The 142493-nt window shown below is 44.1% G+C and overlaps 5 protein-coding genes across 14 annotated transcripts; 1 reads left to right on the forward strand and 4 right to left on the reverse strand.

Moving 5' to 3' along the window:
• Nucleotides 1-3419: 3419 nt before the first annotated feature.
• ARHGEF6 (Rac/Cdc42 guanine nucleotide exchange factor 6) lies at nucleotides 3420-42382 on the forward strand. 7 transcript variants are annotated; one of them, XM_059859529.1, is made up of 22 exons: nucleotides 3420-3654; nucleotides 4651-4734; nucleotides 12483-12567; nucleotides 17191-17318; nucleotides 17726-17927; nucleotides 20463-20533; nucleotides 21692-21786; nucleotides 22464-22559; nucleotides 23384-23506; nucleotides 24806-24944; nucleotides 26818-26877; nucleotides 29002-29148; nucleotides 30010-30096; nucleotides 31067-31145; nucleotides 32015-32148; nucleotides 32428-32553; nucleotides 35292-35312; nucleotides 36122-36215; nucleotides 37336-37425; nucleotides 38134-38233; nucleotides 39056-39110; nucleotides 40032-42382. In XM_059859529.1, exons 1-22 carry the CDS (start codon nucleotides 3490-3492, stop codon nucleotides 40170-40172), a joined length of 2322 nt encoding a protein of 773 aa, XP_059715512.1. In that variant the 5' UTR covers nucleotides 3420-3489; the 3' UTR covers nucleotides 40173-42382. The 7 variants fall into 7 exon arrangements, with proteins under 7 accessions (XP_059715512.1, XP_059715513.1, XP_059715515.1 ...); XM_059859530.1 differs by lacking the exon at nucleotides 35292-35312; XM_059859532.1 differs by lacking the exon at nucleotides 4651-4734 and having other exon boundaries at nucleotides 3421-3654.
• Nucleotides 42383-44736: 2354 nt separating this feature from the next.
• On the reverse strand, nucleotides 44737-52785 carry CD40LG (CD40 ligand). The gene is made up of 6 exons (XM_059859442.1): nucleotides 52499-52785; nucleotides 50238-50375; nucleotides 49414-49456; nucleotides 49057-49113; nucleotides 48726-48788; nucleotides 44737-46838 (listed from the first exon to the last, which is right to left on the reverse strand). The coding sequence occupies exons 1-6, from the start codon at nucleotides 52652-52654 to the stop codon at nucleotides 46444-46446; spliced, it is 852 nt and encodes a 283-aa protein (XP_059715425.1). The 5' UTR covers nucleotides 52655-52785; the 3' UTR covers nucleotides 44737-46443.
• A 17763-nt stretch (nucleotides 52786-70548) lies between these two features.
• VGLL1 (vestigial like family member 1) lies at nucleotides 70549-80059 on the reverse strand. Of its 4 annotated transcripts, none has more exons than XM_059859628.1 (6): nucleotides 79844-80059; nucleotides 77266-77330; nucleotides 76446-76673; nucleotides 75438-75857; nucleotides 73298-73357; nucleotides 70549-72650 (listed from the first exon to the last, which is right to left on the reverse strand). In XM_059859628.1, the coding sequence occupies exons 3-6, from the start codon at nucleotides 76654-76656 to the stop codon at nucleotides 72610-72612; spliced, it is 732 nt and encodes a 243-aa protein (XP_059715611.1). In that variant the 5' UTR covers nucleotides 76657-76673; nucleotides 77266-77330; nucleotides 79844-80059; the 3' UTR covers nucleotides 70549-72609. The 4 variants fall into 4 exon arrangements, with proteins under 4 accessions (XP_059715611.1, XP_059715612.1, XP_059715613.1 ...); XM_059859629.1 differs by having other exon boundaries at nucleotides 76470-76675; nucleotides 77267-77330; nucleotides 79844-80056; XM_059859630.1 differs by having other exon boundaries at nucleotides 75438-75854; nucleotides 76470-76675; nucleotides 77267-77330; nucleotides 79844-80052.
• A 1582-nt stretch (nucleotides 80060-81641) lies between these two features.
• On the reverse strand, nucleotides 81642-96236 carry HTATSF1 (HIV-1 Tat specific factor 1). The gene is made up of 9 exons (XM_059859626.1): nucleotides 95914-96236; nucleotides 92158-92362; nucleotides 91803-91850; nucleotides 90539-90693; nucleotides 89325-89488; nucleotides 87631-87730; nucleotides 87022-87111; nucleotides 86402-86539; nucleotides 81642-86032 (listed from the first exon to the last, which is right to left on the reverse strand). The coding sequence occupies exons 1-9, from the start codon at nucleotides 96082-96084 to the stop codon at nucleotides 85748-85750; spliced, it is 1356 nt and encodes a 451-aa protein (XP_059715609.1). The 5' UTR covers nucleotides 96085-96236; the 3' UTR covers nucleotides 81642-85747.
• Nucleotides 96237-102245: 6009 nt separating this feature from the next.
• On the reverse strand, nucleotides 102246-106684 carry BRS3 (bombesin receptor subtype 3). The gene is made up of 3 exons (XM_059859528.1): nucleotides 106254-106684; nucleotides 103240-103591; nucleotides 102246-102653 (listed from the first exon to the last, which is right to left on the reverse strand). The coding sequence occupies exons 1-3, from the start codon at nucleotides 106682-106684 to the stop codon at nucleotides 102246-102248; spliced, it is 1191 nt and encodes a 396-aa protein (XP_059715511.1).
• Between the last annotated feature and the right edge of the window lie 35809 nt (nucleotides 106685-142493).

Raw genomic sequence — 142493 nt, forward strand, 5'->3', positions numbered from 1 at the left:
CGATCTCTTGGACGTACATAAAATTTCTGGTGGAAGCTGACTGCTGTCTGCCATAGCTCACACCTTCCCACAGTCCAGAGTGAGCTGGTTCATTGCTCGTTGCACACAAATCCTACAGCAGCGAAATACTTTGATTGCCTTTTACGTGTGTGCTTGCCATTTATGTTGGTGAAAAGTGCAAATTACACAGAAGTAAGTCTTAGTTCATTTGAATACAGAGGATTTCACCAAGAAACTGCGGAAAATTCTGCTACTGAGACAATGTTAGTGATGGATGGCCAGAATAGTTAGTGTTCCTCTATGAACACTGGACATCTTGGTGCTTCTTCCTTCAGAACTTTGTCTTGATTTTGATGCATTTTTCTTTACATACATGTTGATGGGCCAATGTATGTGAGAGGAATCCTATGGCATTGGTATTCCATGTAGAAAACTCATAAACAATCATGGATAATAAAATTTATACTGACTTCTGTGGTAGACATAAACTGATCTCATTTAAACAACCCTCAGTTCATTATGAGTAGCTAAAAAAGAAAAAGCATGTTTACCCTGTCTAGAGATTTAAAACTTTGCGTTTGGGGTGAGAATATCACTTGAAACTTCAGTTATGGGCTGCAGATTCTAGGAGTAAATTTTCGTGGCACATGGGTAGAATTGCAGTATTTCCCAGGGCAAATAAATTTACTGTTAACAAGTATTATGGGTTTGGGGTTTTATTGTCTAATTTAAAAGAAAAACATATAATTTAAAAGAAAAACATATTCTCGGAGACACTTGGATGGTGGTCAAGATCACTAGTGTTACATCTTGTAAGGTTATTGTTACAAAGTGATCTCAGTATCTCTTCTGCAAGAAAGAGTAACATTTACTATTTTTCAGCATCAGCTTGTAGAGTTGAGCACTGCTGTTCAGGCTGAACTGGATCATCCTTCCTGAAGTGTAATGCCAAAATGGCAGCTATTGTGTGATCAGTTCCTGCCTAAAATTCTAATTAATGAGAATGTACCCTGATCTACAGTATTAGCTCATGTACAGAGTCAAACTTTGTCAGTAAAAGCTACCAGTTGAAATGTATCAGTGAATTCTGCAGCAGACAAATTCTCCAGTGCTGTTCTTTGTGGTTGAGTATTTTCCCTCTGCTGGAAAAAAGTGAATTACTTAAGCATGTGTGACTTCGAGAAGAACCAATCAAAAATGGTTTCTGAATATGTGACTACTCATCTTACCTTGCTCCTGTCACTGTGCTGTTTTGATGTGTATGCTGCCAGAGTCACTTGGTAGTTGGGTAAAGTCACCTCCTTTTAAAATAACAGTGTGGTATAAATCAGGCTGTAAATAAGTTTTTTTAACTAAGTTGCCTCTGCAGGAGGTGATCAATGATTCACTTGATTTGTTGCTGTCAGCAAATAGACAAAGGTGAAGTCTTTCCAAGGACCAGACCAGACACTGTTCCTTCCTTCGAGGCTCTACCTTCATACCTTGGGTTTGCCACAGAATTAACTTTGGTGTGGAAGTGGGTAAACAAGCTGGAATGTGTTAAAAAAGGGCTCTAAAGGATGTGAGGTTGGGATTGAAGTGGTTAATCAAAAACTCCACAAATTTTTGGACTTTGTGAATATCTATATCTGCAGGTCTTTCAAGCAGTTGGTAAGTGTTCAAGATGTGGGAAGTATTTTCATTTAATTGTAGTTGAAGACATTAATATCTCCTTGGCTGCAGCAGCTGCATGTGAAATAATCATAAAACTAAACCCGCCCATCTCTACCAAAGGTTTCCTTTAGAGGAAGGAGTGGGTGAAGTACTGGGGTGTTCAGGTTTGTAACGCTGACTTCCAAGAAGCAGGTGTGCAATTCTCCCAGTGATGGAAGTATTTCTCTTTACATCAGAAACTGCTGTGTTCTGATGAGGTGACTGAGGTGTCTTCTATATCCAAGTGCATGTCCCCATTGATAAATGAGCATTAGTAGTTGTCTTTGCAGCCTACAGATTTGAAAAAGAATTATGAAATTATGGATACTGTATGTATTTCCTTCTGCAAAGCAGTAGTGCTCATGACAACTGGAAAAAAACCCCAAAACAACTGAATTGCCAATTAATCATAATTCTGAAATATTTTGCACGTGTGTTTGTGCCTCACCAAAGAGCTGTGAGCTGTGATTAAGCTGTAGCCCACTTTATTCACAGTGCCTGCAGCCATGTGTTAGGAGTATTTCCACACTCCAGACCTGGAACTCGCCTCAGAGTCCTGAAGAAGGTCAGAATTGTGTCTAACCCTGAACGGACAGTTCTTATTTACTGGCGGCTCTTAAAATTGGTCCATTGGTAGGTCCCAGTACCAGTCATGTACTCATCAAAGGCAAAACCATGCCCATTTACTCTATACAATTTATTGTTCGGCTGCTCTATTTTTCCTGACCTTTTAAATCATTAGTTTGGTAACACTGGGTTCTTGAAAGCTGCTTTAAGTAAGAGGATAGGAATTGGCTCAGAACACTGTAACCAAGAAATTCTGGTGTCTAGGATACTTTGTTCCTGTTGGAATCTTCAAGCCATGATGTTCCAGCTTCATCATCAACAGAATTGCTTCATTTTCCATCTGTTCTGGTGAAAGGACAGTTATAAAAGGTGACTGGATTTTTTGACTTGCTGTGATAAGTAGTGATGGTTAATACTGTCCTGGGCAAGGTGGAAAACTACCTTCAGTAGATCCTGCAGTGGTGGTAAAAGGGACATCTTAATAAGACAAGTAACATAGTTGGGGATTTTATTCTCAGCTTTTGGATGACTACATTCCTGACCTTTTTGAAGTTATCCAGATAATTGTTTTTAGAGATTATTATCTTCTAAATAACCATTTTGATTATATGTGGACTTCTACACAGCAGTTGAAGAGAGGCATTATTCATACATGAAGTGCATGATCAGAATTTATTTTCAAAAATCAGACAATGGAAAACTACTGTAAAAGGCAATTTTAATAATTAGGCTTGCAACATAAAGTTGAGAATCTCTATTTAGTCCTACATTCCTCCAAAACATCACCATTGTGAATTCTGTTTTAACATTAGAAACAAATCATTATTTACAGTATTAAGAAATTTATTTCTTTGTGTGATAACCTTAAGTTCAGACTATATTTACTAGGTGATAGGGTGCCAGCTGTCACAAGGGAATTCCCTATGTGAGATATTTTTGGTGTAATAACTATTGATATAAAATGCTTGCATTTTCAATATTTTTGCAAAGATGTAGTTAACAATCTGCTTTCCCTGTTTCCTGCTGAGTGTTAGAAACTTTTATTTTGACAACAGTTTTGCACCTTAGAGTAGCTTCTTTTAGTTCCTAAGATTTGGTTTCTCTACCAAGCCAAAAAAAAAAAAAAAAGGTAGTTTCACAGTCGAGCTGCAGCAGGAAGATGTAATCACGGATGTGGGTTCCAGTACGCTGTTGTACAGGAGAACAGCTCTGGCAGCAGATCTCTCCGACATGAATCCAGAAGAACAGATTGTAACGTGGCTTATTTCACTAGGAGTCTTAAATTCCCCTAAGAAAATAGTGGATGATCCGGAGGGGTTCCTGAAAACTTCTCTGAAAGATGGAACTGTGCTTTGCAAACTCATTAATCGGCTTCTTCCGGGATCTGCAGAAAAGGTAATGCTTTCTGATGTACTTTGCTGTGTTGAGACAGAGTCCTGCTCAGTGAAACCCTGCACTGAGCATTCTGAGGCCTAGTTACTCTGGTGAGAGAAGCAAGGAGCTTCAGAGAGAGGTATTTTACATTTAAGTTTCTAATTGACAGCCAAGTATGATTGTAGCTTTGGTTCCTTGATTTTGTTTCCATATCCAGACAAAAAAACCCTGCAAGGTTGCAGTTGCCTCACCCATGTTCAGTCAGTGGCAGGAAATACTTGGCCTACCAGAGATCAGAATATCTTGATTTTAAATAGATGGATTTGCAGTGTGTCAGTATTTACATCAATATAATTAATTACAACTGTAAATATATTCACTCTTTCAGAACTCTTACTGCAAAATGCTTTGTTAGTCAGGAAATGCACTGGAGAAGCAGATTGGAGCAGGAATAAGCAAATAACACTTGCATCTGTGCCATTTGGTCTGTCCCAAGACCAACGAATCCGTTGGTACTGAAGCCATGTGAATGCCTCTTGTAACAGTTTGACAAGGCATGTATTCACAGTCCAAAAGTGTGATAAGAATCTGAAGGAGAAGAAAAAGGGAAGGAGTCCAATGAGAGATAGGAACTGGCAACACAGAAGAGAAGCTTTTAAAAAAGCAACTGCACAACAGGTTGTTGGGAGCCTTTCATTATGCAGAAATCAATTTTGCTAGCTCCTTATCTTTTTCTTACTTGTGGTGGTTTGGGGCAGCATGTTGTTAAAGGTCATCAGTTTCCCACTGTCAGTTAGGGCACTGTCATATGCTGGCATTCAAAACAAGATGCCGACAGTTTCTGTGTGTGCATCACTTCCTCCAGTGGCTTTCTTCCTGCTTCAACAGCTTGCCTGCCACCCCCACCCGCCCCCTGAAGAAGCTTCCCTAATTCAGTATAAAAGGCACATGTCAATATTCATGCAGGCCTTCTCAGTACGGGCAATGCAATGAGATTAGTGGATTTTCTTTCTTTAGTATTACCTGGAGCCTAAAAATGAAGCTGATTGCATCAGTAATATTCAAGAGTTCTTGAAAGGCTGCACACTTCTGAAAGTGGAGGTAAGTCAACTTAGATCCTTTCTTTTATTGTAACATGCCAGTTTGATCAGCCTTCTCAAAGGAAGCCAGATGTCGGAGTGAAAAAGTTGGTATCAATTCATTATCTTTTGTATTAATAACATAAATCAGAGCATGGATGATTTAATATTCAGTCTGGGTACTTTGGAAACAGTGTATTAACTGTGAGCTTAACAGATTCTCATCTTCTGAGACAAAGCATGCAGCAATAACAGGAGATATGTCTAAACAGATTTTAACCTGTACCAGTTCATAAATTTTTTTTTTCATTATTAGAAGGAATTTCACATTTTAGCCCTGCTTTAATGGGAAGATGAAGTATTTGTTATACTGTACTATATTTTCATCCCTTGCAACTGTTGTGTAAGATTCTGCAAAACAGATATTAAATTGTTCCTTACACAAAAAAAATAATCCTAATGAATTCAAAAGATACCTTTCTTGTGGCTGTTCCTGATCCAATCTGTGTAGATTCTTATGCTTAATCATAGCTCATATTTGCAAGATCAGAGTCTAAATCACTTCAGAGTTCAATTAATTTTACCATCAAATTTGTTACTTTCTAAAGACTTTTGTGTCACACTTAAATTCCTGCAGTAAAAAAAAAAAAAAAGAAACCTGTAACTATCTTGTTTAAAATATGCTTAAGATTGTGGAAAAAACTTTTTTGAAGACAAGTCTGCCAGAAGCAGAAACAGAATCCTTGGGCATTATACAGAATATTCATGCACCACAGTGAGAAAAGTCCAACCTACAATAGCTCTGTTCCTGCATTTTTTCCTTTGAAGGTGTAAACAAGAAAAGGACCTTTCTTCTCTTTAGAGCTTTTTAGCTAAGCGGCATGAAAATGTGGTACTGCCTCCCTGGTCTTTTGTTGCCCAGTGATGCATTTCTTGGAGCCTGCTGCAGCAGCACAGTCTTAAGACCATACATATATAGAGAGAGATTTATAATCCCTGAAGGCCTATTGCATCAGAAATCACTTGTTGCTAGTTTTCTGGTACTGATCATGTGATTTCCTCCATTTTTCTGAGAGTTTAGTTTTCTATTTTCAAACTAATAATAAAATGGTTGTGGTGGAAGATATTTTTAAAAATGGGAATCTTAAACATCTAAAAGGTAGGAGAACAGTCCTCACCTGTTGCAAAGTGCCATCTCATAGCTTTGAAGCTCATTCTGCAATATTGCAGTCACACTCCACAATTTTCAGATATTCAGAACAGGCAACATGGTGTGTCCATCTCTAGGTGTTCGTCTGATCCTCCATGTGCCTTTTCTTCCTTGGCTTTAATAAAGTCAAAGCTTCTGGCTTCTTTTTTCTTCTGATTTATAACCTACTTCATCTTTGAAATATTCTGAGTCTTCAGTAGCTTTCCTTGTGCTCATGTGTGCTTCTCCTGTTTGCTGTGAGAGGAGACTTCAAAAGCTGGATAAAAACTTGAACCTCACTAACTCGAGTTTAAATTTTGCAGTGAAATGACAACAATTTCTTCTTTTTTTTTTTCTTTTCCAAAATCAAAATATTGTCATATTAGAAAACAAAGACTTGAATTTTGCTTCTTCCTAGCTCCTCTGTAGCCTCATGCAGAAGAAGGCTCAAGGTAGGACAGCTGAGATGGTGGGCAAGACATGGCACAGGCAGAGTGCTTATGCTTCCTTCCGATTTTTCTCCCATGTTGCCAGCTTTTCTGAGTCCTCTCAGGCAAAGCCTCTGCCATCTGTTCCTTCTAAAAGCTGCTCTGTTTGGAACATCTTGACAAGGAGACTCTAAGCAGCATTCCTACCGGTGATCCTCCCTCAAGCCTGATTCCTGATTTGCCTTGGAAAGGGCCACTGCCTTTTAGGAGGGGGTTTGCTGCATCACATTTACTCTGGAAGCGTGTCTGGAGCATCAGAACAGGCAGAGAACCTTCTGCTTTCAAGATCTATCAGCATTTTAACTTGCAGTGATCAGGTATTAGGTAAAAGGAGGATGAGCACAGAATAGGGTTCTGTCCTGCCTCAGCAACATAGCCTGAGGAAAGAGTTCCTTCACAAAAGGTCTGGGCTTAGTACGTTTTAATTCTGGGACAGCCATCCTGCTGCTTACCCAGACCATGGATATGAAAATCAAACCTCAATGGTTCTCTCAAATTCTGCCCTTCTCCAAATGCCACATTGAACGCTTGATTCTTAGATGTGAAGAAGTACCCTAGGGCTGGACCTGAGCCACTACCCTGTCTTGAGACTGACAAGGGTATGTTAAGGTCAAATATTCTGTTCCTGTTGCAGATGTGAACAAAAGAGGGTATTCTGAGGAAAATGAGAGTTCATTACTTATTTTCTGGATGCTGACTTGTACAAAAGGGCCTTATCCTGGGGAATCTCAAACATGACATTAGCATGCCATCCTGGCATCCCTTGGCTTCATTGTACTCTACCTTCCATTTGCTTTTGTCATGGGTGTTTGTGCAGCTGCCATGTAATGCACCATTTCACTGGACATTGCCAGCATGCAGGAAAGGTGGTCACTGTGGAAGGTAGGATTTCCAGCAGCTTTTGGTGGAAACTCAAGTCCCACCTCCCACTGAAACACACACTGCTTGCCAGTCTTTCCCAGTAGGAGGGAATGCATAGAGGCTACTCTTTCAGAGCTACACATACGCACTTCCCTCCTACCCTTTGTTGTCCTGGTAACTCAGGAAGTGGAAGAAAGACACAGTGAGGCAAACAGCAACTTCTGTTGTTTACAGGTGCAGTGAAACATTTGGACATAGGGGTAGAAGGACACTGACCTTCCTGCTATGACCTGGCTCCATTAAGGTGAAGCCATTCTACAGGCTGGAGGTGTGAGCTGGAAGAATCCACCTCATGGCAGAGTATAAATAACAAAACTGTTCCTTAGCTTCAGCACAGGACTGAAGCCTGACATCTTTTGCTGTTTCATGTGTCTTAGTCCTAAAAGAGATGGCAAGCAGGGGAATCACCCCATCCTTCTAACCAGGCAAATGTTTTAATTAGGTGAAATAATGAGACTGTGTCCAAAACTTTCCAACAGCTTTTCAGTGCTAGAATTTGATCCAGGTTATAAGAATATCAGTCAACCCAGCTCTGCTGAGGCAAAGGACTAGGCAAAAGACGTGGGCACATCATTGGAGCTTAAGTGTCCTTAGAGGATTCTTTCATGGTTTGGACTGAGGAACGGTGCAGAAATCCTGAATGTGCTTCATTTACACTGTGGTTTCAACATCTGAGCTGTGTATCTGACCCAAGAGCTGGTCCAGTGAGTGAGCACAGCTAAGGCAATGCCAGCTGGATGCTGGTGGGTTGAGGTGGAAAGTGGACAACAAAGAGTTCTGTCCTGATGGCCAGGTGCAGTTTAGTGTAGAAGAGACAGGGAAGAGATCATGACTAAAGAGAAAAATCATAGAAGGCTCCTGGCCTAGCTTGTTTTTGAGGACAAAAATGGGAACTTTGCTTTTGCTCTTGACACCAGTGTGCATATAACAACATTAGATCAATAGCTAAGCATCATTTGCTAGTGAAGAGACACAAGACCTTCATTCAAGAGCCGCGTTTTATTGTTATTAACTATAAAACTTCTGGCAAGGTCTGAATTTTGTGAACTAAGAACAGTATATGCAAGATAAATCAATAGCTGGATTAAAGCTGGCTGTCCAGAACAATGGTAGAATATGCAGAGGGTAATTACCATCACAGGCAGCACAGAGGTTATTTGTCTATTGGAGGTGCCTGCAACCTCCAACAAACTACCTGGATTGAAGGCGTGGAAGAGCAGGTGAGAGATCATCACCCTTTTAGCTCCCCATCCATGCACTGCCAAAACCTGCTCTGCTTTGGCTTCACTCCAAAGTGACATTACCTCTCCTAGCTGGATACCATCAGAAGCAAGAGCTCCTGCCCAGCAGCAACCAGCACGAGCACTGGAGAATGGGTCTGTGTGCAGTTAGAGTGACCCAGTGTATCAGAGACCAGACCCCTGACTCCAGGTGTGTGGTCTGTCCCTGCATGGGGTTGGGACAGCTGGGCTTCACCCTGGACATTGTTGCAGTGCTCCATTCCCTGTCCACACTGCAGCCTGCTGGTGTGTTGAAATATATGGGGACTTTCCTGTTCCCTGTAGGAGGAGAGTGTTCCCCAAACAGATGGGCACAGGCAGTAGAGGACACGTCTCACTGTCTCAGCTGAATTGTGCCCCATTATGGGCCCTTCTGCAGTGTTTCTCTTCACAGTGGCGCAAACCTGCTGCAATTACTGTTCCAATAGTGTGGGTATTCATTTTCTCTTCTATCCTTTCCTGTCTTTTTAAAGTTTTCTTTTCCTCCTTTTTCCTCCGTTCTTCTATCTCCATTCTCCTTTCCCTTTCTCCTCATTCACTTTTCACCTTTCCTTCCCCCCTTTTCCCTTCCCCTTCCTGATTTACTTTCCCCTGTCCCCTTTCCCTTTTCTTTCCTCCTCCCATCCCCCCACCTCCGGCCTTTCTCTTCTTCTCTTTCCCATCTCTTTGCTCTTTGCTGTCCGCTTCCTGCTCTTCCGGGGGGTTCCCGGTGTCTCCGGCCCGCGGCCGGCGGAGGGAGCTGCGGCCCCACGGCCGCGCCGCGTCCCGCAGCGAGCGGCGGGGCGGAGCGGGGCGGCGGCACCGCCTGTCACTTCCCCTTCCCTTCTCTTCCCTTTCTCCGCGCCGCGATCCGGCTCCGGGTCAGAGCCGCCGCGGCCGCTCCGCAGCACCGCCCGCGCTGCCGCCATGCCCCGGGGCTGCGCGCCCGCCCGCCCGCCGCCGTGAGTACCGACCGCCTCCATGGCCCGGGGGTCCTCGCGGGTGTCCCAGCCGCTCAGCAGGGGTGTCTCCGGCCAGCTGCCGCGGGTGTCCCCGCTGAAGGGGGTGACGGCACCGCGGCACCCTAGCCGAGCACCCGGAGACGGAGCGGTGCTTGCGCTCCGGGTGCTCCGCGGGGGCAGCGGCGCTCCCGCCGCCCGCTCGGCTGTGTCTCGCCGATGCTGGCGGAGCTCCGGCTGCACCGCCGTTCCCGCTGGAGGCAGAGGCAAATCCAGTGGGAGCAGCCGGGTCAGCGAGCGCCCGAAGCGCCGCATCGCTGGGGGACGGGCGGCTCTTGCCCCTGTCCTCGGGTTTGGAGGGGTCGCGGCCGCGCCGGGCTTCGGGCTTGGCGCCCAGCTGGGGGCTGTCCAACTGTGGACAGCTCGGACTCGAAACACAGCCCGGCTTTCCCTAACTTTTCTGTGCTTGCCGTCGCGGGACTGGGATTTTGGGTGCGGATAACTTGCTAGCCGCACCCGGGTTTGGGTCTCCTATTCTCGTCCTTCCCAAAGAGCCGGGCGCTCTGGTCGCGAATCACCGGCTCCTGCTCATCCCCTCGCTGCCTGTGGCGGAGGCTGGCGGTGCGGCAGTGCAGAGCTTCTCTTGCCCGGTGCGATGCTTGATGGAAACAGCCAGAGTGTTTTACCGAGGGGAGCTGCAGTCTCCCATCTTCCAGTGATTCTGGAAGTCAAAATAGCGTTTTAATGGAGATCCTCAGATGACAGGTGTAGATTTAAATGGGGTTTTAGTTACATCTACCTTATCTTCCATGTGTTACAAGTGAAAAAGCCTTTTCTGCCTCTATTTATCTTCTAGCTGCAGTTTGTCTTTTAGCTATGAATGGAATTATCAATGGATTGTGCTGGAAAAAGTAAATTTTAGGTCATAAATGAGGACTTTTTTGTATGAGGAATTTATTCTGGAACAAGCTGCAGAGTTTATTTACATTACAGTAGCTAACCCCACATAGCCACTGTTCCACAGTAGCTGTTCCAGAAAATTTCCCCATGAAGAAGTTCTAAATGTTATTACTTTCTTTCGTGCTAGAATTTTTTTGCATATCTTTCTTCCTACCATTTTCATCTGGACTGTCAGCCTGATGACTCTGAGCTTCCAGCATTATTCTCTGCATTGAAGGATTTGGGATGCAAGTTTCTACTTTGCTCCTTAGGAAAAAAAAGAGGTGTTAATTCAAGGCAGGACTTTATTCTTCTGGAATTACTGAAGTGGAAGAAAAAGGATATGGATGAAAAAATGACACACCAGAGAGATGCATGCAAACAACCCAGCCTGGCTGTTCACTTTCCTCTTGTGCAACTGTAACATCCCATGCTGCAGCAGCTGCCAATGGGGTCAGCACACGACGGAGCTCTCTGTTACCGTCTCCCTTTCCACAGAGATGGGAACGTCGCTGCTTAGGGCTGAAGGCTGTGCTTGCGTGGCGCTGCCTGTAACTGCAGGGCAGGAAAACTGGTTCCATGCACCAGCTGGCAGAGGGGATGGGACTTGAATGGTCTGAAGGAGCTAACCCAAGTGAGTGCAGGTGATAGATCAGCTCAGAAACAGCCCAAGGTAGGTGGGTATGTCCCTGGAATGTGCAGAGCAGTAGATGCGATCAGAGCTGTGGAGCTTCAGGTTTAAATATTTGTAATGACAGCAAACTGTCCCCATGCTAAGCATGGATTAAATTTCTTTAGGGTAGAACGTGTCTTGCAGTATTGAGTCGCTGAGTCAATCTGAAAACATATTCTCAACAAAGACCAGACTTCGTACTGTCCGTGTTGGGCTTTGGTGCTGCTCTGGTGCGTCTGTTTAAGAGGAGGAGATGCCGCAAGCATCCAGGGCTGTGAGAGAGGACAGTCCCTTAACTATTTGAAAGTTGCCAAGCGTACTCAAGGAGCTCTGTGTGGAATGCAGGAAAGGGCTGTTTGAAAGGGCAGTACTAGCCTAAAGGTAATTAAGACTTGTGTCCTTATTACGCAGGATACACTCTTTAGTGTGTTGGAAGTGTTTGTAATTAGATGGTGTCTGCCAGGAGAGCTTTAAAGTCATCTTTCCTGTTCATCTGATTTGTGTATCTGTGGTCTCAATCTGCAAGACAACATGTATTTGGGGATTAGCAGATGGTGCCATGGTGGTACCAAGCAGACAGACTTTTTGTAACTAACTTTTATCTTTGCTTCATTAATGGTAGGATTTGTACAGTCTGTATGCAGTTGAGAGTATTTTTCAGGTGTTAGAGGGGGTCAAAGTGTTTTGGAAACTCAAACTGCCCTCACTGTTCTGGTGGTGATTTTTGAAGTGTACAAGGTTCATGTTATTAGTGATGGAAAATAAGCCCTTGCTAACCGTGTATTTCTGTTTCACCACTGAGGATTAGCAACACCAAATTCTTTAGGGTGAATTTTTTTTATATAAGATAACTGGGTTTGTCTTCCTGTAAAAAAGTGTAAATAAACTATATATTGCAATAGTAGAAAATTCCATGTGTGTTAATTCTGCTGTGGAAAATGTGTGTTTATACATAGATCTGTACGTACAGCCTCAGTCTCTTCAGCTCTCGATAACAAAAATAGCAACAAAATCTTTCTTTCCCTCAAGGCCAGCAATAACCTTCTCAGTGATTTTCAGAGGAGTCTCTGCTCTGCAGACAGCACTGATTCCTTCCCTGTTCACAGCCTTACATTCCAGGTGCTTCTGGGTTCCCCTGCCCTTCCCACAATGCCTGCCAGTGGTGCCCCAGGAATTTTCTGGCTGTAAAGGAAATGGGACTTGTCAGCCCTGAATGATCACCCTTTCCCTGTAGAGACATAGGGGCTGCCTAATCCCCACTGTCACCCTCCAGCACCATGGGTGGCTCCAGCAGCCAGTGTGAGCTGGTTTGGGCTCGACTAACTGAGTTCATCTTTCACAGGTGTTTGATCCACATGATTTGTACACTGGAGATCAGTTCTCCAAGGTCCTGAGCACATTAACAGCTGTAAATAAGGCTACTGAAGGTAAGAAAAAAAGGGGTTCTTCTGTTGTCCTTTCAAAATATTTCTTGTGTGTATGAAGGGCTGGTGTTTAATTTTTGTTAATTCCTACTTTATGGTGATTTCTGGAAGTTTGCCGAATTGTGCTGCTAGGACTGATGGCAGGATTGACGTTTCAGGCTTCTGCCAACTCCGTGTTAAAATGTGATATTTCAGACCTGCTTTATGAACTCTGCAGAGCTCAATTATCACTTTACACTGGGGGACCTCTGCTCAGTTTTGAGCATTAAGGGGCCTCCAAGTAGGTCAGCATAAGTGATCCTCAATGTAAATGAACATGCACCTCCCAAAATGCAAATATCAGATTTTAAAGAGTCGTGTTTTAAAGCTGAAGAGAAAAACAGCTTAATCTGCATAATACCTTTCCTGAATGTCAAAATAAATGTTGTTGCTCGCTGCTCAGTCAATTCTATTGATGTTTTTCTCTCTCTCCTCTCCCTGGCTCCATGGAGTAGGTTTCTGGATCTGGGAAGCAAGCTGATGGCTTGTCCTGTATCCCTGGGAGCAGGAGTAGGCTGCTGAAGCAAACCAAATCACCTTATCCTGATTGCATCCCAGATATGCAGCTGTTCCCTACAGATTGCTTTAAAATGATATTCAGTAGCATAGTCTGTGAAAGGAGAAGTTCAACGGGGGGTGGGGATGATGGCACAGTGGTGCTCTGGGGAGGGGTGAGGGGATCAGAGTCTCTTTTCTGAGATGATGAGGAGCAGGTCTGCCTGGTGCTGGGGAGAGTTCACAGCCTCTTGTCATGCAGGTCAGACAGACAGACATGCAGGTTAGGACAGACTCCTGCACACCCACCTAAGTCCAGCACCAGGAGAAGAGTTCTGTTTCCCACTTGCAGGTTACATTTGAGATGGTTTAAAGGAGGAAATTTCAAAATGAAAATTCATTACTTTCCTCTCATGGGAAGGCTTTTCTTTTAGCTTATTGCATTATGCCTATACATTATATAAACTGGTGCATTAATTATTGTGTATATATCGTACATCAGCATATATAATAATAAATGTCTAATAATAATATATAATGTATAATAATAATAGTATATATTTGTAAGCCATCTCCCGCCCCCTATGATTTGTACATACATGTGTGTGTGTGTGTGTCTCTGTGTATAACGCTGCTCTGAAGAAATTCAGGTTCTGAGGATGCTGTTCTGCAGCCAGGACTCAGCTCTGCTGACAGCTCACTCTGTAGAAGTTTGGGAATGGGAATTTGGCCTTGGCCAGCCTCAGCACCTCCTCAATCACCAACAGCACCCGCTGACCCTGTGTACAAGCTCTTGCAGTTCATGTGGTGGGGGATATGAAATGTAGGTTAACTTGACTGGGAGCAGCCTCTGCAAATGCAAATGTTATGATTGATATTTGCTTCATTAATCTGAAAGCAAAAGGAGAGAGAAACTCTTGCCTCTGTCCTTGCCTGTTGCTGGAGGTGTGTGATGGGGCATGTGCTGACAGGGTGGCAATGCTGCAATGCCATTTTCACATCCATCCCCGTATTTACAGCCCCAGCTCCATACTTCCAGCCACCCATGTGCCAGCTCAGCCCGGGACAGGGCTTTGCTGGGGAATAGTTCCTGTCATATGTTACTGACAAGGCTGTAGAGAAGCTGGGATCCTCTTGGTTTCATGGCAAACATGTTTGAACATATGCTTTCTGTGTTTAAATGTTAAAAAGCGCAATGCCTGCGATATAATTAGCTGCTCAGGCAGAGAGCACCCTTGGGAAAAGTACAGGGGGAAAATAAATATGTGTCTCAAACATTTACTTTTTGGTGGCTTAGTCAAATTCCTGAGGAGCAGGAGCCTGTGTCCTACAAACTGCCACTGCAGATGGTCCAGTTTGTCTATTTTGCCGGAGGCCACAGGCTGAACGGAGCATCAGGGTCAGCCTGGTACCAGCTGCTGCAGTTGCTGCTGTCACCAAGGCTCTGACATGCCTGCACATCCCAACACCCGCAGCACTGCTGCATCCCAACACTCTGGGTGGAGGCAGAGGGAAGTAGGTGCCAGCTAAGGAAAGGTTGTGGCATTGTATTTCTGAGCATCCATTTGAAATCCAAATCCTTGTGTCTTCATGGATCTTTCTATGTAAATAACTGGAGGCATCATTTTGTAGTGGATATATTTGTATTTCAGCAGCTGTCCATCAAAACACAGCAATACAGATGCTTGATGCTTTTTGTCTGCAAGAGAGGGCAGGGGAGGAAAACCAGCTGTGCTGGATCAGACTAGGCTCATGTGCCAAAAATAGTGTAGGAATGCAAGCAGAAAACCCAGCTATTTTAACCATAGTTTAAGCAACATATGGCAGCAGTGTTCCGTGCTGGACCAGGCATAAAATAGGACACTGTCATGATGCGATATAAATGATACACTTTCCTGCCAAACTGTCAAAGGCAGTTTTACATTTGTTTCTAGGTTTCTGCAGACATTTATAAAAGCTTTGGAAGATTGGGAGGGGCAGGGAGAGTCATAAAATCTACAGTAATGGAGTAATTTCCGTGGGACTGTGGCTGATGACTTGAATAAGTGAAGTCTGGACTCAGGATTTATGCCCTCCCTTTCAGAAGGAATCAGGGGAAGAATATCTCACACAGGCAGCCAGCCACATCCCTGGCCTGTGAGTCACCAAGAGCAGCCAAAACCACTCCTGCTCAAATATCAGGATGCTTCAGAGAGAAAAACCCAACTCTGTTGGCAAAGTGGGTTTTACATGGGAAGGGGTTTTGCAGTTCCCACAGCCCAGAAAGCTGGGAATTCACCGTGCAGTTGTCAGGCAGTTGTGTAATGAGCAGGACAAGAGAAGAAAACTGACTCACTGACAGCACACAAGGTTTACCATGGATGTTGTCCATCTCTGGAGTGTGGACTGGCTAGACTGGTGTGTGAGTATGGCATGGCTGGGCTTTGTAAGGCAGCAGCACCTGGCTGTCACAGTCAAGGACCTGGTCCCCACTGTGCAAGGGTTAGGAGAGAGACAAAGCAAGTCCCTTCTCCAAGAGCTCACAGTTTGTGTTGCTCCAAGTCCAATCTAAGGATGAGGTATTTTCCTATTGAAATAAAAATCCTCTGAGGAAAATAAAAGCCCAGCTGAGTTCCTGTAACTCCTAACAAACTTCCCCTTCGGAATGAGTTTTCCATGCTGACATTCAGACTAGAGGAGAATGGAGGAAAAGCAGTTTGTCTTTTCTGATTTCTTCACATGTTTTATGGCTGTATATCCTCTCCTCTTGCAGTGTTTTCAAGGCAGAATTCCAAACATGGTCCATGGACTTGCACATCCAGCACAGGGATTCCTGCAGACTGCTCTGTTCTGCTTTTGAGGTCCATGGACACATGTGGTCCCCACTGCAGGTGGAAAACTGCAACACTAGAATGCAGAAAGGTCCTAGAATCTGAAGAGAAGCTACAAGACCAATCTTAAAAGTCCTTTGCAGTTTACTGAAATGATGATATCTGCTGTTGTGTCTTTTAAGCACCATGGGACACAGAGGAGTGGTGATCTGACGGTGTCCCACAGTGTGGTATGGGGTACAGTAGCAGTGAAGCACTGGGAATTACTGTGTGGCTTGCATCCCATGTTTTTACACCTCTGCAGCATCCCACAGGATTCTGAGGCTCAGCGCTGCCAGATTCTGCCAGAGCTGGAACTGCTCTTAGCAACAAGGCTACTGACTCAGTCTCTGAATAGTTAGGACCAGGAAACTTTTCACCCTCTGGCAATTTTTTTGGTATTAATATAGAAACAAATCACTAATTACAAAAACAGATGTATCAGAGCTGCAGCATTGCCTCCAGCATCAGGTGGGGAGAAAAACAAACCTAGAGACTGGTTTGCAAAGCCAGGAGCTCTGAGTGTGAAGGAGGCAGCTCCAGGAGCTGCTGGAATGATCTGAGCCTTTCCATGGGCATTTCATCTCCTGGGGATGACACTCCTGTCCTTCCTCAGCATGGCTTGAATCCCTGTCTCACATGACTAATGGCAACGGTCCATGAACAGCAATCAAAATAGTGCCTAGCCTCTTTCAGCTGGATAATGAACCCAGAAGGACTCCTCTAAATAGAGGAGTGATTGTGTTGACCAGCTGTTCAGCATTCCTCCCTGCTCAGCGGGATAGCCCACACTGCAGCTGCAGAGGTGACCTAAGAGCACTCACTGGAGAGCTAAATTTTGACACACCTTCAACAGTACTTACTTTGATCCCAGAAACACCCCCAGTGGGAAATCACAGTACTGAGTACTATTCTACTTTTCTACAGTTTTAAGGGGGATTTCAAAGAAATACTGCAATTGGATGTGTGGCTGCAGAGCTGGCACAACCTAGGAGTGCCTTGGGATGCAATTTAACTTCTTCCATGATGGAAGGGTTATCCCAGCCCAGAAAATCACCCTCACTGCTGACTGGGAGTACCCATGCTGCAGATGCCATGCACTTGCTGTCTTGATCTCATAGATGCTCTTTGAACTGCTGTGCCCTGTTCCTCTTCTCTTTACAGGCTTTACTCTTTTCTTTGCTGTGATGTGGAAGGATGGTGTACAGCCGAGTAAAACTCAGATGTTGTTTTGTTTCCCCAGATCAGCTGTCAAAAGGGCCATGTTCACATCTGTCCTCTGATAACTCCGCGGCTGGAGACCCCCAGAGTGACTCCAAGGGCACAGCCTCCCAGTCAGCAAGGGTGTTACGGAGGCAGTCCAAGCCTGTGGTACCCTTTATTTAACGTGTAATCGTGGATTTGGTGGTCTTCGGGGGAGGGTGGGATTGGTGCCTCTGTGTCAACACCAGAGGTTGTTCTCCCCTGATCTCCATCATGGGTTTGCTGTCTCAGTTGGAGAGAGTCCCGCAGCTTCTCCAACTGCAGTGTTTCTCTGTGGGACGTGAGAAGAGTGATTCTTACCTGCCACCCGTTGCACTGGAAAACTAAATTAATGCTTGGGAGGGACTTCGTGGTCCTCTGAAGGCAGTGTTTACACAGCAGCAACATATTATTGGTTGTTATACAGAGCAATACTGAGAAAACAGCTGTCACAACAGAGAAGAACAATGGCTTGTCCTAGTTGTTTCTGGCTTTTTTGACGATTTACTGATGTTTTTCCACATTTCTTTCCTTAGGAGATGACCGAGAATGGCAGTCACCAGCTGGTGGTAAAGGCCAGGTTCAATTTTAAACAGACCAATGAGGATGAACTCTCTGTTAACAAAGGAGACATTATTTATGTCACTCGAGTTGAAGAAGGGGGCTGGTGGGAAGGCACCTTGAATGGAAAAACAGGCTGGTTCCCAAGCAACTACGTCAGAGAAATCAAATCTACCGGTAAGCAAATTGCTTCAAGGGCTGATTGAATGACAGTGGCATAATGCAGTGAGGACCCTCATGCCTTTGGGAAATTGCTGCTATTTATTAAGGACTGTTTGTGTACTTCAGGCAGCTGGGCTAATGGAAGGATGAACGGAAGGGTAAAGCGCAGTGTTTCGGATGAATTGCTTGAGAGCTGCTTCACCCTCTTCCCACCACACTGCGCCTTTCTCTTGCTTCCCCCAAGCCCCAGCAGCATGGAAGCAGGGATGTTGTCAGAGGATGAGGACAGAGATGGATGTGGGTCCCCTTTGTCCTGGAGAGCTGTCAGGTCATTCAAGTGTCTGAGCTCAAAACTAGCTTTTTGTTAGAGACCTTGGTCAGGCAATGTATTTGTGTTTGATCCTGGCTTTTCAGGCATCAGTGGAATAGATGCTCACCATCACGATGTGGAATCGGACAAAAACTGCATGGCCGCAGGGCATTGTCAATATTTTGGTCCAATAGTGATGGTTGATTTCACAGAGTACATTTTTTCCCCAGATGCTTCTGCTGCTATGTTGAGAAAGGAAGAGAGAGGGGATGATCTGTCTGATGACATCTGCCTTTATTGAGCTTTGTCTTGAGTGTCCTTAACATTTTCTGCGATGTGGTTGTACCCAGACATAGGGTGGTGATGATGTGAAGCCCCTGCCCAACTGCCCTGTGGCATTACACATCCATTCAAACAGTTGACCCCTGTTCAGGCCTTTGTGTGAAATTAAACTGGTTTTTTGCAAGATGCAGCTTAACTCCTTAGTGCGCCTTGAGCACTTACCATAGACAGAGACCAATTGTGTGCTTGATGCTGCTTCTATGGCTCAGGATCTGCTCTGGCCTCAAACACTGAGATGCCAGCAGGGGTCTGTGAAGTAGCTGCAACGTGCAGCCCCTGCTAGACATCCTTTCTTCTACTCTTGCAAAAATAAAGCAAAGGAGGGGAAAAAAATTGACGATATAGTGCTTAGAATTAGGTCAGTTTTTATTTGATTCTAAATGAAAAAAATCATCTCATCTCCCACTGTTTCCCTCTGGGAAATGATGTCTGAGCTGGAGCAGGAAGTTGTAGCAGGGATTGAAGGCTTGTCTGGCACAACTCAGGAATCACTAATTAACTCAGTGAGGGGAGAAGAGAGATATTTTAAACAAAGGAGAGCAAAGCTGAGTCCTAAAGGGAAAATCAGATGGTAGCTGCATGACATGACAGCACCTCACTGAAGTGAAGGGCCAGTCTCCCATCGATCCTGATGGAAGAGTCCATGAGATTTTTCTGTCTGCAGAACTTTTCCCTCCAGATCCTCTTCTCAGCACCGTTTCATGTGACAGCAGGGTTCATTGCCCTGGTGTCTGCATGCTCAGGAGATGTGTCTGTATTGCAAGTGAGGAATGAGGGACCATCAGTAAACTCTCCCTGCCCCAGGAATGCTGCTGGAGCTGCAGCTGTCAGGGAGCTGCTTTTCCCACCTCCAGTGTGTAAGAGTTCAGACACACTGTGAATGGAGTTACTTGTTTCTCAGCAGTGTCCGTACCTCTGCTGTGTCCTAGGTGTGCCATTTGGGTGGAAATATTCTGTGATTCTGTGAAATAACTGTGGAGCTGAGCTCTTATGAGCCTTTAGCTGGAAGTGACAGGAAGCATTACAAAGGCAATATTTAGACAGTACATAAAGAGACTAAATTTATCAATTTCAAGTTCCTCCCCTGCTATCAGTGTGCAAGTAATTGCCTTGTGTGAGCAATTGCAGGGAGCCAGGAGAGCCTGGCTGCTCCACTTGGCACGGAGCTGTCTCAGTATGTGCAGTGTGGCCAGGACTGGGGCAGCCTTGCACTGCCTGCCTGTCCCAGTCCAGAGGGAGCATGGTGCTGCTGGGAAAGCCATGCTGCTGGAAGGGAAGAGGCTTCTCTAGGGAGGAAAATTGGAGCAGGAATTTGTCCGTGTGTGTGTGTGCATATGTACAGAGCTGGAGGCATCCACAGAGATTTATTAAATGCAGAATGAGAATTGATATCCAGGGTCTTGTGAGCTTTTAATTTAAATCTACCTTCATTCATAGAAGGATTTTGCATCATAAGTGACTGTGGGGATGGGAGGTCAGCGTATTGATTGGGGTTGGCTTCAAGTGCCTTGTGAATCACCTGTTAAAAAGATAGTATCCGTCATTTCTGACAGACACCCAGTTTTAAAAACAAATTTAGTGGGCCAGGTGAAGCAACACTGTAGTTCCAAACATTGACAGACACTGGGCTGCTGCCAGGGATTTTGGAACAAACCTGGATGTTGGTTGGCAGAGGCTGCACAAAGCTTCTGGTGTGACTCGCTTGGCCACTGTCAGTGTTGTGCATGCCACTGGTTTTATCCTGGTGTTTTTTGAAATGGTGAAACAAACCCTGCAATTGGAGTTTTGTGGTCAGAGGGATGAAGTTATATTTGCTGGACATAATGTGGCAGTGTCTTTTCCTGATGGAATAACGAGAGCCGTGCACTGTAATTTATTCATGGGTTTTTTTTGTACAGATAAACCACTCTCTCCCAAAGCATTGAAAGGGCTAGAAAACACTCAGATGACAAAGAATTATTACCCTGTGGTAAGTTTGAAAGTGCTGATCATACATTTTAATAAGTACCATGTTAATCATCTTATGAAGTAGCTCCTTCCCTTAAAAATCATTGATGCAGTTTATAACAATTGGGGATGTGACTCTGTGTTTAAATGCAGCTGTTTCCAATTCCTTGATTCAAGGCCATTGACACAATAAACCACAAATGGAAGTGGCTGCAAGATGTCAGAAGTAGAGGCTTGAAGTAGACAACTGAGATAACTAAGGAGAGGTGGCAGCTTTCAGATCAATGCAAGGGGAGAAAGCACAGTATTTCCTGTTGATAAAGATGGGGAGATAATGTCATGGTGTAAGCAAGCAAAGTCAGGGCTCTGGCCCCTCTCTTGGGTTTGGCTGGAGATGTTACACCCCATGGTGCCTGTCCCAGGCCTCTGCCAGCCCTCAGAGAACGGGAGCTGCCACAGCTCATGGCCTGGCTCTGTAACTGGGCTGGCTTTGGAGCAGCCTGCCAGGCCATGAATTGCTCCTGCAGAAGGGGTAGGGAAACATCCCCTCCTTTACCTATTGCTGCCGAAGCAAGGAGGTCTGGTAAGGTAGGGCAGCTCCCATGACCCCTGTGTCCAGGCTGTGGGGTAAGAGAGTGAAGATGCTTCATGTGAGCATCCCTGGCTCTCAGTGCTGGAGTGGAATCCTGCTCATCAGTATGTCTAAATATATATCAAGCAAAGCAGAAGCAGTATGTCCAGGGAGCTGGAAGCCACCTCCACTGTCTCGAGGGCTTATCCACACTGAGAAACTGGAGTGCTGACTGGGAATGTGCAGGCACTGTGTTTGCCTGCTATGCAGCCAGAGACAAACCAGCTGCTGAGGTGTATTAACAGGACCAAACCTAGATCATTACATCCCTGAAGTGGCAAATGAGTTGTGCCCTGCTTGATCTGCCACAGAAGCCATCCTTGGTGCAGCCTTTAACACCTGCTTTCCAGGCCTCCCCAAGTTTGCAAATTAAAATCTCAGTATTTGACCACCAGGACTTCCTGAGTGTTCTGGGTTCTGCATTAAGAAATGTAATTTCTGGACTTAAAATATGCTTCCATGCTTTGCCAGACTTGGAAGCTGATGTCATGTTCTTTTGACTAGTTTTCTAGTACAAAGATCTTCTCAGTGCTCTGTCTCTCACCCTAGGTGTTGCAAAATATTCTGGAAACAGAACGAGATTATGCAAAGGAACTACAGTCACTTCTGGGAACTTACTTAAGACCCCTCCAGTCTTATGATAAGTAAGATATAAGGGCATCTGAGGTGGAGAGAACACTGTGGGAGCCTTGGGGTGTCATGGACAGAGGGCACCCACTATGACAATGTCATAGACATTGTCCAATCAGGAGAGATGGGAGAGTCGTATTCTAAGGTCTCTGTATTTCAGTCACTTCTCCCTTCCCAAAATCTTCATGTGGGAAATTTTTTTGTGCTCTCAGCTTTGTAGGCCTAAATGAGGGTGTTATGACTCTTAGGATGACAGAAACAGGTGCATTAGCTTTGGAAACACCCAACCTCACTCAAGGAGCAAAGAAGCCCCTACCTGTTGGACCTTCCTCCCATAGGGAAACCCATGGCATGAATCCCTGAAGACAAAACTCTCTGTCAGTGCACACACCTTCCTCCCCACCTGTGGCTGAAATCCCATCTGTCTACGTCTATTAGATAGCTAAAGATCTGAGAAGATTAGTGGGATTAAGTGATTAAAATCCAATTAAGATAATACTTGGCAGCAGACTTCTTTTTAGGAGACTGTGGTCTGTAGCTCATAGATCATGAATTTTGGTTCTGTCCAATGCTGTATCTGGGGAAGGAGAAATGTTGAGTCTTTTTTGGAACGGCTGCTGATGAATAAAAATGGGGTGTTCCTGAGAGGCACTTCTCTTTGATGGTAACTGTGGTGATGTGGCTCTTGTAGGCTCAGCACTGGGGACATTGCAGCATTGCTGGGAAACATGGAAGAAATCTCTGCTTTTCAGCAAACACTGAACCAAGCCTTGGAAGAAGTTGCAAAGTAAGTTTGTGTCATAGCACGGAGGTTGTTAAGCTTTTTAACTGTGGCTAAAAATAATAGAAAGGCATGTTCATTAATATTTCTCCTGGCTGCTGTCTTAGACTTGTTAAATATAGAAGAAAAGAACAGGTCTGAGGAAAGGTTGCAGGCAGTGCTTTGGCAGGAGGAAAGGTAGAAGGAACTCTGAGATTACTGGTGTTAAGGCATCTGCTGAATGAGTGTCATTAGAACTGACACAAAAGTGTGCCTAACCCAAAGATGCAGGCACATGCAGGGTGGGAGATCTGGCAGGTATGAAGATGGGAATTGCCAGGGAGCAAAGAGCAAATTATTAGAAGTGATGATTTCCTGCTGGGAAGCTGACAGGCATAATTAACCTTAGCTAAGGGCTGAAAAGAGATGGGGAAAGACTGAATATTGAGAATATATTCAGGCTGTGGCTTCTCCTTTCTCTGTCTTTTCATATTCTTAGGCAGCCCAGAGAGTGGTACCCCCCCACCCTCACACTGCCTTTAGTTCCATCCTCATCATCCCAGCTGTAGCTCTGCTGGTGAGACATATCAGGTTGAGTCACAGGTTGTCTGAGGCTGATAATGGGTTGTGATGTTCACTGTCTGCACCACAGGAACCCAGACCCACCCAAGGATCCCCCTCTTCCTCCTCCCCAGATGGCAGGTGTGGATATTTTGCTTGGTGCTGCAGTTATGAGGTGGCCTGGGAATGTCCCTGAGCAGTGGGTAGTTCCTGGGCATGTCCCTGAGGGTGCAGTAGCTGCAGGGTGCAGATCAAGAGGCTTAACATAGCTGGTGTGTTGGTGTCTGTAGGCTCCCTGAGAACCAGCAGCGTGTGGGAGGCTGTTTCATGAACCTGATGCCCCAGTTCCGCTCCCTGTACCTGACCTACTGTGCTAACCACCCTTCAGCAGTGAATGTCCTCACCCAGCACAGGTGAGTGATGGAGAAGGAGATTAAGACTCCTCTAAAAAGTTAACTTTTGTTATTAATACTTGGCCTGGCATAGCTGTTGACCTATGTTTTGACAATAGGTCAAGGGTATTTCCTGCTGCTGGGACTTGGGGCTTTTCAGCTGGGCCTTTCAGCTTCAGCATGAAGGCAACTCACACTGCTCATGTTCAGAGCTGATCTCACAGGTCCTTTTTTGCACAGGACTCCCACCTTGGGTCAAACAGGCAGCCTCAGCTTTGGCAGTAGCATCTTCTGTGATTGTTACTTGCTAAACAACCCAGATGCTGTTTCAGATCTACTGCTGAAGTGCTCACACACTGACAGATGGGAGGGTGCTCCCCTGTGGCACCCCAGTGGGGAGGACATCACTGCAGAAGGAGGATGGTCATTGAGTCACTCAGTTACCCAGTTTATTCATTGAGCTTCTATTCAACCAAATAGTTGATTTTCAGGGTCATTAGTAGATCACATTAATAGCATCTTTCTTCAACGTGACCCACATGAGTAGACACTTGAATTTGTGTGATGTCCAGCTCAAGAGTGTGCCAAGCCAAGATGCTACAACTGTGTCATCCCTAATGCCGGTTAGCTGTCTTCCCTGCAATGATGGGAAAGCCAGGACCACATGCATAGTGTTCAAGTCTTCCCATTCTGCAATGAGAACTCACAATGTATTTACTTACCTGCTGAAATCCAACTTTAATTCAGTGTAACAACAAGCCTGGCTCCAGCAAATGACTCATTCATGTGATTCCTCAGTCTGACCCCTTTTCCTAAATCAACCAAAGAATCAGCTTTGGCAAATGTGCTGACACACAGAAGCCATGTTCTCTGGAGCAATGTACATGCAAACACCTGCATCACAGTTTCCAGCAGGGTCCCAGTGCATTGCTGCAGCCTCCTCCAGCACAGCACCAGCCTATGCAGCCCCCCCCACTGCCTCCCCCCTCTCCCTATCCACCAGATACCTGGCCGTGTACCACCTTGCTGTGCTGGGGGACCAGCTGCTGGCACCAATGCCCCAGGAGCTGTGCATTCCAACACCTGTGGCCACATGACATCCTCTCCTGCTTTCCAGAGGAGAAAGGTCTTGCTTGGGTAGAAGCTCCATGCCTGCTCCATGGAGTGGGTGGGGGGTGCTCAGAGAGGAGTTTGTGCTGCCTTTAAGGAGGCCCAGCTCAGCGCAGAGCCCTGGCCATCAGGAGAGCATGGGCAAAACACAGCCCTCAGCTTTGAGAGCCCTCCTTGTTGTTTTTTCTTTTTTGTTGTCTCTTTTTGTAGTGATGAGCTGGAGAAGTTCATGGAGAGCCAAGGTGCGGCCAGCCCAGGCATTCTCATCCTGACCACAAGCCTCAGCAAACCCTTCCTGAGGCTGGATAAATACGTGACACTGCTGCAGGAGCTGGAGCGGCACATGGAGGTAGGTGGGGTGTGGGGCTGCTGGGCAAGCTCTGCCTGTGGATGCTGCCAGAGCTGCTCCCTGGGCTTCAAGAGACACCTCTGCCTCTTGGTATTTGAGCATCATGTGGCTAAAAGTACTTACCACATCTCCAAGGAGATATCCCATGTTCCCCAGACATTATCCACCTTTCAGATTAAAATTGAGAAACTGGTGGAAGAGTCTGAGGAATGTTGTGGAAGCACATTACCTGCTCTTCACCCCAGCCCTTCCTCAAAGATGGGCCATTTCCAGCACAAGTGAAAGCAGAGTCTAGGGTTGGGCTACAGCTACTGTTTATTTGCACAGCCAAGAATAAATCTGTGTTTTTGTTATCATTTGATGAGATTCCTAAGCCTGGCCTGTGGCTTGCAGGCACATTCCCACCCCTTGCCCCAGCGTTGTGCTCCTGGCTGGAGGCAGAGCTGCACAGACAGACATGGATCTGACCACCAGCACAGACACAGGGGTAGAGAGCAAGCCCCTGGGAGCAGGGAGAGCAGTCAGGGGCACAGAACTCCTTGGCAAGAAGCAAGTGTGCTTCAGGACATTTCTTGCCCCAGGGACTGTAGAGATCTCTACCACTGGAGCTCTGCTTCTCACTGCTGGTGCACTACAGCTACAGGAAGGCAAAACTCAGGGGTGGTGCAAGGGGCTGAAGAAAAAAGAAGTAACAGTCTGTTTTTAAGCAAGTTTCCTTTTTCTCCTCATCCAGTTTTAATTACCAGTTAACTCAGCACATTTATCCATGACCTACAATCAAGCCAAAGGATTAAAACTTCTATGCTTTAGCCAGGGATGTTCCTGCATAGGAGAGGGCATGAGAGCCTGCAGAGTAGGCACACTCCAGACCTACCTGTTCCCTCTCACCTGGCTGAGCTGAGCTGCAGGGACTGAGCTGAGCCTGGCTGCAGGCACCATGCCCATGCAGGGGTGATGTGCTCTTTGCAGGACATGCATTGAGCTCTTTGCCTACTCTTTGCAGGCAGTTCAGCAGTGGGTTTGGGGACACACACGTCACCTATTTGTCTTGGTTTCTAAGCTGAGTGTGGGAGTTTTGTTGCATGAATCGGTAGGCCTGAGGTTTAAGCTGTGATGCTGTGGGAAGAGGATGGCTGTGTGCAGTGTGGATGTACACCACAGCATTCCTTGCACTGCTGCAGAGCTGCTGAGGGGGCAGGGGTGTGTTCAGGGCAGCCACTCATCCCACATTGCAGATGAGCAATGCCAGGCTGCAGGGGCAGGTCCATCACAACCTAGACACCTTATGATTTGCTTGGCATGAGGACTTAGTGGTGAGGAGCAGGGCCTTAGATCCAGGAGAACATTCTGGGAGAGTACTAGCATACAGCTGGGGTCAGAGGTGAGGGGCACCATCCTGCTTTTACCTGGTCCAAGAGCTCTCTGCTCAGACATGCCCTCTCTTAAAGCCAGAGGTGAAGCCCCCTTGATGGTGGTGGGTTTCCACCCTTGAAGGGCAGTGGCTGGAATATCTGGCACTGCAGTGGAAGTTTCCTTCCTGAAGGTGCACCCTGCACCACTGCCTGTTTTCATTGATTTTAATTTGCAAGTCAGACTTGTTCTAAGTCCGGTCATACCTACTCTTGCTCTGCCACTTCACGCTCATTAAATTGGTATCAGTAAATTGCATACCTGCCTTTTGCCATGCCGTGTTGGAGTGGGTGGTGGGGAAGGTACATGGGAGATTTTGACCTCCTCCTGAAGACCATGCTGCCTGTATCCTCAGTCCTGAGTGTAGTGGAACAGTGGGTGATGCTCAGGATGGGTTAATGCTCAGGGTGGGTGGTGCTGCTGCTGCTGCTGATGGCTGAGGAATTTGCTCTTCCTTCACTAGGAGGCGCATGCAGATCATGAAGATGTTTTGAAAGCCATCACATCCTTCAAGTCCCTTGTGGTAGGTGGCAATTCTTAAAATAGAGCTCTCCATTTCAGGTCTGCATTTCACAAAGAATGAGTCAAGCCTGACATTTGTCTCCTCATTAGGAAAAAAGGTCTTTTGGAATGGAAAAGATGGGTTACAAAGAAACTTAATTTCACATTTCAAGCCTAGAGCTGCTCCTCTGGCTGTGGCAAATACATGCTGTTTCTATGGTGCCAGAGCAGAGATGGTGGATCTCCAAGTTTCTCCTCTGTTACTGAAAGCCACGTGTGGACTGTGGTAGCAGGGTCCCCTTCATGTCCTGTTGCCTCCAAGCTCTAATCATTTTCCACCTGAAACTAGACCATCCCTTGCTCATTGAGAGAGAGGTTACCATGGCTGTGACAGACCCAAGTGCTGGTGCCAATGGGAAGTTCCCCATTGAGCCCATGGAGTAACTCTTGGTTTTGCTGAGGTTTGCTCCACAGGCATCAGGAGGCTTGGACCACATCCCAGTAATTTGTGTCTCCAGGTGGTAATTTGTGGCCGTCGGTGGGGAACAGAGAGAATGGATGAGTCAGAGATAACAAATCCATTTCTGTGAACTCTGTAGCCTGCACCCCTCAAAGTCCTGCTGCACTGAGATGAAATGGAGGGGGAAAAGCCATCCATATGCACAAAGGTTTTACCTGGAAAAGCTTTTTATGGAAAAAAGCTCTAGTCTCTCTCGCTTTGTAGCCACAGAGAACCTTTCACTATAACCACTCCAGATATGGTCCAGCTTCCTTCCTTTAGCACAACAGATGTCACCCGTTTGTGACAGATGCAAGTGTTTAGCAGTGCAGATAAAAGATGGGGAGGAGAAAGTTCATAGAAAACAGGAAAGGGCGATCATGTTGCATTTACTTAGAAACTCAGCACCCTTTCAATTTATTCTGGAAGCTAATAGGGGAATAACTCATTTAAATTACAAGGTGTCATTAATCTTTAGGAAATCTCGTAAGTGCTGGATGGTTTTACTTGAAATGTGTACTTGGGTGATGAGTAATTTAATGTCGTTATGACACAACTAAAGAGGTTCAGTGTGAATTTGAGGTTAGACAGGCAGAGATGCCCCTTGTGATGGGCATGTGGTCCTGTTATAGGACCAGGAAGGCTCCCAAGCAAAGGCAAGGAGGGACCAAGGAGCCACTGTGAGTCACAGCGGTGCCTCTGCACAGACTGTGATGAACTCCTGTGGATTATATTTGGATTTTTATCCTGGGAATGTTGGATTCAGACACTTGGGGAGCCATCAAAACATAAAATAGTTGTAGAACCAGAGTAAACCCCAGTTTGGTTCAAATGTGTGTGATTTCAATCTAGACCCAATGCAGCCTCTCTTTGAAGAGCTGGATAGTCAGTGAATTGGAAAGGAGGAAAATCTCTGTCAGATAAAGGGGTTTGGAAAAACCAAGCAGTTGGTGAAAATAGCCTTGGTTTAGCTTTGCAACAATTTTGCCTGTTGGCAGAGGGGTCAGTCAAAGAAAGTATTGCTTGGATTTGCAGGACTCTGTTCAGTCAGCATTGTCCTCTCTTGCTGAGAGCTGAGGAGATACTGGTCACTCCCTGGAATTTCTCCAGTCCCCAGCTGCCCAGCATTGGTGCAGTCTTTCAAATAACAGCATTTTCAGAAGATTCTTTTTTGTGCTAATCTACAGCACCACCTAGTCCTGCTTTTGGGTTCCCAGATTTTGGTTAGAAAATATCCACCCATCTGACTTGTGGGGGCTTTGCAGTGCTACAAGTTTAACTCTGCTCTTTGGCCAAAACTGGCAAAATCCCTCTAAGCAGTAGCAAAATTAAAGACATTTAACTGTGCAGCCATCTTGGTTTGGAAATTTTGACCCTGAACTCTTCGAGGTAGGGCTGGTTTGGAAAGAAAAGTTTGCTTAGTGCAGTTTGCAATTTCCTTGACATTTGAATGTAATCATTACTTCATAAATCACTGGAATGTGATTTTTTAACAGACTTCATGTAATGGAGCCAAAGTAGGCTTTCCTGATCCCTAACATGACCATCCCTGAGCCCACAGGGCTGTGTGAGTTGTTGTTGGTGAAACTGGGATGGTTTAGGTTGGCTTCTGCCCTTCAGCTTACAAAGCTCTGCTGTGATTCCCAGTCACAATGCCAGGAGCTGAGGAAGAGGAAACAACTTGAGCTGCAAATCCTTTCTGAATCCATCCAGCGTTGGGAAGGAGAGGACATAAAAATGATGGGAAACGTCATCTACATGTCCCAGGTTATGGTGCAGTCTGGGGGAAGTGAGGTGAGTGTGGTGTTCCTTCTGCTGGCTCTAGACTTCATGTCTGAGTACCCGCTTGCTCCCAGGGTAAGTGATGTGAGGCGGTAATTCCTCTCCTTCCAAGCCACAAACTGATGACAAATAATGCTGATAAATAATTTTACCTTGGGAAGAGCTGTGCAATGGGACTGTACATGTCTTTGGAGTGAATCAGGCACCCCGTAGGCTTAGCTTCAGGCCTTTGGTGGCCCACTTTTCAAAAAAGAAGTATCTCAGTATCATATAGCACATTCATTTCCCTCTTTCTCCCCTGTGGCTTACTCTGAGAAATGAGAATGACTAGAAAATGTCCTATGTGCATCACAGGGGCTGCTCTGACGCTCCACCCCGGAGCTGACTGTGTTTTGGAGCTAACTGGAGTGATTCTTGTCCTACTAGTCCTAATGCATCGCACCAGTGCCTGTCACAGACCTTCCACAGTGGTGCTAAAGCCATGTGTGCTGCATGCTCAGTGTGGGAAAGTACCTGTTAGCACTGAATTGTTTGCAGTTGCAGTTTTTCCCTGGGAAGGGAAGACCTGCAAAACAAGCCCACGCAGTATCTAGTCCCAAAAGTCTTTTTTGTTTGGGATGTGGAATGCTGGGGAGCATAAGGCCTCCTGAGGCACTCTGCAGTGATTGGAAGAGGATTAGCAGGATGCAGACAGAAATCTCTGCAGGGAAAATTGGTACATAAATGAGATACTGTAAAGAAAAAAAAGCTAGAATAGTTGGTTTGGGGGTAATCTCATGGGCTGTGATTCCAGCTGCAACAGGTTCATTTTGCTAGAGGCAGGTGCTTGTGTTGCATTGCAGACTGGACTAACTTAAATTCTTATCCCCCCAGGAGAAAGAGGAACGGTATTTCTTGTTATTTTCCAATGTTTTGCTGATGCTGTCTGCAAGCCCACGGATGAGTGGGTTCATCTATCAGGTAGGCCTGCTTAGTTTGAATTTGCAAGGCGATGGGTGTAAAAGCACAAAACAGATAGTTCTTATCAAATTTGAGTCCTCTGCATTTTTGAACTCTCTGTTGTGATGCAAACACCCCAGGCTGGGAACCAGGGCTTGGCTTTACCATGTGCCAGGGTAGTCAATACCTTTGTCCTGATAATTGGTTAAGCAGCATTTGGTAAGTGAATGCTATGAAATTAAAAAAAAAAAATTTACAAAAACCTCAAAACCTGTTGTTCTACCTGCTGTTTTTGAGAGTAGGGTCTGTGTGTAAGGTGTCCTGATCCAGCTGTAGGGTTTCGACCAGCCAGCTGGCTCTCAGTTTTGTGCCATCTCTGGAAAATACTAATAAAGCCCACTGCAAAGTGCATGAAAATTCCTTTCCATGAGGTACTACATACAATTCTGCATTTCTTGTGTTTTGCCATTTTCCATACCATCCAATGGCTGTTGAGAGCTTGATTTTTCTCCAGCTGTCTGAAACCATCGATACTGCCAGGAAAAGGATGCTGTTGTTTTTGATGTGTCATTTGTCGTAGCAAGGAAGATGAGAAAGATTTGGGAAATATTTGGCTGGGTTTTCTGGCTTGACCCACTGGTGGGAGTAAGGTGAGCAGGCAGTTCAGCATGCAAATCAGAGGGATGGGGAAGACTTTCAGAAAAAGCCAGGGGAAATTGATCCTTCTGACTTGACTGTAACAAAGGTTTGCACTGAATGAAGGGAAAGGGTGGCAGATGAGCCGGGGATGACTCAGTTGTCATGGGAGCCTCATCTCCGGGGTTTGACCTAGTTGTGCGGGGAAATCTAGTTCCATACATTAAAGGAGACTCTTCATGCAGTCTGAAGCCTTCACAAATTAATTTTTAATGGTGATTTCCAAAGAGAAAGGAATCAGCAGAAACAAGCAGAACAACACCTGCTGACACTGACTGCTCTTCAATTCTCCTAGGGAAAGCTGCCTTTGACAGGAATGATGCTGACAAAGCTGGAAGATGCTGAAGGGAGTGAGCACATGTTTGAAATCACAGGTCAGTGGGGCCCTCTGCCTGGGGCAGTCCTCCCAGGACAAGCAGTTACCACTGGAAGTACCGGTCTGCCTTCCACTAGCCCCCTGCCATGATCTTCCTCCTGCTCTTTTACCATGTGTTGTCTGAGTTTCTGAGCACCTTTGTCCTGCTTAGGCAATCTCCTCCAAGTGCCTGGAGCTCTTCCTCTGGCTGCCTTTGGAGACCACAGTGCTTTGTATGGGACAAATCTCTCGCCCCAGTAGCACTGCTCTGCACTGGTGTGCCCTGTCTGCATCTGGTATCCATGCCTTGTAGCTCTGAGCACCTCCTTTATTGACAGATACATGGTTCTGGTCATGAGGGACCTTTCATCCCATTTCCCCTTTCAGTGTATCTCATTACTTGTAGGTGTACACAGTCATTTCATGCTCAGTGCCTGGGCTGCAGTGCAGCTGCTTGTGCTGATGGTATTTGGTGTCAGGATCCTGTTCATCACGGAAGTATTGTGTTTAATGACCTTCAACATTAAATAATCCTCACACATTCATCTTACTTGTTCCCTTAGCATTTATTGCAGCTCCCACACTGTCAGTGGTTGCCTTGAGCAGGATGGGCAGTCACATCATCATTGTAGATGAGATGCTTAGGGATGTGGTTTAGTGATGCACCTTGCAGTGCTGGTTTAATGGTTGGACTTGATGATCTTAGATGTCTTTTCCAACCTTCATGATTCTTAATGATTAATGCTTTTATCTTTGCGCTAACCTTTTTGGATCCACTGGACTGTGCAAACTGAGGAGCCATTTCCTGCTCTGCTGAGCTGATCTCACCCTGTGTTTCCTCCTGGGTCTACCACTTGCTAAAGACAGTTATTTAACCCTCTGCTACAGGGAACATGACGGAACGGATCACTGTGTCCTGCAGCACCAGCCAGGACTTGCACGAATGGCTTGACCACTTGCAAAGGCTGACCAAAGGGACATGCAGCACCGTCTCCAAAACACAGTCCTGGAGCCCTCATTCGGTAAGTGTCACCTCCTGGCCTCTGCTGCCTGGGTTCCTCACTGTTGCCTGAGCTCTCTGTTTCAGCAGCACCCTGACTCTGAGGTAACATGACAGCTGTAAGACACATCCTGCCCTTTGCTTTGTAACCATGTTGTGCTTGTACCATTTTACATGTATCCTGCCCTATTTTTGTTGCAACTTAGATGTCTTGGTTTCTCAACACTCATCCATCCCCCTCCAATTCTCTGCCTTGTTTGGTGGTTAACAGTCTTGGTTTGCTTCTCATCTATTTTCTCAGACATTTAGTTCATCTGGGCAGATCCGTGGGCCTCTGGAACCCCCCAAAATCCTCAAGCCCTGGAGCTTGAGCTGCCTCCGTCCTGCTCCTCCACTCAGACCTTCAGCAGCACTGAGTTACAAAGAGGTAATAATCCCACCTGCCTATCCAGGACCCTGATTTCACACAATCCCTAGACCTTGTGTTCAGGTTTTGTATCCCACAGCAAGGACACAGAAATGTAGGTTTTTGGGGATGTTGAGAGAAATTACTCTGCCACTTTGGCCCTAGTCCTGTGATGGATGTAGGTCGCTGTCCTGGGCTTTGTGCTACACGGGACTCATGGGTACATATGTTTGCAGGCTGGATGTTAGCTTTGGCTGCCATAGCACTCTCAGTTGCTGGATTTCACCAGTCCTACATCTGGGTGTCCCCTTGAGCCCTGTTTTTTGGAAGTGCCATGGTGGAGCTGCCTTCTCTCCTCCTTCCTGCCTTGGTCTGAGATGTGGACAGGGGCCTGCTCCCTGCTGGAATGTGTTCCAGCTCCAGCTGTGGCAGCAGCTCAGTGGTACAGGATTGAAAAGTGATAGTGCACCATGAGGAAGAGGCAAAACTCCTAGCCATATTTCTTGTGTCTTCCACCCTGATTTGGTGGCTGGAGCAGGATGTGGGGCTTGACCCTCCTTTGCCACCCACCTGAGTGTTACACAGCAAGGTCCTGCTGGGAGGCAGCAGCCGAGGGATGGCTTCACCTGCAGGAATCCTGGCCTGGGAGCTGGCATGGGAAAACCCAAAATGCAGCCTAGTGCTGTTGTCACCCTGCACCACAACTGTAGTGCTCTCCTTCCCTACCTCATGCTAAATTTTTGGAATTACTCACCAGTATCTCAGGTAACGTTCCTCTTATTGAGTGAGCACTCTGGGTCTGAGTCAGCTGCCTTTCTTGGTGCAGCAGCCCTGGGAGTGTTTCTGCCCAGTGGGGATGGGGATAGGGAAGGGGCTTGGATCCCCTCAACCCTCCCAGCACTTGGGAAGAGTTTGGCAGCTGGCAGAACTGTGGGTCTGCTGCTCCAGGTAGAGGTTTTAAGTAGCCTCATTGCATCTTGTTGCATTTATTTATTAGAATTTGTAAAGTAACACATTTCAGTTTGGGAATTAAATTGGTTAAATACCAACTGAGCAGACTGAAAATGACCTATAATCTTTGCATGTTCCAAATTCCTTATGGAGGCTAAACCCTTTCTTGCTTGTGTGGTCAATTAAAAATATTGGCTTGCGGTAAAAGAGAAATTTTTCTGTGAGAAAAACGACAGATTGAGGGGTATAATTAATACCATGGTCCTTTGCAGTTTCTTGTCCCCTGCCACTCATAACCAGAATTAAACTCTCTGTGTCGAAAGCGGGGGAGAGGTTTTTGCCACAGAGGCTTAGCCCACAGCGAGTCCCAAGGGATAGGATGCTGGATGGTATCCTGCAAGATGTCATAGGACCAACAATGTGGCTTCTATGGGAACAAGCTGTACTGACCATGTCAGTAGAAACCCAAAGGCCAACATGTCCAGCAGAGCTGGGCAGGCACAGCCTGGTAGTCAGTCCTGCCTGAGCCTAGGGAGAGACTCATGGACACAAGTCTGTGATGACAGATGGGGAATAAATTTGGTTGCCGGCCCAAGCAGATCCACATTTGTCTCATTTCTCCCTCTGGGAAGCTTAATCCCTAAACAGAATCCCTATTTCACTGTATTTTAGGTTTTTTAAATTAAAGTAGAACACAAAATAAACAATGCTGACAGCTCCATGCAAGCACCCTCCTATAATGAAGTTATAATGAAGGAATACAAATTTCCAAGGTTACTTGCAGGGAAATGAGTGGGATAGTTTGATTAAATGAGCTGAGATTTTTAGACACCCAGTGTTACTTTATTTGTCTTCTCCTAGTGTAGGATAGGATGGCATAGTCTTGTACACTTCCTTGTACCCAGCGCTCAGGAAACCTCAGACCCTGCTTGTGTATGGCACCGCACTCTTGTTATTTCCATTGAAATTGGGTATTTTTCCTGTTCTGTTTCCAGTAATCATTTGAAATGACAGAACAGGTAAGTTCTGTGGGTGTCTGGATTCAGTTTAGCAAAGGGAAAATGATTTATAGATCGTTTCTTCTACTACTTTTTTTTTTTTTTTTAACTGGCTGCTTTCCATTAGGTGAAGACTTTGTAACATCAGGGTTCAGGACTTTGCTGGGCAGACCTGCAGGAGAGCCTCGTGGCTCCCTGGGTCTGGCATCCCAGGGATGGGATCCAGGGATGGAATCTTCCACAGGATGTGCAGGGAGCTCCCTGTCCCTGCCAGTGAAGCAGGGAGGTGTTGCAGTGCTGATGCCCGACATGCTCAGGTCTTCAGCGAGGATGGAAGGTCCCCTTTGAGAAGATGAAGTCCCAGGAGATTGTCACCAGGGTGGGCAGAGCGTCCTGGCAGCCTGACTAGGCTGGGTTGAGGCCCTTAGATAGAATTGGTGTTGAGTGCAGGCCCTGAGCACTTCCTGGGACTTGGATGGGGCCAGGCATATGGGGCTCCTGCAGTTGTAAGCACCAGTTTAGGCAACCAACATCCACAGACACCCACTACTAACCGAGGAAGCATGTTCTCTGTGTTTAGAGTGTATGAATGCCCACTCATCCTGTGTCTCACATGTAAATTTTCAGTTTTGCATGGCACCGTACTCCTTTGCATGTTGATAGTGCTTTAAAACCAGGACAGAGGGTGTGCTGCATTAATCTCAGGACTAACACTGAAATGGGGTTTAGAATTGTGGATTTAATGGACTTGGTGATAAAAATCATCAGACTCTCACACTCATCTTCTCTTTCTTTGCATATTCATTGTAGAGGATGTCTTATATCTTAAAGGTAAGGGTAGATACATCTCTTTGGCTTGTCATGGCACAGAATGCTTGTTCCTGTTAATGCTTCTTGTGCTTGCATGACCCTAATTTTGCCTCGTTGTATCAGTAAGTTCTGGTCACAGTCAGTAGCAGCTGGCAAATATATTTTAAGATAACTCTCAGAAAGGATTTAGTGTTTTGGTACTTAAACCTCCTGGCATGCCTCTTCTCCTTTAAATCTCAATCGCATGTAACCTACTAATACTCTAATTCTCTCCAAATCAGCAAGACTTTTAACTGAGTGAAGGAGATAAAAACTTGTGCTTCTTACTCATGGAGTCATAGCAAACACTAACTTTATGTGTGTTTGTCTGTTCTCTGTGTATATTTGTGTATGGGATTTATACTCTCAAATTGTGGGCATTTAGAAGCAGAGCTATTTGCCAACTCTTTTATATTAGTAATTAAGTCAATGGAATAAGGCACATTTTAGGGTTTTCTAGCACAGACCACAGAGTTCATAAGCAACTAAAAGTGCTATGAATGTATTTGAATTCTTTGGCTAAAGGATTTTAGAGAAGAGCTGAATTTACTAGAGGAGCCTGTCCTGGTCCAAACCTGCAGGTGCAATTCCCACTGCTGTTCCAGGGAGCAGTGGGTAACAACTGGTACATGTGAAGGGCAAAAACTATAATTTTCCCCAACTTTGTCACTGTCTGCTTTGTAGCTTTCTAAAGTGTTGTGTGTAGCATGGGTAACTGCACCCATGTGTGCTGCTCCACTGTTCCAGCTGCCTTTGGTTCTGGTTAAACACAAGAGTCTGTTTCTCTGTAGGATTCTAGCAAAAGTCCAAAAACAATGAAGAAATTTCTTCCAAAAAGGAAAACTGAGAGAAAACCATCTGATGAAGAGTTTGTTATTCGGAAAAGTAAGTGTTGCCCAGAGATGCTTTGACTGCCCAATCCCTGGAAGTGTTCAAGGCCAGGTTGGATGGGGCTTGGAGCAACCTAGTCTAGTGGAAGGTATCCCTGCCCATGGCAGGGATTAGGACTAGATGATCTTTAACCCCAACCATTCTGTGATGCTATTTTTCTTTTGTTTCTGGAGATTTCTGTGTTCTCAGTGATCTCCATGGGACTTTGAAAACACCCTTTCTTGCAGTGCAGGATGTGACAGGATGCTCTCACTCTGAGCCTACATGCTCCTGAGCATGGGAGACTTCTGGAAGTGCACTGGTCCTCAGCCTCTGACAGATTCCTCCTCCCCTCCCAATTATGACTGCTAGACATGCCACCACCCTCTTTGTGATTGCTAGCACAAGGTCATGGGTTGTGGGTGGTCTTATTCTGAGTATGAAGCCAAGGAACTACTTCCAAGTAGTTAAAAACTGCATTAAACTGCACATCAGGAGTCACCATAATATGTCTGACACCTGGGACAAACCCTTACCTGGCCATGCCAGCATGTCCTAGAACAGTGTCCATGGGGAATTAAGAATCAAAAAGGCCCCCATCCCAACAGGGATGTTCAAAGAGGAGTGTCCTGAGAACTCCCTAGAGCCCACTTGGGGCACACCCTGGGGGCTTTACATGAAAGGCCATGGCCACCATGGTCAAGCCATGGTCATGCTGCCATGCACAGCTCCAGGATTAGCTCTCTCCCTTGAGAAGATGGCTCTGAGCAATGGTTGGAAATTAACACTGCATGTTTCCAAGTCCTGCTCTGGTGCTGTTGTACCAGACCTCCCACAGTAGGGTTGCTTTGCCTGCCCATCTTCTGGTGCTGCCTGCACCCAAAGTAGGGCATCACCCCCTGAGTTTTGCCGAGATGAGCAACTAGAGATAAGTTTTCACACCATTTGGTCATGGTACTTGATGCCACAAAGGCCAGAAAATGTAAAGGACCACAAAACAGATTGGCCAAAGTCCCAGAGGCAGTCAGCCAAAGAAACAGCATGATCTCTTAAGGGGCTTGGGAGCAAAGACTGGGAGAGACAGGGCCAGAGTACCTTGTTTTTTGTGCATGCTGTTGTTTGCAATGTTTTACAGGTACTGCTGCGCTGGAGGAGGATGCTCAGATCCTGAAGGTGATTGAGGCATACTGTACTGGGGCAGGCTTCCAGCAAGCTCTCAGCTCAGGTGGGCACACAAACACATGATTTAGCTCCTACTCTGCTCACAACACTGATAACCCCTTAGGGAAAAAACAGATGTTGCATCATGCAGCAACAAGACTCATGCTAGGAAACTGTAGCATTCAATCTTTGAGATAAGGAAGCTTCATCTGCCTAGTGGTTTAGTTGCCATTGTTTTTCTCCTAAACACAGAGAATGAAGCAGGTAGGAGGGCAGATGAGACACTGCTATTTCACCAGTGATTACCTGATGATAATCTCAGGTTGCTTATAGCTTTAGAAAGGAAGCACGAATATTATCTCTCAATCAGCTGCATGTTTAAGAACAACCTGCTTCATAAGAACCTATCTAACATCTTCACCTCTGGAAATATAACTATTTATCATTGCTGGTGAGATGTTAGCCAATTAAATCTGTGAACTTTCAAATAATGGTACATAGAAAAAAGGGAGGCTGTGGTTCTTTGTGGAGCTCTTGACCCTAGTTGAATGGTTTCATTTATAAGTCATGATGTAACTTTAGGTGCAATAAGTACTCTTGAAATTTTTCCACTTGCTGCTGAAGCTCTGGGTTAGTGGGATGTAGCTGACATCTCCAGCCTGCCCCAGGCTGATGGTGGAGCAGGAAGAATGAGAGCTTCTGTCTCTGATGTAGCATGGGCAGCAGGGAAGATTACCCCTTTTTCTCCCTCATGAATATTTCTTGTACTCAGGCTCCCGTAAAGACTCCATCCCTCAAGTCCTTCTTCCTGAGGAAGAGAAAATCATCATAGAGGAGACACGAAGCAATGGCCAGACGGTCACAGAGGAAAAGTAAGTGCGGTTTCTCTCCGCTTGCAGATAGATCCCTGTGTCACTTTTTGGGAGGGCATTAAAAACCAATGCCCTCTCCTTCTGTGCCTCCATAGAGGAGCAGGCCTGGTGTCATTGACTGCTGCCTTAGTTCTGGCAAAGAACCACCAGACAATTTCAATGGCTATTTTGTCCCTTTTAAGGACAGGACCACCCTCCCAGCTGTCCTGACATGGCTGTATTCCTCTGGGAGTCTGGATCCCTATTTTATGGCTTATCCAGATGTAGGATAGTGGGGTCAGTGAGGACAGAACCAAACAAGTGCCTCTTATTTTTTTAACTACTGATGTACTGAGCTGTTGCTGCCCCTCAGGAGCCTGCCTGGCACCTGCCTGCGAGTGCTCCCAGCCTGTTCTGTAACTTTTACATCTGGGTGACTCTGTTGAGCCTCTCCCTTTCCAACCCAGTCAGTGTGTTCCTTTCACATTTGATTTTTTGCAGCACAACCTCAAGGAACCAAGGCTGCTTTACAAAAGATACTCAGGCATTTCCACCTTTAAAGTTATTGTTATTTATTGCCATAGCATAAACAAGGAAGCCAAAGTCACGGACCTTTGCTGATAACTCAAAGCAGAACAAGGTATCAAGGTTTGAGAAAAGAGCCCTGAGTTTTGGACCAGTGGCATATAAATGCTCCTGGGCTGTGTTTCTAGAGTCCCCTCCCAGGCAGAAGCCTGATGCTTGGGAAGCAGAATCTGGCTGCAACTTTCCTGTCAGCACCTTCCATACTATCACTGTTTTCCTGCACACCAACTCTAATTTCTTTTTTCTTTATTTTTTCAGAAGCCTTGTTGACACAGTTTATGCACTGAAAGATGAAGTCAAAGAGCTGAAGCAGGTAATTTGGGTTTGATGGTTTGTGCTGGGAGTTGAGTGACAGCCAGCCAATCTGTGCTGGATCATTTTCAGCTGGTCGGTGCCAGGAAAAGTCTTGCTGATGCTGGTCCAATCTTGCAAATTCCTAAATGAGCATTAGTTTTTTTTCTGGTTTACCTTCCTAAATCACAGAATCACAGAATCTTTAAGGTTGGAAAAGATCTCTGGGATCATGGAGTCCAACCATCAGCCCAGCACCACCACTATGTTCACCACTAAAGCATGTCCTGAAGTGCCATACCTACACATTCTGTGAACACTCCCAGGAATGGTGACTCCACTACTTCCCTGGGCAGACTGTTCCAGTGTTTGTCAACCCCTTCCATGAAGAAACTTTTCCTGATATCCAACATAAACCTTCCCTGGCGCAGCTGGAGACCACTTCCTCTCATCCTCCATGCTTGAGTGCTAAGGAAGGCAAGAGGGAAGGAGTAGCTGGTCTTTGTGGTAACATGAAAAACTTTCCCCCTGTTCCAAAAGCTCTTTCATCTTGACCATTCATTTTATAGGGGTCTGGTGGACACCAGTTCTTGTAGACTCAGAGGAAATGTGTCTTCTTCCCTCCAGTCCCAAGTCTGGAGGTGGGAGAAACCATCAGAGGGGAAAAGGGTTCTTCAACCCAAGATAAAATTAGGTTTCAGGGAGGATGTTTCTGTCTGCCCAAAGTCAGGGAACTTCTGTGCAGGTCTGTGAGGTAGTAAGGTTCTGCTTGGGTTATTTGTGGTCTGATCCACTTACGTTCTTCATCCTCACAAACTTCTATCAAATGTCACTGTTATTTCATCACCTCTGAGGCATCAAGCAGCAGATACATGGAAGTACCTCACTGCATAAAGAACATGGGCATAACTGCATCTTAATTCCTTTGTTTTTCACCTTGCAGGAAAACAAAAGGATGAAACAATGTTTGGAGGAAGAGCTTAAATCCAGGAAGGACTTGGAGAAGCTGGTGAGAAGGCTGCTGAAACAGACAGATGAGTGTGGCAGGGAGGACACCGGGCGCAAGTCATCCCTGATTGCTTGAATTCATGGAGAAGCTGCTGGCAGTGGTGTGTGACCTCAGGTGTATTTTTGGGAAGTGGAACTGGATCCTTTGCCTCTTTTTGCTCCTTATTTTGTTGGTTTGGGGTATTTTGTTACCAAAAAAAAAAAAAACCCTCAACAAAAAAGTCATAGAGAAAAAATAGTTTTTCTTCCATCCAGTAAGCAAATAAAGCAGAAACAATCAATCACAACTGAACCAGTAAGCAAGCAGTCCATGATTCACAATTCATCTGCAGCAACTAATACCTCATTGTACCTGCTACTGGGAGCAAATACAAACTCTGCTAGTGATTGTTGCTCACAAAGGCTTGGACAGCAGTTTCCTAGAAGAAGCTTAAGCACTTTTTAATGCTTTCATTCTTTCCAAAAGCACCAGTACCTATTTATTGAATGAAAACATTACTGAGGTGGTATTGAGCAGAGGTGGTATTGACCAAAAAAGCAACATGCTCCTCTTTTCAGATAATCACAACTGGGGAAGCTTTTCCCATCTGTCTTCTTTTTCCCCATTAGTTGACTGTAGCGAACTAGAGCCCAGCAATACTGTAGTTCCTGTGTGGCCTTGATACTGATTAAAATGTGCAATTAACATGAAGATGTTTGAACTCCTTGGGGAAAGCCAGATCTAGAGCACCTGTCAGAGCGCATAGGAAGGTATTTTGCACAGTGCTGCCTCCTTACAGCTCGTGATTAGCACAACAGGTAACTGCTGTTCTGCCCCCTTCCCTTTTCTTACGCATGATGTAGAATTCCTATCCCCTGCTTTGTTTTCACATTGAATGTCCAGGTATCCTAGGAGATGATAATTTTGCTGCGCTTCCTCTTGCAGGACATGCTTTTCTCCATATGAAATGTAAACACTGCTTGACAAAAAAAGCAACCCCAAATGTGCTGGTCCCCTGCTCCCTTCTGCCCACTCCATGCTTTCCATTGCTCCTTCCCAAAGGCTGGGAATGTTCCAGTGGCCACTTCTCCCCACACTGCCCCACAGGGACTTTCTGCTAGGGAAAAGGAACTTTTGCTTGAGATAGGGAAGGTATTTATGCTTTGACAAGAGCTGGAACGCTCCTGAGGCAAGGATGTACAACACCCTCACAGATCCCTGCACAGCTCCTTGAACACAGCATACAGGCAACATGCATATGTATCAGCTCTCCTTATCTTATTTGGTGTTATACCCTAGTTTAGAACTGGTGTTTTCCTTCCTTCCTTCCTTAACAGCATTATAAAAATAACCTTCTGTTAATTATGTCTTATTTATCTCACAGGGCAGCATGGTCCCAGGGTGTGCAGAGGCACCACAGCTCATTACAGTCACACCATTCTGTTGGTTGTGAAGGACATAACAGAGGCAATAATTACAACTCTCTCCTTGCCATTAAAATTCAGCCAGGACATTGCAAATGGTGTTTTGGGAGCTATAGACTCCAAAGCATCTCAAGGAGTGAAACAAGAAACCCTCTTTAAAGGGTTTCTAGAATTTCTAGGGCAAAACAGAGGTCTGGCTACATTTGCCATCCCCAGAGCAGCTCAGCCAGATGGCAGCTCCCCACATCCCTCCCTGGGCACACAGTTGAGTGATTTGGTCAGCAGTCAAGCCCTGCTGCGCTTGTGAATTGTTTTCCAGGAGTAGGACCTTTGCTGCACTTACTGCTGCTTGGGGAGGCCATGCCCAGACCCCTGGGTACTGCCTGGCCCTGCTGCCTGCTCCAAGCTGGCCTGGGGACTAGGCTGCTGACATGCAGAGCAAACCAAGGGCCACCGACACTCCAGGGAGAGGGTGGAAATGTGTCCTCACTGCCCCCAGGCTCAGTTGGAACCCGTGCTATGTACATATGCATGTTTGTGAGATGTAATGTGGTGGAGGGCACACTGGGACTTTTTGGATCAAGCGTTTCTCAAGAGCTAGAAGCCAAAAAAAGACAAGAAAATAAAATAAAAAGGAAAAGAAGCCATGCCAGATGGACAGCAATGTTTCCATATTTACTTTGTTTACAGTGCTTTGTAAATAGGTTCCAGTGAGTCTGTCTTTAGATGGATGTTGTGTCAGCTGCCTTCCAGTGTATCTTTGTCATGTAGGTTTATTTACTGTAAACTACTTATGCAAGTTCAACTTTTCTAACATGTTTTTATTTTGAACAGTTTTTTAATTGACATTTTCAACAAATAAAGGATAAAAGTCACTTCTTAGCCCTTGGAGCTGCTTCCTGTGTTTCTGCCATGAAAGCAAAGCCAGTGCTTGCTCTGTGCATCACTGATTTCCTCAAAATGCCATGGCAGCATCATACCTCTCTGATTTTCTGGTGGCAATACTGGTGTGAAAGGTGATGCTGGCACTTGGACTGTTGCTCCCATCGTCATCCATACCTGCAGTAGGCCAAGGGCACCTGGTCCCAGGGCAAGAGATGCATTTCCATCCCTCAGGCCCCACATGCACTCTCTTCACAAGGATGCTTTATGGAAAACAGACTGCTCTGCTGCACCAGGCAGTTGCTGTAGAAAAGTGACTTCCTGCCTCTTTGAGATTTTATTTTTTTTTTAGTTAGTGTGTGTTTTTTTCTGGCAATTAGGTGTGGTGACAGGATTTCCTTTGGTCTACCACCACTTGGACGTCTCCTGCAGGCTGGGAGTTTTTTAACTCTTTGTTAGAGATATGCCATGGTCTGTGGTCTCAGCCCACAGCAGAAGTGGTGGATCAAGGGCAGAAGGGCTGGATCCTCCTCTCCTTCCCCAAACACAGCCTTCAGAGTAGGAAAAAGAACAAGGAAAAAAATAAACAGTAGCCTTGGGTGCATCATGGAAAAACACTGAAGTCCAAAACTTCCAGAGGGCAGGGTTAAATGGGCTATTAGAAAGCCATTCTTCCCTATGAGGGTGGTGAGGCCCTAGAACAGGTTACCCAGAGAAGCTGTGGCTGCCCCATCCCTGGTAGGGTTCCAGGCGAGGTTGCGTGTGGCTTGGAGCAACCCGGTGTGTATGTGTGTGTATATATATATATATATATATATATATATATATATATAACATGTATATATCTATATCTATATCTATTTTTTTTGTTAGTGAGCTCAGTGTGTATTGAACCATGCAAACACCTCTCCCAGCAGATGTCCATGCTGCTGCTTCGGCAGCACTGCTCATCCATCACCCCCTGTACCAGTCCTGCTGATGTGCCCTGCAAACTCATTACACTCTCAACCCCTTAACTCAGAACAAAAATCAGTTTGGAAACGGTAAAATCCACAGCCTGAGGACTTGCATAGAGGCCTCACGTCAAGGAAAAAAATCGATGTATTGACAACCTTTAAACTTTCCATGGGGAGAGGAAACAGTGCCAGCTATGGCAACAGGCAGGGCTGGGGGAGAAGGACACAGCAGAATGGCAGCAATTGCATCTTGTCCCCTCTCACACCCTACCTCACATCTGAATCCCATGGGCTATTTTTGGCAAGTCAAGAAACAGAGGCAAGAAACAAAAGCCCTGAGAAAGGCAGCCGTGGGGGCAGGGGCTGGGCTTGGTCAGGCAACCCACAGGCAGGGGAGGTGAGAGCTGGCATCTGCTGCCCTAGATGCAGAATTTATGGAGTTTTTTAATGACTGTTTTTCTCCTCCCCTCTTTGTTTTCCTCAGCCATGCAATTTGCAGCTTCTGGATCCCTGCTCAGTGATCTGGGCTGGGGACCACAGCCCAGCCCAAGGTCTCTGGCAGGTGCTCCTGGCCATTGAGGCTGGGGGCTGCAGGAGGCTTCAAAGTGTGCACTGATCAGTTTCTCCCTGCCTGTGATGAGCAGGTTTTCTATGCCTTGTTTTTGGCTACACACACACTCCTCACAGCTCTCCTCCCCATTCACTTGCTCCAAGCTTCTCCCCCTGTCTCAGACCATGCTAGTTTGCACTATCTTTGGTTTCTCTTGTAGCTCCCACCCACAGTCCCACCCTGACCGAGCACCTCCACCTCCCCTGTGGAGGTTTGTGGTTCTTCAGGCAGCCCAGCACTGCCCCCAGGAGCCTAGCCCACAGGGCTGGCTGTGTTTCAGCAGCAGCAGGGATGTGGTCAGACCCACACTACCACGGGGCACCCTGGGAGGCAGCAGCTGCCCAGCTGCAAACACAGCATGTGCAGCATCCATCCCTGTGCTCTGAAGCACAGACATCCCTGCAGGCTCCATGACCTCAGGACAGGCAGGAATTATCCTCTTTCAGTCAAGTGTCCTAAATTCCATTAAAACTAGTCCCCACCCCTCTATTTCATAGCTGTGCTAGGGGCTTCAGCCTTGGTGTCTCACTGCCCTCTCAGGACAGGGACTCTCTGTTTCCTTCTTCTGCCAGTGTTCCTAATGTTGCCTGGCCCTGGCACCTCAACATGCCCCAAGGAGCATGGTGGAATGGCTGTCCCTGGAGGCTTCTGGGACTGGTTGTCCCCACTGTGACCCCCAGTGCCACCCACTGCCCTCTTAGTCCCCAGATGCCAAGCAGGACCCTGTGAAATCTCAGCCTGGCTTTGAGAAGGGTGAGCAGTGTTCAAAACATACAGAGCCACCTATGTCTGAATCCATAAATTGTATTAATTGTGGGGTGATCAGTGGAAGAAACCCCACACTGTGGAAGGGGGAACCATGAACCCTGAATTATGCTGCAAAACACAGCATAATGCACAGTCCTCTGGCACTCAGTCTCTCTGGTTACAAATATAAGATGGGTTTAGTTAAATAGCCTTCATACAAGATGTCAGACAAGAGTGGTCCATCCCCTAAAAAAGTTAGGTACTTTTGGAGAACATCCAAAAAATACTTACCAAATTATTGTGAAACCAAACAGTCCCTGAGCTCTATTGATTTTGAAGGAGGCTGTGCTGGGCACCGAGCTCTGCAATGAGCTGTGCAAAGAACGCCCCTTCTGTCCCACCAGTGGTGGCATTTGGGTACTATGTTAGGACTAGACCTGCAGACTCCAGCACAACAGAGCCTAAAGACTGTCCAAATCTAGAAGCTCTTCCATTTGCAAACTTGTTGGCATCCAAGATTATTTCCAAACTTTGACACTCTAAGTGTGACCGGTACAACCAAAAACCCCAGGCTTGTCACATGTGTCATCTTCAAATGTTTTTTAAAATGCAATCAATGTCCTTGTGCTCTGATCATCCTCCCTGCAGACCAAGCTGGAGAATAGGGTTGGGAAGACCCTAATGTGCAGTGTCACCCAGGTACCCCCTGCCCAAGGGGGCATCTGCACAGTCCTGCTCTCCTGGAGCTCCAGGAAAAATGCCCCTGTGGACACGTCCTCACTGAGAACAATCAGAAGATGCTCTGCACGTGTCTTGGAGGGAAGAAGTAGGTGGTCCTGCCACCCGCTGGCAGGTTTCCTGGTCCTCCTCCTTGGGTAGGAGGGATCTCAGGAGAAGATGCAGTTCCAGTTTTGACGGTGGTGCCCAGTGCCCCTTCCACAGGGTAGTGAAACTGTCCACAGGCAAAGGGTCCTCTGCCAGCAGAGGTGGGAGGACAGTGTGGTGAACTGATTCAGGTCACCAAGAGCAGACCACCACTAGTGCCCTACTTTCTCTCTGCCTTGAAATCTGCAGTCCTCCCTCAGCCACCAATCACCCCTCTGGTGTGGAGCGATTGTCACCAAGTATGAACCCAGCCAAGGCAGTGCCACCCTGAGGAAGTTGGTTGAGTTTCACAGACAGACATGGATGGAAAAAAGGGGGTTCTCCAGATACAGCTGACAGTTGGGGTGGCAACATTGCCTCACCAGCAGCTACCAGTGCTGGGCTTACTGATTCCTTTAGAGAAGATGTTCCTAAGCCTTTAAATGTTTTTCCACTGATGTTTGTAAGCAGATTGGAACCAGAGATATGCATGAACCTAGCTTGGCTGAAGTACCCTGAGCCATCCTACGTTTCTAGGAAAGAAACACTGATGGCAGAGTTCGGTAAACAAAGCTCTTATGACATAACAGGAACATCAACCCTGCCAGGAATGTGGGATGTGGTGGACCCAGACATACAACACCAGCATGTACCAAATCACTGGCTGCAAAAGAATAAAAACTGAAAGCAAATAATAACATCTTCAAACTTTGTTCCATTTGTGTTCTCAGGGCCCCTTGGCCCTCATTAATAAATAACAAAATATACAAATTAAGAAACAAGAAAAACAGAAAGGCAGAGGAACATAAATAAGGGAAAAAGGGAAAGGCACTTTGTTCAAGAAAGTTGAGCTGGATTCCTAGTTCAGGACAGCCCTTTCCTCACTACAGCTTGAAGATGCCAAAGTAGGTGTTGCCGTGGCTGTACTTCACTTTTGTGGAGTCTGTCACATTGACAAAGACCATGTCATCTTCCCGGAGGTTGAAGACACCTCCCACACGGATGGACTGGAGTCCACAGACGGTCTTCGAGTGTCTTTCTTCTTCATGCGTCTTCAAAGAGGTCTGTGTGTTTTGTCCTTTCAGCAAGAGCCGGTCCTCTTCCTTGGGGATATGTAAATAAATATAGAGGGTGAAGGGTGCCAAAGACACTTCCGTGGTGCAGAAGCTGACTTGGGAGTAGATGTAGTAGAGCCCTGCTTCCTCCACCTTCAGTTTCCCCTCCTTGTTGGATATCAAGCTGTTTGTGGGGCCATACATGGTCTCCCTCCACTCCAGCACTGCAGGGAGAGAGCGTGGCAGGTGAGCTCAGAGAAGGAGACTTCCAGTTTGGCAGGCTGATTTGGGGGGAACACACGCAGACATCTGGCCTCAAAGCCTCTGTCTGTCTGTGAGGCGCAGTTAGTGGGGTACCCAGCCCAGGACACCATTCCCAGCCCAGGGGAGCGGGGACCCTTCCCCAAGGCCAGAGCAGATTTAACCCTTGTTTGCTGATCACTGGCTTTGTCAGCCTTGACTAGATACATGAGTGGAGGTACATTTAGCTTCTTTCATCCAGCCAAGTGGAAATGCTTAGGGAGGAAGACTGCCTGTGTTTACCAGAACAGACCAAACACTGTGTCACTTCCATTTGCTGCCTTCATGGACTTTAGAGGGACACCCTCCAAGCCCTCAGAGCACTACCAAAATATGCAGCAACTGCTCTTCAGCCTCCCATCCCAGTTTTTCCCAGCTGGGGGCTGCCTTTCCTCTAGAGTCCTTCCTCCTCTCGGCCTCTGGAGATGGCAAGGGTTTACCATGGAAGTGCAAAAATTAAGATTGCACCGTTGCTATCCCTACCTAAGTGCAGAGCTGCAAGGGCTTAGCACAGTGAGTGCTGTTTGCCATTGCCAGGACCATGGCCCACACAGATCAGGTGATGCCATGGATTTGGGGACACTTTTGGTGTCATCACGGTAGCTCATGTGGTTAGTGCAGATAAGCCTATACAGAGACCTGGAAGCCATGGCTGTAGGGGCTGAGCTCAGCTATGACCTCTGGAATTTGGACATCTGCTTTCCCCAGCCTACAGAGACACCTGGAAGAGCAGCCAAGGGGAGCAACTTGGCTCCAAGGGGAATAATGGGTTCGACTATCCCATGGGTAGTCTTGGAAGAGCCACGCAGCCCATGGGCCCTGACCAAGCATCCCACAGGGATATTTCCCCACACAGAGTTGAACTCACGGCAACTGCTGCTGTCTGGATCCTGCTTTATAGGCTCAACAAGTGTTTGAGCAGGGAGTTTTAAAATACAGCAAGTTTCTCACTTCTCTGATCTTATCTAACACTAAGCTTTCCACAGGTAGACTGAGCACTGGTGAAATGTTGCATCAGAGACGGAAAGAGCAGTTGCCGATTACTGTCAGTTACTCCAGAATTAAATCAGAAATGCTTAGATTGTGAAATCCTTGCCAGATGGAGTGACCAACCTTGCAAGCTCACACTCACTTTGGTAAGCCTTGCTACTGTGGGAAGTCCCTCAGCTAAGGCTAAGCCGAGGGACAGAGCAGCAAGAGCAACCACAGTTGATACAGTGGGATGCAAAATGCAAAAGGACTCAGGTGTTTCTCTCAAATCTGATGTGGCCATGGCTGTGAATAATTGCACCTTGACTAAACCGGTTTGGAGCCCTATGTTGCAACTTTAAAGCCGTCAGCCAGCCCATCTTACTACCAGGAGTACTATGGGTGAGAAGAGGGTTAAATCAACAGATGCAAACGCAAGCAGAGCCCTCCAGCAGCAGCCACCCTAGCAAGAGATGGCCAGGAGAGCAACAAGGTCAATTTTAAGAACAAAAGAAAATTGGGAGGTTGCTTTCCTTAAATACAAAGCTAAAAAGTCTTCCACTCATAAAAAACACTGGAAAGATTAAGCCCTTGTGGTGCATTTCGAGGAAGGGCTCACATAGGGCTACTGAGGACACTTGGGATGCGCGAACCCCACGTGGCACAGGTGCAGCGGCGACGTGACCGCTGGGAGGTTTGCTGTGTTTTGGGGACACGCTTTTGTGCCGGAGTTGTTCTGTCCCGTTCCCCGCCCTTAGAGAGCCATGGGCAGGACTGGGAATGCACACTGTTGTGTCCCTCTGGCTCCCTGGTCAAGGTAGGACCAAGTGAGTCTGTCTTACCTGAGCCTGCCTTGTTGCTCTGCTGACCTGCCAGGTGAACTGCAATTGGCTTCCTCTTCTCTGCTGCAATTTAGAAAGGCCAGCGTTATTGATGCGTTGGCACTCGCTGTTTCCCCAGGGCTCCTCTGCAGGGACTGCAGCACTTAATGTTTCTCTACAGGCCAAGACATAATCTCAAGATTCCACGCCCAGCCCAGAGTGAGGCAGGACTGCACTCAGCAAAGACCTGCAGGTGCCTCTGAGGTAAAGCCTCTGATGGATGAAGCCAGTGGAGGAGATGGTGCCACCTCGCCCACCCTTGGAACAGGACCTGGATGTGCCCACACCTCACCTGCCACAGATGTCTCGTTCTTGTGAGTCACACGGGGATGCTCATGGTGCTCAGGACCTGCAATGTAAAAAGGCCACAGATTTAATTTCAAGCTCAATTTCAACAACTTGAGACTGTCTACTCTGGCACCCAGAACCGCCTGCCCTGGGGAGACAGCCATGCCCAGTGTCCCCCTCTGCCAGCCCACACCGAGCTCAGTCCTACACCCATGGGGATGCTCCAAACCCCAACCCGTCCCTTGCCTCCACACCATGCTCTGAGAAACTCACGGGCTATTGAAGGAAACCCCTTCCCAGGCCAAGGAACTTCTCCTGCCCCAGCTAGCCATGAGTGCACTGGCTACACCAGGAAACTCACCTCTCTGCATTTCAAACCTGGGCTGCTCCTTGGGGGATCCATTCTGTTACAACAGCAAAAATATATGGTTTTTTCCCAAATTAATGATTTTGAAAGTTTCTATATAAAAGATGCTCTGGTCATTGCTAAGGTTGGTGATATTTGGCTCCAACAGCCCTGTCAGCTCATGACAGAGGATATCAGAAGCCAGAGAGCCCCTCTTGTACCTTCCCCAGCTTCACACATGACTATGGGCTGTTTGCAGCAAGGAGTTTATAGGGTTTATGGTCTTAGGTTTTATTCAATTAAAATGATGGGTAAAGTTTATTGAAAACAATAAGATAAACCATTTGCACAGCACCCTCATCCTCCTCCTCACTGGTTGCCAGTAGCTGCTTCCTGGCCCAAGCCTTGCACTGACACCTGGGAAAAGTGGGCAGAAATGTGTTCCCAGTGGCAGGCGGCCACAAGCATCCTCACAGCCACCCAGCAGAGGACTGGAGCAAGGCACCAGACAGCAGAAAATCAATAATTTTCAGACTGGAATCAGGGAGAAGTGCCAAGGTGGCTGTAGGTTCATCCTGCCCACCAAAAGCCACAAACACACCATGGCATGCTGCAGCTAGATGTGCTCTGGTTAAGAGCATTTTAGGAAAAATCAATTAAGATTTCTCAATAATATCAATATAGTGTAAAAAGAATACAGTATAAAAAAGAGCATGTGCTACACAGCCTAAAAGTAAAGAACACCCATGGTTTTAAAAAAAAGCTTGGGGTGAAGCTCTGTGTGTGATTGGGACCCCCTCCTTCTTCAGTGAGATCTTTATCCACCCAACAGCATGTACCTTGCACTGGATGTTCTGGAAGCCCTTTATAACCTTTTCACAGTCCAATAATGTCGACTTCTGACCTTCTGCTGTCTGACATTTCTGTACTTTCTTCAGGAAGACGTAATCTTCATTTAAGCTCAACACCTCTTCCATCTGCCGACAGAGGAGAGAAGGGAGGGTCAATGGGATGTTAGTAGGAAACCTGCAACAGCTGGCAGCAGAGCCACGCTGCATTCCTACCAGCAATAAATCCAGCCTGGGAAGCTCGGGGTTGGATGTTCAGAACTGGGATGAGGTGAGCAGACAACCCGTGGGCAGAAAGAGCTCCCACCAGACACCCAACACAGCATCTGTGCCTTCATCCACTGGGAATCGAACCCATGGAGCTCACCCTGAATGATAATGCTAGGTGACAGGAGGATTGCTCAGGATCTGTGGGATTCACGTTCTCTGAACCCGAGAGAATCAGTGAGAGAAGCAAAGAAAAGAAAGAAAAAACCAATTCTTATCTCAATTGCTGCGCCTCTTGTTGTTCACAAGTGGAATGCATTGTGGAAGATTGTTTACCTGAAGGAAATTGGTAATTGGATTCTGGTGTGAGTGTTTGGATTCATTGACCAATTGAATTCATGTGTGTGTGTCGGAACTGTTGGCAGACAGTCACAAGATTCTGTGCAGTCAAGTGCTTTGTGCAGATTCAGTTTAGATGTAATATAATATAGAACAATATAGTATAATAAAGTAATTAACTAGCCTTCTGATAAGATGGAATGCTCCTCGTCATTTTTTGCCTTCATCGGGCTTGCCCTGCTTTTTCAATAAGGATCTATCTTCTATCACCTTGATAATTAATTTAAATGTCCATCTCTAACTTTCCCTAAAGAAACAGAAATCCCAGTGTGTGGCTCAGGGGTTTTGCCGGTCCTTCCCCAATGGCCTCAGCAGGCAGCTGGGATGCTCACTCAGCCCCTCACCACCTTGTCCACTCAGAGGGGTTTAAAATTTTTTCTACTCGCTTATTGACTAAAAGCATTGCCAGCAAAACAAAACAACATGTAGGCTGGGGCTGAATTGTGACAAGATCCTCAGACTGAAAAAAAAAAATAATCAGAAAGCCAATAAGAAAATAATTAAATGCATCAAAACACTGATTTTTATATTTACACCTGTTTGTTTTTTTGTTGGTTTTTTGTTCCTTGTAAAAACCTAACATTCACTTAAGTGGTAAAGAGGAATGCAGCTGGACATGAAGACACACAGCTGGGCAGAGAGCACAGCATAGGCAGCACTAGGATATGGAGGATCAGATTTTAAGCCCTGCCACAAGTTCTGAAGGCAACTGAAATCTTCTTGCCACCTGTGACTGCACTTCAGCTGCCTCTGATCCTGGGCCATGTCCCCCTGTAGTCACACTTCCCTTTGCCAGAGACCCTTTACACATTCCTTCATGCGAGCCTGCAACCTCCATGTAGTGAAGTCCCTTTCAAGCCCTCTAATACTAAAGCCCCTCTAGCTCAACAGTGTTCTCCACCCTTGTCGATCAGAAACCACACATCTAAATTTCAATTTAAGTTGTAACGACACATGTAAAAATCAGTAACATCCACCGTATCAGTGTATTAGGTAAGAAAAATGCATTCTGGGTTTTAGGCACATATTTTTTTAGCAGGCAGTCATTTCTTGCTTGAAGGAAAGCAGCTTTAGATTGGTGATTTTAGGCATCATGCAGTGCAGCTGCAGCCATGCCAACCTCAAAAAGAGCTTTCTGGACTTTAACTTTTTGGTAGTACTGTCTCAAGTATGGGACAGGATCACTAGTACTGTGTACCTTCAAAAACAGAAGAAGTACTAGGGTCCAGTCTTTTCATCCCTAAACTGCAGACATCACCTGAAGTAAGATGTTGATAAAATCAATGAAATATGAAAAAAAATTTATTTCTGGACCTTTCATTCTCTCAGTTAAAGTCACAGAGCTAATAAGCGCTACAAACCACACCCTCTTGCCCTCAGACTAGCCATCAGCTAGCAGATTTATTCTGTCTTGGAGATTGGTCATTCTCTTTTTGTTAGCAAGGGGAACAGATCTCCCATATACGTCTCATGGCAAATTAAAGCAGAAATGAGAACATGGGTGTGATAAATGATACTGCTGCCTCCATCCAGAGGTCAGCACCATTTTCCACCATGTTCATCCTACTAGTGAGCAGATCTCACCAGACCTGAAGTCAAAGCATGCCAGCAATAAAGCAGGGACAGAGACAACTTTCTCGGCTTACCTTATCCATCTTCATGTGAAGATACAAACAGAACAGCACGGTCCCAATGGTCTGCACTACAATAAATACAGTGAGGAAGCCCATGAACATTTTCATGATGCCAGGAGATGTGCTGCTGATGGGACGGGGTGCCTCAGGGCCATAGGGTTCGTTCATCCTCCGTGCACGTTGCTGGGGCTCCTCCAAATGCGCTGCTTGCAAGTAGCATGAGAACTGCTGTGCGAGCGCCTGCTGCTCAGGGGATACAGGGTACAGCAACCTACACTTCCTGGAAAAAGCTCTTCATAGTGGGTAGGTTTGTTCACTACCATCTCCCAGAACAAACAACAAAAAAGTTGCTTAGACTTTCTTCTCTGTTGCACTTCCAAGCTTTTTCCTACTGTTCTACCAGAAACAGAGAAAGGTTCTTATTTTGTATATTCATATCTGCCCTCGAATCACTCAAAAATATTCCCTGGTGAGTTTTTTTACTGTTGTGGATGAAAGTTCTGTGGCAAATTGCCTTAAAAGAAATGTACACTGAATACGAGTACAGAGCTGCTGAGCAGTACTGTGGGCTGCCAGGGGCTGGGAAGCGCTCAGAAATTTGGTTGTTTCTCAAAAGGGGAAGAATAGCTTTTTCCTTTTGATTTCCTCTAAGAGAAGGATGATTTCTGCAGTGAAGATGCTTGGCTGAGGCAGGTAGGTTGTGCTGGTTTCTGCTTTCCCTTGTGCTACCCCTGGATGATGTCTCTGCCTGGGTAGGCTGGATGATCTGGGAGAAAGGACCATCTGTACAGACATTGTAACTCTGGTGTGGGCACAGCTTTTATGCTCCTTAGCAGACAATGGGACTTCGAGCTTGGTGCATGGCTATTAGTTTGCAGAGACAAGTTTTAGGCAGCTTTCTTGATACCCTAGTGAGGTGCTCACCCTGTACCCAAGGGCACAACTTATTCCTGTTACCTGTATCTATTTACCTAGGCATGAAAAGGGCTGTTGGGAATGCCAGATACTCCAGCCAGCTTCTGACCTCTCAGCATCACTGCCATGCAACTTTGAGAAACCCATGTCCCCTCTACACCCTGACCCCTCTCAAGCTGGCTGCAGGGAGGAAAGGTCCTGTCCCCTGGCTCTTCAGGAATCCAACATTCATGAGTACACGTAACGCAGCTAAAATAATATACCAAGTAAATACCAGGGGGTCCTCATTGCTTGCAACAGGGGACAGACCTAATTTTCTCCATGTAAAGAGAATAAATGTGGGGGTTTCTTGGGTTGCAGAGGAGGGGGGGAGCTGCAAGAATGTGTTGAGGAGGACTGGAGCACTGGTTTGAAGGCTTCAGCAACCATCACGTAGAGTTGTTTTGAAAGTGGTATTCTAGAGATGTTCTTATCAGATGTGCACACAGCTAATACAGGGTTGGATCCTGTTGGCGGGGGGTGCTGAACAGGTCCTGCTTGCCAGCAGTCCCAGGAGAGGAGGGTACATAGTGCCTTTTGGGGCTGCTTAGAGCATCGCAGGATGGAGTCCAGCATCTGCTTTCCCTATCTGCCTTCTCTCCTGCATCCTGCCCTGTGTGGTTAAGGTGTTGTGAGCTGCAAATGCAAATGCTGGTAACAAAGCACAAACACCTCTGCAACTGAATCAGGGTTTGACCTTAGCAGGTCACTTGTGCTCCTAAACATAACATCTTAATCACAAGTATGGGATGGCTACAGGGTCTTTGTGGGCAGCATTTGAGTAACAGGATAGAGGATGCCTTGGGGTTGAGGCCCTGGCTGGTGCTTTGGAGTCATGTAACCCTTCAGCTTGCCAGGACTGTCACACCTCTGCAGTGAGGGGTAGGGCTCATCCTTTGGGAAGAGACTGCCAGCTCAGAGGTCAGCTCCCCTTTTGCCTCCTAGAGGAGAGAGCAGCTGCTAAAGTCCCTCCTCTTGAGTGTCCATACTCTGAGGGCTGCCCACACACCCTGACCATCCAAAGGCTGCCTTGCTGCTCAGCTCACCAGGGCTTTCCAGTCTCTTCAGGAATGTCCTCCCAGCAACAACAAGGTGACCTAAACAGTGCTGGGGATACATTACTCGTGTCTCCAAAGAGGGTCTCCTCAGCATCACTGACCTTTGGACCTGGTCCCCCAGGCTTGAAGCTCTGCTGTGCAGAGGACCAAGCCCACACATAGCCTGGGGCCACTGCCAAGTGCCTGATTTTATTTCTTTTTGCCTTAAAATTGCCATAATCTTTGGAAAGGCCCAGCCTGGTCTCCTCTCAGGCATCTGGTCTGACATCAAGCTCCTACATACTGTCCCTATCATGGCAAGTTTGCCATAGGCAGAAGGCCATGTGAAAATCCCCAATAATACTCCAGACAGCTGGGGGCCACGAGGCCATAGTGGGGAGCAGCACTAGCTCCCTGAAGTTCACATGCTTTGCCTTACACACATCACACCAGCATTTTCCAGGGCTCTTTAGAGTTTCCTCTAAATTTAACACATCTGGGGGAAGTCACTACATGTGAAACTAAATTACATGACAAGTCATCATTTAATACTGTTCCCGAATGTGCTGGGACAGAGGCAGCCAACAACGTGTGAAACCACAGTGCTGAGTGTTGCAGAGAGTTTTTGCACAGCTATTCCTGAGCCCTGGCTTTCTCCAGTGGACAAAACCTTTCCAAAGACATTTCCGTAGAGCCACCCGCTTCACTGAAATGAGAAGAGCCTGTAGGAAATGTTGAAAAGACCAAGTATGCCACTGGTCCTGTTGCATGCTCCTTGATGGAGGCTGGAACCTTAGATGGGCTGACAAGTTTGGTGAGGAGGATGGGGAAGGGCTCCAGTTTTGGGTACCCAGCACAGAACATCACCGTTGGCCACCGGTGCTGCAAACCAGGAAACTGAGTTGCTCCTTGGCAGCACCCTGATAGGAGAAACCAGGTGGAAAATATGACAGTGGGGATCCTGGCAGAGGTTCAGCAGCAGCTCCTCTTCAGGAAACCACTGCTCCACACCTGCAATCCAGCCCCTTGCTGCTGTAACTGGCGGGGAGCAACCCTTGTGAACTGTCCACTCTGCAGCACCTGGTCCTGAGGCTTCTGTGGCTCAACCTGGAGCACCACGGCTGCAGAGCAGGGGCGTTGGATCAGGCAGAAGGATCTGACCAAGCCCTGAGGCAGGCAGACCCCCAATGAGCCATTCTGGCACTGTGGCTATTCAGAGCCAGACAAGCTAGGGACCTGCTGCAGGGTATGTGGGGTTGTTGGCCCCTCGGGACATGCTCTATTGCCACCTCAAATGAATAGTAGAGATGGGGGGGGATGCATATCCCTGACTGTTTGGCTGCTGTAGGAACATGGGGGAGTGTAGCAAAGCGGGGAATACAGTCTTAGGGAAAGTGGGACATGATCCAGAGAGATGATGGGCGAGGAAGAGAGGACCCAACACCAGAAGGAACAGTCTGCCTTCATGAGATAATCCCAGGGAAGATGAAGTCACATCTTCACCTGGTGATGAGCCCATCACCAAGAAACCAATCGGGTTTTCTTTCACGTCCCAAACACTCTGAACGTAACCATACACACCCACCTGTGAACCCAAACCGGTACAGTTCCTCCAGCAGATAACCCTTGGGTAAGACGATGGGAAAATGTGATCCACTGCTTGCATTCCTATTGCCCAAGCTGTGGTATTTCCACTGATCAGCAAATTGTCTCCATTTGTATTTGGGGTTCTGAGTTTTGTTTACTGAGAAAATATCCGGTTGCCTGCCCCTGTGATCTGTCAAAGCCTGGGAGCATCTCTGAAGGCAGCAAGGTGAAAGCTGCTGAGAAGAGAGTGATTTTTTGGGGTTTTTTGGGTGCACGCTGTGGTTTCTTGACTAGCTTTTTAAAATGTGATGGTTGCCGCACATGCTCTTTATAATTAACAAAAGCTGGGTGTTGTGCAGTGCTAAGAACAATACACTCGAAAAGAAGATCTTATTCTGAGTCAGAAAAGGAGTTTGCCTGCAATGCCGTGGGAGGGATGCAGAAAGGAATCAAAGAGAGAAACATAAATTAAGTCCCTTCAGCCCAGGGCCAGGGGCAGAAGGGAAATTTGAATTTTTCTGCCATTTGCTTTTTCACTTCTCTAGATTTTTCACTCTCCTGTACCTTCTGAGCTGTCATGTCTCCAGGACAACCCTGCCATCAGAGAGGAAGAGGGAACAGAAATAGCCAGAGCACCACAGAAAACCACCAGCATCCAGAGAAGGAAAGGTTGCATTACGATTTCTGTTCACTATCTACCTCAGTCAAATAAGATAAAATTCTTGGAGTCCAGAGCAGCAAGAAGCAGTTTCAGGGAGAGAAAAACATGTCAATCCTCATGAAAGTCACATACCCCTATGGAAGAGAAGAGAAGAATATGCTGGTTGTAGCCACCATGGTGGCAATGGCAGGCTGCAGCCCCATTGCTTGCCATGGTCCTCAGCCATAGAGAAACCCATGTGGAGATGAGCAAAAGTTCCAAGCTCCAGCAGATGTGAACACAGCAGGTAGATTAGATCAGATCAGATGTACAGTGTCATCTCTACTGCATTTTCCCTGCAGATGTGAGAGAACATCTGGCCCTCCAGGCATCTTCTCTGCCACCATCCAGAGCAGCAAAGAACAACAGAAAAAGAGCAACAGGGGGTGGCATTGGGGTGCTGCTGTCCCTCCGAGCAACCCTGTTCCAAGGGTCACTGTCCCTTGTGCCCCCTTCCCTCCTTACCCCCTCACCTCCCTGCCCTTCTGTACAATCCACAGTTGCACCCTGAGCCAGACTTTTCCCCTGAGGTGGAAATTGAGGTGGGTAGAGAGCAGGGAACCGCAAAGAAACAAGCCCCAGTGACCCCACAGAGGATGGAGGGCCCCGAAGGGCATGTGGCTTTCATGCCACATCTGGGTGACAATGCCAGCCTTGCTGTGCTGAGCCACAGAGAGCACCTGGCCTCAGAACTGCTGATGCTGAGCTTTACTGTAGCTGCGAAACCACAAATGGCACTAGAAACTTCTTGTTGTGAAGACTGCACCTATTTCTCCCAACTTCCTAAAAATAGAGCCCAGTGTGGGGAGGCCCACGGCCCTGGCCCTGCCAAACAAGCCCCTCTTGCCTGAGTCACGGCGGAAGGGAGCAGAACATCCCCTGCCTTCCCCCATTCTCGGTCAAGTGTTGAAAGCTGCTTTCTCTGCATGGGGTGCGGGGGCCTGCACCCATCAAAACCACAGTGAAACGCCCCGGCGAGGCTCTGCCTTTTCATGTTGTGAAAGGAGAAGGGAGGAGTGGGGGAAAGCAAAACCCGGGGTGGCTGCAGGGCTGGCAGTACCAGTGCTGCCTCCCACAGCATGGCACGATGGGTGGGTGGGGAGGGTCCTAGCATCACCTTTGCATCTCTCCTTCCTCTCTGCCTGTCCCGTTGGGACAAAAAGGTAGACAGAACTGCCTGTTCAGCATCCATGTGGGACACACAAATGAAACAAAAGCTTCAGAAGGAGAGGGAGGATGCTGTTGTTCCTGTCCCCACTGTGGGGCTTAGCCCAGTCCAGCCACGACTGCAACTGGCTCCAAGCACTTGCTGGGCTCCACAGACAAACCTTGCCACTACCCAGCCTTGCCACAGCAGAGCCACCTCAGCTCCTACCACCCCACAAGGGTCCCTGGCCACTGGCTGGGACATGCCAGTGGATCAAGGCATTGAGCCTCATGGATAGCTTCACAGCTCTTGACCAAAGTCCGGGAGGAGATGTCATGTGCAGCTCTGGGATGGATGGGATCCCAATGATTTTGTGGGGGTTCGTGTCCTGGGAGGTGGGTAACACACAACCTGAATCAGCTGTTGTTCCACTCAGTCCTTCTCTCCTTTCCCTCCCGCCATAGGTAGAGGTTTGCAGTGAGCCTTCACCGTGGCTGAGTCCTGGGCTAGCTATGCCTGGTTATTCCACTGGGGCTGCACAGTGACACATCCTGCAGGAAATCATCTGGATCCTGATTGAAACTTATCAAGACATGAGCAATCACCCCAGGCAGAATTGGCAGCCACTTCTTCAATCTTTTCCTGTTTCTTCTCTGTTACACCACAATCCCCCTGCCGTGGCAATATTAATGCAAATTACCCATCTTTTCCCAAACCCTTCACACATCAAGCTCCACAAGGCTCTCATCACAGGGCTTTCTTCACTGCTATGGGAATCACATCTGTGGCCCTTCACTCCTCCCCCTTCAGTCTTTGCTGTCATTTATCCTCTCTCCTCGTTGATCTTTGGATCTCCTGGGGGGCTTGTGCTCCAACCTCTAGATAACTAGGATCCCATTGGGGTCACACATGGCCCCAAGGTGAGCAAGAGCGGGTGACACTGCTGTCAGTGGCATGAGATGAGCCAGGAAGGGTGAGCAGCCAAAGGTGTGCAGGAACACTGCTCTGACCTGAGAGCTTAGTGGAGGAAATCCTCAGCCCCTACTTGGGACTAACCAACCCCATGGAGAAGGCAGCACCATGGGCAGGTGGAAACTCACATGCAGCCATCTCAGTCTGGGAGCCCAACCAAGACACTGCATGCATGGTCAGAGGCAGCAAAATCAGTCTTGAATCTCTTGCAAAGCAATGCAAAGGCAGAGTAGTGCTGCCTTCCATGCATGTTTACACACTGCAGTGGCATCACACAGCCCTTTTGCCTCGGAGCTGTAAGCCAGGGTGCTCTGAGCAGGTCATGTCGGCATCATGTGGAGCCCTTTCCCTACATGCTTCCACTCCTGTCTCAGCTGTGGCATGATGATGGGATTGCTCAACCCAGCTCCAGACTGAACTTGCTCCTTGGCCAGGCTGAATACCTACGGCTCTGGGGCATCATCTTGGTAACAAATCCCCCATAAAATCCCTGTGAACCTGTGAGAGGAAGAGAAGAGAGCAGAGAACAACTCTGCCATCTACTGATTCCTCCAGCTCCTCTCCCTGCCCGGTCCACTTCTCCCTCGCTGCCTCACACAGCCATCTGGAAAACTGTGGCTAAAAATGAAGGGTCTCCAGGCTGGAATATGATGCCACAGGAGATGCCAGAGAAGCCCTGCAGTCAAGCACACATCCTGCCTCACCTGCCCAGTGGCCTAGGGATGTAGCCACAGTTCAGGCTGCAGAGGCAAAAAGAGCAAAGTAAAGCTGCAAAAGCTGCTGCTCACATAACAATGTTCTTTGTTCTCATGCCAGGGACAAAACCTGCTCAGAGAAAATAAGAAGGCTGGTTTCCATAAAACACGGCTGTTTCAGGAATTCCTCTGTCTGATGAGTCCTCAGGTGCCGGTTTCCTTTGCAAGGAAACGGCACCTCATGATTGGTGAGTGCCTTGTCAAGGTTCACAATGGCTTTCCCCACAGTCCATGGGAGCAGGGCTGGCTCAGTGTGTGCTCAGCCCAAACACCGGCAGCCACAGTGGGGAAGAGTGGATGACAGCCCCAAGCAGCCTGGCAGTCCTGACACCCTGACCAGAGCGGGTGCAAAACCTGGGCTTGGGCTGAGCACTGACCTTGCTCAGCTGGTTCTGCTGATGGCCAAAGGAGCATAGACAGCCTCCAGACAGAAGTGAATGGGAAGAAACTTTTGTAGAAACTCCTGACTGAGTACAGACATCTGAGCAGCACAATACCCTACAGAACCATCAGAGATAGCTCCAGCCTGGGTGGATCCCAGCCAGCAAGGCTCTGACATGAAAGCAGGTCATCTCCAGGAGGATGCTGCAGCCCCAGCTCCTGCATCCTGCTGATGCTGGGAGCAAAGCTGCTACAATTTCCAGGTACCAGAGGCTCTTACTGGCAGGTAGAGGGTGCTTCTTGGAGCACACTGTTTATTTACACAGGCTTGGAGACCTCAGTTCATCTCGTATTTATCACAGGGGCCAGAGGTACATCCTGATAGCATCTGCAGAACACCAGCCCTTCTTGCATCCCCATGCCCGGCCTCTCTCCCACCATACTCAGGCTGTGACAAGCTGGTGGCTGGAAACCCCTGAACATGTCAACTGCTTCATCCTTGCTAGAGCGTCCCCATGAGATGTGAAAAAAATTGTGTAGAAAAAACCAGAGAAACATAACTTGTTCAAGCACTCTGTTTCAGGAGATGATGGTGCTAAAAAAAACCCAAAACAGAGATGATTATCCACACGCAGGTCCCCCATGATGAAGTCACACCAGAAGAACAAGTTTCACATGGAGAAGACTCCTGCAAACATAACTCATGCACAATAAATCAGACACAGGGCTATGTGCCTCATGAGTGGATGCTACTTATGGGTCCAGATCACCACATCAAACTGCTGGGCCATGGGATTTCAGCTTCTTTGCTGGTGCCCAGGCTCATCCAGAGTCCCCAGTAGCACATCCCCACAATCCCCTGGAACAACCATGCCCTTGCTTTGGCTGAAGAGACCTGGCCCAGGGACACACAGATGCTTTTCAGGACATATGTTTTCTTTCCAGAGCAGCTCCCTAATAAGCCCAAGCTGTTGGACATTTTTCTTCTCACTCGCTTGAATGAGTCACCAAACCCCAGAGGCTCTAATTCTCTTTTAGCAGAAAAGCAACCTTATTTCAAAGTGGAAAGTCTTTGGCCTGAAACCCCCTGCACAGCTGGAGGGAAGTATTACACAGAGGTGATGCAGTCAGAGAGGCTTGAATGCTGGAATGGCCAGATGCTGTAAAATACAGTGAAAGGAAAACCCCAGACACCCTGTTCAAGGAAAACACTACTGGCTCTAAGCCTAAGGACAAGGAAAAAAGGACCATTTCTCCCCAGTGTTCAGGGAGGGGAAGATGAACATGCAACAATCACCATTTTGCTGAGCCACAAGGAAATCTACCCACGTAAGTATTGTGTTGTCATCTGTATGACAGTAATTGGGGGAACCATACCGGAAACTGGGTTCAGTGGTTGGACAGGAAGGAAAGCAAACCTAGAGCACATCCCAATTTGTGCCCTCAGCATCAGCCTCCTTGCATCCCCTTGCGGGCCATGGGCCAGGCAGAATGTGGATCCTCTTTGCCTTTGGGATCTGGGCATATGGATGGAGAGATCTGAAAGGCAGGACGCCCACTTTCTCTTGCTGCCTGTGTCTGGTTCCTTATGATATCTTAGAAAAGTCACCTGGTCTCAGTTTCATCACTGGTGAAATGAGGCCTCTCTGTTGCTGGGTAAAGATCCAGAGATATAAACAGCCAAAGAGATTTAGCCTATCTAGAAAATAATCACTATGCCAGCTCTAATCTGCAGAGCAATGTAATTTCAAAGTGTATTGTATCTCGAAGTAAAGGCTGCAGGATAAGCAAAATTTTTTTTCCTCCACACGCTGAGTCTGTTTTGGACATGATGGTAATTTCAGAGTCATATCCAAGCCCTTATGTCAAAATTTTTTCATCTTATCTCCCTCCACTGACTTGTTGAGTGGCTGGGTGGGCATCTGGCAGCAAGGCAACCCACCACAAGGTCTCAGCCCTCCCATGAGCTACCCCTGAGTTCCTACTCTGCAATGCAGATCCTGAGGAACATCACTGTTCTTCCTGGCTTCCTTACCCAGGAATTCATCCTAATTTTCCAAGAACTGAGCTGAATCACTACAGCTATTAAAGATGTAGTGCAATGCTGGGTCTTAGTGCTGCCACAAGCACACAGCTGTGAAGCTCTGTTGCACTGACACATGATGCAGAGAGACTCTCTAAGTCACAGCCTGGATTTGGTGCAGGAAGCCAAATTTACCCCAGATTTCCTTCATAACAGCAGAGCATGCAACCTCTGGAGTAGTTGTTGGGGGTCTTTGAAAAGAGGAGTCAGGTGGGGTTTTTTTAAGTTTTGCAGGGCAAAAATATCAAAGGAACCGAAAGTAGGTTCACACCACAGTGCCCACCCATGCAAAACTATCAAGAACCACAAAACCAGGTAATTACACAATCTCTTTCCAATGTTTACTAGGTTCATTTTCTGAGCACTGGCTGCTGCTTACAGCAGCCTCAGGAGACTCTAGGTAGAAAGGACCTCTTGGTCTGCAATAGCCAAAAAACCCATTGAGCTTGTCCTAGAGGGTAGAAGCATATGATTCAGGTTTCTGAGAATGAATCCTAGTTTTCAAATAATCCTGAAAGAGTTTTGTACAAACCCAGAGCTCTCACAGCACCTTCCTTCACATACCTGAGATTACAGGGAGAAGACATAAAGCAACATTTCCACCCTGAGTGGTGAGGAAGGACAGGCATCTCTCAGGAGAATGGAGCTGAAGTCCAAGGTGCCCTGGAAAGAACTGTTTGGCAGGATCAGATGTGATTGACAGCAGGCAACAGGTATCTCTAAGGCAAACTATGTCCTTTAAGCCCATTTCAGGAGCTTCCAAACATTGTCCCCACTGATATCCACACCAGGTTCCCCACCTGGTGTGGATATCAGGTTCTCTTCGGTCATGGCTAAAAGCACTATCACAAAAAAAAGAACTGGATAATCACTCCTTGCTCCAAGTAGATTTACCAAAACCCTGATATATATCTCTCCAGACTTGGGAAGAAGCACAATTTACAATCCCTTCGCACAGGTGGGGGCATGCCACCCTGCTTTCATGGCACAGGAGAAGCAATATTCCCTGGAAACCTCCACTGAAATGTCCTCTTCATAGCCTGTGAATAATCTGTGTTCATAGGATGGGGCAACTTTCGGCTCCACCCCAGAATGAAGAGGAAATTTCTTCCTTAACAGCCACCACTACAATCTTTTGCAACGAGGTGGTTCCTGCTGGGTGGCCACGTGCCGGTAAGTCCTTCATAAAATTATGCCTCAGGCAGGAGAAAGGCCAGAACTCTGCATGGGAAATTAAATGCTCTTGAAATTCCATAGCTGTCTTGGGGATATTAATGCACAAAATTAATGAGGAGGCCTTGAGGGTTTCATACATCTGTCCAATGTGCAGCCTTGGTGAGTATGAAACCCGAACATTTGATGCTCTGGGATGTGATTAAGGCCAAGGAAGAACTAGACACAATTGTCCAGACACAATTCCTGATTTTCTGCATTCCTGCAGGGTGTAGTGATGGCAGGAGCTCTCACCTGGATTGGCAGCACATTGCCCAATGGTTTTGGTCAACACGCACAACATCAGAGGATGTGAGATGGGGTTGCATGATGCTCAGTACACACCATCACATGGAGCAAGGGCTGGAGTATGATTCCAGCCCAGCCCAGCCGGAGGCTCAGGAGACATAAGGCATAAAACCCATCCTACATTAAGATCAAAGATGCAATTCTGATCTCCAAGAGCAGCTGATAACCAAGGAAATTAAGGATTTGTGCACATCAAAGTTTGCTTGTAACTTCCTACACTGGGGGTTACATCTAGAGAGCTGCATTTCAGAGAGACCTGTGCTTCCTGCTGTCCCCCACAGCAGCCCTGAGCTGGAAGAACCACAGTTTGGTCACACACTGCAACAGAAACACTTCTTTCTCATTGCTTCACCTAGTCTGATCCTTGCCGAGCTGCTCTACAGCTTTCATTTCCTCAGCCCTGAGAATTTGTTACTGATTAAGTGCAGTAATGTGGCACTTCTCCAAGCTGAACCTGATGGAAAGTTTGTCTCCCACACTACACTGTTTGACAGCAGCTCTGGGACAAAATGTGGCTCCCTGGGAAACAGTGGTAGATGTTGAAGATTGGACCTTGGGAAGAAGATATGGCTTGCCTACAGTCTGTTACTGTCACCTTTCAAGGACTAAGGCATATGCAGAGCACTGTGCCTCGAGCAGCCATGAACTTTGCATTGTTCCTCTTCCACTGGGTATCGCTGGTGGCTTTACCAAATATCTTCCTCTTTTATCAAAAGGCAAAAAGATATTATTTGTGTTCCTTGCCCTAAACCATTACTAATTCTTGGGTCTTTTACTGTTTATACAGCCAATATACTGTTTAAATATTGCAGCAGTAGTAGGGAATGACAAATGTCAAAGTCCTTGGGTTCATTGAGCATCTTTTCATTCTGAACATCTCCACAGCAGATGAGGCCTGTCTGGATGGAGTCTCTTGGAATTAACATGCCAGCATCGTGACACGGCATCTGTCACCCAGGAGCTGCACGTGCATCTCTCACAAGCACCAGGAGTGCACTGACAAACCAGAGGCAAATACATTGCATACCCTCAGGCACACAGAGCAGCAATTACCAAGTGCTGGAATATGCAGAAGTAGTCAGACATTTGGATTTTCTGTTTTCCCTCCATCCTAGAGGTGGAAGTAACGTGAGGCAGGAGATAAAGAGAAAAACCCCAGAAAGCAAAGAGAGATGCAGCATTTGCTTGACCAATGACACAGAGGACTATACACACGTGTGAAAACCTGTTGCAGAAAAAATACATATAATAACAGGATGAGATCAAGCAACCTACTCGACTAAGCCATAATGACACAGCTGGACTTCCCAAGTTAGGAGGAGATGCTCATCCTCTGACCTTGCTGCCCACACACCAGCAGCACCCAGGCACAATACAGAAGCCCAGCAACCTCTGGAGTGTCCCTGCAGAATAAATAATCGCAGACAGCACAATCACCAACACTATAATTTTTTCCAAAGAGACCAGCTAAGAATACATCAAATTTTTTGAAGAGAGATTTAGGGAGGTCAAAGCTCTGAAAACAAACAAAAAATAATGGATCACATTTTATCCCTGAATATTCAGTTACACAGCAGCACTGAGCATTCAGAAAAAATGCAAGACCAGACTAATTTCCTAAATGGGCAATAACAGCATCTTCTTTCATGGCATAAAGACTATACCCTCTCAGTATTTTTCCTGTATGCTAGATGAATTAAATAGAGCTACTTGATTTTAGAGCCACCAAGGAATTAGACTGAAGTGAGTGAAGCCATTGCTTCCAAAGGGCTCTAAGAGAAGTTCAGAAACAAACCAGATCTGAATGCAGGCTAGCAAGAAGGGCTCTTAGTTTTACATCCAACCACATTAAACTGGTTATTACCTGAATAATTCATCCAAACCTACTTCTGAATAACCATAAATCACCAAAGTAGCTGTCAGCTGAGACAGCATCAAGAAGACACATCAAGAGCCAATGTAACAGCTTTAAAAAATCCTGCAAATGCTTAGAATGGTTTGACTGGTTTAATTGCTTAAATCAAGCCAAAATCCAATGTAATGACACCGTTATATACAAAGAATATGTCACAAACAATGCATCAACAGAAATGCATGTTTTACACAAAGAAGTAAAAGTGGTCCTGAGGCAGATGTTCATTTACATATGTATTGATTTAATTATAGATTTCTCTCTCTCCTTTCAAGGTTGTGAAAATGAACACAATCCTAGAACTAAAAAAATGAACACAATCCTAGAACTGCACAAACTGAGCCAGAGAGACAAGGGACAATAATTGCTTCCAATGATCATTCCTAAAGAGATGTGCAACATTCCCGCTCTTATCGACTTAAACAAATTCAGAGGCATGGGCAGGAATGCCACATCTGCAGCTCCTGATGCTCCACTGCATCTGAGGGAGCCTGTGTCTGCTCTCATAAGCATAAAAGGTAGAATCGGGCCAGGAAATCCTAGGCTTTTCAGTCTGTATTAAAGCAGATTTTTGTGCCTGCTGCAGAAGTGTGCATGAGAGACCTGGTGTTGGATTTGTACAGGGGTGTAAATCTGGCTCTTGTGCTCCCCAGTTTGCAAAACGACAGAAAGCATTTTTCCCAGTCAAGGAGCAATAGAGAAGGCTCTTATTTCGCTGAAACCCCTCCCTTCCCAAGCTTCTTCATAAAGACAGGCAGCCATTCTCATTAGTCACTGTTACACGGTTGTTTTGTGCCCTGCAGCCTGTCTGTGTGGGAAAACTGCCTGGAATCAGAGCAGCCTGGCAGCCTGCTGCAGCATCAGCACCCTGCAGGATGACTCCAGAGCTGCTTCCCAAACTGTCATTTCTCAACAGTAGTTTCAGGCTGCCTTCCTGTGAAGTAAGAAAAAACCAAACAAACAAACCCCAAACAAATACGACTGCTTTTTGGGATATCTCTACACAGTCTGTGGGCAGACTACAGGTTTCTGTGCAGGCAGGGTTTCTGTTTGCGCCTGTGGCAGGAGGATGCTGCCCAGGATGCCTTGCAGGGATGAGACACATCCCTGACTTGCTGTCTGCCCACGTCTGTGAGCTCCACTGTGACTTTGCCTCCTGATCTTCCCTATTGTCCCACCATCCTACAGGTGTTCCTGCAAGACAAGCCCCACAACAGTGTGTTTTGAAGGGCAGACCTAGAAGCCTCCTCTTCAGACCCAGCTCATCCTCCAGCCCTGTCCTGACTCACGCCCTATCAGCAGATCAGCCCTGGCATGGGGTGGGGCAGGGGGAAGGAGTCCCACAGACCAACTCTGTTCAATGCACCACCTTAGTGGTGATACATGCAGATTTTATGCCTTAAATCCATCTAATAAACTGAATTCTCTGTAATCATTTTTTTGGTAGGAAACAGTGGTGCAGCCATGATCCTGGTCCTACAGATTTGAACAAACCCAGAAAAACAGCCAAATCGTCCAAGTGTTGAGTAATCATTTCATGCTCTGCTTGCAAATGTAGATTTCAGCAAGAGGGTGCTTAAATCCCGCATGGAGCAGAGTGGAAACAGGCCCAGCCTCTCCTGCCCCTGCTCTTTTACTCAGAGTAAAACACTCACCTTTGTGCTATGCAGCAAACTCAGTTTTTGGACACCCAGAAGTGGCACAATTCTTAATGCTGTTTTTCCAGCAACTCTTTGTCATTTCAAGCAAAATAATGCCTGACTGTTCTTGCACACTTACAGTAAGCAGTCATTAGTGAAACCTTGGAAAGGAGGAGGAAAAGTGTGTTTTCATGCTAATCTTTTCTTAAAATGTGGCATAAATCCAGCACCAACAAACAAAGTGGGGTGGAACTGTGATAGTATCACATGCCACAAACATCTTGGTTATGTGACAGTTTAACTAAAGCCAGGAAGTTTTCCTTAGAATTGACTTAGTCTACCTTGGAAAAGAAAAAACAACTTTATGCATCAAAAAAATCTGGCTGGAGGACTTTCCTTATTGCCCATCACTTTTAATTAGCTGACGCGTTTTCCCCTGAAGTGGGTCGAGCACAGCACCCAGACTGTACACATTGTTCCTTGGCTGGGGAGCAGCACATGGCAATTTCTCTTATATATCATTTATCCTGCACATTCTTGAGACTTGATGATGTTTGGGCAGTTCAGATGGACCCCATGGAGCATGGGCACTTCTGCACTGCTCTCCAGGCTCAGGGTGACAGCGTCCAACAGACAGCTGGTGCAAGATTATTTTAGGCTGTGCTCAGTCACTAGAGATGCCCTTTGGGAGTTCAGTACATTCAGTTTCCTTCCATCCACTCAATTTGTTTTTCTGTTTGGCAGAGGGATCCATCTAAAGTAACACCTTGCTCTGGGAAAACATGGTATTGGGAGCTAATTGATTGCTTTATAATTCTGAACATAGAAACTTTTTACTTTTGTGTGGGAAAGAGCTGTTATTTTATCCCCGTCTCAGGTGGAAAGGTCATAAGCAGGAGCTGTAATACTGTTGCATTCCAGAACAAAATGCTGCTTGATAATATTTTTATAAGCCTGTGCTGATTCCAGCATTAGCCTTTTGGAGATAGATGGGGAAAACACAAATGTCCCTGGTCAGACACAAATCCAGAGTTTGCAAATCTGGGGCTGGGGCAATGGAAAGAGATGGGGGTACAAGAGGTGAGGATGAAGGTCAGGGAAGCAGCCACTTTTCTCAGGGCTTTTGCTGCGCCCAACTTAACCCCCACCTAGAAACCAGGCTAGGGGACAGCATGAATCAGCAGTGAATTCCTGGCATTGAGCTCAGCCAGGTTCATGGTGGCTCACAGGGGACCCTGGGCACTCCTGCTGGACCCTGTTTTGGGGAACATCACATCTGAGTTGGCTCACGTTGGCTCAGACAGCTCCATTATGGCTCCAGGCACCTGAAAACATCCTCTGTGCTGTCCTGGACAGCCCAGCTGCTGCCTGCTCAGCACTCAGCTTAGTTTTGCACCTCCTCAGTAAATAAATTGTGATCTGTAGCATATGACCACAGTGCAGTTGCTTGTGCAGCTATATTGTCAGCCCAGTAACACACAGCCCTCTGACATGGCCTGTGATACCGAAACCCCTCCCAGATACCAAGGCATCAAAACCACCAGTTTGCACCAGTTTTCTGCCAAAATCCTCCAAGTGTAATGATATATGCTAGCTCAAAGGAGTACCAAACCAAACTGTCAGTGGTTCAGCAGCTAAGTGGAACAGAGCCCTGAGCCCAAAACACGCAATATTTTAAACCAGGCACTGCAAGAAAAAAGAACACAGAACAAAGTGGTGCAACAATGCCTTTACCCTGGACATTGCTTGCTAAAGCCTGCAAGAAAAGGGGATTAAAAACCACAAGACAGCAAAAAATTCCAGTGACGAGTGAGTGTTTACCAAAGGCTACATGCCACATGGGTACATGAGGTGTCCCTTGCTCACGTGGGATGAGACAAATTATTTGACACCTGAACAGAAATGAAAGCAAATGGAAGCTCATGTTTCCTTTGAAAGGGATGAGCATTCCTGTATTTTTTAAATATATATAACACTTTAGGTTTTTCTCTCACAGCAAAAGAATCTCTCTTGTTTATCACAGCAGTCTGGGGGCTATTTTAAACACTGCTAATGAGTGACTAAAGCAGGATGGAGTAGCTAAACCAGCTTGCTGCTCCCAGCTACCCATAAGGTTTTTCTAACCATCAGAGGAGGACCCGGACCAGAGCCAGCTCATGTGAGGAGTCAGAGCAAGGCACCTGCCAAGTGTCCGTGTCCTGGGACACCGATTGTGGAAAAAATGCACACCCGTTCCCGCAGCTGAGTAAAAAAAGGCCTAGACTCCACACAGGGAAGGTATGTCCAGTGCTTGAAATCAATCTCTGAGACTAATGCATCTCAGAGATGTATTAATCTCTGATCAGAGCTCATAAAGCATGTAGTTGGCATGTCATCTGTCCATCAGAAAAAGACAGGAGAAAAGCTATCTGTGCAAACAAGTTATTCCTGGATTAGAGGACACCCAATTCAAGTGGTTTCTCACAGGGTCAGTAAATTAATAGAAAATCATAAAATCATTATGGTTGGAAAGACCTCCCAGATCATCAAATCCAACCATTAACCCAGCATCACTGTGTTTACCATTAAACCACAGCTCCAAAGCCCCATCCTCACACTTTAGGAACACTTACAGGAATGTAACACCTGGCCCCTTGTCTATCCTTCGGAATAGTCTTGGCAGAGGTCCACTGGCATTCAGGGGATCAGAAGCTGTTGAAAGGGGAACATCCAGCATCCCTTCTCCCATCACCTCCAGGACTAGCTGCATTCAGAGAAGGGACCGAAGATAACTGGGAAGTACCAGATTAAAAATGTGGGTGTTAAGTGGTAAGCGCTGCTGCCTACCTCTTGTCCCCAGCAAGCCTCTCCTGTCAAAATGCAGGCTGAGTTAACATTCAGGCGATGCAGTCAAACCACCACTCAACACTCACCACAGCTGGCTCATCGATAGAGGCAAGAAGTGCTCTTTCCCAAGGTTTTATTCCAGCAGAGTAACACAGTTGCCGGAGGACAAACCCGGGGAAAAGAGGATGAACAACGTGGAGCAGGCAGCTTATAAAGGGGAAGGGGTGGGGGGGGCGGAGCTAAGGGTGGGCAGAGGGGACTGGCCACCAGGGGTAGAGAGGTGACGGGGAAGGAGAGTACATGCTGAATGGGAGTGAAGAGAGTCATTGGAGTATAATAGCAGCAGGGCAGCACAGGAACACAGCAACCTCCTGGGCTTGAATGCAAGAAACACTCCACTCCAGACAACCAATATTCTAGAGGAGCCTATATGTGTATCTATATTGTCTTAATCTATACACGTACAAAGAAAAGCCTACCCGATGTAGCAAACTGCTGTGAAACGTTCAAAACTCTCTTATACTAAATCATTAAAGGCAAATTGCAGTGATGGGTTAACCATGTTTATTGCAGAAGAGCAGTGAGATGCCATAAACCCAGGCACACTCTGGTGCATGGTGCTGTGATGGTATAAAACAAAATTTCAGAACAGCAGAGCCTCTGTGCCACAGCCCTCTATTCCATCCTCATTCCTCTAAAAGTCAGGGAAGAGAGCAAGCACCCGTGTGCCTGGTGTGGAGCCTGCACTGGCAAGGGGTCCAGGGACCTTTGAGCTACTTGGACACTTGTTCCCTTTCCCCAGGTCTGCCAGACAGCTGGACAATGGGGACTCAAACCTTGCAGCAATAGCTCAGCATGACCCTGTCAAGGCAGAGCCACTGATGGCTCCTGCTCTTGCAATAAGGGACACACATTTAAAAACAACGGGTTTTTTTCCCCCCACAATGTCCAATCCCACTTGTCTGATTCACCAGAAACAAGGGTTTTATAAGTAATCTTGAATATAATCTATAATAAAATCTACATATATAATCTTGAAGAACTATATTTAAGAGCATTTAAATAGACTGTCTTTTCAGACCTTGCAGGAAAATTATATAAGCATTTTCCTTTGGAAGGGATGGAAGAGGGAGGAAAAAACCAAATCAATAGTTTTAAGTAATAGAATTATAATTCAATAGAATTATAGCACATGCCAGTATGACAGATGTAAACAATACAGGTTGGAAATCTTTGCTGTGGCTCGTAGAGGAAGTCAAATTATATTACCATGTAGCCTTAAAAATCAGGTAATTAAGTGACTTGGGATAACAGAACTACTTGGATAAATATTTGTAAACTTAAAAGAGAAGAAAGGGATTTTTTGTAGAAATATTAAAAAGGAGTGGGTTTTTTTTCAGTGCTTATCTATAGCAAGACAGGACATCGGTGTATCTTTTATTAGTTTAGTTAAAACCGTTCCCCTTGTGATCTCAGATTGATGTAGAACATGTAACTGCTAGAGCAAACTTGTAAAATATAAAAAATAATTCCTTTAAAAAAACTCAGTTTGTGAATTAGTACCATAAACACCTGATGTTGCTAAACTCATATTATTTATAAAATTACACAAGGTGTTATAACTGGAGCTGTGGCAGCAGAGATATCTGATGTAACAGTCATAAACATTTATACCAGTTTAGGATTTGTTCTATAAAAATCACAAGCTCTGCCATCTCAAAGGTCAAATTGCCTTCAGCAACTACATAGAGCAGTCAGAAAAAGCTAATCATGCTCTATTATATTAACGTATAACCAATGAAGAAGGAAAAGATAAACCCACACAGCTTATTTACAAAAAGAATCTCCTACACCTGCAGAGAGGCTGGGAAAATAGAACAGTCCTACCTGCAGACTTTTGCTGAATGGTATTTTAATTGCACCCAATAAGAATCAAGGTTTCCTCAGAACTACTATGAATTCACTGCTTTCTAGAGGACGATGATACATTAGTGAGAGGGCAAAACAGAGCCTTCAGGCATAAGTATATTATATACTTTCCGAAGAGTATCCCTAGGAATTGCAAGTACGGTCATAAATTGCATCACTTTCACAACAAAAATACTGTGCTTTGCTGGCCTGTGGTTGAAGTCTCTTGCCAGTGGCCTAGACTATTTTAAACAATACGGAGATATCAAATCAAGCTAAGAAGTTGCAGCATTGAATTTATGCTAACTGCATCCCTGCACTTTCTGGTTATCAGCTGCATTGATAAGAATTGTACTTCTTATCAGGAGGCGGTAAATTAATGAACACAGAAAGATTAAAAAGAGCAGGAGTCCTTTCAAGAGGGCTACATGAAAAGCCTTAAATAGACAATATATGGCCACAATAAACATACTGCCCATGTTAATACCACAAACATTAGAAATTATTGTATAGAAATTACTGAATAGAAAAGTATTATTTTGTCATTCCCCAGACAGTAAACAGTACGTGTATTCTTCCAGCTGAGAGAAAAAAAAACACAGGATAGCTGCAGTAAATTTCTTCTTGATTCACAGTTGCAAATAATAAAAGTTCACAGAAATAACTCTCTCTTTCAGAACACAGTAGAAACATTCAGTTGCTAGAAGTACAAATCTCGTCTTCTGTCATGAATCTGAATACCTGAAAGACACAGCAGCATCAGGACAGTCAAACAGCACAGTCCTTGCAATCTCTTAAGATGTTGTGCAAACAAAATCGCACCTTTGGGATTGGCGCAAAAGAACCCTTACTAGAATAACCAGAATGACCTATTCAAAGTATCCCCAAAACATTCCACATCAAAGAACCAACAACAGGGTATGACCAGTACCGAGAGACTAATAAAAATAAGGAAGCCTGAATGCTTTGGGAATAATTTCTTAGAACAACTCACCCAGAAGTATGGTCGGTTTGTTGGTGCAAACTGCAGCAGTGCTACCCCATGCATGCTAGAGGTATAAAGCAAGGGCTGTTCTGTCTTTCTGAGATCTGAAACTTGGATAGCGAGTGCAAAACAGGCATTGTGAAATGGCAGCCTGAAGGTATGAGCACAAAAACTAAGGTGGATGGGGTAAAAAAATCCCATGTATCACATTTTAGTATAATGTAGTGGTTTGTTTTTTTGGGGTTTTTTTTTTTTGTTAGTGTAGTTATGGGAGGTGGTGGTTCTATCTGGGGGGACAATGAGCTTTTGAAATATAAAAGCAAACAAGGAAGATCTTCAATACTACATGCATAAGCAAGACTGCTGTCTGATTTGTTCTAAACTTGCTGGTTTCTTTACTCACCTGCAGTGGCATGGCTTACACTGGGATTTTCTGAGCCTTGGTAAGAGCTTGCTTTCCTCTCTTAAAAAAAAAAAAAAAATTAAAATACTGGGGATGGGCAGAGATTCAGCACAGAGCTAAAAGTAGACCGTAGTTACTAAAGAAACCTTGCACTTTTGCAGCCCAGCCTATAGCACAGGTGCTGAGGAGCTCTGTACTGTCTGGCACAGCAACATACACTTCCATAAATATAAATATCAGCTGTTCTTAAACATGACACAGAGCAAGAAGAAGTATATTTAACAGATAGAGCCAGGAAACAAGGACTCCTACAGCTGAACTAAATGTACACATCCTAGGGATTTGCCAAAGACTCTTTGTGAACATGGATCCAGCCATTTCTTATAGATCCTTGTTGGGTTGATTATCACAAGGATGGTGTTAGATGTGTTGCGCTTAGAGGCTCCTGAATGTTCAGAAAGGCCCTGTATACATCCTGAAAGAAAGAGCTTTAACTGGTAATGGCTGGAGAATACTGAACTGTTTAATTTCATTTTCAATTTGTTCCTCACTCATTTTCTTTCAGAATTTTTGAGAAAAAAAGTCCACTGTTGTTAGCAGTGCTTCCCTGATATCAACACAAGACTAATTTAACAAAATAGCTCTTTTTCTGAAGGAGTCAGTTCCTGGGGCTCCCAAGCCTTGATAGGCTTGCATTGCCCCCTTGGGGGAAGAGGGCACCTTACCTTGTTCTTAAAATGAGATCCCAGTTCAGACAGTGTCTTTAAAGAAATTAAACTCTCATTCACTACCTACACAAAGTCTAGGGTGAGTGCCTATGCAACACATACAGAAAACCTCTGCTCACATACCATGAGCAGACAGTTTGCATTCCAGCTGAAGATACAGCCACTCTCCCTTTAACATGAACAGACAGGCATTAGACATTCTAGCAGTAATGAGTTAGCAAAACACATACGATCAGGGTCCTCATAACAACATAGATCTGTTGTATCCTCATAAGAGGAACTGTAGATAAACTCCTGCTTGTATCTGCAGGCAGTCTTTAGCCCACATTCTGCCAAATTCCTGCAGATGCAGTTTCGAAACTTGGTATCCAGGAGGTATTTCACAGCTGCTTATTTTTCAAAACCAAAGCCTCAGGATTGCTTCTTCACATGCCCAATGTTTTTTGTTTAGAAGCACCAGGAAGGACGCACTGTATTTCTCCAGCAGACTCCCTAAACAATTTCACAACCCTTTTCCTTGCAGACCAGTGTCAAGCTGCCTGAGTGGGGAATGTCCAGGAACAGCAGTGCAGATGTACCCCAAAAGGCATCAGTGCTTGGGCCAGGAAGCCTGACCCCAGAGACCTTCTCAAAGGCAGAATTACTCACAAGAGAACAATTTTATGCAGCAGATCTAGATGCTGTGGGGACAAAAAATAACTTCAGGCATCTTTCCGCTGTGCACTGGTAGTACCTAGGATTTGGATTCCTAGTAATTGTGGATAATAAGGAACAATCATCACCGTGTGAATTGCATTAGCTTTGGGAATTCTGCAGGGAGCAGACATAGCCTTCGGCAGGCAGGGCAGCAGCACCTCGTGGCAGGGTGCTCTTAGCCAGGAGACAAGGCACGGCTGGTCCACCAGCCCCTGTACCCTCACCATTCCAGCTACAGACAGAGACTGGGAGGGGGAAAAACCCCTGGCCATGCTGGTAAGGGCTGCAGTTTCCCACCCTGTACTCAGAACATAATTAACAGCCTGCACAGTAAGAAAGGCTGCTGAAGGATCTTTCCTGGCCATCCCTTTCTGGTCCCAATGAGGGAGCATCTGGTATACACCACACCTAATACCCAGGTGTATTAGAGATTTAGATAGCACTATGAATAATGCTTATAGTCACTTAAAATGTCTCCCCAATGTAAGCCAGAGGTGAAATATTGTGCGAGTAGGCATAATTTTTTGCACATTATTTGATTAAGCCATACTATATGATTCCAAGTACCACAGTACATACCAGGGTTATCTACTGTAAAAGATTTCTGAGAGTTTGCCAGAAGTCGGATCCAGCTTGGAAAGCTTAGGAACAGATGGCATTATTCTGTCACTTTACATCAGATGTCATCAAAGAATAAAGTGATAGTATCTTCTTACCTCCCCCAGGAGCTGAACTTTGACTGATATTTTGTAACCTCGCAGGTCCAGTCATACAAGCAGAACTCGAGTGTTGCTTCATGGTGCATTCTTGCATGGACGTTAAGCACCTTTCTTGCTGCAGAAGGCCAAGAAGAGAACTGTATTTCCTGTCAGAGATCAGCTCATCGGCTGCATGCAGGTCAGGGAGGGTGTGAGGATACATTGAACCGGTGACACTGGGAGTCCCAGTTGGAGGGAAGGGCCATAAATCTGCAGGTTGAGCTGGACGACTCTGCAGAGACGACGGCTGGCACTGGCCTACCACACCAGCAGTGGAAAAACTCAGAGCAGAAGTTGCCATGCTTGTTGAAGAAGATGATGGATATGGTTTGTAGCAATGTGATGAGAAATTCCACTGATGGGGAGACATGCTGTCTACTTAAAAAGAGAAAAAAAGCATCTGAAGTCTCATCAATTCTTACTTTTTTCTCAAGGCAAATTCCAGGGACTTCTAAGGGAATGCTACAAGATTGCATGTTCATTTTTACAGAAACAGAAAATCACTTTGGTGCTGCTTATCTTAAAAAATCAACCTCAAATTCATAATAAAAGCAGATTAAACCACCACCAATCTTTCTAGTAAGTATTTCTACAATAGTATGTGTACTACACAACCACCAACTTAGGCAGGTTTTTGACAGCTGCAAGCTCAGACAAATATATTTTTGTGAAGATGACCCCTCAAGTCATAATGCACTTATTGCATTCAGCAGTGATGGGGACACTTGGCTGGAAAATGAAGACCTAGTCCTGCCAAGAGGCCCATGGAAAGCTTAGGAATGACTCCAGCAATCACAGGGATTTACCCAGGAATTCCCAGCTACACAGCCTAGGGCTTTACAAGGATGATTCTCTTGCTTTCTCTTTGCAAACAATTTCAAATTTAAGCTCAAGGGATCTTAAATTCCTTAGTAAAAGCCAGTCATCCCCATGAAGCACCAGGCTCACAAGTGGAAAGGAGCTCACTGTTTTTCAGGACAACAGTCTCACCCTTGTGCTTTGTGCTCAGGTCTTGGGGGTTCTTGGCATTGCTGAGAGCTCTAGAAAAATGTTCATCTACCATGCTGTTAATGTCCCCTTGGAAATAGGTGAACACCACGCTCTGAGATCCCCATTCTGTTTTCACAGGCTCTTTGCTTTTAGTCAGCTTTGGGGAAAGGTTCCTTGTTTCTTCCATTTTCAATGACCAACAGTCCCTGGAGAAAAAAAAAAAAAAAAAAAAACCAACCAAAAACAAACAAAGAAAACAATACCCAAAAAACACAAACCAAGAAAACCAGACAGGTCAAAGAGACAATATTCAGCTTCAAGTGCCTAGTGAGTGGTGAGCCCAGCTTCCTCCCAAAAATGGCAGGGGCCAGAAGAACACTTAGTAGTAGGAACAGATTCTCTGTTTTTCTGCTTTTTCCATGCACCTCTTCTTTACTGATTTCCCCATTAGATACTTCTAAAATGAAATACTTGGACAGAATGGGCATATCTACCCACCAGCTTTCATTTCTCACCCTGACTTTTGAAGTCTGGGCTTAGGACATAGTACTGTGCGAATGTGCCCTCTGGAAGAACTGAAACACTTTAAAAAATTATTCAGAGGCGGCTCTATCCCAGAATGAAGTTCGGGATGAAGTTATCAAAATGCTTTGTCCAATTTAGGTTTTTTGTGTTGTTCAAAAAACAATTACAAAGTGAAAAAAAAACTAAAAGAAGAGCAACAAAAAACCCAAACCCTCCAATACTACATTAGAGCTGAAAATAATAATTTTTAGATAAGGTAAAGTCTGAAGTACCTTAATCACTGTCGGCACAGATGCCCAAAACAAAAAGACTTCTAAGAGTAATTAGTTGCTTCACCTGTTGGAAAAAGACATTCAGATTAAATTATTGGAAATTCAAATAATGCCAAATTCAAGCAAAAAAAACCGTCACAAAACAACAGCAAAAGAAATAACCTTTTCTTGTTTGAAACAACTTACCTAGGAACATGGTGGTTCTGCCAGCTGCTTAAAACTTTGGAGCAAGACTGCTAAAACATACACTGTGGGTCGACCAGAATTTACAGACTTAAGGCAGGAACTCTACTAAAATAGTTTGCAGGAAGTCAACAGAATAAGGCTCCTTTTTATTCTCTTTAAAAATCTCTGCTGCCAGGTACGGTAAGAGTAGGACAAGGATGCCCTGGAGAAGCATCATTTTCATGCATTTGTACAGTTTCTGGCCACAAGGGAGCAACTTCCCAGCCAGAGCTCACAAGTCTCGCTCTAATAAAAATCATATTTAGCAAGACTCAGGCTACAAATGCAGTGAAGTGCCTGCTGTTTCTATTCAATTTTTCAGTCTCATTGTCAGCTCATGACACTCCATAGCATAATTGATTTACCTTGGTAGCAAAAGGAAGGCTGTTATTTTTCAGAGATCAGGGCAACCTTTAGCCAATAGCCAGCCGTACCGCATAAAACCTCACGAATCATTAGATGTGTTTCCAACCACCTAACTCTGCAATACACACCACTGCTTAACCCAGTTCAACGCGTTCGTCTGATTTCTTTCCTAGTCATACATCCCCTAATCCTCAGAAACTTCCCAATAAACACTGGACTCATCTGTGTCTCAAAGGATACCCTGATGTCCCTGTGAAGTCTGCCTTCAAATGGTTTCTCAGAATTTTCTTGCACGTGAAAAAAAACTGCTCAGGCTGCAAGACAAGTATTCAGAAAGAATTAGGAAACATGAGGATTAAGGTTGTCAAACCATAATCTATCCCCATTCTGATGCTTAAGCCTTCACCTAAAAACTTCTTGTCCATGTTTATTATTTGCTTCCATATTTAGTTTTGCTTGTTTACCTCCATCTCCCACCATGTGCTCTGTTCAATTCTCCCTGACTCATGGTCACTTGCTCAGCCAGCCATAATCTCCTATCACCAACTGCTAACTCATGTCCAAACTCAAGATTAAAGGTCCTTAGTCCTTATTTTAGAATTTCTTTTGCTTTGCTCCATCCTCCTAAATTCACCTAAACACAGCAGTGGGAGCAGGACTGCAAGGTCACGCACTGATTCAGAAGACAATATTTCACAACTTTAAAACTGACCCAGCTTTCCCAGACATAGAAAACTTAAAGAAACACTTCCTCCCAATGTACAGGCACCTTTCTAAGGCCATGAGGGGAAGCAGGAACTAGCACAACCCAGCCACATGACTGGAAGGACTGAGCACAGGAAGAGATGCTGTTTTTTCCCCAGTCTTGTTTTAGGAAGCATCCTGCAATTTGGGTTAAGGAACTTTACAATTGCTCAGCCAGGGGCCAACAATTGCCACTGAAAATTCCAATCCAAGAATTGGCAGAGACATGAGCAACCAGGTGGCTTGAGAAAGGACAAGAAGTCATCTTGACAGCAATAAGCAAAGCAGCTTTTCCTACTCTGCACCAGCACTACACATCAACCTAAAATTTAGGAAGCATTAGTCCTGGCCCAGAGGATCACTTTTCCCATTCTTCACTCAGTACAAGCCATTATGTCTTTGTACCACTTTATTAACATGCTTAACTAGCTCCTGACATTAATTCTGGGCTCCTTTGGCATTGTTTATTTGTGTGGAGCAGCTTGTGTGATTGTGACCAGTTAAAATGCTGGGAAAAGAAAGCATTTTAAAGGAAAAAAGGTCATTTATCTCTTTTTTTCCAGTATTTCCCTTAAAAATCTCTTGTGCTTTCCAACTAGTAGGCAAAGGAAGTCTTGGTATAACCGAGGTTACATCTCAGTCCTCTCAGTGATCATATGGGCATAAGGATTCTAATGTCCCAGGAGACAGGACCTGAATTTGCAGCACTGTAGTCTTCATTACCTGCAATTACCTGAACTTCCTATTATTCCAGCACCCAGCACAAGGTCTGCAAAAGGCAGAAATCCTTCCAACTTGTGTCTGACACAAACCATTGCCAAAATAGAGTAGAAGTGGAGCTCAGGATGAAATGGACTCAGCTTGTATCTCACTACTCTTAGAATGGGTTAATAATGGCAAAATAGTGCAAGTATTCGTCCAAGTTATTTCTCCTTCAAGTGGACAAGGACCCATGGTCAACACAGGCTTAAGAGTGGCGGCTGTTAACAGCTCATCACAAGACCGAATACTTTACAGTATTTTCCACATTCCCCACACTTGCCAGCAGTATTAATTTAGCAGCACTGGAGCATCTGACAGGGAACACTTCATTCTTGATTTCATGTAGCTCAAACCAGTTTTAAAAACAAAAAAACTCCCACTTCTCAAGTATTAAACCACAATTTAACAAGCAGGCATTCCCTCTCATCAAGTTACTCCTTGAATAAGGGAACATTTGAGGAAGTCAGTGAATTCTCCTACCTTAACTCACTGTCGGTCAGATTTTCCAGATGTGGGACACTCATGTTGTGTCCAGCAGGTCGGGATCCTTCCTGGGCCTGGCCAGCTCTGTGTGCACTGTAGCGACTGCAGCAGAAGACAAGCCACGTTCATGAACTCCCCACACTTTCTAGCCTCCAGCTGCACGGAACGAGGCGTTTCCTTCAGCCTATCTGCTAAGAATGCATGAAATGCACTCCAACGAGTCAACCAGGTTAGGAGGTTTCAGGAATGAGGAAAATAGGATTGTAAGTAGGTTTGGGTTTGTTTGGATTTTTTTTTTTTTTATGACAATGTGTATACAATAAAGAGGATACTGTGGACTTTGGAAAAGTTTGGAGTAAGATGATAAATGAGATATGGCAATGAACTAAGCTTGCTCGGGACAATAAAAGATTTTTCCTGTGTTACAGAATATTCACTCTTAAATCAGTAACAACAAACACCTGTTTTCAATCCAGATAAACGGGATAATCAGTTTTCTCACTTTTCTTTGCTGGATCTGTTTTAATAACTACAGGGAAGGGAAAAAAAAAAGAAATCATTCTTGTTCTGGTTCTGTAAGGGCTGTAGCAGGAAAGAGTTGTTTTTTGTTTGTTTTTTTTTTTTTTTCTGTAGCAAGTTTACCAAAACTAGCAAATTCCAGCCATTCCAGAAACGCTGAAACAGGGGCAAACTTGCCAGTCTCAGCTGGAAAAAACACACTGAGGAACTAGTCAACAAACTGGTGACATTATGTCTTTTACAGAGTAGCTTAGGAGTTTGTTTACTCACCCAGAAAGCTGGAGCACAATCCAATTCCCTCTGTCTAAATACGTATGAATCCGCCCTCTGCCCTTCCCAGAACAATTTAACTACCAGGCTGGGAGAGTTCCCGTGACGGTGCTTAGTCTTTTATTGACACACTGCGCAAACACATTTTCATTGTAAGACAGACTGGATTCCAGTCCACCAGCAGTGCAAGAGTCTTCAACATCTCCACTGCTCTATCTCATATGGCAGAGATTTCCTCCGCTAAAGCTTTTCAAGACCTTATTTGAGATCTTCCTCTCACGCTGACAGTTAAAGCTCTCCTCAGGTTAAGATGGCATCAGTTTAAAGCTCCTGGAAAGAACTACATGGCAAAATGGGATTTTCATCCCTATTCTTCAGTACAGGAATTGAATGACTGATCTCCAGTGCTTTTGAAGCAAAGTGTCAAAACTCTGAAGAAAAAAAATTTAAAAACCTCTGAGAATAAAAATTAAAATTCTACTTGTCCTTATTAAAAACTTCTTCACAATCTCAATTTTAAGTACAGTGTCTGCAGTGATCCCTCCTGCTCCTTTTCTCTCCTTGCAGGTCCATTAACATCCCAAGCCAAGAAGAAGGCTGAGACCAAATCCATATTCCCACAAATACCATATTCCCACTTACAGTTCCAGCAACGTGTCTACTGGGTCCAGCTGGAAGCTCTGGCACATTAACATATGTGGTTAATAAACTGAAGCTCCTGTGTACCAAATGCTATGGTATCTTTTACTGAGGAAAAAAAGACAAATACGTTACCTTGAAACTAATCAGCAGAGACTTGTTCTGTTCATGAGTTTGTTTATTAAAAAGGTAGTATAAAACACAACCCCTTTAAGAAACAAATCAAAGACAAAGAAAGGGTATTCTCAGATGCTGTCACAAGTCTAGACATTATTCAAATAGCATTTGCTTTGTAATGTTGCTTTTTTAAAGGATAAATGAAAATTATTAATTTATTGAAAGAAAATCACCTGTCAGAAAAAAAATCTGAGTTTACTTACTGAAAAGTTTAATCAAACAATATACTTTTCTTATTACAGAATGAGCAAAAAACCAGTTTACTGCAAAAGATTTCATAATTCTATAAGTATTTTACAGAACTTTCAGAGTATTCTGACAGTAAGATGTCAAGCTATAATGAGCACTACAATACACACAAGTCAAATCAACACAAATACACAACTCACAGAATTCATTTACCATACTGCAGTATGTTTTCTCAAATGCAGAAGTAAAAATAAGAATTTTAAAATCCAACTAAAATCTATAGGAATGTATTATTTTTTTTCAAATTTGGTTTCGTTTAGTTTCAAGAATTCCAGGTATGAATATTGATGAAAGGCAAGTTCAGGTTTCTGTGAAGCATCCAAACACCTTCAAGTTTTCTTGAGTGAATTAAGCTAACTATTTGTAACTGCTAATATGTTAACCTTAACTGAATAATGTGTAGGACGTGTTTTAGCTAAAATGCACTGCATTTAACATGCTAAAGATTTTAAGTGAATTGCAATCCTTATACAAAACCTAAGCTGTACAAGGGACTGAAATTCAATTAAAAAATTTTTAAAAAGCCAGCAGGAGAAACAGATAAACATTTTGATGCAAAATGAAACTAATTCCCTCTTTACACCAGTATACGAACATTTAAGAACCTGAAAGAAAAGAGAAAACCTTCTAAAAAGCCTTTTAATTTGAGGCTTTTTGTCTCCAGGTGTCTACCTTGGCCATACTCCTCCAGCAACATCATGTCTGGTGAATACCTGTAACTCCATAAAAACTCCTTCCTGCAAACCATTGAACAGCATTTGATTTTAAAGCAAACTACCAATTTATCCTGAAGCTAAGCAATTATTTTGGATCGTTCAGAAAGTGATTCTGCCAAATTATGCTGAAGGATTAGTTAATACTCTGTCGTATTGTGTTTAAGTGGCTTTTAATTCATTTTATTACACTGAAAATTGGTAGAAACATCTATTCCTCTAGTTCAAAACTGAGCAAAAATAATTATCCACAAATTGTTTCAGCCTGCTGCTAGTTATTGTTTCCATCATATACAGAAGAAAGGAGACAGATTCTCTTAAAATTAACCTGTCACCAAAACCACAGGGATGGAGGAACATGCAGTATACATAAACACTGGAACGGGACCTAAAAAAACCCCTTAGAAACTGAGCAAAAAGGTTGTTTTTTCACTTCTAATGAGCAAGGAAAGTAAATAGAAAACACTTTTAATTAAAGAAAAAAAAAAGAGAATTCCTTTAGGGTTTTAATTTCTTACCAATTTAAGTATGATGCTGATCACTAAGAAAAATATTTACATTTAAAAAGCAACTCCACTTGTTTAGATTTGTTAAAATTTCTCATTAAACGTTACTGCTCAATACTCTAAGAATTTCATAATCATAGCTCAAAATAGCAATTTTAACTTCTGTGAAAATTCTTGATTTTTGTTCAGACTGATTTATAAAAATTTCATAAATTCAAAATAATTTCATAAATAAATTCAAAAAAGAAAATATCTAAAGAATTTGGTTTTAATGAAAATCTGCTGAAAAGACTCACAGCTGCATTAACCTCTCCTTGGATTACTAAACGCCTCAATAACTTAATGAATAGTTTATAAAAATATATTTTTACATTTTAGTGGGGAAAATGGAGGTAGACAAAAGGAAAATACAAATTTGAGTATAATTCCACACTTGAGAACAACATATTTGCATGGAAAAAGAGCTTTTATTACTTAAGAATCCTAGTTAATAGGAAAGCCAGTAAAGCATTTGGTCTCAGTCTTTGTTGGTGCTCTGCTTCAGTGTGAGGTCTAAAGGAGAAGGTGAAAGGACTAAGAGCACACTGAATTTCCGCACCAAGCCAGTCAAATTTGCACATCAGCTGGAGAAAGGAACATAGAGCACACACAGCAATTCCTTATTTTTCAAAGTCTTATTTCAAATACTAACACTAACCTTGTTCTCCATATCTGATACCACGGTAAGACTTCATAGAACTTTACAAGTTTTACACATATTTCCACATGTTTCCCTGTATCAGTTGTAATTCCACTGTAAAACAAATGATTTAACTGTGTAGTGTTACACAACTGGGCTCCCTTAAAAAAAAAAACAGGCAAACAAAACGCAAGAGTAAGAGATCTAGAAGCTGGAAGGAAAAAAGAAAACTGAAAAAGAAAGAAAGAAAAGAAAGAAAACTGAAACCAATACTCACCACACTAAACTACACTCCTCATATGCAAACACTTCCAGCTCTCAAAGGTCTGTGGTGCTTCTTACCAATATAAATAATTAAGGCAGAACCAACACAACCCAGGAATGTGTCTGAACACACCACTATGTGCAGCTACTAACCAGGCAGTGTTCCAGAATCCCTGAATTCTTCAAACACCTGCTTTACTGAAACACACAATCCACACACTTGGGAAGAGGAGAAAATGGACTTTTTTTTAGCTGGCAAGAGCTACATCTCTTCTTTATAATGCAACTCAAAATGGGAAATTTGTCATATCAGCGTATTATGAGCCCCCAGACTTTTAACTCCTAAATTCAATTATGACAGCTATTTTTGTCACAAAAGAAGTAACTTATAACCACAATGGCAGTGTTAACTTAGATGCTCTTGTTGGCATAGCCACCCACACATATTGACTATATATTAAAAAAAATCCCAACAAAATAAACTTAGACAACCATCTAGAATTCAGGAAAAAAATCTGTATGGTAATCTCAGAGCAAAAGGTTTGAAAATAACAATCAGAGTATTCTGATTACCTCATAATGGAAACACAGCATCTATAGTTTCTTGCAAACCCATATGAATTTAAAAAGTTAAAAGGATCCTCCTTGCAAATGTGTACTGGTAGTCACCCATATAAACAGCATGCTATGAATTTTTAATTGTTTAGTGCCTAAATCCATGTTCTTCTATCCTTACTTATCAAAACAGTGGAATTCTAAATTAAGAATGACTATGCCCAAAACAGCTCCCCCCAGTTATTTTTGAAAGTCTGCCACTTACTAAAATATCTTAAGTTAGAATCTAAGTCCTTGCTTTTGGAAATATTTTGAAGAGGACTACCACTTGCTTTTTCCATATAAGAGCATTATTTGAAAGCATATTTTAAAGTATTCTAACTTTTGCACAATAAATTGCAGCTTGAGCTGCCAAAGGCATTTAAATTTTACGAAAGATGGAAGATCCTCCCCACTGTGAAGAGCATACAGAGCTAAATGAAAATGTTGAGAACTCACATTCATCATGCTAATAAAGTTTACAAAACACCTTTAATATAAAAGCAAGAATAATAAAGCCACCAAAAAATCAAAAGCCTATTTTGATACCTACTGCATACAGACCATGAGAGTGTAAAAACAATGTTATTATGGCCTAGAATACACGTGTTCATGCACACCTAGTTTCCTCGAGACAATTCCAGCCTCTAACATCAATAGAAGATCTAAAATGGGGAAAGAAAACTTCATTCGCTGAATGCTGTGATTTAATAACCTCTCTGCTCTCAGTTTCCCTTAGGGTTGCTGTGGCAACACTGTCTGCCACTTTCTTTAAGCTTGTGACCTGATACTACTCATCTGCCACCTAATACATAGCAACACATTCAAATGCATTCACCCTATCTGGATCCCGGCACATGTTCCATAAAACGATCCAACATACCAGAACACAAGTTATTGAAATACTGAGTTCCAAGGGAACTTAACAGGAAAATTAGCAGTACAATCCACAAATCCTGTAAAAGCTTTGCACTACATAAGTTACGTATAGTTACATAAACGTAAGGGCTGGAACATATTTCACACTCACATCATGAAACACTGACAAGCACAGTTAGAACAAAAGAAGCCTGATGAATTTTACTGTGCTCTTGAAAACTTGAGTTACTTCACCTGAACAGCCAATTAATACAAATTTTTAGAACCCCATTAAATGAAAACTTCAAAGCACACAGTTGATGACATTCTAATACACCTATATTTGTATGAATATTGCCTGAAGTCACCCTGAAGAAAGGGAAACACTCAAACATCACCCTAAAAATCATGCTTTCATAAAGCATTAAAGATGTTATGTATCAGCTTCACCATCACTGCCTGCAAGGCTGCTGTCTGTGGATGGAGCTCCATCTTCATTAATACCCCCACCATTATTCTCCCTCTTAGGAGTGTCATCATATGCATCCTCCTTAGGTGTGTCATTAACCTCTGGAGGTTGTTTCCCTTCGGGCAGTTTAACACTACTTGCTGCAGAATCCGAATCAGATGTAGTCTGCTGCTCCTTTGCATCAGGATCCCCTAAAAATGACTCCCACACCTTGAGCCTTTCTTCCCTTTCTCTTGCAGTCTCCTCCACCTGTAAAAGAAGTGTTTATACACATCATTAGAGTCATACTTGTCAAAATGAGTATTTACACAGATGAAAATAAACAAATATTTATATTACAGAAATATCTCAACGTTGACTGTGAACTAATGATCTGTATATCCAGCGGCTAATCCTCTAAGTTGACGTTTTCAGTACTCAAACAGGTCCTCTAATTTTTTGCCAAGTTGAATAATTGAGAATGATTTTTGGAGACATTCTACAGCTTTTGAAGAGAAGCAAGATAACCCAGGCATGGGCAGGGGAAGGGTACGGGAACAGGAATGCCAAGGACTCCTAGAATTTGAGGAGATTTACTGTGTGGAAGACATTGGATAAAATGGAACCACAAAAAGCTACCTGATAATCCGTTACACCATCCCACGTTTCAGCACTGAGCTGACGACCACCAAACCATCTTCCATTTAGAGTCAGCTTGCACAAATCAGCTTCTGTTGCTTCTTTAAATGACACAGAAGCGACGCCATCAGGGTGCCTCTGTAAGGACAGGCAACTTGCATTTCATAACATTGTAACTAATGCATTCATTCCAATGCCCTTTATGTTGTCTTATAAAATCAATCGGGATATAGCTCCATTCTGATCATACATAATCATGTTTGAAAAGTTCAGTTTTCAGGTTTCCATACGTTGTTCTACTGGCAAATAGAACACAATTTCTGAACACAGAAAACAAAAATTCTTTCAGCTAGCTTGGCTACAAATAATGTATCCATACTTTCAAACTTGTAACATATATCCAAGCTCCTGGGAAGAGCTAGTTGCCTTTACACAGGCTGAAGTATACAGGTGCTTAGACATTAAGACCTAAAAGTTTTAAAGTACTGAAAGATTAAGTCAAGTTTTCATTAAGTAAACACACCCAAATGAATGCTCCACTCATATTTACAGCAGCCTAAACATTTTGCAGCTTTGCACATTACATCAATCCTGCCAACGCAACATATAAAAATACCTACATCAAATATGAGAACCTTCTTTACTTGACCAAACTTTTCACACTCCGTCCGCAGATCTTCTCTTATCTCATTTAGCACTAGAGGGTCCTCCTACAAAGCAATTACACAGCTTTAACTAAAGACAAGCACTCTCTTCTCTCAGCTCTATTTTAGCTCCATCAGCAGTGGTACACATCTGTCCCTCTGTTAAAAGTCCATAAATTAAGTGCTATTATGCTACATTTTCAAAGCTACCCAGGAGTTGGCAGACAGCTCTCACTTGCATTTAATAAATACAGCTATTTTGTGCTCATTTCTCCATTCTGTTACTGTTGTTTACTCCTCTTTCCATCCCAGACAAGAGTATTGTCAGATATATAGGTTTTTCAGACAGTGAAAAACTCCGACTTGAAAAACACGTTTTTATCAACATTTTCTCCTTGCTTTTGGAGAGAGATGAATGAATTTAAAGCAGATGTTTGGCACAAGAGAACACCTTTTCCAAACAATTTAATTTTGTTTAATTTTGTTTTCATCCACTTAGAATTTTGCTACAATTTGTACGTCAGAAAGTTGAGACACGTTAACTTCTAACAGCACAATCTACAGAAGGAAACAGCATCTTCCTACCTCAAAGTCCTTGGGGTGAAACATATTCCTGATAATAACGATGCGTTCATGCCGCATTCGAGTTGTCCCATCTTTCTTCTCCGGCCTCCAATCCAGCTGTCTAATGAAATGAAGCAACAGTAAGAAGATATTGTTGCGGCCCTCTTCAGTTTCTACGAGTATTTGTTGAAAAAAAAAAAATCATTAATTCCGCATTTCTTGCAATATATTAATATATATTTTGACACAAAGTCTTAAGTTATTCTTCTAAAAAAACACAGTAATTACCCAGGTTACTACTGCTACAAAGCATTTGAGGTTTTAAGGTACTTAAAGGCTCATAGAGGGAATATAAATAATTTTTGAAAAATTATCAGTATCTTTTAAACACTGAGAAAACATGTATGAAGTATTAATTCCTTCCTAATATCAACTCAGATAAAGGAACCATCTGTTTTCAAGTGCAATTAAAATGTCAGCATTTTACCATTTTTTGCTAACTTATTCTGGAAAAAATGAGATCCACTATTCCCCTAGATAAAATTCAACTGCTTTTATTTAAAAGAACATGTAAGAACAAATCAACTCTTACACTGGTATTACTACAAGATGTATTTTGTTCCCTGGTGTAGAGCCACTAACACATACTAGTCACATAACCCAGCACATCTGTTCTAGGACTTTGCCTTCTCACAGCAAATCTTACTTCTCGTAGAAATGCCTACTTCATATCCTATTACAAAAACCCCCACACGTTTACTTACACTTTTAAATCACAAGATCATACACTGGGGTGGGGAAATCTTAAGTTTCTTCTTAAGTACCTGCTACTTTAGCTGAAGAAAACTTGGATTTCCAATGAGAGTAGTTATACCAGTAAATTCAACTCTTCAACTCAAAAGGAACACAGTCCTTTTATTCACACAAATTGCTGTCAAATGCAAATTCATAATTTGCATACACCCGTCTACACACTGGAGACTTCTTACAGCAAGAACCATCAGTGTATTTTTGAGACAGATATATTTCTGGCTTTAATTGATAAGATATCAATTAGCCTTGCTCCCCTTAACTATTTCTCCATTACTATTTACAATGCTTAGTGAATGTTGCTTTCACTGAAATATCAAAAATATTCAAAGTTTTTTCTTCTTTAATCGGCATCTTCCTCGTTCCAAAAGGCAGAAGAACAATTTTTAAGAGACAAAATTAATCAAGGTACAACTCAAAACCCAGTATATTTTTATAACAGAGAGACGTCTGGGGAAATCTACAGAGATAATTTAGTATTTGCTCCTAACAGCAAACATTTCTTGCCCTTTGCAACTACCGCAGTACGGCACTAAATATATGCGAGCAGACAGAGTGTTATGACCTTCCAACAGTAAGCCCAGATATTGTGACAGGACTTGCACACTCTCATCCACTGAAGAGGAAGAGAGCCTTACTTCCCCAGAGTTGTATTATTTTCTTCTACATCTGAAGGCACCATTGCTCCCTGTGTATTAATTCAATGTGTGAATCACAAAGAAGTCCATCTTATAAACACTTAATTTAGGAGTTTGCCTCCTTCAAATGTGCTATAGTTAAGCTATTTCACCATCAGATAAGACTTTAACCTTTGCAAAACTTAGCACTATATTCGAAAGAAAGCACCGCTTTACTAATAGCACTTAGAAGTCAAGCGATATTTTACTGAAATAAAAAATACAAACTTCTGCTGCTGTGACAACTTCTTCTTGTAGTCTTTACATTTCTTCTTCTTTTTGCTTGCATCATACTCCCCCTTCAGTTGGAACTTTGCAACTTCCACATGCAACTTATAGCCTCGGATTTCTGCTTCATCCAGAAGCCTCAAAGCAAGTTGAACTGATTCTCTCTATTTGAAGATAAAACACAGTACCAACTTTAAAGCACATAGCAAAATCAAATTGTATTCCAACAACATGTCATTAAGCGTACTGTGTTAAGAATCAAGTCCCTGTCACTGAAAACCATAATGCTGTCTTCTGACACAGCTGGCACTGATTTCTTGATCAAAACCCAGTATTTCTTCACTCCTGTTGTAATTGATTAATACTTAGGAAAAAAGATGCATATTTCATTCAAATACGTCATAGACATGAATCTGCAATATCTAAGCAAGCTGATGAACTGAAAAGCAAGAATAAAAAGGTTTCAGTGGACTGTTTTCCTATAAAACTTTCATCACTTTTCCAAGAACAAAAAATGTTGAGACTCTTAAGTAATTTTTAACGTTTTCCTAAAATCCTTTAGAGTGAAGACAGTGTTTATGCTTGTGCACTCCACCGTCCTAACTACTACAATTACAAAAACAGCCATTGATTTACTACTGCCATTTGATTTACTACTGCCTTGAGCTTCTTGCAGAACTAAAGCAGTCTGCAAATGCAATCACCAACTTTCAGAAGGATTCACAAGTGCAACACATAAGGAAATAGTACTGCAACCTAATCTGTTAAGGCTTAATAAAGAATGAAAGGACAGTTCTGAACCAAGCCAGTTCTCAATTAAAAGTTGAGAATAACTTTACAGTTGAGTCCTGTAAATACAGGACTACAGTACGTTTCTTCCTGGCTCATTATTTCTCTATTTTTGGTTACACAGTGGCATATTTTCAAAGTAAAAGGTGAAAATCCTCCCATTTCAGCCCATCATCTCTGGCACCCAAGACAGGAGCATGTAGAAACACGTTCAGCAGGTATTATGGCCATTTCCAGGCCAAGGGTGAGGTTGGATAAGAGGAAACAAATGAGCTAAGTGGGCATTTCTGTGTAAATCTTTAAAACAGACAGCTATATTCCGAACTGTGTTTCAGATTTTCAAGAATCTTCTGAATGTGATTCTGAAACAATGGCCATATGTGCCTTTAGAGTGATGGAAAACTTCATTTCAGTGCACCACTGACCTTCAGATAACAACAGAGGCCATCTCCTTTAAGATTTCCTTCCTTATCTTTGTACAGTTTGATCTTGTGTTCTTCTGTCTGAGGATCTCTCATGATGATACCACATTTTGACATGACTTGTACAAATTCATCTTTCGTAATGTCTGGAGGTAAACCTGCAAAATAAATTCAAACAGAAGGCTTAAGTATGATCTATTTTTAAAAAAGCTTCATTAGAACAAATCTTCCCGTAGCGTTTATTCAAATTAAAGATATCAAAAAGGACAACAACTTACATACACTGCAAGAAACCACCGCCATTGGGCCTTACCTTCTAAGCATTACTTCATACTAGTACTCTGAAAATCGTTCTACTTTATAATAGGTGTAATGCACAGAAAAATCTGCATTATGCTCCTTAATATGCACACCTAGAGATTGCTTGTCACACATCATCAGCACTGCAGTGGACAAGCTTCAAGTTCCACTGCACTTCTAGGCATCAGAGACAAAAAAAAAAACCCCATAAGAACACAACCTATACACAGACAACTGTTTTCTTCACTCACAAACTCAACAAAAAGAGTAGCTGATAATGTATAAAGATTTTAAGAACTGAACTTTGAATTGATGATAAGAAAAAACCAAAATGGATGAGAAAATTATGTGGATGTCCCATGCTAGTTTGGCCTGCATGAAGATTTTTGAATCTTTTTGAAAATGACTGTGAAAAATGCAAGTATGTGCACTCCTGCGGCTGCTCACAGCTACCAAGTGCAGCTAAGTATATGCATCTAAAGATAGCACCCCACCATCCAAAAGAGGTAGAAAAACACCATAATAAATAAGTGTGCAGATAGTAATGTGAAAGCTCAAATGAAATTCTCACTCTGTTCCCAACATTTTTTCACTGTTTCCTCCTTCTTACCTAATAATTAGAGCAAATGAAAATTATAGATTAAGTGATGCATATAGTTGATCCGCTGTCTCATCATAAACTTGTCATTATCCTACCCCTTAAAAGCCTGCAGAAACTGCTTTTCTTACAGAAGAATAAACTGGTGACTTGGCTGACACAGCTCAGAGAATACCCCATTTAACAGATAAAAGCATGAAATCCATCCATTCTTCTTCTTTCCCACATGTGCAATTTAAAGGTCACAAAGACATTACTCAATCATGACTATAACATTAAGTAGCTTGCAAGTGACAGAAAATATTCGAGACATATATGAGTCTTTTACCATCTTTAACTCAAAGCAGATAAATAAACTCTATTACTTACCTGTCACATAAACGTTTGTGTTCCTATCTTCTTCAACGTGAAACCACCCTAAATACAAGAGTCTAATTCAGTTATGGTAATACATTAAACATAGGAGCATAAATGTTTATATTCCATCTGATTTATAAGAATTTTTGCTTGCTCACAGAGAAGTTCTGAACATGCCTTGCTTTTTTTCTTTTTCTATACAGATTCAGGAGGATACCTATGAAGCACCACACAATTTTAGAACCATTCTGCAAATTACCAGCACAACCCTATCTTTGCTCTACCAGGTAACAACAATCAACTGCCAGTTTTCCCTCAGTACAATACAGGTCACAGCCTACGCAGAGGGAAGTGCTTTGTCACTTACCTGGCTCTAGCTTCCTTTTTTCCAATTTTTGTTTTGGATCTGCTTGTTTTCGTCCTGTCTCATTGGCTGATGGCTGTGCTCCTGATTTCTTAGAACTTTCTGGTTGCTTACTTTCAGCGGCTGTACCAGAAGCAGATGAAGTATCTGTCTCATCTGCATGGAAGCCATAGTTGGCATGATAGGTTGCCAGGAAATCTTCTGTTATCTGAAAAGAAATTAGGAAATATAATATAAAATTTCAAAGAGATATAAATACAGGTTTGTATTTTAAAGTTAGGTAGGTGACAGTCATTTTCTCATCTGGCAACATAGAAAATAACAGTATTTTAAAACTTTTTAAATTATCTTTGCAAAGCCATACACACAACAAGAACAATCAGTTCAGGCATTACCTGAACTAGACCAAAGCACTAATTCCATACATATGCATATGTAGTTTCTACACAAATATTTCACAAGTTCTGCCATTTTTCAAACAAAGCTTTCTGCTTTCCATGTGAGTTGCATCTGCCTGAAGGACAGAAACCAAGTGCTCCTGGCTGTGGTGAAGTGTTAAAATGATACTGATGGTAAGCCAACAACTTATCCACAGACGATGAATGACCGACAATTGCAGGCATCTGCCTTTTTGTGGAATCATTTCCAGAGAAGACATATATTTGTGTTGACAGGCAGTAAATATTGCACTTAACCAGAGATGTTAACACATTGCTTCTAAGGCAACAGGCTTTACATTAAATCCTACAAATAGACAGAGAGAAACTATATTTGGATAAAATATTACATTGGCCAATGCCTATTCTTTGGAGATCAAAATAAAAGAAAAACCCACAAATTATAGACAGTACTTCCAGCCACTGGCAATCTCAGGCTAAGAGATACATCATAGCTGCTTCTGTCAGCATCCCCACATTACGAAGTAATTTCTGAAGTTGCACATTCTGAAATATTTTCTCAAAACTGAACCTTAACCTTTGAAAAATCTCATCTGACTCTGACCTTTGCTGCACCTGCTTCATCTGTATTCAAAAAGAAACAAAAGTTCGCGCCATTAAGCTATTGTAAGAGAGCAATTTCAAGTGTCAGTGATGAAAATGTAATCTCTTATCTTCCATAGTAATTTGAAACTTGATGTTTGAGCTTTAAAATTTCATTATGACAAATCAGAAATGCAAAATTGACAGTAACAGGCTTGTCAGGAATAACGCAAGATGTCATGGAGTCCCGTAACCTTAAAGATTAACACAAAATAACTCGTAGGCTAAACAAGATTTGGCACACGCCTCAATGAAGAGCGTCAATGGCTGCTCTTACAGGTATGACATAACACAGCATCAAGACAAAGTACAACCACATTTAGTGAAAAAAAGGAGACTCTGCTCTAATCGGGTACATTATCTTAGACGTTAGCCATCTTAGCAAATCCTTAGTGCCACAGTTGATGAGATCCAGAGAATTAAGAAGCTTCTGTACTTGCTGGTGAACAGCATTATTAATTTACATGAGAGAACCTACTCATAAATTAGTGATTAAACCTGCAAAAGCATTATTTTTCAGTTTCTGGGGGACCTACACTCTGTGTAAACCTCCATTTATTCTTAGCAAATTATCTACCACAGACTATAAAATTTTGCCACTCTGTAACAAAGATGTTTCTTATAAAAAAACATAAAACACTATCATCCATATAACCATTACCACTACTTCACCTTAAAATGAGTTTTTACAAGCACAGAGGAGTTTATACACGTATCAAGGCTTTTGTTGGAACTCCTGTCACACCCAATGGCACTAGAAACAAGTAGTCACAGAACTACTTACTGGGGACCTCAATCCAGTTCTGGTGGAGCACATCACAGAGATCAGTCCTACCTACACACGCACACAGTCATGCAGTTTGGGGTGATTAAGCTTATAGAAAAAGAATCACACTATTTCAGAACATGTGAGTGTGTAATTAACTGCTGGTGCCACTGAAATGGAAAGGAATAGAATAACCAAATGAAAAACAGATACCCTGTGCTTGCAGATGACAGCCAACGTTTGTATTTTCACAGCAAGTGATGCAAGCAGCAGATAAATTTCACATATTATTTTGTGCTATGCCTGTGAAGCACTAAAAAAGTTGGCATTCATCAATACAGTACCATTGAAATAAAAAATAATTAAATAATAACGCTGCAATTGCTTCTGTTAAATATTTTACTGGCTCCAATTTTTTCTAGGGAATGCTGGCAGCTAATATCATTCACTTTTTGCACTGCTTTGAAATTTGCTCTAGTGGAAGTTCAGCAGACACTGCATTTCCAAAGCAGAGCAGCAGTGCAATCCCAGTCTATAGACAACAATTACTTAGACCAGTCAGAATATTTTCATCTTTTGTCAAGAAACAGAGATTAAAAATTTCATTACTACCCAAGGAGAAAGAAGTACAGCTTCTGGTTACAACTGTCTCCTGAGTTTATCTGGATAAAAAATTCTGTTCGTAATCATCAGAAAAACTCTATGGCATCCAGCTGGGTAAAGAATCTTTGTGCAGAACATTGGGTCATGGATAGGCCACCAACTCCTATTACACATCATATTCACTAATGAACTTTTCTGCTCCTATTTAACCTGTCCAACCCTTAATGCTGTCTCCTCTCCAAGACGGAACATACAAGAAAAACACTTAGGAAGGACAAATGCTAGTAAGAAGAGACACATTTCAAAAGAGAAGCACATTTCAAGAAGAAGGGGAAGAAATGGGAGCAAAACAAGAAAGAACCCTCTTGCAAATTACTGTACTTACTTATAGCACCCCACACAGAGTCAGAAATGCTCATTTCTCCACTGCTCCACTTTCTGAGTTTGGATTTTTCACATTTTTACACCTCCATAAGCCATCTGTTCCACAGACACCTTCCTAGGTTTACACGCATTCAAACTTGGCACTACAGGCTTCACTCTCACTCACATTCTCTGGATTGCAATGAATTCACAGTCACAAACTAGAATTGGCACATTACATCCATCAAGTAGATGCCATAAAATGTCTTAATATTAAATTAAGTAATTGCCCTCATTCATTGCTATACGATAAGAAAACTACTATGTTACTCGCAAATCAGTAGACTGGCTCAACATATTAAATTTATTTTCACTCGCCCCTTGAGGATCCATGTCATTATAGCAAGACCATGCTTCATAGTTAACACATTTAACAAAACTTTTAAAAACTAAAATCTGCATGCTGTGGAACGCCACTAAGACAAATACATTTATTTTTCAAGTGCACTTCTAAGACTGGAGGAGATGGAAAAACACATCCCATATAATTCTCAGATAACAATAAAAGAGACATAATACTACTCTATTTTCATCTAGACTTTGTAACATACTAATTCATTTCCACACTGCCCACAAAGAGATCACCACAGCTACTGTGGTGAGACTACAGCGGTGAGCTACAGAGACCTAAGCACATCCCAGGCACCTCTGATCAACATCCACAAATACAACCGTGACTTCATCCCAGGCCCGAACAACTCTACAGATTCTCCGCCCAGGCGCATAGCCAACGCGCAGCTCCTCAAGACAGCGCAGCGGTCAAGGACGGAGACGACACTGTCGTTTTGCCTGTAAAAAGGTATGTTTGGGTGCTGCTGAGACTCGCAGCAGACACGATGTGGGTGAATGCGGACATCTGCGTACCGACGAGATCCGGCATCAACCGCTCCTTCTTCTCCCCCTTCCTCGGGGCTCCCCCGTACTTACCTTGGGGAACCAGGCCTTCTTCTCCAAGTCCCACTCATAGGCAGCCCCGTCCGCCGGGTCCACGTAGGTAAAGGGGTCGGACTCGCCCTCGCCCTCGGCTGGCTTGGCCTCGTACTGCTGCTGGAGCTGCAGCTGCCGGTAGAACTCCTCGTTTCCATCCTCGCCGCTCATCCTACCCCGTTCACTGGGCCTCGGACACCAGCGCTCCTTCCGCCGCCGTCTGAGGGAGGGAGGGAGGCAGGCACGCCCGCCCCGCCCCGCCCCTCTCGGTGGCGGGAGCGCGCGCGGAAAACCCCGAACCTCACGCGACCGCCGCGACCGTCCCGGGAGCCAGCGCGCGCCCAATACCGGAAATATCCCACACGCAGCCGTACCTTCCGCCCGCCCCACCCCTTTACCCCGAGCTGTAGCCAATGAGACGAGCGGTATTGGGTCATGCGGGGAGCGGCGGAGCCAATGGGAAGACGGGGGGGAAGCCCTTCCTGGAGAGGGCGGACGCAAGGGGCGGAGGGGCGGGGCATGATTTTCCGCCTCTGGGCGGGCCCTGAGGTCAGTGAGTCTGTCGTGGGACAGGGGCGGTTGCCACAGCGGCCCTGCCCCTTTTTCCCTTGCCGTGTTTTTTTTTTTTTTAATCTCCCTTTCCCTTCGCACTCAGGCTGCTGCGCTGTTTCACCAGAGGCAGGGGCTCTTCGTGAGGACGGCTGCCTCTGGCGCACCAGACTGCTTCGGGCGAAAAGCTGTACCTTGATCAGCTTTGCGTGGAGACTACTGCAGCTTTACTTACATGAGAAATAAAAGTTTAGGGCACAGAAAGTCCTCCCTGCTGCATGCTTTTCCCTATTGCGCCTACAACACTGGACAGTGAAGCGGCTTGCTGCCAGTGGTGCTGTGCAAGGCTGGCTGCCGTTCGGCACCGGATGTGTACTCATGTCCTACTGGAGGCAAAGGTAGAACCAAAAATAGAAAAATGAGATTGAAATGGCACTCTAAATGTCGAGAAATCTCATTGCTTCTCTCTGCCCTCTTGGCTGAGGGTGTCCAGCGGTTGTGTTCCCTTAGGAAAGGGTTTGTACGTCGTATTAGTGGGATGAAGCTTGGCTGCAAAACACTCAATTCCTTTTGCGTTGATGAAGTTTGCAATTACTACTCTGTCTGTGGATACTTAAATATTTTAAAACAAATTTCTTCCAGTTCTTTTAAAAGCCCTTCATCTAGTGCCATCTAGTGACTTTTACTGTGTAGCCCAGACAGTATTACTTGAAAACCGAATTTTAATTGCTATTGTATTTTAAAGTATTTCTATTTAGAGGATGACGCATCGCACTCAAAACCCCGTGTATCAGTGTACATGTTATAAATGAGAACTGAGCTGAACAGCCCCAGCAAAGTTGGCAGTGGCTGGTTGCCAGCGGCAAAACAATCTTTCCACTAAGAAATAAAAGTAACAAACAGAAGTTTTCTGGAAATCAGTATACCAGGAACAAACATACAGACTGAAATGATAATAAAATCAAAGGCATATGATTGTGAAGTCCTGCAGGGAGAGAGGAACATCAGCTCCCTGCCTGGGCACCAGGCTGTCAGACAAAATTGCTGAGTATATAGAGTTCTAGTAACCTTTGCTGTTGCACAAAGAACATCCAGCCTAGTTAACGACATCTTTGATGCTTCAAGAATTTTCTCTAGGCAGGTCTATCACGGTAGTTGTCCAAAGATTGCTTTGTGATCCCTTATAAACTTACCACCTAAGGGACATTTGTCTTCACTTTCAAACAGTTACAGGATTTTGGAGTGGAGCATAAGAGGCTTGACATAAACTGTTGCTTGCTTATAAAATTTGGAATTGGGTATATATTTGGAAATCAGGTAATGATACTCTTAGACTTGTAAGAGAAATATCATTTAAGTCTTAAACTGCTTGCTTTATTTTTGCGGGGTTTTTAATGTTTATTACCTGAGTGTTTGCAGTGAGGTCTGTACAGCTTTCCCTGCTGCGCAGATCTGCCTACAGCAAGGCACTGGGTTAGTCCTGGGTAGTGGGAAACTCAAATTTATTCTCAATCCAATGGGAGTGAGAGAATGCTTCTGTGCAACAGGGTTAATGCTCAATAAATCTGCTCTGCACACTTTGATGTAGTTATGAGGACAAACTGCCTCAAGTTCCCTCACACTTCCTTTGCATAACAGAACGTGTGACAGCAGCTGCTGCGGCGCAGCCTCCAATGGTGTCACTGCCATCTGTTACCTCATCCTTGGTAAAGACACAGTGAACAGTCCAGGGAGACAACTCAGCTGGAAACTCATCATTTTGTGGGGTCAATACAACTTTCCAGTCAATCTCACGCTTGAAATTACATAGCTCATGGCTGCCGAAGCACTGCTGCTGCAAGCTGCATCTTCTGAGGAGGGTGCAAAGAGCTCAAGCGTTCCACAGCTCGGATCAGTCCAAGCTGTCAAGAAATGATGTTTTAAATTCTGGCAAAATGTCTCAAAGTAAATATTAAAAGGAGGCATTAGCATGATGATTCTCTGTCTGTGTCTGTATGATGCAAGCCAATTTTGGCTCATCAGAGCTGACTGATGTTCTAAGGATACAACCTGAATGTTGTTCTAGAGGTACCACCTCCTAAAAATACAGATAAATTGGTTTTCCTGAAGTGTTTTGCTCCCTTTAATAGGGGAACCAGCAATTTGCTGGCTAATCCTTAATTAGGTAGACACTATTTTCCTGAGCTGCTTTGTTATCTTAAGTCAAGCCAGTAACTAATGACTAAGTACAGACATGCTACTCCCATTTGAGCTTTCCAGGGGTCTGGAGGCTGTAGCTGTTACACAGATTACTGAGAATGATGAGGAATCTTCATGGTAGGAAAAATTACAGAACCAGTACAGATGTAGTAAAAATTCAGTATCATGTCCCACGCATGGAAATTCCACGTCACAGTTCACCTTACCCTGGGGGGACCACCTGTGGCAGAGCCAACAACTAAATGCTGACTAAAACGCATATTACGTTTTTGAAGTAACACTGATTGAAACGTGTAAGTGCTGTAGTTGTGTGTACCTTTGGGTTATTCTTTAATTGTAATATTCTCAGCAGAAACACAGGAGTGTCAACAGGCAGCCCACGTAAAATAAAACAAAACAAAACAATTTTTATGGGAACAGGAGCGGGAACTTTAAAATGCCTATAATTGTGTAACTATTCTATCCCAGTCACTCTCACTTTAGCAGTGTTTTGACATAGGTTTCTTAATTTTTGTGGACTTTGGGGGGGGGATTAACTAACTACTGATACTGAAACTTGCTAATGTGCACATGAAATGTGTACATCTCATTCACAAAACAAACTAAAAAAAAAAAAAAAGTGCATCCTAGAAATTGTATTTGCTTTCTCAGTATGACTCCATATGGACAGAACCTTTGAGGGGGTCAGCCTTTCAGTACTTTGTGCCATTTTTCCTATCTATTCTTACACTGCAGACATAAATAGTGAACCCTAATTATTCATCCCTTTTATTTGCGAGATAATACTCAGTACTTATATAAATAGATGGTATTCACTTACACTCTTAGTGAATTACACTTGTATTACTTAGAGGCAAAAGAATCTGGTTTTGGAACACCGAGAAAAGATTGCAAAGGAAGCAACCCTTTTCCCCTAAATCCAATTATGGTAATGTAGAGACCTTTTATGCATAATGATATTGTGGGGAGAAGATGTAATGAATAACATCAGATTGGTTAGATAAAAATATATGTCGACCCACATATCACTCTAATACATCATGAAGATCTGAATATACAGAATTATCAATGCATAAAGTACACAGAATAACTAAATTGTGGCTTGAAATATTGCCAGTCTTTAAACAGAACATGTGCAGAATAAAGCAAAAACATCAGTTTTGTAACAAGATATATTCGCAGTAGAAAGACAATCCAGTTAGAGGAGGAGTTACACAAGCTAAAACTAGCTGCATGCAAAGGAAGAGAAATGGTGAATTAGGAAACTAGGTTTTAAGGGTTAGCCAAAGATTTTGCAGTGGGAAATTTGGTCTGTGACAGCGACAAACTGTGAAGTCCAGAAACACCTAGATCTGTTTCCCGAAGGCATTACTAAGCTAAAATAAAAAATGCTGTAAGCAACGGAATTGTTGGTGGATATTTCCTTAGTTTAGAATTTCCTATAGTAAGATCCAGGAAGATAAATGTACGTTCATAAGTGCTTAGGCTTACCTACTTATTTCACTCTCACCCTGAAGCTCCATGAAGGAAAGAGAGAAGAAGAAAACAGCAGTGCAACATGTTCATATTTGTACACGGCTCTCTTCCACGCAATGTGTTACATTGAGACAAAGAGAGCAAAATAAGGTCTCTGGAGTCTGCTTTGCCATAAATTGTACTATTTCTGTACTATTGGATTTCCATTTATTTCCTGGCGTGCAATTGGTACAATAAAAGGAGGAATCCATTTGAAAAGTAGTGCTTGTAGCCTTGCAGCTTGTAACATGAGGACCATGGTAAAAGAAGGCCATGTCTGATGGGATTAAACTGCTCCATCATTAACCGGTTTATGATGATGACAGAGGTTTTATTGCAATGCCCCTGGGATTTATAGTTTGGCTGTATTTTTCTGATTAGAGCAGGCAACAGAGAGAGTTGGTAAATACATTTTCTCATCTTATAATCTACTTAGTTAATGATGCATGAGTGGATGGATCTCCAGCCATATGTTGCTAAGGGGCTCTGTGCAGTTGAAGGGAGGCTACACCTTCAAGGGTTAGTTAAAACTGAAGTTTCTGTGACTGACAGAATTATTTTAGTTCCGATGTTGCAACTTCTGTTCGTTATTTTAACACACATATTATTTCTTGGAATAGAAGTCCATTTAAACAATGGAAAATCTATTGTGTTTTCTATCACCATCTTCCACAGGACACAATTTTGGTTCAGGGAGCATAAAATTCATAAAAATAAGTGTCACTCAAATATTTTGTAACATGGGGTAGGAAGACTTGCCTCCTGTACTTCCTGATGGGAAGGCAGTCCCTGCCAGCAGTGCTGCTGAGCATGGACAGGCTTTCCTAATTTGCCCCTGCAAGCCCAGTCATAAAACCAGTGGATTTGAGATTAGAAGGCCTGTGGCATCAAGACAGCCTATCTTAATATTAAAAAGGGATACAACTTGAAGAACAGAAAATTAGTATAGTGGAAAAAAAACCAGCCCTCCCAGTGTGCTTGAAGAAGCGTAGGCCACTTAGATACAACCGCATACACTACAGCAAGAGTGGATCTGTACAGGTAAAGGGTCAGTCTGACTCTCCACACTGTAACTGTACATTTTTCACTTCAAACTCACTCTAGTCTGGTTTGGTGGATTGGACACACAGTTCCATCTTAGAGAAATCCAGGTTGTGCACTCAAGACCACTTTGGAATATAAAGTAAGGCAGGAGGGGATGTTTGAGCACTTCAGAAGTGCATCGTAAATCCCAAATTGAACTCTTGATACAGATCCACCCCAATTTATTGATATTAAATCACTGTAACAATAAAAAATTCTGCACTATCGAGATGTTTTACCCATATATCACAAAGAATTTTACAAGTGCAGTTAAAGGTGATTTTAACTTTCTCAGAGAAATTATCACCTGCTTGTTCCCTTGGCTTCTTAGGAACATCCATCTCACTACAAAGCAGTCAGCTCTTACCCAGAATTTCTATGTCACTGACAGAGCAACAGCTACTGTGGATCTGGCCCATATTGCCTTTTTTTTTTTTCTTTTTTTTTTTTTTTTTTTTTTTACTTTACAGTGCTACAAACCTTAGCCTTCTTTCATTTTAGCATTCTTTCTCATGTGTTTACCCATTTTTAACATTCAGGACAAGAAAATAAATAAATCAAAAATGTGCCTGATTGATTGTGTTATGACCAAGTGGCTTTGTTTGCTTGCTGTGGATGCAAGTAGTTGTCAGAGGGAGCTCTCAGTCATGACTCAAAAAGCAAGTCACCAAGAACAAAACTATCCTTACAGCCAATTCTTGAACCAACTCTGCTAAGTCCCCTCCTACCCAGTCCAGGAATTCCATCTAGGAATCTGTGTTCATGCCTGGGAACATGAGTAATCCCTTTGAGCTTATGCTGGAAAGTTCAGCTGTTGTGGCTTCTTCCCCCACACAATTTGATTTTTTTACTCTATACTTTGAAAAATTAGAACTCCTGATGAACACACTTTCACAGACAGGGCAAGCCATGGCACCTCTTTCCAGGATACCAGTAGCAGTGACTTGATAGCAATGACTCAGTTTCTGTCCTTCTTCCCACATGGACTAAACACTTTCCTCTTCTTTTGTGATGCTATAATCTGTTAGCAGCGTAACACTGATTTCTGAGCCACGCATGCTGCCTGTGACTGACAGGGCTCTGGTAGGAGAACTGCTCTGGGGAGCACTGGGAGGCTTTGCACAGAATGCTGCCTTGCAGCATGAGATTTGCTTTTTAAAATGTTGCCGGAAACTTTTACTCAGCCAATAAAGAGCAAAAGGGTTGACGCAGGAATTGCTGAAGGCCAAGGCGCGGGAAAAAATAGTTGCTATCAGATGAAAGGTGGAAGCATTGACAGAAGTGTGGTATGTGAAAGAGCGGTAGAGATAGAGGATGTGGTTGGGCAGCCAGCAGAAGGCAAACAGAGCCACAAGCACCAGCACTGTCTTTGCAACTCTCTTGCGGGATTCAATCTACAAGAAAGAAATGCATAGCTGGTAGTAATAGCAATTAGTAAAATGTTTGTGTTGTTGGTGCTGATTTGCAAAGCAGTGTAAAGATCTAAATGCTTGAATAACCAAAAAAGAAAAAAGTAAAACTAAAATGAACAAACAAATAAAACCCCAAACCAGAAAATAAACCTATTTCATATCTTTTAACAAAGCATTCCCAGTGAAGAGCACATTTCTTTTCCATTATACATCATATGACACTCTCATCTAGACTAGGACTTTAAAATACAATAATTAACGTGTCAGCTCACATGGATGAGGTCCCACCCAGTGTTTAAAATTCAATGTTTTAACTCTTGAGTTTACAGGGTCACAATAAAGCACAACAGACCCGTCTCTCTTTAGGAAAGAGTGGACACTCACAAATGATGAGTCACGAGCATGTGCCTAAGTGCACAGATGAGTTTGGATTCAAATTTGGTACGGGCTAAGTTTGTGGAGCTTTTTTACTCCATTATGAGGTAAAATTCTGTACTTAAGAATTAGTATTCAATCAATACAATAGACTTTGTAAAATTGGAGAGTTTAGTGCTTGATCAGAGCTTACCTGCTTACGGGCATGAGAGTGTTCTTCTGCTGGCATGTTGGATGTACTTTTATATAAAGTTCTGGCGATAAGAAAGTAGTAGACAGAAATGACAGCTAAGGGCACAATATAGAACACTAAGAAGCAAACCAGGGAGTGAGCTTCCTGCAGGATCTTCTCAGATACAGGATAGGGAGCACACGCCTCAAAAGTTACATTTTTCTCAGGGCTGCTGAAAGAATACAAATCTGAAAAAACAGCCTCTGGGATAGCAAATATCATGGAGATAATCCAAACACAGCCCGCTTTACAGCAGGTCTTCAGGAGCGCATCTGAAGTCTGCAGTTCCAAGGGTTTAACAATGGCTCTGTACCTAGAATGACCAACATCGCTGTCAGAATAAATACAGAAATAATGCAAACACATACTGCAAAATTCTTAAGGCTAAAGCCATTACTGTTCTTGCTAAACAAAGGGTGCTGGAATTCTCTTGGAAATGAAAGCAGACACTAGCTCTGTGGAATTAAAGTCAAAATGTAAAAATTTCAGGCATGTATTTTAATGGACTGACAGGCAGGAGTTGCCATTAAAACGTTCCTATGTAAAAATGACTTCTAAAGTTTGGATTGGGATCACTAAGGGTATTCATCACTCCTAATTTTATGACATTGCCTTGAAAGATAAATGAGGGAATTTGTATGCAACATTGATGAAGGTATGAAACAGGTTAACTATTTTATAAATAGATGAAGCCAAGCATGTTTGCCCCTCCTTTCCTCTGTATTCCTAAGACCCCTGCTGAGTGCAGTGACCTGACTCAAAATAATGCTCCAGGATTCATTCTTATTTATAAAGCAGGAGAGGGCACTGCTGTTGATTCATGTCTGTGATTCCGCAGCATAAGGACTGAGTCAAGCATACAAGAAGAATCTGGATTAATCTGTAGATGTGTGATAATCTGCGTGGAAGTGGGACACAGAACAATTTCCATGAAGGTGGATGAAGCAAAGGAAACAATATACCCTGCTCCTAAAGGACCAGGGAGTCTTGATAATGCAGAAAGAAGCAACCCCTCCAGGGGAGCACAAGGCTGGCATGAAAAGAAAGGTGGTCAAAAAGGACCTAGAGGATAAGAAAGCTTAGTTGTGTCATTTTGCACAAGCTGAGGATCTGGTCTTTTTCTCCTCTAGGCAAATTTAAATAGAAAGCTGGAAGCTGGCTTGCTATTTATCAAATAAATACAATTTTTATTCACTTTGAGCTCTTCTAGCATGTTGGAACACAACCGTCTGGCATTAAGCCCGTGACAGATCTGAGCTTGCTCTGTAAGTTTACAATGTAGTTTACTCTGTGAGAATGTAGTGCAGCATATTTATATAACAGCTACCATGAAGAATTAAATACAGAAGCAAGCGTCTAAACCATAGAATCAGAGGAGAGTCGGTGTTGGAAGGGATGTTTAAAGGTCATCTAGTCATGGTGAATTCTGAATTGACATCCTGCAGGACCAAGACCTTGGAGCTACAATAGGTAGTTCAACATAAACATTAGTTTATCTTCAGCAGTAGTTAAAAAACCCTAAAATAAACCCAAACTAAAACAACAACAAAGAAGCAAAATGTTAGGTGGTATTAGGAAAAAATGGAGAACAAGAGAGACAACTGTGCAATTACCTGCATCCCTGATTCATGCAACTTTTTATTATCGTCTGTTGCTCTGCACACCTTAACTAGAAGAAACACAACCTAAGGATGGATTACTACATGAATAGCCTGGAGACATGAATAGGGATCACTGTCTCTTCCAACACAAGTGCCAGCACCATCAAATGAAGCCATGTGCAGTGCAGAAATAAAAGGAGTTACTTTGTACAGGCAGTGAGAGTCATTGCTAAGCAAGTTCAAGGAAAAGCTGAACAAGTATCCAAAAGAGAAATCCTCTGAGGTTATTAAATAGACAGAAACAACATCTGTTCAGTGTCATCTGAAGGCACAGGGTAAAAAATGAAGTTGGATAGAGGTTTTTTATTCTTCCTGCGTGTCTTTTCTTGTCCTTATACTACCACTGCTAGAGGCTAGTATTGGTCTACATGGATCCTTGATTTGACCCCATGCCGTCATTCCTGTGCTGGCTGATTATTTTGGAGCACAGCAACAGTACCACTGGTAAAAGTCTGGACACATGATTGTATTACATCCAATCCACAATTGCTGGCAGACAAGATGATCCTTTTTCTCTCTCAATACTATATTTCATTTTTTGTTTTTCTACTCCTCAACACTCCTGCTGATTGAACTGAAATCTCCTCTTAGTTTTGTTCACTCAAGAAAGAAGTACACAGAAAACAGATGCAGTGCTTCCTGACAGCAGTCAGAACACCGATCCCTCCTAGCAATGCTGTCATTAAAACATGAGTTTAATGTCATGACCCCTGGGCTAAAATATTTCTGTAAAAAACAGAAGAACTACAAGAGAAAAAAATTTATATATATATATATATGCACTTCTCAAGGTGAAAATTACATTAGCCATCAAATCATGAGAACTGGGGGCCTTTGTCCCCTAGTCTGTTCTGTGTTTTCTTTTGGCTTTTTATCCCATATCAGTCTTTTATGTTCTAGGATTTTAAAGCAACCCTGAGTGCATAGGTTAAAGAATTTTCACTCATAATCAGTTTTATTTTTCATCTTCCTTGACTACTTCACTGTACCACTAGATAGCACCAATATACTGTCTTTTTCCCAACTTAAGCCATTTCCTTTTTCTGTGCAATTGAAAAAAACCCTTGTACTGTACCTCAAACTAATAAAAGATCAGAAGAGTTAAAGAGTTTTCCTCACCTCACTCCCTTAAAAAGAAGTGCTACAATTTTACTAACGTGCATTTTTAAATTACACGGGAGGCTGGTAGTGCAGGATTTTTAGTCTATTACAATGTGCTGTTTAAGACTGTGCAAAATTATAATATCTGCTATTTTATTAATTTCTAATTTCAAACCTGCAGCATCTCCTGGAAAATCAGTTGCACAGACCCACCTGTCAGCACTGAGAACAGTCAGGGTAAACACCGATACTCCAACTGATGTTAACTGGATAAAAGACAGCAGCTTGCACCCAATTCTTCCGAAGAGCCAGGTATCCACAACGTAACGAGTTGCATCTACAGGCACACACGTTAACAAAAGCAGCAGGTCTCCGAATGCCAGGCTGGTGATGAAGATGTTGGGAACCGTCTGCATTGATTTAATCTTGAAAAAAACTTTGATGAGTATTGCATTTCCAAGGAGACCCACTGAAATGATCACAGCATATGTAACATAAATTGTGCACAATATTTCTAATCCTGGAAAGGAGTCTTCAGGCCATTTTTCATTTGTGCTTTCATTATCAGAGCTTGATTTCAGTTCTGTACCATCCACAGATGCACACAAAGTCTGATTAGCTGATTGCAAGTATAATTGAGACATTTCTTTAACTGTTTCTTCTCCCCAGGCTGGACTTCAATTGATAAAACAAATGTTTAATATTTAGCTTGCAGCATGTCAGCAGGGTCAATGGAAAGGTAGAGGTTTGTGTCTGAAACTCAGATTCCTGTTGCACATTACCTACTTTCACACCCTTCTGTATCTCAAAACATGCCTAGGAGAAATGCACGTAGGTCTTGTTCTGAACTGGAGAGGAGGAGAATTTTTTTATTGGCTTTTCAGCTAGTGGAACAGAGAGGGAGGAGGAAAAGAGAAACAGAGTTCCTTTAAATACAGAAGCTGAAATGCGGTGGGATTGTTACTGCAGATTTACTTATGATAAGTAAATATGTTGTATTAAAACTGTAACATTAGGGTTTGTACATCACATAGCAAACCTTTATTACTGTTGCTCAAAATTTTCTAAAATGAGAATATAATGAAAACCTGAAATAGCTTTCTCAATAGTACGGGTTAGCAGAGAATATACTGAATTAACAGAACTCTTCAGTACACATTAATGGCAAATAAAATATATCAGAATATAGTTAGTATTTTCTGACAAAGCAATAGAAACAGACTATGCTTTTGTTGCAGTGGGGCAGGGTGGTAGAAATGCTGCCACGTTCTTTGAAACACCTCCTTCAGAAGCCGCTCAGAGTAAGGCCACAAGAACAGCCATTTCGAGTCCATGCACATGCACATGCCACAGATAGCTCAGCAGAGGAAAGGCAGGAAGGGTCTTTGCATGATATATTCCAGCGAGGGGTTTATTGCATTCACCACGCCAAAGGGACCAGAGACAAAAGACCAAACAACGTGGTCTGCACGACTTAAGTGTGGGGTCAGTGACCAATGACCTGAGGGCACAGGTGCAGGAAAAGGGCAGGACCAAGGGCAGCAACCTGGAGGGGGATGAGGGATGAATAATTGGGCTGGGCAGTGTCAACTGGCCAATGGGGGAAGCAATCTGATGTAGATTGACAGTAGCACTGCACAGCATCATGGATTAAGTCTTCTCTATAAGCCTAGGTGAGGAAAACTCTATGATAGAGTCGTCCCTGAGGTAGCGGAGTCAGAGGATTCCACATGCTATGATTAGCCTTTCTATCACAGAAATGCAGTGACCTTCCAAAAGGCAATATAAAACCAAAATTTATGGCCACAGTACTGGTAACACTTAGGTTTTTTCCTTTGAAACAGTCCCACTGTTTCAATTTATGCCAAAGTACGAAGAAGTTTTTAGGTAGCTGCTGGATAGGTGCCTGTTATATTGGCTTTGAATGGTACAACTGAGGAGTCAAATCCTCTGAGAGACGATTCCTCATGCTTTCTCAATCAGACACGTTAGTATTAGCATGAGTTTTCTTGTCTTTAGATAAGTCAACAGTCAAATCTCAAATAATCTCATTATGTGCTCAAATCATCTTACTTTGATGAACCCCTGATTAACTTTTCAGTAAACTAAGATAAAAGAAATGTGGTGCATTGAGCTAAATCTCCTAAAATTAAGAAAGCCAAGATCTAATTTCTAAATAGTGGGGGTGGAAAAGAGATCAAAGGCCTGAAGCCTTATGCCTTGAAAATTAAGATCAGTCACTGGAGTATTTTTCCTTCAGATTGTTCTTGAGCTATGACATCAGAGCGGAGAAGGCACCCTCCCCTCAAATCACAAAAGCAACCTTATAGCTGAGTGCCTTATAGCTGTCCCTTTAGCAGACACACAAAATCAAGCTTGTTTCATTTACTCAAAAAAAAATTTCTCTAAGTACTATGCATGAAAAGCCTTATTCTTTTCCTCCCCCAGTCTCAATCCTTTCAAATATAACCCTGCCATATATATTAGGTGGTGAAAGAACAGGTGGTAGAATGTACATCAAATGGAAGATCTGTGCTGGGGCATGGTGGGAGGAGGCATCACTGATGGAAAGAGGATTCATGGGTTAAAAATTCCTATATCCTATATGCTTTTTGAAAGTGCTTTCAGAAGAGGAGCTCTTGTCATCATCAACCATAATATGCCCGTTCATGCAGGCGCAGTATGTAGATTGCTCACAAATTAAGGTACCTTTGAGGATCCCGATTATGTTGTCCACCCACACTGGCATAGTACATGCAATATATTTAATACAGAGTTCAGTAACTGTAGCAGATTGTGACAGCTTAATGTCAGATACTCACATGAAACGTTTCAATTTCCTGTATGGCAGATTCAGGGTGTCACCAAACGTTGGGAATTAATTGTACTCCACTAAGTGTTAAATACTCAAGCATCTGAATGATGCATCAGGTGTTTACCTGAAACTGGAATTGAGCTGAAAGAAGCTCATTGCTTGTCTTGAATTTCACTAGAGGTTGGTCGATGCACCAAAGCTCGGCCAGCAGCAGAGATTCCAACCCACTCTTACAGTGCCTGAGCTTCCGGAGCTGTCCAAGAGATTCAGGCTGGCAACGCGGACTCTGAGGTTTGGTAGTTCCGTCACTTGAGCATTTTGTATGCTGGGATGAAGGACCTGAACTGGTATCCCTCTGTGCAACTCATAATCCACAGGACTGGATACTTGAGCTGTTAGTTGCTCCCAGCAGTTGGTTTGGGAGATGATTCAGGTATGAAGGGAAAACAGACAGACCTTCCAACCCATATTAAAGCCTCTTGGGGATATCAACATGTGTCACAGATGCAAGCAACTCCAGAAAGTGGCAAAAGCTTAAAATTCTCTTTATTCCTGGTACTTCATGTGCTGTTCATCCCAAGCCGGACCAGAGTTTGTGTATTCGGACCCGAATGCCCATTGTGATGCTTCACGCTTTAGAACCCCTCACTATCTGAAACTCAAGGGGACCTGTCTGATTTCACGTAGATTGGCTGTAGGTACTGTACCTTAAAATATTCATCTTTTTCCACTAATTGCTACGTGGGAGTTATTCACTGACTGAAAGAACCTTTTGTATTTTGTATCATACATACCAGTTCTAAGACATCACTTCATTATATTATTTTACTCCTCTGTCATGCTATTCCTTGCTGAGCTGGCAAATAAAAGAATCTTGGAATAATTTAGATTGGAAAGGAACTTTGGAGATCTTTGCTCTAAACTCCTGCCCAGAGTTGGACCAAGTGGGTCTGACATCTGTCCAACTAAATTTTGACTCTCCAAGGAGAGGGACTCCCCCCATCATCTCTCTGGGCCACTGCCACCCCACTACTGAAAAAAAAAGTGTTTATTTATAAATAATATGAATTTCCTTCACCTGTGGCTTGGTTTATTGCCTCTTGTCTTCTTGCTGTGCACCTCTGAAAATCCATCTCTTTTCTGTAACTACCCCTCAGATAGCCAAAGACAGCAAGACATCTCCTTTCTTCCCAGGCTGAGCAAATCCAGATAGTACACATAAAAAATGGCAACTTGTATGCCCAGTATTCTGCATAAATTTCAGAATCTCTGCTACATGAAGACTGGAAGGCCACCAAAAATATGGCTTACATAAGGGAGCACTTAATGGCATGTGAGAACAGAATTAAGAGACTGAGCTGAAATAGGTTTTGGAAATCCGCAGTTTTTACTGCATGCTGTCACCCTATCATCATATCACAAGCAGTTAATGCAAGAGGATAAAGATCTATTTAAGAACAATTATCCAATGCAATGCAGAAGGGCTGTTGAGAGTAGCCTTATCTCTTAATGCAGAACAAATGTGACACCAGTAGCAGAGGAAGACTTATGAGTCAACGGAACAAATCCCTTCAGTGCTTACCAGAATAACTACTCAGACTGATTCTTCCCCAGCAGACGTGTACTCGGCACTGCTTCGCTACTTCATCCTTCATTAGGCAGTGAAACACAAAGATAAAGAACCCTAAAGAAGAAAGGAGAGATTCATGAGTTTTCATGTGTGTTCTCCAACCTGCTGCCCCTTTTCTAAACTTCTGCCATGCCACTGATACCAGTGTGTTCTGTGTGGGCAAAGTGTCCCTGGCCCAGCATCAGGATCTTTAAGATCTCTTCCAACCCAAGCCACGCTACTATTTTATAATCATGTTGGCCCAGAGTTGCACTGACTTCTTCACGCATATGAAGGGTAATAGGAAGAGTTTTCTACAGATTTGGTTTAAGAATAATGTGCAAGTTGATGTGGCTTCTATCAGCCATTTCTATGCCCAGATGAAAAGGATCGTGCCAGTTCCTGACAAGGTGCATTTATCGGGACCTGTGTTTTCAAGGCATGAATTTGTCTTTAATAGTCTACCTATCACAGCAACAGAGTTTTGCTTTTAAAATAGCTAAAGCCTCTAATGCAAAAGCAGTATCAGTTCTCCTCTTCCCCCATGCTTGAGCGACATGATATTACAGATGTATTGTTATTTCACATCCCTAAACCCTTGTGTTTATAGCACTACTCCATTCTGAAATTACCTTGCAAGGTGTTAAAAATGCTGAAGAGATACAAGAAAAATATCCTCACGGCTCCCCAGGCAAAAAAGGCAAAGCCCCAAGTTAAGCCCAAAAGAAACATCAGGCTGAAAGCACTTTTGAGGTCTTAGAGAACACCCCATTTCCAGAATCTGGATGTCTTTTGTGTCCTTGTTTTCACAGAGTGGATTTGAATGAGAACAGTGATGAACATAACTGTATTCATCAAAAATATTAAGAAGAAATAGGCCACAACAGAGATGTAGAACACTGCGTCGTCCTGGATCCAGCAACTGCAAGAAAGGGAGGTACGTATTCATAGTAATATGTACATACATACAATGAAAGGGAGGTATGTGTTCAAGTAATCCCTTCCAATAAGAAGTTTTGTGAGGGGGAAACTCAGGAAGCTGGTTCCCCAAATAAGCATTCTGTATGGTTAGCCAATGCCTAGTAGGGGCATTCCCTAGCACTCATTATTTTCTCCCAATGAGGACATTCATAGAATGCCTGCACTTGTCTTCTTTTATAGATGTTATAGAAATTTGGTAACTTTAAGACACAGATATTTATGGCAAATTCAGATAAACCTGATGATTGTTTCACAACCTAATAATGTATAAACACAAAGACATGCTGCCTTGGGAAAATCAAGTTGAATATGACTTAACTAGGGGTCCAAATAATAGCATACCACTGCTTAGCTTTTCCTTAGGCATATATTAGTGAATTTTACTTCTTTTTTTCTTTGGGTCTTTTTTGTTAAAGATGGGGACCAACTTTCCCTCTGAGGTGTCACAGGTGTGTGCAGCCTCTCTGATGGGAAAAAACTCAAATACTCCAGGTAATCTTCACCACCAAGTGATTGTGCTAAGCAAGAAGCAAGTGGGAAAATGGAAGCATTCTTTGCTATAAAAGCATTTTCAAAAAGGATGAAAGAAGGCAGTGTTTTCCCACTGGAAAACAGAAGAGGTTGAGACAATTGAAATAAAACTACTTGAAGTTATGATGAGACAATGATGTGAATTCACATTAAAAAAGCAAAACAGAAGGAAATGCGCAAAATACCAGAGCAATTATTGTGCCTTTATATTTTTAACAGAAACCCAGAACATGTAGAAGCACATACAAATATCCCATTAGACTGCATTAATGCAATGAAAGAAATTCACAGAAACTAAAAATGAGGTTGATTGGAAGAAACCCTCCCTGTCCTCAAGCCAAGTTCACCAATGTGAAATTACTCCATGTAGTAGCCGCGCATTCATATTGTTCCTATGAACCACAACCACTGAAAGGAGAAGGTAAAGATGAAGAAGAGGAGACAAAAGTGAGTTATTTCTGGTTATCCCTTGTATTTTTCAGATACTCTGGTGACCATCAAAAAGCTTAAAGTATTATACTTACAAACCGCTGTAAGGATGGCTCTCGGAGAGTGACCCATTGCCATAGAAGTCCTTATTTATAATGAGCATAAGAGTAATTACAATAGCTGGTGTTCCTAATGAGGAAAGCAAAAGAAAAATAAATAGTTTGATTCAAAAGAAAAAATTAAGAACATGGAAAGATGTCAGATAACCTCTGAGATGTAATTACAGCAGACGTGTGCATCTGTGGATCAAATTCTACCCCCAGAGCTCCTTGTGAAACAACTGTAATTGAATGTGCAGCATAGCAGGTTTAATCTCCTTATTTATGCAAATTACAAATATCTGTGTTTGTATAAAAATATCTGTGTTTGCAAAATGTTTCTGAGTCTTCAAACATCTCCAGAAGGAATCCAATCTGGTAAAATAAAACCAACAGATTATTACAAAAGCTGAGTGTCAAAGGATAAGCAGACCACAGCATTTTATTTTAAGAGCTCATAGAGACACGTTTCCCAGGCAGCGCTTTATCTGTCTTTCCTTTCACACATTTCTCAGATTTTTTTCAGTTCTGGCTTTTCTGTAGAGAACAGCTGCTGCCAACAGCGCCATCAACGACGGCTGCCCCTGAGAACAATTGTGTGGGACATCAGATCTGAGGATAGGGATGATAATATGCTGCACACTATTCAAGAGAAAAAACAAAACAAAACAAAACAAAAAAAACCCACCAAAACCACAAACCAAACCCTTAAAACAGCATTTAATGGTGACCCTAACAATACAGCCCAAATTCTGCTCTAGGTCAGTGGCTCTGACAACATCTTTTCTAACAGGTGAACCAGAATTTGGGTTCTTTTTGGTATGTTTCTCCCAAACAAGTCTCTGATGCTTGTCAAGGGAAGTCCTTGGGAGAGCAATGAATGAAAGCCAAATCCACTCTGTGCATGGGAATCAGTTAGAGAATGCCAAAAATGGACACAAGGCTCAGAAAAGGAGTTAAAATCATCTCTGGGCATCCTCACACAGGGGTGAAGGCTGTGGGCAGCATTACTGCCACTCATGTGAGGTACCCTGCTAAATCATCCTGTAAAGAGAAGAGGGGTAATAAAGCAGTGCCTTACACCCACTTTCTGTTGCATATGACTGTGCAGGGACCAACAAGTACTCCCTGCTAATGTCTCCGAGGACAGAAGAAATTTAAGCTGAACAGCCTAGGGGAAGAGATCCATCCTTACAGCGCAGGGTGTGCATCGCATTTTTGTGAACTCAGCATCTTCACTTATTTCTGTAAAAATGCCCCAATCATAGAGAAGCTGATAAGCACAGAAGTGGAGAGGAACTCAGTCTACTTACCCCAGCCAGCAATGCAGCATTTTAGGATGTACTTTGGGACATAAACATTGAAAACTTTGACAAGAGCCAAAGAAAAGTGAACGGACTCCAAGCACATCCACGTGAATGCTGCAAGAAGGAAACAGTGGAGGAGCATGGCCACAGTGATGCAGAGGCCTGGCTGGTTGAACGAGGTCAGCCAGGAATTGGTGAGGAAGACAATGTTCAGCATCAGCAGCGCAGCACAAAGGTTGAGCAGGATTTTTGAGGGGTTGTCTCTCCGCACCTTCCTAAAAGGAAGGGGAAAGTCCGCAAGGTTATCACTGCATCATCCAATTTACAGCCTATTTACTCCCTACAGGAGTGGGTTTGCAGCCTAACCCTAACCCTATGTGCAGGAATAGTCCAGATTCTTGACGTAATATCTCACCCGTGTCCAGGGGTAAGTTTTTGAAATCTCAGAAATTTTTACTCTTTGCAGACATTTTACTGTGAGAGTGGTGAGGCGCTGGCACAGGTCGCCCAGAGAAGCTGTGGCTGCTCTGTCCCTGGAAGTGTTCAAAGCCAGGTTGCACGGGGCTCGGAGCAATGTGGTCTAGTGGAAAGTGTCCCTGCCAATGGCAGGGTGCTGGAACTAGAGGACCTTTTAGTAATCCCTTCCAATCCAAAGCATTCAATGATTTTTGAACAGTAAAGATAGGTGCTTGTATTGAGGTAGAAGTATTCAAATCTCTCTAATTTTGCACCAGACAGACATCAAAATAAAGCAATATTTATACTGTCAGCTCTCAGTCTTCCCTTTCATCCATCACAGCATCAAATACTAGCAAACATTCTGGTAATTGCCGCAAATTCCTTATTGCCGAAAGATTAAAATCAGTGTTAGAAAAAGGACCATACTTACTCAAGGGTTAGGTATGTCATGAGCGTTATTCCCAAAAAAAGGGAAGAAGCACCACATCCTGCATAGCTTATCAGAGTTAATATATGATCATGTGTGACATCTATTTCTGTCCGGGCCAAGTCCTGTGTTACAAGATGAAGAAACACAGTTGTTTGCCAAGACAGATTGAGAAAATTGCTTTCACATTGGAAATTACTGTTCTACTTCCACTTTCGGAGATTTTCCATTAACGTATTTGCGCGTCTCTTATTGTATAGTCCCACAGAACATTCAAACTAGTAAATGGCAAATTAACCCACAGTATTTAAAGTATCCGGCAATAAGTTGTGAAGCTAGAAAAGCTGTTCTTCAGAAACCACAAATTGAATATGGATTCCAGGATCTTACCAAAATGATTCCACCAGGAGCTTGCTTTGTAGGAGAAACTGCTTTGCTTCAGTGGCAGCTGCCATGCTTGGGAACTGCACAAACCTGCTAAATTGCCTTAGAGCACGGTAGATCCTCCCTGCCCAGAAAGCACCACTGCGAAATCAGACAGGAGGCTGGGCCCTGCTTCTCCAGGAGGAAGGCTGAGAGGATTTTGTTTCCTGACACAGCTTCTCTTCTATTTTGACTAGTAACCTACATCTCCAATGTCCCATAGATCACGCTGCTGAAGACCTGTAGCTGTGCTGATTACCAAAGTGACAGTGCCAGGTGTGATCTGAAAATCAGACTGAATTTTCCTTGCTTGAACAAAAACTTCAGCAAGTGACAGGAATCGGAACCATCTCAATTCCCTTCTGTAAAGGCACAGTTTTACTCCCGGGAGAGCTTCTGCCTCTGGAGCAGGGTCATGCTGACAGGGTAAGCATCCAAAGGCAAAGGTGGGGCCTCACTCCATCATGTGGGCTGTGTCCTACCAGGAATAGACAATTTTAAAATTATTTTTTAAATCTACTTGATTTGCTTAGAACCCACCTGTCCCTTTGCCTTTTGCGCAGCCCACTCTCAGGCAGTCGTCCCAGCTTTTGATATTTTGCTTTTAGGGGCAGTTTTCTCTGCATTACAGAGAAATAAGAAGTGCTAGATAATGACATCTCCCATATTTATACTAAACTTCACTTTCTGATGGAACACAGATAAAACTTTCAAGAAGGTGTAATGTCATTAGTTGTCGCTGGCAGTTAATAAATCTAACACCGTACTTCCAACACATATTGAGGTTGATTAGGTTACACTGCAAAGTACAAACTACATCTGTAAAACAAAACTGCCTCGAAGCAAGTGACATTTAAAGGACTTTACGCCAGTAAATTATTATAACTGTTTTCTTTGTTATTGCTGATTTTGGCAAGATTGCAGATATCTAAGAGCTTGTATAGACATGAATCTCCCATCTCTTCTCCAAAGCTAGAGATTACTTTGTTTAGTGCCACAGGACTTTCTGGGAGATGATTCACAGAGTACTCACCAGCAGAACTCCAAAATGGGTAAGATGGTTACAGAAACAGATTGTATAATTCATATCTGTATATTCCATTTCACACCCCGATGTATTCCAACCACCCAGTCCATCTGTGTAATAAAGAAAAAGGATTTTTAAGCAGAGTTAGTCATCCTCCATCATTTATAGCTCTGCAGCATGCAGGGTGTGTGAAGACAAGCTCAAGTTAGTACAGATTGCAGGGTCATTTAGCAGCACACAAGTGAGATTTTGCACTGAAACACATCTTCTGTAGTTGCCTGGGAACCTCAAAATTTGGAGGAAAGCTTTTAGTGGAATGAAGAAATATTTAAAGTCATTTAAATATCTGCACACATAGAAAAAAGACAAAGAACCTAGTGCTGGGTGAGACTGTGCTGGAGGGTGTGGAAACAGAAGAAAAGAAACACACAGGGCAGAGGGTTTGTTTAGGGAGAGTGCAGCACTGAAACAGCCAGATCTTCCCTGGTAAGACTGAATGTTATGACCCTATTTTTGTGGTCTGTGGCACATATTCAGAAGCTAAGATTCTGATCAAAAAGAAGCAAATCATTTCTACTCCTAGTAATTGCAGAGGAAACCTCTCTCACATGCTCTGACTTAACCCAATTGACAGTTATCTCTCTCTGGTGACTGTCTGAACCATTTTAAAGACCTGATCCCAGCAAAGCCCCTACTGTATTCCCTGAAGTCACGGTAAGAGTTGATCTGATATTTCATTGAATTTCTGCCTTTTTCTTTGGCAAAGTCTTCTTATTCGTGTAGATGCAGCACTGCACAACGCCATACCCACGTCCCTGGGGATAACACTGAGTACTGAGGTGTTGACATCAACACAAAGCAGCATCCCACGTTCAAGTTTCAGAGTCCAATGTCAAGAAATCAAAACCTCTGCAATGCTAGAGACAGAGCCAGCTCGGCAAGTAACACTTAACATTTTTCCCAAAGTCCCAAAAGACGCAGTGCACTGCTGCATTGCCCTGGAAACAGAAGAAAGGAGGCTGTGACATTTCTTCAGGACATATGCACTCTGTCTGCCCTTGCAGGTGGTGTATCTCACCTAGAATTGGGGTGTATAACCGAGGCACTTGGATTTGATTACCCCTGCACTGCTTGGCAGCAAAGCCCACTTATGTCTGTGATTATTTGTGTGCGGTGCTGCAGGGGGCCTGCGGGTGAGTGGCAGCCGGACACTTGGGCTTGGGGAGCCAGCCAGGATATTGGCCATCTCACCCATGGCACTAAACTAGCAGAGCCCCACTTTTTGCCTTCCCCCTTACCAAGGAAAATCCAGTGAGTCCGTTTTTTTTTCCCAGTTTTACCTGTATCTTTCAATACCTTACAGTCTTTAAGGACAGCAGCAAATTTGACAGATCGTTCACCTTAGACCAATTCCCGTGTCTAATCTCATTGGGTCCATGCGTTGCCTGAGATGTCACACCAAATTACTGGTGAAATTCAAAAGTTATGACTAAGACCTGCAATAACAATGTGAAATTTTATACATTTGAAAAAAAAAAACCATACAAGAAACCTTTTACTTTAGAATTTCAGCAATTCTCCCTCTCTGAAATCAGGCAGGGAAGACAAGTGAGAGCTGAACAGATGTAAATGGATATTCAATGCAATAATTTCTCTTGGGCACATTCTAGTTTGTTACTCATAATGCTGCAGCAAACTTTTCCAAGGCAGAAATTAATTTACTTTTATTATTATTATATCATTAATAAAATTGAATAATGCACAGAGTTTACAGGGTTACAGCCTAACAGATAAGCTGTTAAGATGTTTGATTTGGAGGCTGTCAAATATAATTAGTCACACAGCCAAAGATGTAGGTTTGGATGATAACTCATTAAATATTTAATTAAGATAATTTTAAAAGGTCAAGGAAAAAAATCTGAAAGGTGCCAGATGGCCTGGTAGAGTAAAAATGACAGAAGAGAGGGGATATCTGGGTGCAGTTATTGGGTATATATTTGCTGAATGGAAAGAGCATTTTGTCACGAAAACAGCAATTACAAGTCCTCATTAACTCTAACCAAGTTAATCTTACTGAATAATTTTCTTCTGCCTTGGGTTTGTAATATACTCATATGGAGGTTGGACCTTAAACCTTGACAGCACAAAAATGCTGAGGAGTTCAATCAACAAGTTTGCCCCATGCCCAGTTAAAAACAGACTTTAACCTAAAGTCTATTTAGACTTTAGACTAAGCTTATACTTTGGCTAATAGTCTAAATTTAAATTTAAAATAGACTTAAACAAAACAAAGCAATTTGACTTTTAAAACATCTTTGCAAGGCTTTGCGTTTTTTTAAAGTTCCTCTCTTTTGGTGACCTGACCCATTTTTCAAATTCAGATCAAGGATAAATCATTTCAGTCCAATACAAAATCCGCTATTTTCTGGCAAATAAACTATTCTTTGGAAAAAAAAAAATCACCTAGATCAGAATGAGGAAACAATAAGAATGTCCCTTGTTGCTAAGTATGGATTTGGAGTGCGGACACAAGCTTTAGTGACCTGCAAGGAATTATTAAACACTGAGATGTGTGGGGTCAGTCAATGTTTGGGTCCATGCGTCATGGAAAGGTCAGGCAGCAAGGTGTTTTAAGGCTAAGTGAAGTCAGCTTTGCCTCACCCCATCCCCGATAAAATGAACTCATCCTACCTTGTTCTGATTTATGTGGTGGAGAGTGACAGTCACGGGCTCGTTAAGGCTCTGAATTGATGCATTTTCAATGCTGGCGCTCACAACATAAGTGTTCAACCTCTCCATCGTTAAACTGTCATCCTGCAGGAGGAACGCACACACATGCAAAATGAATCCAAGATCTGCCCTGCTCTATTTTTTTTTTTTTTTAACTGTATTCCTTGGATATGGTGATCAGCTAAACTCCATGGGATGAGCGATGTAATTTAGCTACTTGCTACATCATTAAAACACGTCGTTAGCCGCAGCTCAGGGACAGTGTCAACATCAACTGAAGCGGAACTGAGTTTCAGATGCACCAGCTAGATTGAGAAGGCTGTGTAATCGTTTCAGCACATCACTAAGCTCATTAGAGAGGAGACAATTGTGAATGCATCGTTTGGCGCACTGTACGAGCCATCATTTCAAAGAAATGTCTCCCTTTCTAAATTATACCCACCTGTCCTTAAGAAAAGTAAGTATCAGAATAGTCATAAATCCTGCACATCATGCTGCTATATTATTTTAATAGAAACATAAGTCTTGAAATTATTTTCATGATCCCTGGCATATGCTACGCATCATCCTTACTATCAGAGAAGGTTAGGGCATGTTCTTCTCCTGCAGAACAGGAGGACTAGAATAACATCAGCTACAGAAAATGAAAAAAAGTCTAAGGTCAACAGGCACCTCTCAGAGCATCCTTGCCTCAGAGAAGGTTTTGCTGCCTGAGTACATTTTGCCTGCACACCCCTCCATCAGCCTGATGCTAATATACCCAGAACAGATGATGCTGGGATTGGAATTTCTTTTTGCAGGCACTGAGAACAGCTAAGCCCATTCCCGCTGTCTTCGGGTTTGCTGGGAGTGATAGTTACCAGAAAAAGTGAAGTAGTGCCAAAAAACTTGAACTGGATCTTTGAACGCTTGTCTGGGTGAGAGTACTCGATGCCTAGGAAGGTCTTCAGGGATTTTGGCAAAAACACAGAGGCCAAAGCCCTTCTGAAAGGGTTTTCCTGTACAGTGATCTGCAGGAGAAAGATGATATGCTCAGATGTGCCATGCTCAGGTCAAATTCAAAATGAGGCAAAAGAGTGGGAGAATTGTCTGGTTTAGTCAGTGGTCTCTGAGGTGGTACTTCGCTCTTACCTTGAGATCCACACCTCTGTTGTAAGAGGCAATGGCAAAGGCCAGTCCTCCAAAGAGGCTGGGATCTGGACGCAGCACCAAGAGGGCCAAGGACGTGGTTATGACTGACATATTTCTCTCTGTGTAGGTAACCTTATAGCCCATCTCCTCAGTCATCTTCAGGATACTTCAACAGCAACAGAAAGGAAAAACAATACAACTCTTGAAATGTTCTGCTGGTTTCATAATGCAAGAGACTAAAAGTCTCTACTCTGATTTATGATCACTAGGAGCAAACACTAGAGCAGGGTCCATTTTGGGGTAGATGGCCCTTTGTCTGCTCGGGCTCAGGTGATGGCAAGCAGTTGAGTTGGCACGATTCAGTGGCCTCTGGCAGGTGGAAGACACCCTCCCTGTGGGGACCATAGAAGGAGGTTCTGAGAAGTCCTGAGTCAAAATCCACACACAGTCAAAAACTGCACGTCTTCTGGCATTGCGGCAGTAACTCGTAAAATCTGCTCATCGGATTTTTTTCAATCGTCTAATTGTACCAGGAGATGAAATATCAGAGCCAGAAGAATTTAGTCTGGTAGGAACCTCTGGATGCCCATCCTCCAGCTCCTCACCACCTCCAGGCAGGATATGCTCTGAAGGCAGAGCTATTGCGCAGGGGCTTGTCCAGCAAAGCTCCAAATGGGCAAACTCTTTGTCCTTGTCAAGGCCAGATGTACTGCTCTGGACAGTGCTCTGCTCAGCCATTCAAAACCAGGCAGCCAAGTTCCCTTTAAGACCTCAAAGAAGAGAGGTGTTTTTAAAGCTAAGAACCTCAATTTTAGCATATGTGAAAATCACACCATCGATGCAGAGCCCAAAATACAGATTTTGAAGACTAACATTGCATAGCTGTGTTTAAAAAGTCTTTATCAGCAAGGGTACAGGGTGGAAGAAAGTAGCATCTCCGGGCTGACCTGCCCACAGCCCTCAATGCTGAGCCACAAAGATCCTTGTGAAAGGAGATGGCAGATGGGTAGTCCCTGGGCTGCCTCCAGGCTGGGATGCCCACGGGGAACAACACTGGAATGGGGACTTCTGCAGAACTGGCTCTGCCAAAGGCACCTTTGACAACACAATAACCAATTTCTGCTGGTAAAAATCTCAAATATGTTTAAGATCAAAGTACAGAAATTGCTAGCTCCGGTGATGGTATTTCAATAGACTGAATAGATTACACCATAGTGCCATTTCAGCCTAGGAAGCCTCTTCTGGGCAAGTTATCCTACTTACCTATTGGTTATTTTTCTAAAGTTCTCATCTTCTACTTCTTGCAGCAGAATATAGTCTAGTATAGACAACACACTTTCTGCAAGTGTCACACTCACATCTGCAAGCTCTACAATATCAGACATTTTACTTGCAATGATTTCTAGCTCTTCCGCATGCAGTGTTGCATCAGGCAAGAGGTATAAAATATGCTGTACAAAATCTTGTGCATTCTCTGGAAAAAAAAGGAAGAGCACGTGATTTATGTGGCATAGCTATCTGTCTGGCCATACAGCTACATGTCCCTCTCCAGTGCTCCTGATCTATTACAAGCTTATGTCCTAAGAATAAGTCGAAAAGCCCTCAATATGTCAATGAGACCGGCATGAACTTCCAAGTAAAATCTGCATACCCCAGGTTGTATTTTAAAGGAAGAAAATAATGTACTTTTCAAAAGAATACTGTTGCCTGCTTTTGGATTTGTAAAGACTATCTGCAAATAATATTTAGTTCTCACTTTGGTTGCTCACAAGAATTTGTGAACTACAAATTACAGAAGATCTGCCCCCGTCCCTTACGCTGCTTACCTGGTGCAGCAGCAAAAGCAAATTCTGAATGCTATTTTGTATTTGTCATTCATCATCTCATCATCCTTCTATATCTTTTTTTATAGAAGCAGATTTTACACCCTGGGAGTCAGACGGACCGTGCACAACTGCAGATATCTTTCCGTGACCTATTATTTGATGCGCTGCTGAGGATAAGGATTAGCTCTGGTATTGGGTTTGTTCGCCATTCAAACTATTCTCACTGTTAGGCATAGTTTAAAAAAGTATAAACAGGTGGTAGAGTTCATCTCATAGCTCACATGAATCACAGGACCAACTTTTCAACTCCAGACGCTGATTTGTGCTTCTTTCCGTGACATACGGTGAACTGCTTTGATGTGCTAACAGAGCATATAGACAGGCAAAACCTGCCACATTATGCACTGGTTACTTACCTAGCTACAAATCTAAGTGTAGACTTTGAGAATAGATGATTCAATAGAGAATTTGGAAGCTCCTGCAAAATCCATCAATAATAAAAACCTTTAAGGTGACCAGATACGCAGGACGCACAAAAACAAACTTATAGCTTCTTCAGATGTGCAACGTGAGCATTATCTAACTACAACTATTTTTACGGTGATTCACTGTGTCACTGAAGTATCTGGCGCCATACCTTCTGTTAGCTTGATATCTTGGAGGTCTAGAATATTATTTGGAAGTTTTTCCAGTAGTTTGCATTTAGTCACGCTTGGTTTCTTCCAAAAAGCTTGCTCAAGTTCAATACTAATTTCACTGAAAAAAGAAAACAAAGCACATTGTTACAAGAAAAAATAGGTACTCATGATGTTACTCATATTTCCCACTTGGGTAGCCAAGAATGCAATTTATTAACCCAACGTAAAATGGACCTTCAAGTCAGATCTGACTTAGCACTCATCCAGCAGAATGGCGGCAGAGCCCAAATGCCAGAGCCACGTGAAACACGCCTTGAGGTTTCGGAGGGCAGGAGCCATTAAGAGAAAGCACAAAATGTTAAGGGGCAAGGTTTCCCCTTCCTGCCCAAGCAGAAAGTCAGGTCTCTGCAGTGACAGCAGGTTCTGCCTACAGGTGATGGGAATGATGCCACGCCCTTTTCCTGCAGCCCACGCAGGACCAGCCCTAGATTTCTTTGCATCTTCCTTGGCATGGCACTGCTGTGTGCCGTGGCAGACCGCCATCTGATTTGCCATTACAAAACCTGCTGCTCTTCCATGGAAGAATCAATACAAGATGTCTCGTCACTTACCAGCTCCTCTGAGCAGATTGCAGAGGGTTTTTCCTGCAGCTGACCTCTGTCTCAGAGGCTGGACTTGTTACGGGCCAGGAATAATTCCCATTGTACCTCGTGAGGAAAAAGCTTTCTGGACAGCCCACTAGTGCTGAGGAGGAAATAAATAAAAGCTCTTTACAAAGACTCAACAGTCAAAAACAAGATACTGCCCCCACACCAGGTGAGCCAGCTGCCCTGTGGACCTGGTTTTCTGATGGGAATGAGTTCTAATTTGCAGACCGGGTAAGAGCATATTACTGAGGTTTACTGTCTATAAGAAAACATTGTGTTTAAATATTTCATCTCTTCTTCTACATTGTTTTCTCCTTTGTTTGACAAGTTCAGTTCTCAGGTAGAGAGTTTCCAGCGTCACAAACCGTATTCAATGACAGAACACCCTCCAGGCTTCTCTAATCTATCAGAAAGCTCTTTACATTGCCCCATATTAACCCATCAATGTCTTCCCTCCAGACCTGTTTTATCATCTGCAACTGATATTTTGTAAATTATTGCTATAAAAAGGGTTTTGAATCTCAGGTATAATCTGTTACCTCTTATCTCTGGCTTGCTCCTGTTCTTTAAGGAAGAACAGAGACAGTAACCAAACCAAGAAAATACTTACTTGCCATCTGAGGATTGGTCCAATGTGCAGAGGCATTGAGAAAATGCTGGCAGGTAGATTTGGTTCGGTTGTTTGGTTTCAGTCTCCCTGGGGTACTTGCCACCACCGGGAGCTCCTGGATTTGTAGCTGCATCAGCTTTACACTGCCTTTGTTGTAAAGGTGTTCAGACCTGCCCGGGCTCTGGGATTCATGTTTCAACTGGCCTCCATTCGTCTGGAACCAAAGTTTCTGATATCACTGTCACCGCATGATCTTCTACAGATCATACATCACACGAGGTCGGTCTGGTTACCTGTAAGGATGTTTTCTAGCCTAACCTCTTCACAGAATATGAATTTGACAAAAACCACTGATAGACAGAACTGCAAAGTACATGATTTCCAATGAGGCTTTGGTGAAGTTTTACCTATTGACTTCACAGCCACATCTTCAGGTTTCACGTACAGGGAAAATGGTCCCTCTTTGTAAGTGTCATTCAACAACTCTTTGATCTTGAGACTCAGGACTTCTGGTATTTCCAGGGATGTGGTCTTTACAGTGGCCTTACAGACATAGCTACAAAGAGAATACACAAGCAAGGCTGCAATGTGGGTAACATTTCACAAATTTCAGTGGCTACAAAATTAAGGAGTAACCCAGATCATTACACTGAATTGGATAATGTATGTATTTTTCTCACTGTAAGTGCAGCATTGAGGAAATGCTTTCTAAAGTAGAAAATATTGGGAATACAGCTACAAGAATCTCTCTATAGCTTCACGGTATATGCCTCTAAAGCTTTCCTAATAATGTTATCTCAGCAAAGGAACACCCCTGTCACATGTAAGGGCTTTTCAGCATTCAAAGAGAGCCAGTCATAAAATAGCAAGGTGCTTGTGTCCCTGTGACTCCACAGCTCTCTGAAAAACCAGGATTTGACCAACCACTTTTGGTATCTCTGGTGGATTCCACTTCTCCTCAAAACATAAACCTTTCGCTCTAAGTAATTATGCTCATGGACCCCTGGAAGGTTTGGAAAGACTGTATAAGCGGCTTCAGGCAGGTCAGAAAAATGCAAGAACCCATGGATGGATCACCTTGTGGACCTCTTATTTAACTGAGGGCTAATGAGTGAGAGGTCCTTGGGGCTGGGATATTTCAAGCTTTTTCAATTCACGCAGCTGTCCCCCATTCATCAGGGTCTTTCTAAACCATTCACAGCCCCTTGGAGGTGATGGGAATTCACCTCCTCCTCCTCCTCCTGACCTGGGGTCAGAAGACAAATTAGGATTTCCAACAGAAGAGTTGCAGGATTCAACCTGGTATCCCTCTTGGGCACTGTCCACTCACTGCTTCTGGCCCCAGCGACAGACTCTGCTCAGGGCCAGCTCTTAGAGGGAAGCATAAACCTCACAGCTTGCCGTGGAAGCACCCCCGAGATCTGGGTTATGAGAAGGAAATCTTGGGTGCCCAAACACGTCTCCCCCAAGTCAAGCATTCCTGTGGTTCTGACCTCCATGTGCACTTTTCTGGTCACCCTGAAACTCAAAGAGCCACGGACAGATAAAATTTCTCCTCCCCCTAGAAATGAAACAGTACAAACTATGTAAATCCAATTCATAGCCCTGGGTCTTACCTTTGTGATATCTGCTTTACCTTCGCCTTCAGGTCACGAGGAAGGACACAAAGTTAGAAAATGGTTAAAATTGACAGGCACAAATTGTTTTTTAAGGAAAGCAATTAGCAGAAAGTCAGTGTGCTCTTTAAAACAGAACCTGTAGCTTTAAAGGTTACTGGGAGGAGCCTTTGTTCCACAGTGCTGACAGGGGTTCATCAGGATAATTAAATAATTTCAACAAAGCACAATAGCATTGACATTTAGACCTTAAACTACTATATTCTCTATGCAGAGGTAAGAAAAATATACATGTCTATAAGAGGAATCAGAAAATAACTAACTACATACGTGAGTCCTCCTATAGGCACCGTGGTGTGGATAATTATCCCTGAAAACAAAAGGGAACAGAGCAATTATTTCACCATAGCACGTTAACTATAACATGCCCAATTCTGCTACCGCCTAAAAAAAAAAAAAAATTTAAAAAAAATCTTGTGACCACAATAAGTTAGACTTTACAGCTCAGAAGTCATCTTGTATTCAGCACAGGTATATCTACAGAAGTCACCAGAAACGAGTGCTATAATTGATACGCATGCTGACAAAAACCGTTTCTTCCGAAATGGGAAGAACCTTCCCGTAATGTTTTATGGATTAGAGTCAAACCATGTGAACATTGTAGCGTGTTACTGTATTGTTATCTATAAAACAAGCAGTACCTGTGGAAGTCAGAGAAGAAAGCAGGAAGTCAGAATAGATATAAAATGATAAAATTCTGCATCCGTGCATGTGACATGTTTACAAATTGCTAAAATATCCCTCTCCGCTGCTCACAGTTTGGATGCGAGTACAGACGGATTGGGCTAAAAGGAACAAAATAGGGGAATCTGGTGCAAGAAACCATCATTTCTACCAGCGTTTTCAAGCTATAGCATCCTTTCATTAGACATTGCCATACGAGCCAGTCCCCGGCATCTGTGAGCCTCGTTCCCCTCCGTGACCCCCAAACAGACCGGTCAGTTGGGAAATGGGTATCTGGAACTTGACTGCTCAAAGCACAGAGGGTCAAGGTGACACCACCACACAGCCAGAACCTTACCTGACTTTAAAATTTGTCACAACAAATCCTTCTCCAATAAATATGATATTAAACTGGAAAGAAAACAGTAACATTTTTATTAACACGATATATCAGTACTTTTTCTAGACCTGCTTGTAAAATTAGAATTGTCATCAAAGTCCTAAATCCCAATGAAAGCGGTTAAGAATTTTTGTAAAATTTTTATGCTTTTCCCTTCCTTCAGAATTTCATTTTGTCCTGTTATACATTGAAAAACACGAGTCGGGAACACCACAATTGTTACATGGATGCTCGTTTCTGTGTTGTCCCAACAGTTTGCATTCTGTACATTGGGTGTGGGACTAGATGACCCACAGAGGTCCCTTCCAACCCATTCTATTCCAACCCATAGTATTCTACGATCCTACCAGCTGTCCTCATGTGATACTTGCTGGAAACACATGAGAATGAGAAAAGCAAGCTACTCGCCCAGTGTTCAAGAAGCCTTCTTGCATCATAACAATCAGGTGCTCTCTCCATTTTATAGAGAAGAGAGAAGTTCATGTGAACATTAAAGAATCCAGCTGTAAGGAGAGGACAGAAGTGAGAAGCATCCTGCAGCTTGCACAGAAGGTGCCTGCTCCCCTTCCCTTCTCCTAACTCTCCCGTAGGACCACAGCCGTGTTCCCATTCCCACAGCACCAAGTGTCTTTGGGAAAACCCAGACCGCAGTGTCCAAGTCTATGTTACTGGTGCATCGATAGGAACTTTTTTTAAAGATCTCAAGGGCCCAAACACACGGTTACATTATCACACCTCAACAACCAAACTGTGGTTCGTACCTGAGGTGCACTCTCTCAGTTTTTACAGCCTGCTGAGAATGCACAGGCAGAGACAGGAGGATTTGCTGACATGGGACACCTTGCTAAGCAGCAAGGGCTTAAACATATGACTTCACTTGTCACATCTACAGTGTTAGTTAGTGTCAATGACAACCACATCAACATTTAAGATAGCCCCCCAAGCACTTACACGGCATGGTACCATTGGTACTGGCTGGAGATACCGCGGACAACGTAGGGGCCCTTGTTGAGGATGCTTGACTGAAGGCTGCTGGAAAGAACCATAAAAGGCCTGAGAATCCATTGGCAAAAGCACGAGGGAAGGCACGGTTCAGGTGAGAGACAAGTTTGAGTACTTCTGCGAATGTCCTTGTTACAAGGACCTGCTGTGGTTCCACAGACTTCAGCAGGGTGAAGGCGAAGGGCAAAATACACCCACACAGGGTCTTCTTCTTTATAGAGAGTTCAACACAGCATAGCAATGGAAAAAAGAGGATTTAGATCACAGGGAAAACCAGAGCTTATGCACCTTTATCCTTCTTCATTTCTTGTGTTGGAGGACAGTTATCTGTGTTCCCTTCTGGCCTGTGCAAGCTGTGCCAGCCTTCAGGGAAAGGCATTTGTAATGCCTGGGAAAGAAACATTGATACTCATCGTCTCAGGGTTGACAATAAACTGGCATAGGATTCCCATTTTAAATGCTGGCCATCCTGCCTGTTGTTTTCAAACTAAAGAATTCCAGGCATTCATTCATAGCTAATTTTCCTTTAGGCGAATCACCTTGTCAAAGCAGATATGACTTTTTCATTTAGCATGCAATCTGCCACATCACCAGGCAGACAGGGAGAAAATGGATTATGTTTGTCACCTGTGAAAGGAATGAGTGTGTCTTTACAAACAGACCGTTCGAGCTTGCTTGTAGGTAAGACCAGAGATTGATAGATAAGATAGTAAGAGAAAGGAACCATAAAATTCAGAGGAATGGTACTAATTGACAGAACAGAGATACAAAATGGGGAGAGGGGGGTGGGGTTTGCATATCAGGGGGGCCATGTAGCAGGTGATTCCGTAAGCCTGTACCTCTCAAGTACCTCTGCAAACGGGGAAAGAGAAGATGACACGCCCAGGAAAATAGGATTAAAAGGACGCTGCGTCCTCCAACAATTTGAGAGACCCTGAGGGAAAATGCCCCATGGTCTCTCCCTTTATTTGACTAAAGTTACAGGCCTCCTCTGTCTCCTTTTTGGATGCAAACCTCTGCACTGCGAATATTTTTGCACACACGTACAACAGAAAATTGCAGTGAACTGAATCACCCTGTTGCATTACAGGCCTGGGTGCGGAAAGAAAAACAGGATCACAACATTTTGCTCCAGAAGTGCCACTTCCTTGAGAGGTTGATAATTGGTATTTTTTACTTCACACTCTGACATAACTGTCAGAGACTTGACATTCCAGCTCTGACTTTGAGAAATAAATTCAACATATGAATACAAAGCCAAATGTCTATAAATAAGGAGCGTGGTCAGAAAGAAGCAGGGTAAGACCATGCTTCATACCTAAAACATTGTTCTCTCTACTGCAGTTCAAGTTAAGGAGACTCACCCACGCTCAAAATAATTTGCTTTGATTAACATGTACGCGCTTCCGCTTGTGAAAAGAGGACTGAGACGTGACGGCAGACGAGGTCTGAAGCCATGAGACTACTGTACCACTGACTTTTTAAAGTCCAACGCAAGGAATTTGATTTAACAATTTAATAAATGGTTTATTCAGCATCCTGTAAATATGTATGGTTTCCAATAGGTGAGCATCAAAAATGAGACTAACCAATAAGAGGATCACAACAAATATATTTCTGTATTATTAGCAGTCATTTTCAGATACTGAATATTCATCCCTCTCCCAGATTATTTAAAATTAAGAAGAAAACCAGAAAGCAGTGTGTGGGTGAGGTATGGGGAGGAAGAGATGGAGACTGAGTCAGTGAGAGGATGAGAACACACACTTGGACACATTTATCATTCCCTCCCAGTAAATCCAGGAGCTCCCCACGCAGAAAGCTTTCTTCTGTAAGCAAACCACATTGGGAAAGAGAGTGAAAAAGGGAAATAAAGCCTCCCTTCCAAAGAAAAAGCTGCCCTACATCCTCGTTTGTGTATCTCCACGCATTATGATTAAAAAATGAAAAAATTATTCTATTCCTTGTTTCTGCCACCTTTGAAATTTGAGACTGTCCACGCTACCAGTAAAAAGACAAGTCTAACTCCGCAATAGAAAAGAAAGTCCTCAAGACATGTCAAATAGGAATCAATACATAGTTCAGCTCTAGGGTCCACGTGGTCCAGCACCAGGGTGGGTGTTTGATTTTCTCATCCAAAGCTGAGAGAAAGTTGACAGATTTGGCAGGAGGTAGATACTAATTCAGTCTTTTTATTATGAACATTTTCTTTGGGATGAGTCCAAGTTTTCCTCAACAGGCCAGCGTGCTGGAAGTGACCCGAGTCCTGCAGGGTGCATTTTAGAAGCACAAATTATCTCTGTGCCCTGCATTGTTCGTCAAGAGAAGTGAAAGAAAGGAATACAAAAACCAGCATAGAACTAGTTATTGTTTTGCTGGGACTTATGTTAGAGTGAAGGGATGCTGACGGCGTTCACGACGCACAGCTTACCGTGTTGAACTCGAGGCCTGAATCATTACTGCAGAACTTGGTTCTGTCAGCAGCTTCGTGCATTTCCCAGGACACCAAGGAGCAACCGCATAGCTCTTATTTTACAGTGACCAAAGTAAAACTAGAAGAAGACTATGCAGAAATACACAAGACACCCAGGAGGGAAAGAAGTGAATAATGACAAAACCACAAGCCTTTTCACCTCCAAACGTGGATGACGGTTGTGATGCCATCAAAACCTGACATTCCACTCCTTGATGCATTTTCTTATTTGTACTGAATCATCTGCAGCCCAGACCGAGCCAGCATCCCAGGAAAGGGTATGAATTGTGACCAGACTTGGCCAGTGTGCTTCAGGGACCCTCATAATGGTTGAAGGGAAAGGGCCAGAATAAGAACAACTGCTGCTCTGGGGCAGAACACAAGGAAAGTGGGCTCCTGTAGGGATAAAGTGTGCGTGCACAAATCAAGACACCGTCGGACACTCTCTGGACTGGGGCATGCCCAGAGCCTGCTCAAAGCACCATCCGTGTGATTAATCCTGAGCGGAATTACTGTACCTGTCAGGAGAAAAAGACGAGCAGCAGCTGCCACCAAGATGCAAAAGACCTCATCAGCAGACCGCTGTTCGGGCCAACGCAGGAACCTCTTCATTTTCTAGGCGTGTTCTGAAAAAGATGTTGGTGAGCACCCCCTTCCCGCTTGGCTGAGAAATTCAAACTGCTCCTGCAATCTGCTGGAATGGCATTGACAGCACAGAAGCCCAGAAGTACTCGTTCCCTGTGACGGGGCTGAGTCACTAGATCAGCTGTCTCTGTAAAGGTCACAGCTAAACAAACCCTCTGGATTCTGCTGGTTTCTAAAAGAGATGAAGTTCATACAACGACACTGAACGCGTTTTGGTCATCTGTCACAACTCCGTAAGCCCGTTACCAGCTTCCAGTCTCCTTTGAAAAAGTGGTGAAGTTCCTAAAAACATAGGGGAAAATAAGAAGAGAAAGCCCTGCCAGTGCCTCTAAGCTGGGTGTGCTGACCCGCAGTTATATCCTACAGACTTTGGTGGGATGGTAAACCACACAGCAGCAGACAGGTCAAAGGGCACAGGGAGAAACAGGACACTTCTCAAGGACAGCACAGCCAGTAAAAGTATTTGTTCTCACTCCTGGGCTCTGTCCACAAGCAAATTTTCATCAGTGTAATTCAGCCCTGGGAACATGCTTATAATCGAGAAAGGGCTAGTTCCAGGGAATAAGAATGTACGGAAGACTTAAAATCCAGATATGCCAGTTTAAACAGAAAGGGCTTTATTCTGTTTTGTGCTTCAGTTTGACTAAAGTTGCTTGCAAAATGACTACAGTTAAACAGGATCAACGAAGTGGACGGGCAGCCTTGATATCCGAGAGCCCCAGACTCGCTCCCCGTGCCCTGCAACTCCCCTGCGCCGCTCTGCTTCCTCTACTCGCTTCACTAGGCATCAAAGGAAGGACTTAATCCTGGTTTAGGACCGCACTGGATGAAATCTTCACCTATTCATGAGTTACATAAAATGACTGTGCGGGATGAACTGGATCCTCAGATCATCTAAGGTGGCCACGCTCCATTCAATGGAGTCAGCTGGCTTCACATCAGACGCAGCCCTCACCTGGGGCTCCCCACAAAGGGTTACTGCACCCTGCCCACTGGCAAAATGGAAGCTGTCCCTTTGTGTTCAGACATGTAAAATGAACACTAGAAAATTCCAAAAACCTCTGAGCTAATAACTTTGTCCATTTCCTTTAAAAATTGCCCTTTACCAAATTTACAGCGCTAGGAAATGTCATCCAGTTTTCTATTTACTGCTGTGACAACAAATCTCTTCTCCCAGCTTTCTATGCTATTACTCTGGCAATTTTTTGCTGACTTGTGCAGTAACATTTAAGGAATAAAACATTGTGCTCCCAGCCTGTGGCACGTAAATAGCACTTCCCATATATTTTCACACCTTCTTCTAAGAACACCATAGTTATTTAAAGACTCTGCTCAAAAACTCACCTCCCTGTGTAGCACAGCTCAGGTAGATTTTTACTCCACACTGTTTCTTCTGTCAGACCCCAAAAGATTGGTGAAGAAAATATGAAGAGGAAATCAGATGGGATGTTGCGATGTTTTCAGTAGGTCAGGAAATGAAGAGCAAGTTGTTCTGTTTTGAAACCACATTTCTAAGGGCCTGGAAAATCTGCTGCAATAACAAATCTCTGCTTCCAACCTTGTCTTTCATTACTCCAGAAATGATTTGTTGACTTTTGCAATAATATTTAAGAAACAAATCATTACGCTCCTGGCCTGCGGTACGTCACAGGGTCGTCCAGGTTTTGTCCAGAGCAAAGTCCAGAGTAAGCAGCACTGTAAAACACAAATTAGACAGAAACAACTGAAGAGATCCCCTCGTTTGTTTCAAAAGCGACTGCACTGAAGAACGCTAGTTGAAAATTCCCCACAACAGCTAGCCCCTATTTCTAAGTACGTAATACTATAGCATAAAGATCAACTGCCTTACTGCAAGATATTAATTAGTCATTGCCAAGTTCCAAAAATGATAATTATTCCTTGCTGCTGAGAAAGATTTCATGGGTGAGGTCTCAGAGAGAGTGGCCCCAGAGAAGGACACCCCTGTGTGCCTGTCACTTTGGTCAGCCAGAGATCAACTTCTGAATTTTGTGAGTTAGCTCCAGAGGGACAAAATCAGCCCTGGAGGCCTGGTGGCTGTCTCCTGCAGGAGCATGATCTTAAATGTTCTCACAGCAGCTCCCACTTGTTCACTCCCCTAACTGGATCTGAGAGGGATGTAAGAGGAACCAGAGAAAGCCTGAACCTTCCAAGGCTGCTGAACAGAGCACCCTGCTCCTCCAGGCACTCTAGGCTCCAAACAGAATAGAAGCATCCCTCCCTTCAGCTTTCTTACATAACCTACCCATCCATTGTCACCTTATTGCTCACAAATCTGTCTCCTCCTCTTGGTTACCCCCATTTAAACACCACAGACTTCAAGTTTTTCCTCAGAAAAATGAGAGCACCCCTTAGCCAAACTACAATATATCTCAGGAGCTCTTCTCCTGCTTTGCCTTCCCCCTGTGCACCTGCACAAACCCTCTCACAGTCAAGTAGCTACAGCTGGGCACCCTCCTGCCATCCAGCAGCTTTAACGAGCAGGTCTCAGTCTCCTATTACGGGCAGGTCACATCCATGAAAATTGCTTGGCAAGCACTGCGTCTCACCAAATCCATGCTGCATAGCTTCTCATAGCTTCTATAATTTGCATAAACTCTTGCATGAAGAGCCTTCCTTCTGAACAGGGACTGCACAGGACTTTCCAATGATTTTCATTTCCTTCATCTTCTTTTATCCATTTCCACGCTTTTCAGTTTATCTCAACGCTTAAAATTATTCAGCGCAGGTTGTTTATCAGCTTCACTGGAGCTGATTGCAAAGGGTCTGGAACGCCACGAGAGGGCATATCTTCTTAAACCTAGAGGCAGACCTCGATTGATCAGCCATCATCCTGCACCATTTCTAGTCAAAACTTCACAGGAAGATTTAGAAGATGACCTTTAGGACTTAGAGCAGGAAAAGACCGTGTCTGAGGAGTACAATGAAACGAAGCAGAGAGCCAACACAGAACACATTCAGGCTCACTAAGGCCATTCAGATAAAAATAAATTTTGCTGGATGAGCAAAATTTATTCACGTTGGACGAGCAAAGATTTTGCCAGGAGGTTGCTATGGTGACTTTTCAGCTCTCCTAAAACTCCTTATAGTGTAATTACATCTCAGAGCCCAGGAGCTAAGAATTTGCAATTCTTTGGAGGAAGAACGTGGGTGGCTGACTCTTCAGGATGTTTGTTAGCCGGCCATTTGTATTCTAAAAGAAAAAGATTCATATATTTGTGCTTTTATCAGGTGCCTGCAGTTTCTGTGAACCCTTCAGGCATTTCTGGTTGCCATGTTCAAAGACCTTCTTGAATAACTGTTTAACTAAGAGGCTCCCTTTTCAGAACACCTCCATCCTGCAAAGTTTAATTAAAGGATGTTTAGCTCCAGTTGGGCTGAGCTTACTTCAAATCACTGCACACTTCACTTTGGTACCTAAACTAAAAAGTGCACAATGACTGCAGTATTTTTGCATTTCCTCAGCTTTTGCCATTTACATTCGTTGTCAATGACTGAGCACTGAAAACGCAGAAAGCTGTGCAAATATTATTCACGCTCTCTAGTCATCAGACTTACCCAGTTCTGCCCAGCTCCCCTGAGATATGGCACCATTAAAAAAGAATTAAAGCCCAGAATACATATTCTTTGAGTCATTGTAAAATACCGAACAGAAAAGGGAACCGGTACTGTGTTTCAACACACAATTGTCACTCTCTTCAAAACAGATGCATCAGCTGTCTTTTACAACCACCCAGCACAAGGGGCTTGGTTGCACAGGGCAGCGGGCCAAGGGAGGGCTGGAACTACCCTCAGAACACTGACCTGTAAATAGCATCATAAAATCATAACGAATACCATTTATAGTTCATGAACCAGAAGCCGCTAAATCTCATTGTAAAATATTAAATTGCTTCACTATGTAAGGGCAAGATAGCAGGGTGTTCAACTTCCTGAGAGCTGACAGCTAGTCCATACAAATTTCTAGATTACTAATTGCTTTAAGTACAAAATTGACTTCCTACTTTCTTTTTTACTTAAATCTTTCAGCTTGGAGAAAATCTTTTTGATCATGAGTAACTGAGTCCTGCAGCAAGTATTCCAGAAATCTGTCTAAAATCCTCCCACTCCAAGGTGCAGCAGCTCCAGGGATGACCAGTGAGGATGAGGAGGGGCCAGCTGCTGCCAGAGGCTGCTTTCAGAGGGTTACCTGCGCACACTTGCACAGGGAACTACTAGTCCAAAGCAGGTAAAGGAAGTATCCCGAGTGTCCCTCCGACCACGGCGGTCGGAGCATCCGGCGGGGGCTGCGGAGCAGCCAGATGCGCCCGGGCACGGAGCACCGCTTAGAGAAAATGCCGAGGGAAGAGCCCTCTTGCCAAGGAGCAGCACCTGAGCAGGTGGGGCAGCATGCGGGGTCCTGGGGGGCTTTCGCCTTCCCCCTTTCATCAGTCCCTCCCTAGTGCCCCCAGAAAAGGGAGGGGTTACTAGGAGAAAAGGAGTTTAAATTGAGGGGAAAAGCTTCCTTTCCCACAATTGTCCGCATTCAACTTGAAGAGGACTCTGCGTCCCCTACAATTTTAATGGTCTCAATCGAAGGAAACACTGCCTTTTCCATGCTGTTAGGGATATTAATTGACAGGGAGTCCCCATCTTTCGTTATTTCGCAGTTTAAGTGGAAGGGGAAAACCTTGATGACGCTTTTTTACGGGTTTGAATTAAGGGGTAACTGCCCTTTTCATCATCCTATGGCTTAAATTGAGAGGGAAGCCACCCTGTCCCTTCTTTTTAAGGGTTTGTATTGATGGAAAAATCCCCCATTTCCCCGCACTGGAGAGATTTAAACTGAGGAACACTCCTCTTTGCCCAAGGCTTTAGGGGATTAAATTAAAGGGGAGAAGCCATTTATTTGCCACTGTACTGGTCTAAATGGAGGCAACTGCCCCATTTCCTCATTTTAAGGGGACCCCTTGAAGGAAGCTCTGCCTTTTTCAGCATTTTAAGGGTTTAAAACTACATTTCAGGGCACTTCTTTCTGTGCCCTAGTACCAAATATCTCAGAGAAGGGTGAGCCTGGCATGTACTTAACCCTTACACTGCCCAGGAGGGTACTATTTCTCTTATTTTTATTTATAATGTAGATAGCCCTAATTAGAGGTCCTAAGGTGACTTAGACAATTCATATCATTAGTATTCTTTGCCACCCTACTTAGTCACATGCAAAGTACTAAGTAGCCACTAAGGAATTATTATGTAAGTTAACAGCAAATTACCCAATTTACCTAGTTATGCTGCCTAAACAGAAAGCTTTATTTCTTACCAGTTCTCTGCCCTTTTACTCCAGGTAGTTGTAGCAAAAAAGAAAGCATTGTTATTTCCCTGCACAGTTTTCTCCTTTATCAAGCCATTTACTTCCCTTGAATTCAAGTCAGAAGAGCCAAACAGCTGCAGCTGCTCTGAGGGCTTTTATACCTGGTGGGCTTTGCCCCCTCCCTTTTCCTGGGTGCCATGGGAACGAGAGGTGGGGCATCATCAGGGGTATATTAACCCCAGCCTTTGCTAAGGGCCTTCATTCCCTCTCTAGGATCATCCAGTATAAGAGGTCTCCTCTCATTTCAGTGAAGAGGCTCTTTCGGTTTTTCTTAGCTTGTTTTCAGCAGGTGCTTCTGGGCATCTAAAGCAACAGAGGCTTTGAAGATACTGCGAAGAAAACAGCATTGAATACAGAGTATTTAAGTTTGTGATTTTGGATTGTGTGTTCAGGAATGGTAAGGTACTTTTGTAATTTCTGGGGGTTTTTTTGTTTTGTTTTGGTTTATTTTCTTTTGTTTTGTGTTTTTTTTTTTTTTTAGGAGTGCAACTCCCTGAAATTCCAGATTGTGTCAAATGCAACACTTTTTTTCAACAGATTTATTGTATCACAAAAAAGCATCTGCCCAGCTTCAAAGGTGATGTTTGAGATTGAGGCTTCAGATGAGTTGAGGATTGTGACTAGGAGAGGGAGGGTGAGCAGGTATGTGATGAGGAGTTATTGGAGGGGGGGGGGGGGGTGGGCTTTGAAGGCAGCAGGGTGAGAAACAGTGTCTATTCAAGGGCCCCTCAAGGCTTTTTACCTGTGTAGTAGAGGCATTTACATGTCTTACAGCATACAAGCTTATCCACTGCAGTCACAGAAATGCCATGTAACTTTGCCTCTCTCTAACCCGGGTGCCGCTCATAATAACAGGCACAGCCTTGGACTCGGGATGAAGCTGGAGCCTCGAGGACCCAGGTACATTCTGGAGAGGGCAAGTAGCTGACTTGCTGGGATTTGGCCCACATAACACTAAACTCATACATTGTTTTTTGTTTTCTTCATTGTAGCTGTGTGAGAGGCTAACAGGCAATCGTGGGGCCCTCCGAGGCAGACTCATTTGAGGTCCAACGTGGACTCACATCACCGGTCATCTAAAATATAAGCCAGGGGCCGCGGCCTGAAGATGGGATGATAGGAGAGTACTGGGTTGGAAATTCCTGGGACTGATGTAAAAATTAGCAGAGGGTAAAGGGATATCCTCTAAGAGGTCTCTTAGGACAGCTAAAGGGAGAGGCTTTACTTTTGATTGCAGCTGTAGGATGTGCAGTGCAGAACAGCTCTGGTCTGTGTCGTGTTGTGTACTGTGTTACCAGGTGTGTCTTTGGGATCGGATATCTCTGCCTTTTCCCCTCGAGGCCCTTATCACAAGCATCAGCCGTCACCTCTCGGGTCTCGAACTTTTGCACTCCTCGGCACGATGTCCGAGTCCCTTCTCAGAAGCGTCGAGTTGGATGTCTTTTGAGGCCTTGTTCCCAGCTGTATCACCATCCATCCATTCTGGCTGTGAGTTGTAATGTCCTGGGGCTTATAAGATTGTCTGATATGGAGAGCATTCTAAACATAGCATTTTCTCACAGCCATCTTGATCATCGTGACCAACAGTTCCTATAACAGGTCGCTCTGTTCCAGTCTTTTCTTCTGCTCCTTGGAGGAGCCTCATGCATCCGCTGTTGCGTTAGCAGCAGTCATCTCTTTTGGCATCCTCTCGCTTCTTGCCATTATTAATCTTGCCAGGAATTTTTCTCTCATCCTTGTGTCACACTGCTTGCAGCATAATGTGTTGTTTGTGTTTAGCATCCCCTCGTTTGTCACATTCTGTGTCACGGGTGTCCACACGTTTGTGCCGGAGCTGCTCTGCCCTGCTGCATAGCCTGTTATAATAGGACAAGCCTCAGGGACCTGGAATTTGTAATGTGGGGACTCTAGATGCTATTCCTAGATTGACATAAGGTGCTTGTGGCTGAGTTATCCTGCAGCTGTTTGACTTTTGTCCTTTCTTTCAGATGCAGAAGGATAAAATCTGTGCCAGAGGGCCCCATTCCGGACGAGGGGGTTCTCACGAGCAGGTCAGTCACTGTTTGTATCTGCAGAGGAAGCATAAATGGTGACTCTGTTTCAGCACTGTTCTTTGTCTTAATTTTCAGGAAGTCAAGGCAGATAGCAGCAGTTGAGGCTGAGTGGGCAAGGTGAGCATTAAGTAGTGCACAGAAGTAGTTGTTATTGCTCAGGTCTCCCCTTCTGGTACAGCTCCAAGCATCCATTCTCGTTAGTGCGCTTTAGGCAATCGACTTGGCGCGTGTCCAGCCCCCGTCACCAACCGGTCGATGCACCGGGTTTGCTGCTCCCGTGAGCCCTCTGAACGTATTACAGGACTTGATGATGAAGCCTTCAAATATTCTGTTTCACGGTCCAGCCTGGGTAGCCCTCGGGAATGGCCGTGGAGTTGCGGTGAGTCTAGGAGGTAGGGGATAGGAGCAAGGGTCCCCTCAGGTTTCGGCAATGCCAAATCACCTTGTCTCTGCTTAACCCAGGCAGACCCCGCAACGACAGGGTCAGCCTCAGAGTCTGGCTGAAGCGTGTGACCTGAGGAGCCGGGCATTCTTAGGAGAATGGTGAGTAGCAGACGTGTTGGGTTTTGTCACATGTGCTGCTAAGCTTGCGCACTGATGTTTGGTTTTCCTTCTCTTGGCAGAGTAAGAGGCAACAGACTGGAGACAGCAAGGACTTGCCAGATGGCGAGGCCTCTTTTGCACCTGACAGAGACTGGCATGCCCACCTCTCTGAGAGATAAGTAGAGGGCTGTGACCCACAGAGGGGATGAAAGCGGGGTGCCGGGTCAGGAGTCACTGGGAGGGGATTTCGAGTCTGCTTTGGAGACCAGGATGTCCAAGCAGTGGCCCCTTAGGCCCCATAAAGTGTCACTTTTGATCACAGCGCTGAGGTGCGCAGGGCAGAGCAGTCCCGGCGTGTGTCACGTCACATGTTTATCGTGCATTATGTGTTGTCTGGATATCCCACGTCACATGTCTTTTACCTTAGCCCTTTGAGGGGCCTATCAGAAACCTTGGCACCATTCTCAGCATCCGTGATCTCTGCGTTCCTTGTCCTGGCACCCATGCCATAGAACTTTTGACTTGGCAGCTCAGCCAGGCATCAGACAGGCATCTCTCTTTAGAAGCATCCAGTCAGATGTCTCTTCAGGTCCTGTTTTGAGCTGTACGGACAGCCGTGCCCCACAAGGATCCATTATGGCCGATTAGGACTCGTAAGAATGTGAGGATAGGTAGAGGACTCTGACTGTAGGATTCCCAGGCATCCATCTTTGCAGTTCTTGGAATAAATCATTCAGTTAGCATCTTCTTTCTCCAGTGTTCTCTGGGCCTCATCAGCTCTCCATCGGTCCCACCTCGGTCATCTCATTTTGCATTCTCTCGGTCCTCGCAGTCATTTATCTTGCCAAGAAATTTTTGGTCTGTGTTGTGTCCCCGTTGTTTGTCACGTCCTGTCTGTCCTGTGTCACGGGTGTCTGCACATATTTGTGCCAGAGCTGCTCTGCCCTGCTGCATAGCCTGGTATAATAGGACAAGTCCCGGGGATTTGAAGTTTGTAATGTGGGGTGCAGTTGGACTCTAGATGGCATTCCTAGATTGACATGGGATGTCTGGAGCTGTGTAGTTGTCCTGCAGACCTTTGACTTTTGTCCTAACTTTCTTTCAGATGCAGATGCATTACATCCGTGCCAGAGCGCTTCATTCCAGGTGAGTGGGTTCCCCTGAACAGGTCAGTCTCTGTTCTCTGCGGGGGGAGTGTAAAGTGTGACTGTTACAGCACTGTTCCTTGCCTTTATTTTCAGGAAGTCAAGCTGGATAGCAGTGGCCAAGTTGAAGAGGGCAAGGTGAGCAGTGACTAGCGGGCAGAAGCTTCTGTTATTGCTCAAGTCTCACTTTCCGGTGGAACTCTAAGCATCCGTTCTCGTTTGCGCACTTTAGGCAATCGACTCGGCGTACGTCCAGCCCCCGTCACCAACCGGCCGATGCACCTGGTTTCCTGCAAATGTGAGCCCCGTGGAAGTGTTACAGGAGTCTGTGATGATGAAGCCTTCAACTTTTCTATTTCATGGTCCCATCCTGGCAGCCCTCAGGAACGGCCGAGGAGTTGCGGTGAGTCAAGGAGGCAGGGAGGAGGAGGGAGGCTCCGCTCAGGTCTCAGCAATGCCAGATCACCTTGTCTCCACTTTAACCCAGGTGCGATGAGGGTGTCAGCTGCCGAGCAGGCCTGAAGCGTGCGGCTCGAGGAGCCGGGCCTTCTCAGGAGAACGGTGAGTAGCAAAACCGTCATGTTTTGGCCGCTGTGCTGCTAAGATCGTGCGCTCACGTTTGGTTTCCTTTCTCCTGGCAGACTAAGAGACAACAGCCCGGTGTCAGCAGGGACTTCCCAGATAGCGGGTCCGCCTTCTTTCCACCCAGCACGGATCGGCACGCCCACCTGTCCGAGAGATAAGTAGAGGGCTACGACCCACAGAGGGGATGAAAGCGGGGTCTGGGTCACAACTCACGGGGAGGGGATTTTGATTCGGCTTTGGAGATGGGGAAGTCCAAGTAATGCCCCCTTAGGCCCTGTAAAGGGAAAGTATCGCTTTTGATCACAGTGCCGAGGTGCACAGGGCAGAGCAGTCCCGGTGTGTGTCGTGTCACTTGTCTATCGTGCATTCTGTGTTGTTTGTATATGTCATGTCTTTTACCTCAGGCCTTTGAGGGGCCGATCAGAAACCACTCTTGGCATCTGTGATCTGCGTTCTTTATTCTGGCACCAATGCCTTAGAACTTCTGACTTGGGCGCTCAGACTGCCATCAGAATTGCATGTCCCTTTAGAAGCATCCAGTCAGATGTCTTCTCAGGTCTTGTTCCGAGCTGTACGGACAGCTGCGTCCCACAAAGATCCATTATGGCAGGTTAGGACTTGTCAGAATGCGAGGTTAGGCAGAGGATTGTGACCGTAGGATTCTCGGGCGTCCGTCTTTGCGGTTCTTGGAATAAATCATTCAGTTAGCATCTTCTTCCTCCAGGGTTCTCTGAGCCTCATCAGCTCTCCATCGGTCCCACCTCGGTCATCTCATTTTGCATTCTCTCGGTCCTTGCAGTCATTTCCCTTGCCAAGAGATGTCTGTGTGTGTCGTGTCCCCCTTGTTGGTCACGTCCCGTCCTGTGTCACGGGTGTCTGCACACATTTGTGTCGGAGCCGCTCTGCCCTGCAGCATAGCCGGGTGCAGTAGGAGAAGTCCCGGGGCCTTGAAATTTGTAATGTGGGGTGTTGTTGGACTCTGGATGGGCACAAGATGTCTGGAGCTCTGCAGGTTAAGTTATCTTGCAACAGTTTGACTATTGTCCTAACTTTTCCTTCAGGTTCATATGGATCAAATCTGTCCCAGAGGGCCCTATCCTCGGTGTGGCCATCCTCCTGAGCAGGTCAGTCACTCAGTGTTTGTCTCTGCAGCAGAAGTGTAAATGGTGACTGTTACAGCACTGTTCTTTGTCTTTCTTTTTAGGAAGTCAAGGCAGAGAGCAGCAGTCAAGGCCAAGTGGGCAAGGTGAGCATTGAGTAGTGTACAGAAGCAGTTATTGCTCAGGTCTCAGGTTCCGGTGCAGCTCTCAGCATCCGTTCTCGTTTGTGCACTTTAGGCAATCGACTCGGCGTACGTGCAGCCCCCGTCACCAACCGGCCGATGCACCGGGTTTCTTGCAAATGCAAGTCGTGTGGAAGTATTACAGGACTCTGTGATGATGAAGCCTTCAAATTTTCTATTTGATGGTCCCATCCTGGCAGCCCTCAGGAACGGCCGAGGAGTTGCGGTGAGTGGAGGAGGTGGGGAGGAGGAGCGAGGCTCCACTCAGGTGTCAGCCATGATAAATCACCTTGTCTCCACTTTAACCCAGGTGCATCCTGCAACAATGGCGATGGCCTCCGAGCAAGCCTGAAGCATGCGGCCCGAGGACCTGGGCGTTCTTAGGAGAGGGGTGAGTAGCAAAACTGTCATATTTTGGCCGCCGTGCTGCTGAGATTGTGCACTGATGTTTGGTTTCCTTTCTCCTGGCAGACTAAGAGACAGCAGTCGCTGGTGTCAGCAGGGACTTCCCAGACGGCGCGTCCGCTTTCCTTCGCACCCGGCACGGATCGGCAAGCCCACCTGTCTGAGAGATAAGTAGAGGCTACGACCCACAGAGGGGATGAAAGCTGGGTCTGGGTCACGACTCACCTTGAGGGGATTTTGATCCAGCTTTGGAGACAGGGATGTCCAAGCAATGGCCCCTTAGGCCCTGTAAAGGGAAAGTGTCACTTTTGATCAGAGTGCCAAGGTGCCCAGGGCAGAGCAGTCCCGGTGTGTCTCGTGTCACTTGTCTATTGTGCATTCTGTGTGTTTGCATATGTCATGTCTTTTTCCTCGGGCCTTTGAGGGGCCTACCAGAAACCATTCTTGGCATCTGTCATCTGCTTTCTTTATTCTGGCACCAATGCCATAGAACCTTTGACTTAGGATCTCAGACCGCCATCAGA

The sequence above is a fragment of the Haemorhous mexicanus genome, chromosome 14 (assembly GCF_027477595.1).
Source record: "Haemorhous mexicanus isolate bHaeMex1 chromosome 14, bHaeMex1.pri, whole genome shotgun sequence".
Taxonomy (NCBI): Eukaryota; Metazoa; Chordata; class Aves; order Passeriformes; family Fringillidae; genus Haemorhous; species Haemorhous mexicanus.

Coding starts and splice junctions, on each gene's coding strand:
- CD40LG (XM_059859442.1), bottom strand. CDS start 52,654: ATGAACGAACCCTATGGCCCTGAGGCACCCCGTCCCATCAGCAGCACA. Junction 48,789..49,056: donor GAACGAGACATCTGTGGCAG/GTGAGGTGTGGG, acceptor TCTAAATTGCAG/CAGAGAAGAGGAAGCCAATT. Junction 46,839..48,725: donor GAGCAACAAGGCAGGCTCAG/GTAAGACAGACT, acceptor CTCTCCCTGCAG/TGCTGGAGTGGAGGGAGACC.
- BRS3 (XM_059859528.1), bottom strand. CDS start 106,684: ATGTCTCAATTATACTTGCAATCAGCTAATCAGACTTTGTGTGCATCT. Junction 103,592..106,253: donor ACTGTTCTCAGTGCTGACAG/GTGGGTCTGTGC, acceptor TGGTCATTCTAG/GTACAGAGCCATTGTTAAAC. Junction 102,654..103,239: donor ACTCTCATGCCCGTAAGCAG/GTAAGCTCTGAT, acceptor TCTTTCTTGTAG/ATTGAATCCCGCAAGAGAGT.
- VGLL1 (XM_059859628.1), bottom strand. CDS start 76,656: ATGGAAGAAACAAGGAACCTTTCCCCAAAGCTGACTAAAAGCAAAGAG. Junction 73,358..75,437: donor AAGTTCAGCTCCTGGGGGAG/GTAAGAAGATAC, acceptor TTTTTTTTTAAG/AGAGGAAAGCAAGCTCTTAC. Junction 72,651..73,297: donor TGTAAGCCATGCCACTGCAG/GTGAGTAAAGAA, acceptor TGTGTCTTTCAG/GTATTCAGATTCATGACAGA.
- HTATSF1 (XM_059859626.1), bottom strand. CDS start 96,084: ATGAGCGGCGAGGATGGAAACGAGGAGTTCTACCGGCAGCTGCAGCTC. Junction 91,851..92,157: donor AAAAAGGAAGCTAGAGCCAG/GTAAGTGACAAA, acceptor TCTTGTATTTAG/GGTGGTTTCACGTTGAAGAA. Junction 90,694..91,802: donor CACAAACGTTTATGTGACAG/GTAAGTAATAGA, acceptor TTTATTTTGCAG/GTTTACCTCCAGACATTACG.
- ARHGEF6 (XM_059859529.1), top strand. CDS start 3,490: ATGAATCCAGAAGAACAGATTGTAACGTGGCTTATTTCACTAGGAGTC. Junction 22,560..23,383: donor GCCTTGGAAGAAGTTGCAAA/GTAAGTTTGTGT, acceptor TGGTGTCTGTAG/GCTCCCTGAGAACCAGCAGC. Junction 35,313..36,121: donor GGATGTCTTATATCTTAAAG/GTAAGGGTAGAT, acceptor GTTTCTCTGTAG/GATTCTAGCAAAAGTCCAAA.